General features: G+C 45.3%; 1 protein-coding gene across 1 annotated transcript; it reads left to right on the forward strand.

The window, feature by feature from the left end:
• The first annotated feature begins 8,560 nt into the window (after positions 1 to 8,560).
• Positions 8,561 to 83,601, forward strand: LOC132871005 (zinc finger protein 883-like). Its single transcript, XM_060905150.1, has 6 exons — positions 8,561 to 8,676; positions 29,292 to 29,463; positions 33,399 to 33,670; positions 79,609 to 79,676; positions 79,845 to 80,023; positions 82,097 to 83,601. Exons 2-6 carry the CDS (start codon positions 29,304 to 29,306, stop codon positions 83,425 to 83,427), a joined length of 2,010 nt encoding a protein of 669 aa, XP_060761133.1. The 5' UTR covers positions 8,561 to 8,676; positions 29,292 to 29,303; the 3' UTR covers positions 83,428 to 83,601.
• The last annotated feature ends 60,578 nt before the right edge of the window (positions 83,602 to 144,179 follow it).

Consider the following 144,179-nt stretch of genomic DNA (forward strand, 5'->3'; position numbering starts at 1 on the left):
ACTTGCTCCCTGGGACTACCCCTCCTCATGGCAGACTGTTTTCCCTCTCTCAGCCAGAACGCAAGGCCATGGAGGAATACCTCAAAGACGCCCTGGTCTTTGGGTTCATTCGACCCTCCACCTCACCTGCTGGTGCCGGCTTCTTCTTTGTCGGCAAGAAGGATGGGGGGCTCCGACCATGTATTGACTACAGGGGCCTGAACAAGATCACTGTGCGCAACCAATATCCCCTTCCGCTGATGTCCACTGCTTTCGACCTGCTCCAAGGCGCCACCATCTTCACCAAGTTGGACCTATGGAACGCATACCACCTCATACGTATCCGACAGGGAGATGAGTGGAAGACTGCCTTTAACACCCCGTCTGGGCACTACGAATACCAGGTGATGCCCTTCGGACTCACCAACGCACCAGCTGTTTTTCAGGCCCTAATCAATGACGTCTTAAGGGACATGATTAACCTGTACCTTTTTGTCTACCTCGATGACATCCTTATCTTTTCCAAGACCGTGCAGGAGCACCGCCACCATGTCCGCCAGGTTCTCCAGAGGCTGCTACAGAACAATCTGTTCACCAAGGCCCAGAAATGCGAATTTCATGTTCCCGAGGTCTCCTTTCTGGGATTTATTGTACGGACAGGCCAACTCCAAATGGACCCTGCCAAGACCCTGGCCGTCCGGGACTGGCCTACTCCCAAGTCCGTTAAGGAGGTTCAGCAGTTCTTAGGATTCGCTAACTTCTACCGCAAGTTCATCAGGAACTTCAGTTCTGTAGCAGCACCCATGTCAGACCTTACCAAAGGGACAGGTGGATCTTATGTCTGGTCTCCTCAGGCGGAAAAGGCGTTCAAAGACCTCAAGGACCGCTTCTGCATGGCACCCATTCTGGTCCTCCCGGACACCGCCCAACCATTCATCGTGGAGGTGGATGCCTCGGACAGTGGTGTCGGCACGGTGCTCTCTCAACGTTCGGAAGGAAAGCTGCACCCCTGTGCTTACTTCTCCCACTGCCTGAGTCCTGTGGAGTCCCGGTACAATGTGGGGGATCGAGAACTGCTAGCGGTCAAACTGGCCCTTGAGGAGTGGAGGCACTGGCTGGAGGGAGCGCAACATCCATTCCTGGTTTGGACTGACCACAAGAACCTGGAGTACCTCCAGCAAGCCAAGAGACTGAACCCTCGACAGGCTAGGTGGGCCCTGTTTTTCAGTCGGTTTGACTTCACCCTCTCGTACCGCCCCGGCTCCAAGAACACCAAACCTGACGCACTGTCCAGGCTGTTCTCTGCCACTAACAGGGAGAATGAAGTCGGGCCTATTATCCCTGTGTCCCGGATTGTGGCCCCTGTCCGCTGGGGTATTGAGGAGGCTGTCCGACGAGCTCAACGCCAGGACCCCGGTCCTGGGATGGGGCCACCGGGCCTCTTGTACATCCCACATCAAGCCCGGGCCAAGGTTCTCCAGTGGGGTCACTCTTCCCCTCTCACTGCCCACCCAGGAGCTCGGAGGACCCTGGACTTCCTGAAAAGACGCTTCTGGTGGCCTAACATGGAGAAGGAAGTAAGGTCATTTGTCCTGTCCTGTGAGGTTTGCACCAGAACCAAGAACCCACGACAGCATCCCCAGGGTCTCCTGCATCCTCTGACCATTCCCCGGCGTCCCTGGTCCCACGTGGCTGTCGACTTCATCACGGGTCTCCCTGAGTCACAAGGTACCACGGTCATTTTGGTCATAGTTGACAGATTCTCCAAGGCCTGCCGCTTCATACCATTGTGCAAACTCCCCTCTGCTCTTGAAACAGCAAAACTTATGTTTAATCATGTCTTCCGAGTCTTTGGTCTTCCACAGGACATTGTCTCAGTCCGAGGGCCCCAGTTCTCCTCCCGAGTGTGGCACGGGTTCTGCAAGGTCATCGGAGCCACTGCCAGCCTCTCCTCTGGGTTTCACCCACAGTCCAATGGTCAGACGGAGAGGCTCAACCAGGACCTGGAAACCACCCTGCGAGGCCTGGCTATGGATAACCCGACATCGTGGAGCACCTGGCTGCCATGGGCAGAGTATGCCCACAACACCCTGCAGTCATCGGCCACCAAGCTGTCGACATTCCAGTGCCAATTCGGGTTCCAGCCACCTTTGTTCTCGGACCAGGAGGAGGACGCGGGGGTGCCCTCGGTCAACCAATATTTGAGACGGTGTCGCAAGACCTGGAGCAAGGTCAGGAAGACCCTCATACAGACCTCCAGAACCAACCAGACTCAGGCCAACCGCCATAGAAGACCTGCCCACGCTTTCCACCCTGGGCAGTGGGTTTGGCTGTCCACTAAGGACCTTCCGCTGCAGGTGGAGAACCGCAAGCTTGCTCCTCGCTACATTGGCCCCTTCAAGGTGGTGCGCAGGGTGAACCCTGTCTCCTACCCGCTCCAGTTGCCCCGGACTCTGAGGATCAACCCCACTTTCCATGTTTCCCTGTTGCGGCCCGTACTGACGTCTACGTATGCCCCTGCCCCTAGGAACCCCCCACCCCCGCATCTTCCAGGGTCAGACTGTGTTCACTGTGCATTGCCTGCTTGACTCCCGCCGGGTCCGCGGCGGGTTGCAATATCTGGTGGACTGGGAGGGCTATGGTCCTGAGGAGCACTGCTGGGTTCCTGCTCGGGATGTCCTAGATAAAGAACTGTGTCGGGACTTCCATTCGGCCCATCCGGATCGCCCTGGGAACGTCAGGAGACGCTCCTAGCGGGGGGGTCCTGTTAGGACTAGGACTGTTTTGGCCTCTAGAGGCCGCTGTTATTTCCTTTTTGTGTCATGTTTATTTTGGCCTCTAGAGGCCGCCACTGTTCCTGTGTTTTGTGTTTGTGTTAATTGCCTGTTTAGTCCTGATTATCTTCACCTGTGTTCAATTTAGTTTGTGTATTTATACCCCCTGAGTTCAGTCCTCTTGTCACAGAGTCTTTGTGCTGTTATGTTTATCACCAGTTTCCTCTGTACCGTGTTCTTTATTTTGCATTTTGCTTTTCTTTTGGACCTAGTAGTTACTGTGTTTTTTGGATCTTCTGAGCTTTGGTGTTTTTGCCTTTTCTTTTCTGTTTTTTTGGCTTTTTTTGTACTTTTGGATTTTTTATTTTTTCCCTTATATCTTCTGAGCATTTTTGTATTTTTACTTTTTGGATATTTTTTGTACATATTGTAAATAAACCTTTTTGATACTTTTTCTACTTCTGCCTCACGCCTCTGCATTTGAGTCATCCCCCTGGTGGCCTAGTGGGGGTTTGCTGGATTATCACACCAATGAACCAGGTTCGAATCCCAGCAAGACCCTAACAGAATTTTGAATGACACCACTCAGAACCTATCTGATTTCCACCTAACTTTCTTCCCCTTCCTTCAGTTAGTTTATGAATTCAACCCAGCCTCTCAAGCACACACACCAGCCTCTGATGAAGTAGCACAAGCTATGAAACATCAGGCAGGACTCAACACAGTGCAGTTTTTAATAATTTAAATACTCCTGAAGCCACTTAGGCAGCACAGTGGTGTAGTGGTTAGCACTATCGCCTCACAGCAAGAAGGTCCTAGGTTTGAGCCCAACAGTCAATGAGGGCCTTTCCATGTGGAGTTTGCATGCTGTGTCCATGTGGGTTTCCCCCACAGTCCAAAGGCTTGCAGGTTAGGCTAATTGGTGGCTCTAAGTTGACTGTAGGTGTGAATGGCTGTTTGTCTCTGTGTCAGCTGTGCGATGACCTAGCGACTTGTCCAGGGTGTACCCTGCCTCTTGCCCATAGTCAGCTGGGTTAGGCTCCAGCTTGGCTGTGACCCTGTAGAACAGGATAAGCAGCTACAGATAATGGATGGATGAAACCACCTAAGGTTTTTAGCAGCTTCAACTCAGCCTAGTGCCCACAGAAGATCCCTAAACCAACCCTGCACAATTAGACTGAGTCTTCTATTAGGCTGCAAGAACCACAACCCATCGCCTGGATACTCACCATCCACCACTTAACCTACCAACAGGGTGGGCCCCTTCCACTTTGAATGAGGACAGAAATGGAACTTTTTATGAGGTAAGAAATCACCACAGCTAACATTTTAATTTTAACAGTTCTGTATTGACTCCTGACCCTCCAAACCCCACACTCACACACTCAAACCATACACACCTACTCTCCATTTTCCCTTCCCATAGGCCTCACACCACACCACCACTCCTTTCAGTGGAGATCTCTCTACACACACACACTCCTCCTTCACCACTCCAAAAATTTATTGGATTTTCTTTCTTGTAATTTACATTATTCTGTTGTCAACTTGATTTGTTTTGATTTCCTCATTATTTCTTTTTCCTCTGAGCCACAATGGGACCACAATGGAAATAAGTGCTTGCGCTTTCTTGTGTAATCCTGATTTTAATGTATTTTGTACTTCATTTTACATTATGATCGAATCAAATCAAATCAAATCAAGAGCCTCTTTCCACCCCATCCAACCCCCTACTCATACAAATACAGCTACATTCACATACACATCCAACCCACACACTACAGAACCCAAAAACATGCACTCCTACCAACACTCCCCATGTATACTAGGATCTATACACACCAATACAGATAGACTAGACCCACATGCATTCATACAATGCATTACAATAGATACACACCTAGACACACACACCAGCCAATCTTCAGACATTTATACTAACACATTGAGACAAGAACCAGACCCTCTCACCAAACAACAAGCCAAACAATATTTCAAAATCGTTCAAGATTCACACCACAAACATAATCGACACAGCCATACAAACACACACTTTCCCAACAGGCATGCACAGACAAGTAAAAAACTAACAATATTCATCAAACCAGCAGCACCCAGAAATGACACACTAGAACGCATACACAACACTACACAATGGATGACACAGAACATGCAGATCCTTCACCAACACAACTTGCCCAGCTTTTACAAAACCACACACCTCCCTACAACCACACAGCCTTCCAGATTACCAGTGGCTGAGCCAGAGAAAAATATGGAAATGGATACACCAGCTCCACTCTCCCCACAATACATCAGTCCCTCTCCTCCCTGGGTTCTCTTTATCTACTTTTAGGACTTGTGTGAAAATCTGTTCATGTTTTAGGTCCTATTTATGCAGAAATATCGAAAATTCTAAAGGGTTCACAAACTTTCAAGCACCACTGTATTTGTACATACAAAAGAAAGAAAACGAGAAAGTGACAAAAAATAAATAAAATACATAACGAGCTAAGACATTACAATACACCACACATTGTTCGAAAAAGGAGTGGGAAGAAGTACAATACTTTTTTAATTTCCCATCTGCAGTTTGTTAAAGATCATGTGGACGAGCCAGAAGGTTATTGGAAAAATGTTTTGTGGACAGAGGAGACCAAAACAGAACTTTTATGGTTTAAATGAGAAGCGTTCTGTTTGGAGAAAGGAAAACACTGGATTCCAGCATAAGAAGCTTATCCCATCTGTGAAACATGGTGGTGGTAGTATCATGGTTTGGGCCTGTTTTGCTGCATCTGGGCCAGGATGGCTTGCCATCATTGATGGAACAATGAATTCTGAATTATACCAGCAAATTCTAAAGGAAAATGTCAGGACATCTGTCCATGAACTGAATCTCAAGAGAAGGTGGGTCATGCAGCAAGACAATGACCCTAAGCACAGAAGTCATTCTACCAAAGAAGGGTTAAAGAAGAAGAAAGTTCATGCTTTGTAATGGCCAATTCAAAGTCCTGACCTTAATCCAATTGAAATGTTGTGGAAGGACCTGAAGCGAGCAGTTCATGTGAGGAAACCCACAAACATCCCAGAGTTGACACTGTTATGTAAGGAGGAATGGGCTAAAATTCCTCCAACCTGGTGTGCAGGACTGATCAACAGTTACTGTGCACATTTAGTTGCAGTTATTGCTGCACAAGGGGGTCACACCAGATACTGAAAGCAAAGGTTCACATACTTTTGCCACTCACAGATATGTAATATTGGATCATTTTCCACAATAAATATATGACTCAGTCTAATATTTTTTTCTCATTTGTTTAACTGGGTTCTCTTTTGCCCCTTTTCCACCAAAGCAGTTCCAGGGCTGGTTTGGGGCTAGTGCTTAGTTTGGTACCGGGTTTTCTGTTTCCACTGAACAAAGAACTGGCTTTGGGCCAGAAAAACCGGTTCCAGGGTAGCACCAACTCTTTGCTGGGCTAGAGGAAAGAACCGCTTACGTCAGTGTGTGTGTGCGTGTGTGTGTGTGGGGGGGTTGTTAAGACCAACAACAATAGTAAGACCACGAGAGGGTGCCATTTCTGATCCCAATGAAGCACCGTAAAGCCAGAAGCAGCAGTTGTACAAACGCGAAGTCATCTGTTGTTGTTGTTGCTGCTGCTGCTGCTTCTCCTTCTCTGTGTTGTTGCTTCAATGTCCATGCCAAGGTTTATGCAAACGCATGACTTAACTGATGTATACAGTGATGTAATGACGTGGCTCCCCTTCGCACCCCGAGCTATGGAAAAGCAAACTGGTTCTCAGCTGGCTCGCAAGTTGAACGAGTTGTGAACCAACACCAGCACTGGCCCCAAACCAGCCCTGGAACTGATTTGGTGGAAAAGGTGTATCGGTCACATCCAAGAACAATAATTGCAATATTTATGCATTATTCCAGGCAGACATCGCTACTATCCCCTCTGTGGTTCAGTACTGGACTGGTCTTGTTGGTGACCTGAACTGGAGTAGTGTGTGAAACCTCCCATACAGATACTTCCTTACAAACAAAGTAAGGGAGGTGTCTTTCAAACTGATTCACAGATACTATCCTGCCAAGCATTATATGCTTCAGTTTAAGAGAGACATTTGTGTGGACTGTTCATTGTGTGAGATGGACCCGCAAACAATCATGCACTTGTTCTGGCAATGTCCCTTTACCATCACATTCTGGACAGAAATAACCCAGTACATTACAGCCAAGCTTGACTCTGATTTTTCTCTGTGTTGGAAATATGTGCTCATTTGTTTCTATAACACCAAAAAAAAAAAAAAAAATAAATAAATAAATAAATAAATAAATAAATATATATATATATATATATATATATATATATATATATATATATATATATATATCTCGTGTATATATAATAAATTTGTTGATCATTTTAGGAAAATACCATATTCATAAAGCCAAGTTTAGTCATTCAAAACCTTCATTTATAGCCTTCGAAAAGGAAACTGAACAGTACCTCAATCATCTCTAACTTTAAAAACAAGAAAGCTGCTAAATTTTTTCATTTGTGCTTATTATTTAATGTTTTTATTTGAAAACTCCCCCGGCTCTTGGTTTGTTGTTTGCCTGTGTGTGTATTAATAACTGTATTTATATTTTGAAAATAACAGCAACAATAAAGATAAAAAAGTGCCTGTGTTGCGGGGATAATTTTAGACTGCAGGCGGCCGCTCCGCTGTGTTTAGCATGGAAATATCCAATAAAAAAGTAGCTTGTGTGGCCGTTGCCATGCTACTTGATCAATAAAAGATTTAAGCTACTGAAAATCTATTTGATTCAGTAAATAGTGATGTTACTGCCAAGTTACTGAGAAATGTAGTTGTTACTAACGATGCTCCTTGTAGCGACACTACTGCCCAACACTGAATATCCCCTTGGACAGACACTTTTTGTAGACATCAACAAGATTTTGACAGAAAGCTTCTTGGGCAGGGGGCGGCATGGTGGTTAGCACTGTCACCTCACAGCAAGAAAGTCCTGGGTTCGAGCCCAGCGGCCGACGAGGGCCTTTCTGTGTGGAGTTTGCATGTTCTCCCCGTGTCTGCATGGGTTTCCTCCGGGTGCTCCGGTTTCCCCCACAGTTCAAAGACATGCAGGTTAGGCTAATTAGTGGCTCTAAATTGACCATAGGTGTGAATGTGAGTGTGAATGATTGTCTGTGTCTATGTGTCAGCCCTGCGATAACCTGGCGACTTGTCCAGGGTGTACCCTGCCTCTTGCTCATTGTCAGCTGGGATAAAGACTCCAGCTTGCCTGCGACCCTGTAGAACAGGATAAGCGGCTACAGATAATGGATGGATGGAGCTTCTTTGGCAGTGGTGCCTAATTGGTGTAATAGAAAAGCATTCACCCTATCATCTAGAGATTGTGAGTCCAAATCCTGATGTTGTCAAGTCAGGAAGGGAGAGGTGTCAACTGCAAGTAACATGAGCCAAATGTCTGAGTTCATACATATAGAAATAGGTAGACAGCAGGTGTGTGATGCTGTATGAGCAGCAGTTCAAATAGATGCTGGCTTTATGTGCCTCAGAGAATTTTAACTTCTGGCAGAAAAAAAACCAAACAAAAACCCAATCCGGACATGTTCAGAACAACCAAATGGGTCCAGGCATGCAACATTACAATTTTAAAATGACATTATAATTGTTATTAGTAGAAGTGTGTGAGGGTTGGGTTGGGATAGGCGTCCTCCACCCTGAAACTCCACTCCAGTCCAGGTGGTGGCGGTGACGCGTCCAGTAGCTGCTTCTCCAACCGCCAGTAAACACTGGAGAAGAAAAAGCTGATGCTCGTCTGAACCGCTTTAGCCCCTCGATTTATAAAAATAAAAGCACATTATTGTGTCTGGCTCTGAGGATTTAAACCCCTGAGGTAAGTTAAACTGAAGGTGTGCGGTCGAATCCCAAATACATGTCCACTTTACTGTTTTAGTGAACTATGTTCAGTCTGAAAAAATGCCGTGTGCACTCTAGATAGTGCACTATTTATCCACTCAGGAGAGAGTTGTAGTTTGGCTAACCTTTTTAATTGTATATTGAAAGTATTTAAATCTTCACTTCAAGTTCATTTCCATCGCTTTCTTTTTTTCTTCTAAATTGCAACTTCCTCGCAATTCCAACTTTTTATTTCTCAAAATTACGACTTTTTTTTTCCTCGGGTGTTTTTATTTTTTAAAAAATATTATTATTATTATTATTATTATTAAGCTAATCAGGCAGAATCACCCCCTCTGCAGTGTGTTGAACAGAAAGCTTTACACACTGAAAATGAGAATGGATGAAATCATAGGGGACTGTTTTAGGCATGGTTTCCCGAACCGGGAGGTCTTGTTGTTGGAAGAATCGTATGGTGTTGAGCTCGAAGCCTCTGATCCCTGGAGAGAGAGAACTGTGTCTAACAATTAGCTCTGGCAGCAATGAAACCTCTTACTTTAACTCAGGGCTAAAGGCCCAACTCACACAGCTCTGCATCCTGTTTTCGCTCTGGCTTTATACGCAGGACCTTTATTTTTAAATAAATTTCTGATATTATCTCCATCCTTGACTCTTGTATGCTGCATAAATGGACATTTTTAAAAATATATATTTTTGAGCGTTAAAATCGACTGCAAAGTTGGCATTCGAGCTGAGCCAGGGAGTCTGGAGCCAGATTCGTGACGTCACGTGCGGATCCGCCAGCAGGCTGAGAGAGCTTGGACGGTTTCAGTCCACAGTCTGTGTAGACCCGGGCTATTCAGTTGGCGGCCCCCGGGCCGGGGCCGGCCCCTGAGGAATTTTGTACCGGCCCTTAGAGTGTACTGTAATTATTACATATGGATAGTAGCACATTCGGTATGCGCGCACGTTTAAGTCATGGTGGAAAAACAGGTAAAATATAGCTGTTTTAGCCGGACATATATTTTGGGGGACCTCACGACTTTGGCGAATGGCTATTTTTGATTGGTCATTTAAATGACCAATCAAAAATCGCCATTCGCGGCGCGGTCTAGTGCAATGCTCTGACCGCCTTGACTTTCTTTCAAGCAAGAAGACAAGCTAACGAGACAAAATATCTCTCTCTACCTAAAAGAAAAATTGACTCAGGGAACAGGCACTTCAACAATGAATGGACGGAGAAATACGTGTTTATTGCTGTTGATGTGAAGCCTGTGTGCTTAATCTGCAGCGAGTGCCTCGCTGTGTGTAAAGAGTATAATTTGAGAATACATTTCAACACAACGCATGCTAACTTTAACACTTTTTTCCCGCCGGGCTCTGCCGCTTGGAAGCAGAAGATATCGGGGCTTACATTTTACGTTTGCGACAATGTTTATTGTTAAGTGCTATACAAATAAATAAATAATAAACATTTTGTTATGAGAAAAGACTTTGGGTATTGTTCCAGACTTGTACGGATCAAGAGAGAGCAACGGCGGCATCGTTACGAGTGGCATGGATATTGGGGGGAAAAAAGAAAAAGCCGTTTACAGACTCTGTGACAGTCAAGGAGTGTATGCTGGCATCCACTGATGAGGTGGTAACAGATGAGAAAACATGAAAAAGCGTTACGGAGTCGATCAAGCAAATTCCAATATCTGACACGTCAAATATGAGGAGAGTCGAGTCCCTTGCATCGGATGTTTTTCAGATGCTTTTGGACAAGCTGAGGAAGGCTGAGGTGATGTTTTTGGCCGTGGATGAGTCGACAGATAACAGCGATGTTGCGCAGCTGTGTCTCTGTGTGAGATTTTTTTTTTTTAATGGAGAATGTTTTCGTGAGGATCTGCTTGGTTTAATTCCCCTGGAGGGACAGACCACCGGTGAGATTTTATACACCAAAATTTCTGCATTCTTTGAGGAGAACAACTTGGATTTGGCACGCGTCAACATGCTGGTGACGGATGGTGCGCCCTCCATGGTGGGCAGGGATCAGGGGCTGGCCGCGAGGATGGCAGCCACGGCTCCTCAGGTGAGATCGCTACATTGCCTTATCCACCAAAGCTTCCTGTATGCCAAACTCAGTGGTGAGTTAAGAGAGACCATGGACTTGGTCATGGCAACTATAAACTTTATCCGTTGCACCTCCAGTTTACAGCACCGGCTTTTCCGCAAGCTGTTGACTGACATGTCTGCTGAATACAAAGATTTGCTCATTCACAATGACATTAGATGGCTTAGCAAAGGAAACGCATTGAAACGTTTTTGTGAACTAAGAGAGGAGATTCTGGTGTTTCTCCGGTCTTCAAAACTGAAAAAAGCTGGCAAGTTTCTGTCTCTGATGGAAAATGATGAGTTTAATGAAACTGTTTGCTTTTTGAGTGACGTTTTCCATCATTTGAACCAGCTCAACGTGGCGTTGCAGGGCAGAGATGAAACCGTTTCAGAACTTGTGGAGAAACTTCATGCTTTTCAAAGAAAGCTCTTACTCTTCTCTGCTGATCTTTATCCTGGGAAAATGCTCCACTTCCCCACATTAAGGAAATCTGGCCTGCAAATTACAGAGGTGATGTCAGACTTTATTGACTCATTGAAAAACAACTTTGCCACCAGGTTTGATGATTTCAGCATCTCCAGTGAAGTGATGAGATTTGTTAAGGACCCTTTCTGTGTGAATGTTGAGGCAGACTTTGCATTGAAAGTAAAGGAGCTAGTACCATCATTGGATGAGGGTTTTTTACACCTGGAACTCATTGACATTCAGTCATCAGATGACTTGCGACAGTCATTGCAGCAGGCAGGTTTTGAAAAATTTTGGACCCATGTACCGTATTTTTCGTACTATAAGTCACACTTTTTTTCATGGTTCGGCTGGCCATGCGACTTATACTCCGGTGCGACGTATATATGTTTTTTTTTTTTTTTTTTTCACCGCGGAATAACTGGAGCTGATGCTGAGTCTGACGACAGCCACGCAGAAGAAGAGGAAACGGCGCTTCATCTGCCGCTGGAGGCAGAGTTGTTTAGAAGCGACACCGAGGATGAGGAATTCAATGGATTTGCTGATTTTGGAGTGAAATCATCAGCTTGATAAACTTGATTGACCTGTGTTTTATTATTAATGATAGGCCTATAGTTATTTAAATAAGTTATGTAGTGATTTTAGGCAGTGCTTAATTTGTGAAGTGGGAGGTTCCAGAACGCAGGAGGTGGGTGGGTCCGGCGACTCAAAAAAAAAAAAAAAGGTGGGGGATGGTTTACTATAACTTTATGCACATGCGCTTATTGTGTGTGTAAAATAATAATAATAATAATATCAGACATTATGATCTTAGAAAACGCTTTAGTGATAAACAGTTACAGACAGTAATATGTTGTGATATTATATTATAAAATATTAATTTTTATTAGTCTATATATTAAATTATATATTACATTTATCTTCTAAAATAACAGACTGTACTCATCACAACCGGTTTATTTCACCATTGGAGATCAGATCACACAAGACATGAGTTAAATGACTCATTTTAAGGATTTAAGTAGGGGATTTAAAAGCGGTTTTTTTTTTTGTTTTTTTTTTTCACTAGACGGTTGTTTTTACTACCGTACCTGTCTTTGGAGATGATATACTTTTAGCCTACTTGACCTCTGATTTGATTAAATAAAATTCGACAAAAATGAAGAATGACACTCCTCGATGATGACTACAGCTTTAATAACACAGATGAAAGAGCCATGGGATGATAATAAGCCCTACTGGTAAAAATATTCTAAAAGCAAACTGATTAATGCATCAGTAATAGGCTACTAATATTAGTTATAATAATAATATAGGCTATTAGTAATAAAGATAGTGATAGTATTAAAGATAGTAGTAGATATTTAAAATAATCAGATTAGGCTACTTACTGGGCAAAGGGCGCGTTATCACTGCTCAGCTGTTCGTTTATTAAATAAACAATGCAGTCGCGCAGTAACCACGTGCCGCTTATCAGATAGAATCACAGATTCTATGGATAGAATAACCCTTCAAAAAAGTGCGACTTATAGTCCGGTGCGACGTATATGTTTTTTTCGTCTTCATAATACATTTTTTGGCTGATGCGGCTTAAACTCCGGAGCGACGTATAGTCCGGAAAATACGGTAGTCAGTCGAGAGAAATTTCCATACTCAAGGGCTCTTGCACTTTTTCTTCTGACAATGTTTGGCTCAACATGCACTTGTGAGTCGTCATTCTCACATATGAATGCCATTAAAACACACAATCGCATATCCCTGACTGACCAGCATCTGCAACACTGCTTGCGCATTGCCCTGACAACATATACACCTGACTTCACTGCTCTTGCTAAGTCAAAAAAATGCCATTTCTCTCATTAGATGGCAAATGCTGGCAAACTACATGCAAGATACAGATACATGTTAGTCAAACAAGTAATGAGGATTGATTTTTGAACAGTATGATGCAGTTAACATGTTATCTCATCTCATATTATGTACTGAACTGAATATTGAGGTGTCTGATGCAATTTTAATATACGCAGATAAGAAAAAAATAGAGGTCAACTAAGGGACTTTTTTTTTTTTTTTTCCTTTCCCCCTCATGTTAGCAGGGCTAAAATGGGTGATGTGGTTATTGTTGAAAGCATTGAAATGTTTTGCCTTGATAAAGTGCCATGCACTGTTAGATTGTTTATAATTAGAAGCATACTATGCAGTTTGGTTTTCTATTTGTTGATGCACTTGGAATTTAAGTTAAGTTGTCAGTTAAATTAATGAAAATGTAAACAACTGATATGGCTCACCTAAACTGGGTGCAATTTGAAATATATTGCCTTGATAAAATACCACGCACTGTTATGTTATAATTCTTTTCTGTACCATACTACAGTATGCACTTTGGTTTTATTTTTGTTGGTGGAGATAAATTTGATAGGGTGGCACGGTGGTGTAGTGGTTAGCGCTGTCGCCTCACAGCAAGAAGGTCCTGGGTTCGAGCCCCGGGGCCGGCGAGGGCCTTTCTGTGTGAAGTTTGCATGTTCTCCCCGTGTCCGCGTGGGTTTCCTCCGGGTGCTCCGGTTTCCCCCACAGTCCAAAGACATGCAGGTTAGGTTAACTGGTGACTCTAAATTGAGCGTAGGTGTGAGTGTGAATGGTTGTCTGTGTCTATGTGTCAGCCCTGTGATGATCTGGCGACTTGTCCAGGGTGTACCCCGCCTTTCGCCCGTAGTCAGCTGGGATAGGCTCCAGCTTGCCTGCGACCCTGTAGAAGGATAAAGCAACTGGAGATAATGAGATGAGATAAATTTGATGGTGCCTCTCACTTAAACGAGTGCAATCTTAAGTATCTGTGATGTGGCTGACCTAGACTGATAGACTGCTATGATGTCTGATTTATGTTCAAAATGGACAAAAGTTATTACAGTAGCAGTTAGGGATGGCGAAAACTAAAAAAAAATCTTGACCGACCACCGAGCCTCATTAGCCGGTTAAAGTTGGTTAACCTATGGAGTCTGGTTCTTCTCGAGGTTTCTTCCTCATTCTTTAAATTCGTTTCTTAAGACAAGGATTTTTTAAGATGTTACCTTGACAGTTTCGGCGATAAACTTCCGCCTTCTTCAAAACAGTCACCAGATGTCGAGTGGTGATGTGCCTTATCAGCTGATGTTACTCTAAGGAGGCGTGAACGTCCCGCCCAATTTGACAGGTAGTTCACGCCTCCTGCTGTCAGGTAGCTCCTCCAGGACGGCGCTCCAGGTGTGTGACAGCGCGTACGCTCCCTCATCCTGGTTCATCGTTCTCTGCGCACGCTTTTATATCTCCACTGCCTCTAAAATCCAATGCTGGAATCTATTTTCTTCAGCGCGAATGACTCTGGCCTCTTCCCAATTCATTATATGATTTTGTTGTTTGCAGATAATGATAAACTGAACACCTGTCGCATCAACAACAAACTGGTAAGTAAGGAGGAAGGTTCTTTCGCTGACGTCATATAGCTCCTCCTCCTCCTTCGTCTCCTGGGTGCTGCAATAAACTTACCCCATCCTTGTAGGTTTTGGAGCAAAAGCCGGGAACACAACGCGAAGGCATAATAACTATTTTTATTTTTATATATATATATATATATATATATATATATATATTGCAAACGACAATCATATAATGAATTGGGAAGAGGCCAGAGTCATTCGCGCTGAAGAAAATAGATTCCAGTGTTGGATTTTAGAGGCAGTGGAGATACGAAAGCGTGCGCAGAGAACGATGAACCGGGATGAGGGAGCAAACGCGCGGTCACACACCTGGAGCGCCGTCCTGGAGGAGCGACCTGACAGCAGGAGGCGTGAACTACCTGTCAAATTGGGCGGGACGTTCACGCCTCCTTAGAGTAACATCAGCTGATAAGGCATGTCACCACTCGACATCTGGTGACTGTTTTGAAGAAGGCGGAAGTTTATTGCCGAAACTGTCAAGGTAACATCTTAAAAAAAATCCTTATCTTAAGAAACGAATTTAAAGAATAGTTTCAATAGGTAGACATAATGAACTTTCACTACATATTAAAAATAAGTTTCTTCCTCATGTCGGCTGAGGGAGTTTTTCCTTGCCACCGTCTCCACAGGCTTGCTCATTGGGGATAGATTAAGGATAAAATTAGCGCATGTTTTAATTCTTTCAAATTCAGTAAAGCTGCTTTGCGACAGTGTTGATTGTTAAAAGCGTTATACAAATAAACTTGACTTTATTTTTGTGCTGCTTTTCAGCTTTAACATCCGTTTAGAGACACACGCACACGTACATGCACATCAACACATAGTTGTGTTCTGGTCTGGGGAGATCCCTTCTCTCTGCTCTCCCCCTCCTATTCTCTCCTTCACCATCACTGCAACAAACATACACACATTAATCAACAACAGGTGCATTGACTGACTGCCACTCACCTTTCCTGGCCCCGCCCTCCATTCTCAAAATGCCGCTAGGCCATGTCCCCACTGCCACATACCCCCACCGGTCGACTCGGGCCGGGGAACCATCCATCCTGCAGTGGACTCCCCCTGCAGTGGAACAGGAAGTCTGCCACCACAGTCTGTGCCCTGGCCTGTGGACCACCTCGAATGTAAACATCTGGAGGGTGAGATACCAACGGGTAATCTGCGTATTGGCATCTGTCATGCAGTGGAGCCACTGGAGGGGCACGTGGTCCGAACAGAGAGTGAAAGGGCACCCCAGCAGGTAGTATCGGAAGGTGAGGACCACCCACTTGATGGACAGGCACTCCTTTTTAATGGTGCTGTACATACTTTCACGCATCGAGAGCTTGCAGCTGATGTACAGTTCCTTGCCCTCCACCTTCTGGTACAAAACGTCCCCCAGCCTTCTGTCTGATGCATCTGTTTGTAAAATGAAGGGGAGAGAGAAGTCAGGGGAGTGTAAAAGTGCCCCCCCCCCCCCCCACACACACACACACTGCAACTTTTTCCTTGGTGAAAGCCTGTTGGCACTGCTCCGTCCACTGGACCGGATCTGGTGCTCCCTTTTTAGTGAGATCAGTCAGTGGACTGGTGATGTCCGAATAATTAGGTATGAACCTATGATAGCCAGCCAGCCCCAGGAACTGCCTCACCCCCTTTTTGGTCTTGGGCCTCGGGCAAGCTGCAATCATGGCAGTCTTGTCAATTTGGGGACACGCCTGCCCATGACCCAAGTGGAACCCCAGATACCGTACTTCCACCCACCCAATTGCACATTTTTTTTTTTCAGTTTAGCTGTGAGACCCACATGCCGCAGTGACTCTAGGACAGCCCTAAGGTGTTCAAGGTGCCGAGGCCAATCATTACTGTGCACGATAATGTCTTCGCGGTACATTGCCACATAGGCAGTGTGGGGATGTAGGATCTTGTCCATGAGCTGCTGGAATGTGGCGGGAACCACAAATAACCCAGAAAGAAGCATGACAAACTGGTGTAATCCAAACGGTGTGGAAAAGGCTGTTTTCTCTTGGGATAGAGGAGTCAAGGGAATCTGCCAATATCCCTTCGCTAAATCCAGTCTCAAATAAAAGTGAGCAGCACCGAACCCAGTGTTTCCCCTAGAAAATGTTTGAAGGTGCGGTGGCAAGACCTGCGCTCAGATGTCCCACCCCAGTACGAGGATACGGGAACATTCTGAGAAATTTTTTGACAAAACACACTCTAAAATGGTGACCCTTTTTGTAAGGGAATAAATGAATAAACCTAGTCTTGAAAGAACAAGCATAACCTGCAGAGCAAGGCAGTTTAGAAAACAGTCAGGGAGACTAAATTCCCCTCACACCTAACCCCAGAGCAACCCCTTACCCCCACCCCCTGAACATAAATCTCACAACACATGATTACTATAAGTACACATTTATTGGAAATCACACATAAACATGTCAGTGGCAAAGTTTGCAGGCTGGCTCAGAGCACTTAATTTTCCTGTTTTTTTTTTTTTTTAAATAGCTCTAAGGCTTGCTCATAGGGGAACTCGCTGACTGGAGGTCCATTGATGCTGAGGCGCATGCATGCAGCCAGATGGTCCCCCTGCAGTCTGTTTCTGATGTCTGTTTTCACCTGTTAGGCATCAAACAGAACAGACTATATGAGCGAAATGAGGAATATTTGTGTGCCCATATTGTTTTTATATAACAAAGTGTTATACTTACCCTGTTCATTGTGGAGAAATCTCTCTCACAATTCACGTTTGACACTGGCACGGTCAGGGCTATTGCTGCCAGCTTGCTTAAGGATGGGTACAGTTGGCACCACTCGTCATGCTGACATGCCAGTGTTTTCAAAATGTTAAGCTGATCCATGTTCTGAATTAGATCCACAAAGAGACAGACGGATGGAGAGAGAGAGAGAGAGAGAGTCATTACTCAATCCTTAAATTGTAAGAAGAATTTTGTCAAGTAGGGCAATTTGACATCTTTCTTCTCCTCAACCTACCTTAAAAGCTCCAAGAAGAACATGCAGCTTAAAGGATGACCATTCCTGTAAGACAACATTTTCTGGTTGCTGTGTAAGGAATTTTCTGGAAAGAATCCTGAGGTAGTCTGTATTTCTGGTGTCGCTTTCACTGGCTGTTCCAAATACATGAAATCAGATAGAACCTGTGGTTTGTATCCAAGGACGGCTCGCAAACCGCAAGATCTATAGTAAAACTAAAATATCTAAAAATAATTGATTACAAAGATGTGTTTTTATTATGAAAATAAATCAAAGAGGGTCTGAAATATTGATCTTAAGAGTATTTAGGCTTGTCTGTAAATGGGATGATGGCGTCGTCCATTCACCTATATAGCCTATTAAAACACCGACGCCGGCCGCTATGGGATACAATACGTCCGACGCCGGCCGCCATGGAATCTAATGGGATAAATTATAGCAATAATTATGATTAATATAAAGATGTTAATTATTCGATTATTTAGCGTTTAATTCTCCCAACAGTCGGCGAAGAAAACGTAATCGAATGCCCATCCCTAGCTTGAATGACTTTTATTTTGCACGAATGAATCTTACCTGCCCAGTTTCTTCATCTGTCGCCTTTCTTTTTTTGGCAAAATACTTCAACAAGCTCATCTGCAATTGAAAGATATTGCATTGACGTTATCCGTTGACTTAATTAAGCTCAAATAAAAACTAGCGCTCTGGCGCTCTAGCTGCATAGCAGTTAGTTTACCTCAGGTTGGCTTGGCTACGCTGCTCCAGGCGGAACGTTGTCCAATCAGAGCCCACGGCGACCCGTGGAAACCAATCAAGTAACTGCTAGCTCGGCCAGTGGAACTGCGCTTCGCCCCAAATGCAAAGACTGGGCAAGCAACGGATAATGTAGTCGAATACATATAGCTCCTAGGGGCGCTACGTGTCACGCCCAGCTTGGTCATGCTGAGAGTGCTTACTCCACCTTTTTGATATATTAATCTTGAACTTGTTCTCTCTCCCCCTCCTGACCTTTAGGAGGAGCTGTTTGGTATCTTGTCACTTTGGCCAAACAGGCGGAACAGTTCAAATACAGCCTATGGCTGTCAGGTTGGAGGGCGTGCTTTGCTGGCATTTTGGTTTGGTTGTTTGGCTGTGTGCTGTTCAGGCCTTCACTGGGAGAAGGCCTGCCCAGCGCATGTTTTCCTTTGTTCTTTCTCATTTTTCTTCTTTTTATTATTATTATTTAATTAAAATACTGCTAAAATTGGAACAACTGTGTGGACTCCCTTTTATGTTATGGTCACTTGAGCCTAGTGGTCGTAACATATGGGGGCTCGTTCCAAATGTTTAATAGTGGAGTTTGGATTAATCACTTGGTTTGTTTAAACGAAGTGAGATAAGCTATTATGCCATGTGGTTTGTTGGGTGGTTCGCATTGGTTGTAAAGCGATTGGTTACGTTGTGATTGATTACATTGTGATTGTTAACTCTTTTGAAGTTTTTTGCGGAAGTTGTTTGACCAACCATTTGTTTTGTTTGATTAAGAGTAGAGTCGGTAAGTGTGTTTGGGCGTGCGTTACGGGAGGGCATAGAGTGGAGTTGGCATTTTCCCCAGTTAGAACGCGTTTGCGTGGGGTTTAGGCTACTGTGTCACTGAAGTCTGGGCGAGGGCACCGCCTTGGAAAACCGGCTGAATTGACTTTGGTCGGGACAGTACGGATCCAATGGTAATGGTGAGTAAATGATCCTTGTTCTTAGACTTAGTGTGAAGACAGGTCAGTTTAGTAGGGGGATAAATGTTTAGGGGGAAACTCCGGTGTTGTCCTGTTTACGTGAGTTGCATTACACTTTGTCCAATTATTTTGGATTTGTGGAGTAGTTTGTTACTTTTGGATACGTGGATACTTTTGGATTACTTGGGTTAGCCAGTTGCATGGTTAGATTAGTGGCACACCCCAGTGTCTATTTGTAATTGTTTGGATTTGCCAGTGGCCAGTGGCGATTTGTTAATTGGTGATTTGTTTATTGTTGACGGTAAAAATGAGTACCTTGGAAGCATTTTTTGAAGCTCCCTCTGAGGCCTTGTTGGTTACCCTCACTAAGGATCAGTTGTTTAGTGTGGTTGATTATTATAAACTTGATGTAGTATTGCCAAAGGCAGCATTGAAGGATGAACTGTTGAATCTTGTTCGAATGAGATTGGTTGAGAAGAATGTTTGGTAAACCAGCTTCATATATGCCGATGGTAACATCGTTGTCATATGAACAGCAAATTGAGCTTTTGAAATTTCAACATGAGCTAAAACTGCAGCAGATGAAATTGGATGACGAGTTAGTGCAAAGGAGGCTCGATAAAGAAATGGCTTGTAGGAGATTGGAGGTTCAGGAAAAAGAAAAACAACGTTTATTGGAACTTGAGCGGCTTAAACAATTAGAACAGGACCGTGAATTTGAGCACACTCGATTGCAGTTAACTGCTGAGGGCAGACTCGGCAGCCCGTCTACTTCGCAACCTGGTTTGGCCAGCATGATCAAGTTCCTGCTTAAATTTAATGAGCGTGATCCTGACGTGTTTTTCTCCTTGTTTGAGAACATTGCTGCTGAACAGCATTGGAGCGATGAGGAGAAAACATTATTGTTGCAGACCTCGTTAATTGGTCGTGGCCAACAGGCATTTGTGGCTCTACCCACCGCTGATAGAAAAGTTTATCAGCGCGTTAAAGCGGCGGTGTTGAAATGTTATGAGTTAATTCCAGAGGCCTATAGACAGCGTTTTCGTTCTTGGAAAAAGTTGGACAAACAAACATATGCTGAATGGGCAAGGGATTTAACTACTTTTTTTCAGCGCTGGCTTACAGCAGAAAATGTGGAGAGTTTTGATACGTTGTGCAATCTTATGATATTGGAACAATTTAAAAACGGTTTGCCTGATCGTATAGCCACTTATATTAACGAACATAAGGTGAAAATGCCAGCAGAGGCTGCGGTTCTTGCTGATAATTTTTCTCTCATGCACAAGATTCCATCTCGTCTGTTTAGTTTGCGTTCGTACACTCGTTGCCCTAGCGGGGTTAGAGTGGACACTTCTGTTAATTCCAACACTAATGTAATGATGCAGGGTAAGCCGCCCGGATTTAATCCTAAAAAGGATTGCAATTATTGCTTTGGTCAAAACCACTGGAAATTAAATTGTCCAGTATTATTGGGGCGTGATAAGGTGAAAAGCGAGGGAGGCAAAGTTGGCCTCTGTACCTCGTCTATTAAGCCTGCGTGTTCAAAGAGCAACTTTAAAAAGACTGCAGTGAATTTGTTGGATCGTACCCAGTGTACAGCGTCAACTGATAATGTAACTCTAAAAGGTGATACGTCTGAATTGGTGATTTCTAGTTTAGTGGATTATGCGCCGTTTGTTACGGATGGGTTTGTGTCTTTGCTTGGAGACTCCCGTCGCGTTCCAGTGAAAATTTTGCGTGATACAGGCGCATCAGAAAGTTTCATTTCCCAATCTGTTTTGTCCTTCTCTTCTCAATCTGACACGGGAAATTTTGTATTGATTCGGGGAATTGGTCTACAGTCATTCCCAGTGCCTTTGCACAAAATTTAATTGTCCTCTGATTTTGTGAATGGTGAGGTAGCCATAGCTGTTCGTCCCTCGTTGCCCATTGAAGGAATTGATGTGATTATTGGGAATAATTTGGCCCGTGATTGTGTTTTTCCTGATCAGGTCTCTCCATCACCAGTGGTTGGGAATAAAGCTTCTCCACTAGATGAGTCTGATGTTTGTCAAAAACATTTTCCAGATGTTTTCACTGCTTGTGCTGCGACGCGCGCTATGGCCCGTGCGCAAGATTCTAAGCTGTTTGATGCATCTAAGAACATGTCTACTCAAATATTTGTTCCCAAATTACCAGCACCTTTGTCTCGTTCTGACATTGTGGAAGCTCAAAAGAATGATGAGAGCTTACAAAAGTATTTTGATTTGTGTGAACAAAATAATGATTTGGACCACAGTTACTTTATCAATGATGGTTTATTGCTAAGAAGGTGGTCACCTACTGCAGATGCTGTTGTGAGAGAGCAGGTTTTGCAGGTGGTGATGCCTGAAAAGTTTCGTGAGGTTGCGTTAAAAACAGCTCACGGCGAAACAGTGGGTCATTTTGGGGTGAGAAAAACCTACAATCAGTTGTTACAATATTTTTATTGGCCACGGATAAAGAAAGATGTTGCACGGTTTGTTCGAGCTTGTCATGTTTGTCAGGTTGCTGGCAAACCAAGTGTCATTAAACCTGCACCTCTGAAATCTATTCCATCCGTTGGTAATCCGTTTGAATATTTGATTATTGACTGTGTAGGACCTTTGCCCAAGTCTAAGACTGGATGTATTTATCTGTTTACTATTATGTGTCAGGCTACTCGCTACCCTACTGTATATGCTTTGAGGACAATTACTACAAGGTCTGTTATAAATTGCCTGTCTCAGTTTATTTCAACATTTGGCCTCCCTAAGATCATTCAGAGTGATCGAGGTTCAAATTTTACATCAAAGACATTTGCTGCTGCTTTAAAAGAGCTCCAGATACAACATAACTTTAGTAGTGCTTATCACGCACAGAGTCAAGGGGCCTTGGAACGTTTCCATGCCACCTTTAAGTCTCTGTTGCGTGCGTATTGTATAGAGATGGGCCGGGAGTGGGAAGATGGTCTGCCATGGTTACTTTTGGCAGCTAGAGCGGTTGTGCAGGAAAGCACTGGGTTTAGTCCAAATGAACTAGTGTTTGGTCATAAAGTTCGCACTCCTTTGTCAGTCTTGTCCAGTGAATTAGATTCATCTGAACCACCACAAACTTTGTCTGATTATGTGTATAGTTTCCGACGCAGGCTACTTCTGGCTTGTAAGATGGCAAACGAGAATTTAACTAAAGCTCAGTTAAAAATGAAGAAAAATTATGACCGTAAGACTGAAGCTCGTACTTTCAACACGGGAAATCAGGTTTTGGCATTGTTGCCTGTTCCTGGTTCTCCTTTTGCTGCAAAGTTTTCGGGGCCTTATAGTGTTGTTCGTCAGGTGTCTGACACGAATTACGTGGTTGCTACGCCAGATCGTAGGCGTGCAACACAATTATGCCACGTGAATTTACTTAAGCCATACTATACATCAGTACATTCGGATGCTAAACCTGAGGTGTCTCTTGGTTTGTTGGCATCTACATTGCCTAATTCTCCTGTGGTGGGGGAAGAGATGAGGGGCCCTGATGATGCCATGTTACATGCTCATTTGAATAATTCCGAGATGTTGGCCCAGTTAGATGGACTTCTGAGTCAGATGGACTTGCAGCAGAGAGAACAGTTAAAAAGTTTAATTTTGGAGTTTTTATGTTTGTTTTCAGACATTCCAACCTGTACGTCATGGATTGAGCATGACATAGAAGTTGGTGATGCAGAGCCTGTCCGTCAGAGGTTTTACCGTGTTAGTTCTGAAAAGCGCAGGAGCTTGGATGATAGTGTCCAGTATCTTATTGATAATGGTCTTGCTGTACCATCATGTTCAAGTTGGTCCTCACCGTGTTTGTTAGTCAAAAAACCTGACCACACATACAGGTTTTGTACAGATTACCGCAAGGTGAACATGGTCACAAAACCAGACTCGTATCCATTGCCTCGCATAGAGGATTGTATTGATCAGGTTGGTGCAGCTCGGTTTGTTAGCAAATTTGATTTGCTTAAAGGTTACTATCAGGTACCTCTGACTTCTAGGGCACAGGAGATTTCTGCCTTTGTTACACCCAACGGATTATTTTCCTACACGCGTATGCCATTTGGTTTGCGCAACGCCCCCTCCACTTTCCAACGGCTCATGAATCGAGTCGTTGCGGGACTGGAGGGGTGCGCTGTGTATCTTGATGATGTGGTTTGTTATTCGGACACGTGGGAAGATCATCTTGCACGTGTTCGTTTATTGTTTGAAAGGTTTGCTGCTGCCAATCTTACTGTAAACTTAGCAAAGTGTGAGTTTGCTCAGGCTACAGTAGTCTATCTTGGCAGAGTAGTTGGTCAGGGTGAAGTGCGGCCTATAAGAGCTAAAGTCCTGGCCATTGATAATTTTCCACGTCCTGTGACTAAAAAGGAATTAATGCATTTTTTGGGTATGATTGGGTACTATAGAAACTTTTGCCGCAATTTTTCATCTGTTGTCGCCCCTCTGACGAATTTGTTAAAGAGTTCAGCTAAATTTCTTTGGACTCCTGAGTGTGAGAAAGCATTTGAAAATGCTAAGGCTCTTTTGACCACTGCACCTGTCCTGTCTGCTCCTAAGCTGGAGGAACCGTTCCAGCTGCAGGTAGACGCTAGTCAGGTAGGTGCAGGAGCTGTTCTCCTCCAAAAGGATGAGGATGGTATAGACCGACCAGTTTGTTTTTTCTCCCGGAAATTTAATTGTCACCAATTTAACTATTCTATTATTGAGAAGGAGGCCCTGGCCCTTATTTGGGCACTCCAACATTTTGATGTTTACGTTGGTGGTGGGGTGCACCCTGTGGTGGTCTTTTCCGACCACAACCCTTTGACTTTTCTTTCGTCTCTGCAGAACACTAACCAGCGTTTAATGCGTTGGGCTCTTTTTCTGCAGCCCTACAATTTATCTATTAGGCACATTAAGGGTTCTGAAAATGTTATGGCCGATGCATTGTCTCGGGCTCCTGATGACTATTAGTGGGATGTTTTGTCTCTTCTCTGGCCTCTGATTCTGTGTCGTAACTTGTGTTTCCTCTCTTGCTATCCAGGCACCGGGATTTGCTGGATGGAACGCAGTTTGGGGCAGGGAATTTGGGTGGAGGGAGGTGATTTGTTGTGGTGTAGGTGGGGTATCTATAAAAAAAAAAAAAAAAGGTATTGGGTGTACTGGGTTTTTTGGGGATTTTGGTTATGGATAATAGATTTGTTAGAGTGAACAGAGTCCCAGAGATGGGTCTCTGTCTTTTGGGGGGGAGTGATGTCACGCCCAGCTTGGTCATGCTGAGAGTGCTTACTCCACCTTTTTGATATATTAATCTTGAACTTGTTCTCTCTCCCCCTCCTGACCTTTAGGAGGAGCTGTTTGGTATCTTGTCACTTTGGCCAAACAGGCGGAACAGTTCAAATACAGCCTATGGCTGTCAGGTTGGAGGGCGTGCTTTGCTGGCATTTTGGTTTGGCTGTGTGCTGTTCAGGCCTTCACTGTGAGAAGGCCTGCCCAGCACATGTTTTCCTTTGTTCTTTCTCATTTTTCTTCTTTTTATTATTATTATTATTTAATTAAAATACTGCTAAAATTGGAACAACTGTGTGGACTCCCTTTTATGTTATGGTCACTTGAGCCTAGTGGTCGTAACACTACGGAATTCCTGAAGGTGCGGCAGCAAAAATCAAGGTGCGGCGGCCCGTCGCAGCCAATTGTACATAGCGGAAACACAGTAACCGATCAAGCAACTAATCAATGTGAGGCATTGGGAATGTATCGAATTTAGACACCACGTTGACTTTTCTATGGACCCTTTTCACGTGACGTCACGACAAACGCGGCGGCCATTTTGGACGTGTACTACCAGTAGTTTACCACAGCCAACATTGAGGAACGACAGCAAAGAAAGTTTTTACTTTCAACAAGACTTCCATCATGCCACTATATTGTTGTGTACCTGGATGTAGTAACCATCAACAAACAAGGCAAGGGTTATCATTTTATCAGATCCCGGTAGTTACTGACTGACAGAGAAGATGGATAGCGGCATACCAACGCTTATGTAGTGACCACTTTGTTGGAGGTAAGACGAATAAAATTAGCCAGAAAAGGCATTACATTGCTGTTAACATTCCATTCTAGTTTACTGTAATTATGATCTGGCAGCTATTTACACCGGATCCAGTGTAAATAGCTGCCGGAGCCAACGTCCGAGCTAGCGAGCTAGCGCTGGCTCCGGCCGGGCGCGAGCTAGCGCTGGCTCCGGAACCTCGGACGTTGGCTCCGGCAGCTATTTGCACTGGATCCGGTGTAAATAGCTGCCAGATCATAATTACAGTAAACTAGAACGTCCGAGCTAGCTCGCTAGCACTGGCTCCGAGCCGCCCGCGAGCCAGCGCTGGCTCGCGGGCGGCTCGGAGCCAGCGCTGGCTCCGGCAGCTATTTACACTGGATCCGTTGTAAATAGCTGCCAGATCATAATTACAGTAAACTAGTAAATACAGTTTTCTGCATCTCGCTCCTTTTTCTTTTATGTTTGTCGCCTTCCTCGCATTCAAACCGATTCCAGCCGAAGTCCACTACATGTCCAAAATGGCGGTCGCTGTTACAAAGGTCACGTGACTGAAAAGGGTCTATAGTCTATAAAGAACCGGACCGATCTATCAGTCTTGGGTACCAGGACCGCTGGGCTGCTCCAGTCACTGTGTGAGTCCTCAATCACAGACACAGAAGGAGAATATGGGAGGAACTACTGGTGCGGCGGACCGGCTGTGGGGAGCTGGCCTCCATCTCTGTGGTGGGGAAATGGGGTGGGGACGAGAAGAGAAGGGGGAAGAGAGAGAGAAGAGGCGACCTGTCCGCCTCAGGGTTCTCCACGGATTGAAAATATAGGGGGTGGGGGTCAATCGGATGACCTTGAAACAAATTTGCATAAATTTACATATGTCATTTGCATAAAATACTCTCAAATAGTAATCATTTAGAATGGATGAATCAATTGGACTGGTACAAAACACATCATACATTACACACTTACACATCATATTCAGACACATTGTTTGAAATGGAACTGGAAAAAATGTTTTTATTTAGCAAACTACAAAAAAAGAACAGAAAAGTACAGAAGTTTTTGTATTAACTAATATTCACACTGCTCCACAAAAGCTGACATTGTTTGAAATGGAAATGTAATTGCAGGCACCACTGGAAAAAATCATTTTTTTTTTTTAGAGAGTAAAGTACATTGAAAAGATGTTGTTTTAACTATATTTACACTGCTCCATGGCTATATTTGCCGCACCAACTTTGAACTTTTTGTTTTTATCCTTTATTTCTCTGCCGACAATAACAATCAGTTATCTCGAACTTGGTGTCGATTCACACGTTATTATAAAGGCGTGTGTGGCAGTGGGGGCATGGTCAAGCATTGGTCTGTGACAGGAGGGTGGAGTCAGGGAAGGTAAGTGGCAGAATCACTACACCTGTCGTTAATTAATGTTTGTGTGTCTTCCCAGTGACCGCGCCCTATTTAAGGAGAGAGAGCGAGAGCAGAGGGAGCTCTCTCCCGAACCAGACGGCTGATGTGTGTGCGTGTCTGAGCGTGTGTGAGAGTATATATGAATGCTGAAAAGCTGAATAAAAGAGAGTTTTGTGAACTCAGTTCTGGCCTGCTATCCTTCTGTGCTCTCCCGGGTTTCAGCACCACTGTGACAGTTCATGTAGGTGGGTGGAGCACAGAAGGATGGCAGGCCAGAACTGAGTTCACAAAACTCTCTTTTATTCAGCTTTTCAGCGTTCATATATACTCAGACACACACACACACATCAGCCGTCTGGTTCGGGAGAGAGCTCCCTCTGCTCTCGGTCTCTCTCCTTAAATAGGGCGCGGTCACTGGGAAGACACACAAACACATGAATTAACGACAGGTGTAGTGATTCTGCCACTTACCTTCCCTGACTCCGCCCTCCTGTCACAGACCGATGCTTGACCACGCCCCCGCTGCCGCAGCATGTTCTCTCCCAGCGCAAGAACAATGTGTCAAAAACGCTGAATTGTGAAATGCTTTTCTTAGACTATAATCGTCAGACTGACGAAACTAATTGCTGGTAAATGAGTTTCACACTTGGGTGTTCCCGCGTTGTCGGTACTCCCAACAGAGAAAGGCTATCTGTCACAAAGAAAACAAAGGGACGTCTCTTCCTTTTGTAAAGGGGCGGCAGAAATTAAACGGGGGCGGGGATCACAAAGTGGGGCAGCCCGCCCCTCTAAAACCCCTCGTGGAGAACCCTGCGCCTGCTTTTGGAACCGCCATCAGATGGCCCTCCACCAACTTGATGATGGCTTGCTCCAGTGACACTGAGTGATGATGCTGGACCCACTCTGCCGTTCCTTACGGAAGTTGAGCGATAAACTGTTCTGGTGTCACCAGATCGACGATCCTGTTGGTGTCATGCTCGTCCACCCTCAGCTGCTGTTGGCCAAATGCAAACGGCCGGCTGACCTCCAACATCAGTGTCCAGAAGCACTGGTGATGTTCTGGAGAGTGGCCGACACATTGCAGGATGGCTCTCTTCAGGTCGGTGTATATGAGCTGGCTGTCGGTGGCAAGCTGCTGCGTGATGGGCTGTGCCTCGCCAGGCAGGAGTGGAAGTAGGCATGCTGCGTGCTGCTCGACCGGCCACCTCCATGCTTCGGTCGCTGGCTTGAAGAGAGTGATTAAAGCCTTCCAGATCATTGTACGGGCCCATCTTTGTGAGGGTGATGTGGGGAGGGTCTGCTGCGGTCGAGGTCCCCGCCGACACAAGCAGATACCAGAACACCTGGCGATCTTCCTGCTTGGCCAGTATCAAGGCTTCAAAGCATTGATCTTGTTCCTTCAGGAGGGCAGTCAGCGCTTGATTCTGGTTCTGCTGGGCAGTACCGAGGGCATGGATGAGATCCTTAAATGGGGAAGACTTCATGTGGTGATTTCCCTTCTGTACTCCGGGGTTTCGGCACCACTAATACATCCCTCATGTGGGTGGAGTACAGAAGCATGGCAGGCGATATGACGTTCTCACACACCTTTTTTATTTTTGTGTTTTTCAGATTTAACGTCTTTTTAGGTACACAGACATGTGCGTACACACAGTTGCATTTTGGTCTGGGGAGATCTCTTCTCTGCTCTCTCCCTCTTTTTCTGTTCTCCACCGTCACTGCAACAAACACACACGCGCGCACCATTAATTGACATGTGCATTAAACTTTGCTACTCACCTTCCCTGGCCCTGCCCTGCATTCACAAACTGACACTAAGCCACGCCCCCACTGCCACAAATACGTTTGAAGTTCTTCATACTAACTGTCCAGGTTTTTGTGTCATGCCGAGATAATCATTATAATCACGACTCCTCCTCCTCTGCCAGTTAGACGAGGCTGGTGTTTATAACTGTAACCAGGAGGACTAGTTTCATTTAATGCTACAAACTCCTTTGATTTTATCTGTTTCTGTTAAACACAGTACATTAAACTGCTGATCAGTAAGAAGTTCATTAAAAGTTCATGCTTCAGACATAAGAGAGAAAATATTTAAGAGTCTTACCTTTTAGGTCAAAGGTGCTGGCAGCAGCTGTACAGTCAGTGTGATGTAATTTTATATTAGATTATTAGAACAAACTGAATATTTCTACTTTTTTGTATAGCTTGGGGAACAGGCACAGTCTCAATGTAATGGAACCTGTGTGATGACTCTGTGCCTGTTGCAGACAGTTTAGCCTGTTCGTCTGCTCCCTGGCCTTGGCTCTGGATTGTCATGAATTAACTAGGCCTGTTCTGAGACTATGAGCTATGCTGCGAGAAATGAGAGCAGCACCTTCCCGAGTAGGATGGATACAGTCCTGCCCTAACAGATTTGTTGTTTGATCTTTAGTTGCGTGAGGACATGAAAACCGAGACATCCACGGATGGAGAGACCTCAGAAGCCTGTGTGAAGAAAGAGGAGACGCTGGAGCTGAAAATCTACAACTATGGAGACGATCTCAACAACCCACCTGAAGGTCTCTCCGTTAAAGTGGAAGATCCTGACGATAAAGACCATCTCTGTAAGACATCAGGCCACTCTGGTGTTAAGTAACACTCACTGTTTATTCTGCCCTGCACACTATCTGGTGCACTAAAAGTATAATACAGTACATTTGGGATGTCGCCTCAGTCTGTCTTATGATTTTAATCAACAAACTTGTTACATTGAAATTTAGATATTTTTATTGATTAAAGTATGAACTTTGTTTATAGAGTGTGTAACATGGTAGCAAGGAGTGAGAGAAACCATTTCTTGATTTATTTGAAATACTTTAGTCGTTATAAACCGATGTTAACCTGAACAAAATAAGTATGGAATATCACATAATGGGTGTGTATAAAAATGTATGCCGTGTGATTTATTTTCATATAACAGCATGGCCCAAAGTGTATGATTCCCCTCAAACCATAGTGATTTGCTTGTTATTGCAATTTTTAATTTATTAATGAATGACACATTGAATGTTTTGTTTCTGCTTACATTTAATGTTGAACAATGTCTGTCATTCTCTCCAGCCACTCCTGTGTTTTATTCTGAGACTAAAAGAATGTGGGATGTCGTGTGACTGTTGCCCCTTTTCCACCAAAGCAGTTCCAGGGCTGGTTCAGGGCCAGTGCTTAGTTTGGAACCGGGTTTTCTGTTTCCACTGACAAAGAACTGGCTCTGGGGCCAGAAAAACCGGTTCCAGGCTCGCACCAACTCTCTGCTGGGCCAGAGGAAAGAACTGCTTACATCAGCAGGGGGGCGGAGTTGTTAAGACCAACAACAATAACAAGACCACGAAAGATCACCATTTTTAAGCGACGAGAAGCAGCAGCTGTACAAACGCGAAGTCATCCATTATTATTATTATTATTGTTGTTGCTGCTGCTGCTGCTTCTTCTGTGTTGTTTTTGCTTTGATATTCGCGCCAAGGTTTATGTAAACATAGCGACGCAATGACGTATACAGCGATGTAATGACGTAGCTCCGCTTAGCACCGCGAGCTTTGGAAAAGCAAACTGGTTCTCAGCTGGCTCGCAAGTTGAACGAGTTGTGAACCAGCACCAGCACTGGCCCCGAACCAGCCCTGGAACTGATTTGGTGGAAAAGGGGTATGAGAGACCAGAAAGCACAAAGTCCTCTGTCCTGAAGAGACTTCCATCTTGGGGAAACTTGCTGACTGATACCTGGGTCTCCTTCCATAAATGTTAAATAAATGTGTCCCAATGTCTTCACCACATTAGAATATTATAGTTTGGGTTTTTTTTTCCCCCCTCTTTCTTCCACCCATTTTCTGTCCAGTGTGGTCACCTGCTAGTATCCACCCACTAGCCAGGTCTCTCTAACCGTGTGAGTGAAGGCTAACACATGCTTCCTCCAAGACATGTAAAGCCATCAAACTCCTCTTTGTCAATTGCAGCTCATGCTGTGTCGCATGATAGCAAAACACACCTGGAGGAAAGTGCTATGTGCTCTCTGCCCCATATGCATAAGCTCGCAGAAGATCCCAACCAGCTGTGATTTAACAGGGGACAGAGAGAATGCCCCTCATTATGCCCCTGGAATGGGATGTTCAATAAGAGACAGTGGGTGTGAAAGACAGGAGTCCAAATATACGGATTTTGGGGCATTACAGTGGCACAGCTCCAGGGTCCTGGATTCACTTCTAAGCTTGGATTGCTGTCTGTGTGAAGTTTTGCAAGCCCCACCCGTCACTGTAGGTTTCCTCTGGGTCCACTGGTTTCTTCTTCAGCAAATGGTTATGCTTGGTTAGCTATTTGGTGTGTGTGTGTGTGTGTGTGTGTGTGTGTTTTAAATTAAATATGAATCCTAGATGTATGGCATTGGGGGGAAAAATGTCTAGATTTAGAAATGCCATAATTGTCAGCAAGCTCAAATAGAGATGTGCGTTGGACTATTTATTTATTTACTTACTTTCTTACTGACTGTGTGGACAGTTAATTTTGTTTGTACCTGCATGTGATTTCATAACAAATTTGGGAAATTCTGTTTCCCAGAAGACAATCAAACAAGTAGCTGAATTTAAAACAACCCTGACCAGACAAGTCCTAAGAATACTGTAAATACATCATGCAGTGCCACAGTCACGTTAATGAACATTCGTTTTATTTTGCCCTTCAAGCTTCATATCTGACCACTTGTTTACTCCCACAAGGAAGTAAAAAAATTCATACTCGTGTCCAGTACTGGCACAAAATATGGAAATGCCTAAGAAAAGATTAAGTATGCAAAATCAATCAGTGCAGATGACATCAGAATTTGCACTGAAGGCAACTGAAATACATTATGAAGATACAGAGGCACCTTTTAACCACAATTTTATACTTTAACCATGAAAACACTAGTAGTTTTGGCCATCGTTGTGTGATCAACATCATAAAAATACTGGAAATAGTATCTCTTTTTGTCGAGTTTAGCCCCAAAACCCACCTTAATCACTCCTTGTTGGGCAATCGTACCATGATATGCTAATTATTCCACAGGTGAAAACCATTAACTAAATCATGTGGTCTCTGCAAATAATTCATTAGAAAAAGTATTTATCCTCTGACTACAGCCAGGCAACAGGCAGAAATGGCATCAGAGAGAGAAACTACAAAAGAGCAGCGTATTAGGATGAAAGTTTGCGGGAGGAGGGCCATTCATAACGAGCCATAGCAAAGAAACTGCAGGTGACCCACAGTGCTGTCTGGAAATGCCTCACGCATCACCAGAAGACTGGGAACTTCAAGAACATTTCAGGCAGAGGAAGGAAGAAAAAGTTGACTAAAGCTGATGTCCAGTACCTCAAGACTACATCCCAACAAGAGAGGAAGAAATCCAGCAAGGAACTGGCACAGGACTGCCAAGATGCTACAGGCAAGGATGTCTCCCCGCACCTGGCTAGGAAGACGCTCTCGGCAGAAGGCCTCAAAGGTCATGTGTCGTTGCGTAAAACTTTTGTTGAGAGGTGGAAATAAGCAGAAGAGACTTAACTGGGCAAAAATTCACAGGAGTTGGACTTCTGAGCAGTGGAAAAGGGTCTTGTTCTCAGATGAGAAGGAATTTGAATTATTTGGCAACACTATGCAACAGTAAGTCCGGTGCAGAAAGGGAGAAAGATACAAGGCAAACTGTATTTCTCCCACAGTAAAACATGGCGGAGGGGTCCTGCAAGTATGGGGAACCATCACCTACAATGGAGTTGGTCATCTCTACAAAATAGATGGGACCCTCACTGCTGACAAGTACAGACAAATCCTTATCCATCATGCTGTGCCTTCTGGAAGAGCTCTCATTGGCAACAACTTTATCTTCCAGCAAGATAATGACCCAAAACACACAGCCAGGGTGGTTAAACAGTATCTACAAAACAAAGAACAAGATGGCAGCTTGACAATTCTTGATTGGCCAGCCCAAAGTCCTGACATGAATATAATTGAGCAAGTCTGGAACTACATGGAGCGAGAGAAGGTGAAAAGGGCTCCTTCAAACCTGCCACAGCTCTGGGAAGTGTTGCAAGACATATGGAGATCAATTCCACTTGATTTTATTCATAAACTTTGATAGCATGCCTGATCGTGTCAGTGCACTTCAGTGTCAAGGGGTTCCATACCAAATATTGATATTATTTTAGAATGATTTACTCTGGTTACTTGTAACATTTATTTGTTATGATAAATGTTTAGTTTATTAAGAGAACTTGAGAACAAAAGGTCAAATTGTGTGGTGTTTTGTCATTTTGGTAGGTGTTTCCATATTTTGTGCCAATACTGGTACCTTGTTGTGTCCTGTTTGATCTCAGTCCTGATGGACACACCTAGTCTCAACCAGATGCTCAGTGAACCTTACTGGCAAACTTTCTTAGGATAATCTTTATACAGTACTAATGTGCTGTATATGGTCTTAGACACACAGATTGCACACATGTTTGGGCCTCATTTCTTCCTGTTGTGTTTTCTCTACTCCCAGACTGTGAAATTTGCAAATCCTTCTTCCTCAACAAATGTGAGGTTCATGGACCACCCCTCTTCATCCCAGATACTCCTGTTCCCATGGGAGTCCCTGACCGAGCCAGACAAACTCTTCCTCCTGGGCTAGAAATCCAGAAGTCCAGTATTCCTGATGCAGGCCTGGGAGTGTTTAATAAGGGGGAGACTGTTCCAGTAGGTGCACACTTCGGACCCTGCCAGGGAGAGCTGGTGAACAGAGAGGAAGCCAGGAACAGTGGAGACTCCTCGGTTGTGAGTTTGTCATAAATTTTATTATAAAGATTGTATATTTTTATGTAACAAAATATTATGACTAGATGAAGGTAGCTCCAATTAATATCAATTTCTTCTTGCAGATGATATGTGGAGTAGTGGTATAAATCGCAAGTTTGATCACAATGCGATCCGACATTGGTTCTTTTAGCCAGTGTGGTGGAACTTGCCTGTTAATAAAAATACTAGTAACACCTCAGTGCTCAAGTAAATAAAGTAATGCTCAAGCAAATATTTCTTTGTGTAATATAATTATTCATGAAAGTCCCATAAAATCACAAGCCCAGGTAGTCACCAACATGGATCCTCCCATAACGACTTCTAAACATGGTCAGCTTCCTGTATTACACAAAATATTAGTAATCAACATTCCATTATCTGTTTTCCCAAATGCAGTTGAGAAAAACTTGGTACAGTTTTCCTTGACTTTGCTGCATGCACAACATGGTAGCTGCTTCTCTCTCACACACACACACACACACACACACACACACACACAAGGAACGTATTCATTTACACTTAGTTTGTTTCTTTTCTAAAATGTCGAGGATAAACAGAGAAGCATGACACTACAGGATTTGAACAGATACTGTTAACTATAATTAATGCTAAAGTGAATATAAAACTTGTTACCACACCAACGAGCCAATGGTTTTCGATGCCACAAAATTTGCCACTGTCCGAGTTGGTTTGATTCTGGGGTCTGCAGTTGGTGTGACATTGTTTCATTTCCGTGAATTCACAAATGCAGACAAAGTATAATTTGAACATCGGTTCAGTGAGGGTTGATTAGATACGTACAGTATATACCCGGTGTGCTGTGAGACAAAGTGAAGTGTGCTGTGGAATTTTGAGCAACCCCATGCATTTTTATGCAGGCTCATGAAATAATATTTTTTAAAATAGAACAATGACTGTACTTTTCATTAAAAACGTTTGTAGGTCGTCACTTGCTTTGAACTTTTAAATTTTTTTAATCTAAATGGCCTTTAATCCCATTTTGAAAATAAATTTGGGTCCAGGGAGGAGGATTATTATTGTAGCGACCAGAAAAGGCAGTCCCTTTAGTTGTTGCCAGTTCCACGGAGCCTTGCCAGAGTGCAAAGGCTCATAGGGCTGTTAATGTTTAAGCTTAGAGAGCATTAGGGGCTAAATAGCAATGAGCCACCTTGACCAAGACTCCTGCAGTAATTGACCACCTCTGTCCAGCATTTCTGATAGGTATGTATCTTGTAGTAAAATAAAACATCTAGAATCATGTTATGTACAGAGCATAGGATATCACACAAGTCAACCAGTCCCTATCCCAGTCCACCATCCCACCCTGCCCGAAGTCCTCTACCATCTTCCATTGCCAAAAAAAAAAGACCATTAGCAGCCTGAATGACCACTGTCCAGTGGCACTTACTCCCATCATCATGAAGCGCTTTGAGAAACTGGTTCAGACTTGCATCATCGCAAGTCCCCCACCCATGTTAGACACCAGTATGCTTATAGAGCTAACAGGTCTACAGAGGACGCCATAGCTACAATTCTCCACACTTCCCTCACTCACCTTGGGCAGCAGGAGAGCTATGCTAAGCTGCTCTTTGGGGAGTTTAGCTCAGCATTCTCCCTCACAGACTGGTGTCCAAACTGACAGACCTGGGACTGTCCTAATCCATCTGCCTCTGGATATAGAACTTCCTGTCTGATCGCTCACAGAGGGTGAGAGAAGGCCCCCACATCTCCTCAGCCTCAGCAATGGCTCCCCACTCTTCACCCATGGCTCCCCACTCTTCACCCTCTAGTCAAGTCAAGTTTATTTTTGTAGTGTTTTTAACAATAGACATTGTCGCAAAGCAGCTTTACTGAATTTCAATGACTTAAAACATGAGCTAATTTTATCCCTAATCTAGCGAACCTAGTGAGCGAAGCGAGCCCAGTGAACAGCTGGGGCAGCCCAGGGGCTGGTTTTTTCTTCTCAGTTTTTTTTTTTTTGGTATTAGAAGCCATATGAAGCAATGTAGATGACAAAAATCAATGCTTCAACCAAATATTTTAAGATATTGTTTAATCAGTGGCAATATTTTGGAATTCAACCACAGGCCACTATATATCACATCTAAATTATAGCACAAGAATGGGTTTGTTTTTTGCATGCTGTGACGGTCTAATTCTGCTTGTCTCTAATCATCTCTACTTCTAATTTCAGAGGATCAGGTGGTGGTGGTGGTGGTGGTAGTAGTAGTCACCAGTGGTAGTGGTGGTTGCTGTTGTAGTAGTTGATGTTGCAGTAGTAGTTGTTGTAAATCTAGTATGACTAATTACCTTGGGTATCAGTTTTTTCAGGTGAATGTACTCTGCCGAAGAATGACAAAATAGATGCATTTTCTTTTTTTCTTATCCATGTTTTCTTGTCTCTTTCGAATATTCGTACATAGACCGTAAGACGCCACCTAGCGAAAGACTTGGATCAGGTTTTACTCACTTGGGACGCTACAAACGGGGCGGCGTAAATACACGAACGGGTCCGAGGTATATTCAATATGGCGGCGGTCAAAACAAATTCATCTGATGCTGAAATCTGTTGAATATCCAGATAATTATGTTGGAAGTTGCATATTTGTGCAAGATTTTCGATATTGAGACCATGAAGTCAAGTAATACCAGTCCCCCCAGGATTCCGCAGGCCTTTTTTGTGATTGTTGTGGGCTAAAATGTCTGATGTTGCGGGGGGTTTTCCAAAAAATTGCGATGAAAGTTGTGGTGTTTTTTAGGTTTTTGTTGCGATTACATTGTGGGAGGAAGTGAAAGTTGCGAGAAATTGTTGCGATTTTCTCTTTTTGGGATTAAAATTGAGTATGTTAAATATTAAGTTATTACTGAAAAACTTGATTAAAAAAAACAAAGACACTGAGAAATGGTCCTATAAACAACTTTACCAATATAAAAGATTACCAGGACGACAAAAATGCAGAAAAATAGGCTTTACTTATCCAAATGCACCTGTTGGTTCAAAAGTTAAAGTGCATAGAACCTCACAGCACAACATGAAGTTACCTTAAAATATAATATAAATGCCCCAGCTTTCATGTAAGAAAAACTATTAATACTAGTACTGTGTGCAAGCAGTCTCTCCTGAAGACTAAATTAAACAATAATTATAAACTAATAAAATAAATGGCTCAGGCTTCATAGAAGAAAAAAAAACAATTTGAACAGAATCCCACAGTATGATGCTGAAGCTGCCTAAACAATGGAAAATAAAGTACCATTTTGGCAAAAATGTTGGCATCCATTAATTTCTTGTATTAAGTAAAAAATAATGTAAAGTGCACACAGTCCTTCACTGTAAACATAACACACTTTCAGTAACAGAATTTAAGCCTACATAAACACTGACTCGCGCGTGCTGCTTCTCCTGAACGGATACACGGAAGTAAGCAGTGTTGCCACATACTGCTGACGTTTTCCAGCCCAAAATATGTTCAAAACCCGTCAAAATGCACTTGAAACCGCCCAACTGAGCGGGAAACCACCCAATCTGGCAACACTGGAAGTAAGGCGGAAGGTAGTTTGTCGACGCCAACGATTTGTCAGATTTGCGGGAAAGTTGTAGTGATTGGATATAATTGCAACACCGCCCTGATTTCGTGGGGATTGGTTGAATTTGCAAATCGCAAAATCCTGGAGGGTCTGAGTAATATGTCACGAAACATTCCAAATAGGGTATAAAATGCTCGCGTCCATATTGGCCCCTGCCTCTCTCGACAATGCGTTCATTATTCGAAATAGTGCGTCTTAGACGCGGGCGCGCCAACAATCTGAGTCTCTGCTATTCTCATCAGTGGGCAGTGTGTGGAGAGGATCCTGGACTTCTGGTTCCTGGGGGTGCACATAGAGGAGGATCTGACCTGGAGCACTAATGCCACACAAGTGATAAAGAATGCACAGCAGAGACTTTACTTCCTGATGATCCTCAGGACGAACGACCTCACTCAAAAACTGCTTGTCCTTCTATTGTTGCTCCATAGAGAGCACTTACATACTGCATCAGTGTGTGGTTTGCCAGCTGCACAGGAGCAGAGAAGAAAGTGCTCCAGAGGGTTGTCACCACCACCCAGATGATGATCAGATGCCCTCTTCCCTGCCTGGAAGAGCTTTACAGTTCCTGCTGCCTCAAAAGAACCCTCAGTATATTAAAAGATCCGTCCCACCCCAGAAATTCTCTTTGAACTGCTGCCCTTGGGCAGGCAGTTCAGGTCAATTAAGAAATGGACAAATAGACCCCTTGCACATGACGCCACGCATCACGTGATAATTGACCCCCAGGTGAAAAGACACCCAGCTTTTGTGTAAGCAAGGCTTAACCGGTCTTAAATATGGTTAATTTTTGCGCTGTTTTTGGTTGTTCCAGTTGTTCAAATCGAGGAATAGATAAAATATATTACCATTTCCCTGCTATGAAGAAAAATGTTAACAAAGAGAAGCAAATGCATCAAGAACAATGAAGAAATGAGTGGTTAAAGAGAATACAGCAAGAGGAGCTAAGCCTGAAAACTCCAGAGAAATTTGCAACTCTGTTTAAAATTTATTTTTAAAAAAATAGACAGGCACAACAGAGTATGGAAGAGTTTGTTTAAGAATCTTTTATTTCTGCTCACATTCTAATTAGCTTCTTCATGAAAGTGTTCAGACAAAATCAAAGGATTTTCTTACAGATGAACCAACTTCCTTATTTGACATGAAAAACCCAGATTGGGCACCAAACAAACAACACTGACATAATTGGTTAAAAAAACCCAACAAGGAGCGACATGCTCCTGATACATCCTGAAAGAACAGAAAAGATTGAGAGCGAAGAGCGCTGCAGCTTTGCTTCTGTTATCAGAGGATCTCAGTCCTGTGCAAAATGTCAACATGGAGCCAGAGTGTAGTAATGAACCTACAGTTTGAGAGAGTTCTACACGAACACACTGAACTTTACAACAGCTGCAGGCATGTGAAATGGAAATAAATCGACCAAGGCAGGAAAAACTATTTTGGATCAAATTGTTAGTGCCTGTTGCATACTTATCAACCTGTGTGACTCAGTTGTGCCTTTTGAATAGAGAATAAATGAAGAGGGAACTGAACATGAACAGTTTATTGAAATGATTATTACAAGGGTGATTATAGTTAGCGATATGACTACAGCTACAACTGGAATGTGCCAATTCTGTTTGCATTTGTAATTATTGTACCATCCACTATTTGATAAAATAAAATCATACAACATTGTTTGAACGTCTCGAGCAAGATAATGTTATTTTACAAATAATAATAGTTCAGAGATTTTGGGTTTTTTAACAATCATAAATATCAATGTATAAATGAGTGCAAACAGTTCTGTAACTTGATGTCCTTGAGGTTGTTGAGACATGGCGGGCCGAGAATACCATCTAGCCCACAGTTCAAGTAGTAGTCCTTTGAGAGTAAATGCTCAGGGTTTTGCAGCATTCTGTTCCCTAAAGCTGATGTCGGTAAAAACCTTTGTGTAAAGAATTTTCTTGTTTATGTAGTGGGATATGCGTTTGATTTTTGTTGTTGTTGTTTTTTAAACTGTTCTTCCATGTCCGGATTCTTCAGGAAAAGGAAAGTACATTCCAACATGTAGCTAGCACTAGGCCACAAATCGGCACCGTCACTCCATTGGTTTTGAGGAATTTTGTACAGATCATAGCCACTAATAAACTCTAATTTCCATGGATCCTTCACTTCTTTATAACTAAGATTATCCAAGTAATCCGTTAGCCGAGCTTTTTAGCTGTAGTTTTCTTCAGACAACAGCAATGGACGTCAGACATATTTGCTTGGCTTCAGTTTGTGAACAGTATGTAAACAAAGTTTGCTTGTCCCCCAGGTATAGGGTAGGGTAGTGACCAGGCTTTTAGGCAGGATTTTTTTTTAGGGAGTCTAACTTTTTTGCAGGTGTCACTGTATGTGGCGAGGTGTAGCGGCGCGTTGAGCGCCGCTGGCACGAGTGTTTTAGGGGGTTCCGGGGGTACTCCCCCGGAAAATTTTGAAATTTCTAATGCTCTCAAATGCTATTTCCTTCATTTTGACAGCAAATTTTGAGCAATACAGCCAAGTGTTTTTGCCTTTGTTACAACATTCTTGTATCAATAGTAAGGCTGGACTGGGGGGAGGCATGTGTGCATGGAAAAATTCAAGCCAGATTCATTTTAGGTAAAACAACTTTCTTTAATGTCTTAATGTAAACAAAATGGTTTCACTGCAATAGGGTCCCTTTCAATGTACAAAGGAAGCTGCAAGTCTCAGGTACGACTGGAAGGTGGTATTTCTACTTTATGTCGTTGTGTTCAAAAGATATGGGCTGTCAAACACACTTTGACAGATTGTGACACCCTATAGGGTTGGTTGTCACAATGTTATTTCAATGGGGCGGTACAGGAACCGAAAATACATACATATTTTTGAGAATTATGTAAAAATGTTAAAGAAAATGTATTCAAAATACATGTAGGTATAACAGATTGGTAATACAATATCAACTTTGGGAACACCAAAACAAAATACACTGCAAACTGCGTATATTTTTAATGAATATTATTATTAAAATGGGTATATTTCTGGGATTTTTTGAGCTGGAGTTGCATATTAAGCATGACAAATTAGCTATAAAGCTTTCTGATCGCAGAATACTACATAAATAAAGCTTGTTGTAGCTGTGTTTGTCTCAGTCAGTAGTGCACCTATTGCAATTGCATTACATGTGACAACCAACCCCGAACACAGTGTGACAACCAACCCCGGCTGACCAGTTTTGCTTTCAAAGCCGCTAGCGTCCAAAGATTTAGTATAACAAAGAAAAAAAACACACAGGAAATATGGCTAAGTCTTCAAACATTATAATGGTATTCGTTTTTTCAATAGAAACCCATTAATTACAAAGCTAGAAGGTAAAAACCAAGGTACTAAAAATTTACATTTAGGTATGAAAAACCTTCAAATTGTTCTCACCTTTGAAATGCATGCAGGATTTATTCGGGATAAATAACATGTCAGGTAAGGCCGGTTTTCTATAGACTACATTCCACATTTAGCTGCGGCAATATAGTCTACGGCTATATTGTCTGGATATTTATGCCAGTGTCTCCTAGGCATACATCTTTTCCCCCTCTGCTCTGGGAACGCATATTACAAGTGCTTTGTACACCAAATTTATTTAATAACCCATTTATTTATAACGAGGGCTCTCACAACTTTGAAATTAGTGCAGCCATAGAAACGCGTGTTTCTGTAGCTCTGCGGCGGGTGCCTATATTTTGTACTCTGGGCTCGTGCTGTTGCTATGGTAACCCTGGGCGTCTTCGGGAAAGACAGCTGTCAAAGCGAGACTTCTGAAATTTCCAAAATGGCGGTGTCAACAAAGCTTGTAGATCCTCGGAAAGCTCAGACTCGGCGATTTTTTAACATATTCAGCTAAGTTACCGGACATAACACGGGCGGAAATATTAGGGCGTCTTTAGGGCGTCGTACTAAAAAGTAGGGCGTCCAATTTCTTGTTTTTTTCAGTACAGGGCGTCGAAAAGACGCCCAGACGCCCCTCTATCTAAAAGCCTGGTAGTGACCGTTGCTAACGTAAATGTGATGTCAGTGTAAGGGGTCTATAGACCGAAAAAGAGCTTCTACCCAAGAGCCATAACTGCACTAAACACTGCTTGTTTTAAAAGGACCATGCAATTTAAGAAAAACAGCAGTGTGTGAATGTTTTGTGTGTGTATGTCTTTTTAGAGTTTTTGAGTTGTTAATATATATTATATGGACACGTTTCTTTATTTTTAATAATCAGATTTTGCACTGGTACGATGGTGTCCAATTTCGTTGTACGATATGCAATGACACCATTTTTATATTCAAAAGTGGAGCTCTTCGTCTCATGATTTCTCCTTCCACACACACTTGCCACATTAGTTCACTATCCGTCAAGTTTATTTTTGAACATCAACATGCTTCTAGGATATGTCGCATAATCACGGTCACCTACTTTTTATGTTTGAGAGAGATTTCTTTCACAGCTACGCTCACAGCTATGTCCAGTATCCAAGATGGCGGCACAGGTTTTTCACGTTTGTCTCTGCGTTTGTTTGTGTAGCTAAACTGTGTTTATATACGTTTGAATGGGCTTCCAGATCTGATAAACTTTTATATTCTGGGATTTCAGAACTTAAACCGCAGCTGCATTTGCAAATAGCTACATAATTAAGCTTAATTAACAAACGTGCAACTTGGATAACATCAACATCATGAAAGCGGTTGGCCTGCTACTCCTGCTTGCTTATTTGTTGAGCTTACCTGAGGAGTGTGTTCTGCGATGTGATGAGCAACTGAACGTATTCTGGATTGTTTTTCCGAATTCTGGCACTATGGTGCTTCTTTTAAGAAGTAATGCTTTCCACCTGACTTCATTCACTACCTCCACCGAGGCTCCGTTGGGACTGCTGCCCCAATGGACAGAGATACGACCCATGCCCACTTTTAAGCGTGAGCAGGGATCCTGGGCTACCGGTCAACAAAACCAGCAACCCTATGGATTATTCTACTTCTGTTCCTCTCGGGTAACATTCACCCCAATCCAGGCTCAGAGCGGATTGAATTCACAAACCCTGACAAACTAAAAAACAGTAGGGGTTTGCATTTTTTTCATGTTAATGTACGTAGCCTGGTGAATAAAATCGATGAAATTCGCCTGTGGGCGAAGTTGACAGAAAGTGACATAACTGTTCTCTCTGAGACATGGCTTAAACCTTTAACTACTGACAGTATGCTCCATATCGATGGATTTAATCTCTTTCGGGCAGATCGTACGCATAAAGGAGGAGGAGTAGCTATTTATGCCAAAGCATCATTGGACTGTTGTTGCGTTGAAACAATATCCAAACCAAAATGTTTTGAATTGTGTGCCATCAAACTGAACCTTTCCAACAACGCAAATCTGACAGTGGTGGGTTGTTACCGCCCACCTTCGACTGTGGTTGGAGCGACTGGTCTACTGACAGACTTTTTACAGAAACTTCCAAACGAGTACGTTGTTCTAGGAGACCTAAATTGGGACTGGCTATCGACCTCTACGTTAAGGGATTTATGCGACGCATTACACCTAACACAGCTGGTACAGTCACCAACACGCCTTAACTCGAAGAGAATGGACAAATCTACATTAATTGACGTTATTCTAACTAATGCACCATATAAGTACCCTGCTGTGGGCGTTTTGTCCAATTATGTTAGTGATCACTGTGCAGTTGTCTGTGTAAGAAACTGTAAATCAATTAAAGTGAAGCCACGATTTATTTTTTAAAAGGAATTATAAATGTTTTAATGAGCAGGCTTTTTTGCATGACATCCATCTAAGTGACTTAAAGAGAGTGTGTTTTAAATATGGTGCCCATGTGTCTACGTTTTTTTTAATCCTTTTATTGTTTAGTTTGTGTTTTATCGTAGAATTTATGAGAGTCTTGTCTTTTTGCAGTCTCTTGTCTTTAGTGTCCTTGGCTGTACTGTCAATTGTTTTTGTTTTTATGAGATTTGTCTTGTTTTAGTTGTGTTCCTTTGACTTGGTGTATTTAGTGTATGTTACATGTTTAGTTACAGCACATATTCCACTGTTTTGTGTGCTTTGTAGTCTGATTTAGTCTTTAGTGTTTTGGTAGTGTTGTCCTCTGTCTGTGTTTTTTTAACTTTTTAACTTGCTGCCACTTGGCCAGGACTCCCTGGAAGAAGAGTCATTGTGACTCAATGGGATTTTTCCTGGTTAAACAAGGGTTAAATAAAAAAATAAAACCCTAATTTGCAAAAGAACAGGTCGCTGTTCCACTGGCAGTAGTTATTTACAAAAAAAAAGAGACCCAATAATAGTGTTTCCCTCAGGATTTTGTGAAACTAGGGTCAGTGGACCTCGCTCTGGGGGCATGCTCCCCTGTATGATAATTTTGTTTATTTTAAAGTTAAATGTATCAAACTGGTGCACTTTGAGAGCAAAATTAAGAGTTTAGATCTATGAAGAACTTCTCATCTCATTATCTCTTGTCGCTTTATCCTGTTCTACAGGGTCACAGGCAAGCTGGAGCCTATCCTCCTTTTTTTTTTTTTTCCTCTGTGCTCTCACGGAAGGCGGTCGCATCTCTGCTCTCCTCTCCTCTCCTTTTTTTTCCTGCTTGTGCTCTTTGTTCATCTCGTCTGCCTATACGTTTTTTTTTTTTTTTTGAGAGACCCCGCATTGAACTTCTAAACTAAAAAAGCATGAATTTGATAAACTGGTCTCCTAACAAAATTGACACAGTTTCTGGGTTCGGGGGAACCCACCTGTCCTGCCGGAACGTCTGTGGAAGACACTGAAGATATCTACCTATTCGGAACCATGATTACAGGACTTTTGCTGATTGGATTAGGCATTGCCCTGGTATATCGAGGAAATCAGACAACGGTGACAGCTGTTCAAAGCCCCACAAAGCTGCCCGATATGATTGGAGTGGTGGGCAAAGCTGTTGGCACTTGGACTGTGGACATTCAGAACTTTAACCACAAAATGGTTATCTTGGAGCAGCTTTCAGCTTTGCAAGGAATACATATGATAGGTTTGTGATTCACCTCTTGCCCCCCAGCCGGAGCGATTAACCTCTCGAGACCAGTGCCTCCGTGCCACCGCAGAACTCTGGGGCGAGAACCGCGAAGAACAGACAGGGACCCAGAGATTGGTTTCACTGTCTTTATTCACAGTTTCGCCGAAGATGGAAAATCCACAGAAACTTTTTATACATTTTGTTTATCTCTCTGAAGGCAGAGTGTCTGTGTGGATATGCTGTGGGTGTGTGTGTGGGTGTGTCTGACATCAGACTATGACGTCAGCTGTGTGCGCGCGCGTGTGAATGACATCAGCTGTATGTGTTGATATCTTGTGACTAGGTCAGTAAACCTTGGTCTGAGCAGGTCACATCTTAATTACATCAATATGTATGTGTGTGAGTGAAACCTTGGATCAGTCATGAGCAAAATGTTCTGTATACATTTCATATCAGCAGATGTTCTTAACGGATATCAGCATTTACGCACAACACAGAGCAAGATGTTCTTTATGACAGTAACGGAATTTTTAAACAAAGATGCTATGTCTAGTCTGGCAAAGAAGGTCACATGAATTTTAAGAATTAATGCCTTCTTGGTCAAGTTAAACAGAAATAGTTTAAAATAGTAAAAGGATCTAAAAGCTAAATGATCAAGCTAAAATATTAAAATCATAAATTCTTAACAATTCCCCCTCTTTGATACTATTGTATCAGTACTATAGTATCAGATTAGACTAGTATTACACCCTAGCAGGATAATATACATTGTTTTTTCCCTGCGCGGAGGTTTATGGGTAAAAACATTTATCATTTTGTATATCCTATCCATCAAGCTTTTAAAAATGTAGGGTCCAAACAAAAGAAACAAAATGAAAACCACAATCACTGGTATACACACAGATAAAGTCACAGTCCATTTCCCAAACAGTTTAGAGAACCATGTCCACCCAGCTGAGTCTCCATGCTTGTCATGCTCCAGTTGTTGAGCGATCTGTTTCATTTGATGTACGGCTGCACCTGTTTTGCCATCTGGGTTATCATTAGCAGGGACAAAAGTGCAACAGCTTTCTCCGACCATAGCACAAACACCCCCCTTTTCTGCCAACAAAATATCAAGGGCCATACTATTTTGAGTAGTCATTAGATGCAGGGCAGTTAATTCAGTCCTAATACTATCTACAGCTCTAGTGGTTTCATTAACAAAGCTGGCTAAGCGATAATGTGTTATTTCTACTTCCCTCCACAGATCAGATATGCCAAAATGAGGAAACAGCGACGTCCGGAAACGGTGCCATTTAGAAGTAAGCTGATGTGCCGGGGGTGGGAAAGTACCATATACATCTCGTTTCGGGCGATGAGCAGAGAGGGGATGGATAGCAGTGATAGCGTTCTTGAGTTGTATGGGAGCACAAATGCCTGACCAATTGGTGGGGAAAGAAACAAAGAGATCAGATCTATTACCGCAGTACCAGTTTAATGCTAATTTAACACCAGGATAATTATTAGGGTGCGGTGGAACACAATCAGGATGAGCCCTACACGTATTATTGACATACCCGATACTGTTGCGTGTGCAATTAGTTAGCGGAGGGTTACATTGGCATGAATTTGGGACCCAGCGAGGACATGGAGGGGTGGTGGAATTCTGATCATATATGTGATTACATTGAGAATTAGGAATTTGTCCCAAATACATGTTACTTCTATCAGAGTAATTTGTTCTAAAACAGTGAGGGGAAAATGAAATTAGAAGGCATATCAACCTGCAAAGTAGTGAGAACAGAATCCTGTAAGACAATGTCGAGGGTGTCTGTGCTAGATACTGAAGAAGTCTGGTTTAACATTGCTACCACAGAGGGGTGAGGAGAGTAATTACAAAAAGGGCCCCAAAATTTGAAAGGTTGGCCCCTTGGGCCCAATGCATAATACAGAGCTTCAGAGCATAGAGGCAGAGGTGGACATGTAATAATAGTAGAAGGCAGCATCAGATGACATACATAACTTTCATTCGTGTGTGCTCGTGCAGTCCAGTTAGCGAATTGCCAGATGTTGTTGTCTCGAGGTCCAGCTCCAGTGGGTAACCCTGCTCCGAGCAGCAGTAGAATGGTCACGAAACTCGTGATGAGGACTTTCATGGTTGTAGTGAGGATGATTGGTCCCAGACGGGGCGCGAGATCCCCTCTTTGTTCACAACGTCTTACAGGGAGTAATCTGAGGATTCTCATTCGGCCAGGGCTGCACAGATGTCACGTCAAATCTGTGTAGAGCTCAGAGATGGAGAGAACAGAGACTGGATAGGGACACAGAGAAAACGTTAATAGCAAACTTGTCATTGTAACACAGCTTTATTATGGAGCCTTCTTCAATCGCGTGGCATGGATCCACTGTGGAAAAAGATCAGTTAAAACAGCAGTACGAGTAATGGCGACTATTTCTGCAGGCCCACTATACCTAGGTTCTCCCAATTGTCCAAATCGTTTAAAAAGTCACACCAGCACCTTGTCTCCCACGTGAAAGGGGTGTGTGGGTGCTGATGGTGGAGACGATATTGTACTATTTTCCTTGGTACAAATTTTATGCAACTTATCTATAAGGGCTGCAGAATACTCATCCATATGTGTTTTCAAATCAGAGGTACCCAGAGCCGGAGTTCCCTTCTTCCAAGGGAGAGGGAAAGGTCTTCCAGAAATAATTTCGTAGGGGGAGTATCCCCCTAAGCTAGGTTTGTGTTCTACGAATTTCAGCCAGAGTGGCTGGCAACAAGTCTACCCAATTTTTTGAACCTGTGGCCTGCATGGCCTTAGTTTGTCTTTCAATGTTCGATTAGTACGTTCCACGATACCAGAGGATTGAGGGTGGTACGGAATGTGAAAAAGCCAGTTTAGTGAGAGATACCTGCAAAGGTTTTGTGTGACTTTTGAGGTAAAAGGGGTACCTTTGTCTGAGTCTATGGCGTCTGGAACCCCATAACGAGGTTTTATTTCTTTTGCCAGAATACGAGTAACTACCTTCGCGTTTTCTCTAGAACAGGGAAAAGCTTCTACCCATTTAGATAATTTGTCCACAATCACCAGGAGATATTTAAACGGCCCGCAGGGAGGCAGGTGTGTGAAGTCGATTTGCCATTCTAGGAATGGAGACATAGGCATGGGTAAACACTCGTGTTTCGCGCCTGCTTTAGAGGGGTTATTTTGTGCGCAGATGAGGCATCTCTCGAGAATTGAGTCCACCAAACTGTTTAAATTGGCTATACAAAAAAGTTTGTTCATGTCCCCCTTCACCCCCCTTCATGCGCGATGTGTCACGCCATGAAATTCGCGCATGAGGAAGGGAAGGCAGTGAGATGGAAGACAAAGGCGACCATCCTGACTGTACCATAGGCCATCAGAGGCAACATAAGCGCCTTGTAACTGCTAAAAGGCAGAGTCATTTGGAGAGGCTGAAGCCTGTAAAGAAAAAAGATCTAAGTCAGGAATCAGTGAGCTGGCAAGGCAAGAGGTATTACACAGCGAAGGATCTAGGCCAGGAGACATGACAGCAGAAGCAGCAGCAAGTTTTGCAATACGATCGGCAAGAGAATTACCCATGATTTCAGGTGTGTTTCCTGAGGCATGCACCTTATGCCGCTTTTCCACTACCAACGCGGCGGAGTTGGGCTGAGCCGTGCCATGCTGAGTCGAGCTGAGCGGGGCTGTTGGAGTTGCATTTCGACTACAACCGCGCTGAACCGTGCTGGCTGGAAGTGGGTGGACACATTGGGTGGAGTTAGCGAAAGTGGGTGGACGTCACGTGATGTCGTTAAGCAGCGCAAACAGTGACATCAGTGATCTTTTAAGCGGTAGTCTCACAACCCGGAGAGTAAACAATAAACATGGAGGACATGGAGTCGTTAGTGTTGCTGGTCTTGGTTCTGTGGCTTGTTGTCACCGACAACGCGAACAGATACTGGCAAGAGCGTATAGATGAGGTGAGGCGCATAAGGCTTCAGAAATTCTCGTAATTCGTAATTCTTCTCCTTCCGGGTTTACGGTGTTTACAGATCCCAGCGTGCTCGCGGGGCGTGTGTGGGCATGTGAGGACACTCCTCCTCACCAATCAGTGCACAGGGGAGTGTCTGCTCACGCCCCCAGCCTCACTCGGCTCGCTTTGGCTCGCTTCAGCCCCACTCCAAAATGGTGCGAGTTTTAGGGGCTAAGCAGGGCTGAAGCGAGCAGAGTCGTGCTGTTTTTTGGTAGTCGAAACGCGAGCCGTGTCGGGCTGAAGCGAGCTGAAGTGAGCTGAAAAAGGGTAGTGGAAAAGGGCCATTAGTTTTAACTATGGTGAGTGACCTAGGGAGATGACAAGAATCAATTAGATTTTGTACTAAGGTAGAGTGAGAAATGGGCTTCCCGTCTGTGGCGTGGAAGCCTCGAGACTGCCAAATCTTCCCAAAATCATGAGCCACACCAAAGGCGTAACGAGAGTCTGTGTAGATTGTGACATCCTTTCCCTGAGACAAAATACAGGCACGCGTGAGAGCATACAACTCAGCTGCCTGAGCCGAAGAGAAAGGAAGAGCATATGCCTCATGCACAATATCAGGCAGTGTGAACACAGAATAACCACAGAGGGAAACACCGTCTGAGGGTTTAGAACAAGAGCCATCAACAAAGAGTACTTCCCCCATCCCTAGAGGGCTGGAGGAGAGATCAGACCTGATACTTGTAGTATGTATGATTTCAGATAGACAATCATGATCAGTGTCATCCAGAGTGTCGTCCTGAGATTGAAGAAGGCATGCGAGAGCGTGACCTACAGTATCGAAAGAGGATGTGGCACGAATTTTGAGATTGTCAGTAGAACAGAGAATGGTTTCATATCCGGAGCATTGCTGGGCAGTCATATGGTGGGTCTGTAAATTTTACAACACCTGTTTAACTTGATGTGACGAGTGCAAAATCAGTGAGTGAGACAAAACCAATTTTTCCGCATCTAAAACCATCAGAGCACATGCAGCGACAGCCCTTAGACACGCAGGTAAGCCTTGAGCAACAGTGTCTAACGTTTTAGATAAAAACGCACAAGGACGCGTCCCCCCCATGCTCCTGGGCCAACACCGCAGAGGCTGTGCCTTGTTGTTCACAGGCATAGAGATGGAAGGGCTTGGAGTAATCAGGTAAACCCAGGGCCGGGGCGGAACAAAGGGTGCTTTTGAGGGAGTCATAAGCGTCCACCATAGTGTCAGTCCAGGTCAAAGGGTGTTGCAGTGGATCATGATGAGAGATTGCAGAATGGAGAATCTTGTCATATAAAGAGCAGTCAGGGATCCATTGTCTGCAGTAATTGATAAGACCCAGAAAAGACATCAGTGCATGTATAGTTGCAGGGCGTTTTGTGTCTAGAATCACCCGCACCCGATCAGATGACAGCTTACGACAACCTGGTGAAAGTTCAAACCCCAAATACTTAAGTGTTCATGCAATATTGCAGCTTGGTCCTGGAAACCTTAAAGCCCTTGTGCGCCAGATGTTGGAGCAGGTATAAGGAGGCGTCTTGGCAGATTTCCGGTGACTCAGCAGATACCAGAAGATCGTCTGCGTACTGCAGGACCACAGAGCCCTGGGGGAGGGAGAGGTCACAGAGTGCGTCACGAACTACGGCTGAGAAAACAGCAGGAGAGTCAATGAAACCTTGAGGCAAGCGTGTCCAAGTATACTGTCTCCCCCTGTGTGTGAAGGCAAACAAAGGCTGTGTGTGTTCTTCAACCGGAACGCTGAAAAAGGCAGAACAGAGATCAATAACAGAAAAACAGCAATGATGAGCAGGAACCTGTGACATTACAGAGGAAACGTCAGGTACAATAGGTGCAGCAGGGACAATCAGTTCATTAATCTCGCGTAAATCCTGCATAAAATGCCAGGTACCATCAGGTTTAGGTACTGGATTGACAGGTGTATTGTATGAGCTGGTACACAGTCTCACCACGCCTTGCTCGAGAAGAGACTGTTGGATGACATCAATCCCCTTGGCCTTAATTTCAGAAAGAGGGTACTGCTTAACATAAACAGGAAGCAAATGTTTAAGCTTGGCTTCATAAGGCACACAGTGAACCAGGCCAACCTCATCCTTGTGTTCAGCCCAGAGGGAGGAGGGGAGGGCATTCAAAGGATCTGTAGAAGGGAAGAGAACAGTGTTTACAGAAGCAGTGCAAACAGCAGAGAGATTTGGAATAGTCATACATGAAGAGAGATGAGCCAAGTCGGGAGGCAGAAAATCAGGGGTGCAAATAATAATTTTGTATCCCTGAAATGAAATGGATAAATGTAACAGACTCATTAGAGCCTGCCCCATTAGATTAAAGGGACACTGTGGCATAAACACAAAAGAGTGATGTGTACGAAGTGCTGTGTCGGCAGGACAGGTTACTAATAACGGAGGCGTACAAGGGGAGGAGAAGGGACCCCATCAATTCCCACAGAGCGAACGGTTTTGTTCGAGAGAGGGGGCCCTCGTAGGATTTTCCCACAGAGGACATCGTAGCACCAGTATCAATTAGAAAAGGAAGCACATGAATATTGAATCATATTTTGTGTAGTTTCATGTCAATTCCATTTCAGTTCCAGGTTGCAGTGCAACAAAATGTGGAAAAGTTCAAGGACAATGAATACTTATTGTGGCGGTTCAGTGTTGGTGGGTGGAGCACAGAGGACGGCAGGAAAGAGATCAGGTTCAACAATAGCATTTATTGCTACACTTTTCAGTCTAACAATCTTTCAAATAGACACGCACACGACTGGCGTCTGGTTCGGGGATGAGCTTCTCTGCTCTCCCTCTTTAAGTAGGGCGCAGTCACTGGGAAGACAGAAACACAGGTTAATTGCTCTCAGGTGTAGTGATTCTGCCGCTTACCTTCCCTGACTCCGCCCTCCTGTCACAGACCGGCGCTTGACCACGCCCCCGCTGCCACATACCCCCACCGCCCGACTCAGGCCGGGCGGCCGTCCGGCCTGCAGCCGACTCCCCCACCCCCCCCACCCCCCTTGACGGGAGAGGAAGTCCGCCACGACCATCTGCGTCCCCGGCCTGTGGACCACCTTGAAATTAAAGGGTTGGAGTGCCAAATACCAACGGGTGATCCGCGCTTCGGCATCCTTCATGCGGTAGAGCCACTGGAGGGGCTTGTGGTCCGAACAGAGGGTGAAAGGGTGCCCCAGCAGGTGGTACCGGAGGGCGAGGACCGCCCACTTGATGGCCAGACACACTCTATGGTGCTGTAGCGCCCCTCATGCACCGACAGCTTCCTGCTGATGTATAAGACTGGGCGGTCCTCCGCCTCCACCTCCTGGGACAAAACAGCCCCCAGCCCTCTGTCCGATGCATCGGTCTGCAACATAAAGGGGAGAGAGAAGTCAGGGGAGTGTAAAAGTGGCCCCCCACACAGTGCAGCCTTTACCTCAGAGAAAGCCCGCTGGCATTGCTCCGTCCACTGGACCGGATCTGGTGCCCCCTTTTTAGTCAGATCAGTCAGCGGGCTGGTGATGTCCGAATAATTAGGTATAAACCTACAGTAATAGCCAGCCAGCCCCAGGAACTGTCTCACCCCCTTTTTGGTCTTGGGCCTCGGGCAGGCCGCAATTGCTGCCGTCTTATTAATTTGGGGACGCACCTGCCCGTTGCCCAAGTGGAAGCCCAGATACCGTACTTCCACCCACCCAATCGCACACTTCTTTGGGTTGGCTGTGAGCCCCACTCGCCTCAGCGACCTAAGGACGGCCCTCAGATGTTCGAGGTGCCTCGGCCAGTCATTACTATAGATGATGATGTCATCTAGGTAAGTGGCTGCATAAGTGGCGTGGGGGCGGAAGACCCTGTCCATCAGCCGTTGAAACGTAGCAGGCACCCCAAACAGCCCAAACAGAAGTGTGACAAATTGGTGTAATTTGAACGGTGTGGAAAAGGCCGTTTTTTCTCGGGATAGAGGAGTCAAGGGGATCTGCCAGTATCCCTTTGTCAAATCCAGTGTCGAATAAAAGCGAGCCGTGCCTAGTCGATAGAGCAACTCATCAATCCGAGGCATTGGGTACGCGTCGAATTTAGACACCGCGTTGACTTTTTTTCTATAGTCCACACAGAACTGGACCGACCCGTCGGCCTCGGGTACCAAGACCACCGGGCTGCTCCAGTCACTGTGGGACTCCTCGACGATGCCCATTTTGAGCATGGCCTCGAGTTCTTCCCAAACCACCTTTTTTTTGTGTTCGGGTAGCCTGTAAGGGCGGCTACGCACTACCACCCCCGGGGGCGTCTCTGTGGTGCTCTTTGAGGTTAGTGCGGTCGGGCAGGGGCGAGAACACATCCGAAAACTCGGTCTGTAACTTGGCAACCTCCGTGAGTTGGGTCAGGGAGAGGTGGTCTCCACAGGGGACCGGAGGGATACCTGACGCCAATGCCCCTTTTTGAACCTTTGGCCCCAGCTCCGCCTTCTCCGGAACCACCGACACCAACGCCACGGGGACCTCCTCATTCCAGAGTTTAAGCAGATTGAGGTGGTAAATCTGTAGCGCCCCACCCCTGTCCGTTCGCCTCACCTCATAGTCGACGTCCCCGACTCACCATGTGACCTCAAAGGGCCCTTGCCACTTGGTGACCAATTTGGAGCTCGATGTGGGCAACAGTACGAGTACTTTATCTCCCGGTGCGAACTCTCTAAGGCGCGTACCCTTGTTGACCAGGTGGGCTTCCCGTTCTTGGGCCTGCCGCAAATTCTCCTGGGTTAGGTGGGTGAGGGTGTGGAGTTTTGCACGCAGGTCCAGAACGTATTGAATTTCATTTTTGCTTTGTGAAGGTCCCTCCTCCCAATTTTCCCGCAGCACATCTAGAATGCCACGTGGCTTATGCCCATATAATAATTCGAACGGGGAGAACCCCGTGGGGGACCTCTCGCACTGAAAACAGCAAGGGCTCGAGCCACTTATCCCAATTACGTGCGTCCTCACTTACGAATTTTTTAATTATATTCTTGAGGGTGCTATTGAACCGTTCCACTAAACCGTCCGTTTGTGGGTGATACACGCTGGTGCGGATCGGCTTAATCCCCAATAACCCATACAGTTCACGAAGTGTCCGTGACACAAACGTGGTGCCTTGATCAGTCAGAATCTCTTTCGGGATTCCAACTCAGGAGAACGCGGAAGAGCGCCTCCGCAATACTGCGTGCTGAGATATTGCGCAGAGGCACTGCTTCCGGGTATCGCGTTGAATAGTCCACCAGAACTAATATAAAGTGGTACCCTCGTGCTGACCGATCTAATGGCCCGACGAGATCCATCCCAACTCTTTCAAACGGGGTCTCGATTAATGGTAGAGGGCGCAAAGGTGCTTTTGCAGTGGCCGCTGGATTCACTAACTGGCATTTGCGGCACGCTGTACACCACCTATGGACATCGCCGCAAATCCCCAGCCAATAGAATCGGGCCATTATTCGGGCTAGTGTCTTATCCTGCCCTAGGTGTCCAGCCATGGGATTAAAGTGAGCCGCCTGGAATACCAATTCCCGGCGGCTCTTTGGAATTAAAAGCTGCGTGACTCGCTCTTTCATCTGAGTGTCCTGCGTCACTCAGTTTAATTTATCCTTCATAATCGCGAAGTTGGGGAAGGACGGGGTGCCATTCGGCTGGAGCGTTTGACCATCGATTACTCTCACTTGGTCAAACGCATGTCACAGAGTCTCATCTCGCGACTGCTCTAATGGGAAATCTGCGAGGGATTCCCCAATAGAGAGAGGAGGGGCCGGCGGCTCCTCACTCTGATGTGGAGATGACGTAGACGGCTCTGTGACGGCTGCTCCCGCCAAAGCGACACCGGGACCTCCCCCTGTTAAATGGCAGGACCCACTCTCTATTAAACGTGTCATTAAACCCCAAAATCCCGGCCAATCAGTCCCCAAAATTAAAGAGTGGGTAAGGCGAGGATTAACCGCCGCCTTCACTATAAATTTTTCCTCTTGGAAAAAAATGTGGACTGACACCAAAGGGTAGCTGTGAATGTCCCCGTGCACACACAACACCTTCACCTCCTGTGCTCCCCCCAATGCCTCGTGTTGCACCAGGCTTTGGTGAATTGAGGTCTGATTACAACCAGAATCCACCAACGCCTGATATGTATCCCCTTGGATACTCACTGGTATGCGATACGCTCCGGCCCAATCGAGGGCGGCTTCTGGCGCGTCGGGGATCCGAACCACTGCGCCCACCTCCATTGCCGTGCACTGCTTTTGGAGGTTTCCCGTAGCGCCAGCTATCCGGCCCGGGCTTCCTCTCTGCACCGGTGTTCTGGGGCTCACTCACTTGGGGGAGGGAGAGACAGACACCGAAGGGAGAAACGGGAGGGCACCGCGGGTGCGGCGGGCCGGCTGGGGTGGTGCCGGCCCCCACCTCCGTGGTGGGGGAATGGGGCGAGGACGGGACACAGGAGGAGAGAGAGAAGAGAAGAGAAGAGGCGGTCTGCTGTCCTGCCGCCGGAACAGCCGCCAAATGGTCCTCCGCCAGCTTGATGGCCTGATCCAGCAACGCCGGGCGGTGGCACTGGACCCACTCCGCGGTTCCTGTCGGCAAGCGCGTGATGAACTGCTCCAGCACCACCTGATCATCGATCTCCTCGGCGTCGCGTTTGTTGGCCCTCAGCCACTGCCAGCAGGCGTCCTGGAGTTGCTGGCCAAACGCGAACAGCTGGCCGACTTCCTCCAAGCGCAGAGCGCGGAAGCGCTGGCGCTGCTGTTCGGGGGTGCACCCCACACGCTGGAGGATGGCCCGGCGAAGGTCCGCGTAGGCCGGTCGGCGGGGAGCTGTAGCGCGGCCAGCTGTGCCTCTCCTGTTTGCAGGGGGAGGAGGCGCGCTATGCGCTGATCCATTGGCCACCCCGAGGTCTCTGCGACTTGCTCAAAGAGCGTGATGAAAGCCTCGGGGTCATCCTGCGGGCCCATCTTTGTCAGGGTGAGGGTTGTCCCCGCCGACGCGAGGAGGTGCCGGAACGCCTGTCGGTTCTCTTGCTGGGCCAACACCAGGGCCTCGAAGCGCTGCTCCTGCTCCTTACGGAGCGTGACTAGCGCCTGGTGCTGGCTTTGCTGAGCGGTGGCGAGGGCGTGGACCAGGTCGGCAAACGGGGAAGACTCCATGGGGCGGTTCGGCATTGGTGCTCCACGTCCCTGGTTTTGGCACCACTGTAGCGGTTCAGTGTTGGTGGGTGGAGCACAGAGGACGGCAGGACAGAGATCAGGTTCAACAATAGCGTTTATGGAGCACTTGCATGTGACGTCACAGCCGATCCAGATTGTGACAGACGCCATCTTGTTGGTCAAACGGCATATTTCCGCCTTCTACTTCTACTTTTTCTTCTGGAAAACCCTACTATATACAATTCTACTACAACGGCTGCGGCTACAAGCTCTCCCTACCTGTGCACGTTTTTTGTGTGTATTTTTGCGTGTTGTTCGTCTGTACTGGACTTCAATATCCACTACAACCATATGGACTTACTGGACATTGGTTTCCAGCAGAAAATGACGGTTTGTAGCGATTTCCATTGCATGCACGACATTCCGGACGAGATAGCGAGACCAGCAGGGTCTCCGTGGATTGTTATCGGAAGCAAAGCGAAGGAGGCAGTGCCAGGAGTGGAAGCAAAAGCGAGGCTGTAGAGCCAGCCTGTTGACTAAGCTCAGAAAACAGCTACTCAAACCTCCACTGCGAAGCCTCTATCTCTCCAACGCCAGATCCATGGTAAACAAAACGGACGATTTGGAATTACAGCTGGAATTACCTTATTCTATTCTATAATCAGCTGGTCAGTGCAGTACTAATAATACTTAAGTGACTTACCCATCCAATGAGGATTATTTTCTTGTTTACAAGATGCCACATCTGAGTCGCTGACAAATCCTGAATTTCTGTAAAGATAACTGTCCAGAGATTTATAAGCACGCAGTGCTTCACCACTGAACAGCGAGGGAAAGTTAATGAGGTAATTATACACGTCTGGGTATTCCACCTCTGGCAGTTCCATATCCACTGACACGGTCGTGAAAACTCCGTCCGGAAAGCCATAAGGGTCACTAATCTGTAGATCGTTTATTTTAGACATGTATCTAGTTATCTGTTCATTAGAAAAATCAGCTGTGTAGTCCATCGGTTGAAATTGATCCATTCTGTACACGAGTGCAGCAGTATTCAGCTGTGTTGTTGCCGGACAAGATGGCGTCTGTGTACTTTCTGGTCACGTGACTGCAAGATCTCTATTGCTACACATTTCAGTCTAACAATCTTTCAAATAGACACGCACACGACTGGCGTCTGGTTCGGGGATGAGCTCCTCTGCTCTCTGCTCTCCCTCTTTAAGTAGGGCGCAGTCACTGGGAAGACACAAACACAGGTTAATTGCTCTCAGGTGTAGTGATTCTGCCACTTACCTTCCCTGACTCCGCCCTCCTGTCACAGACCGGCGCTTGACCACACCCCCGCTGCCACACTTGTACAAGCCAATGTATCATAATAAATTGTGATTTCATGATAGTTTTTCTTAATGGTTAAATAAAGATAAACCCGGGGGCGTCGTGGCTCAGGTGGATAAGGCGCCATACCATAAATCCTGGGACCCGGGTTTGATTCTGACCCAAGGTCATTTCCCGATCCCTCCCCGTCTCTCTCTCCCAGTCATTTCCTGTCTCTACACTGTCCTATCCATTAAAGGTGAAAAAAGCCCCCCCCCCCCAAAAAAAAAAAAAAAAAATATATATATATATATATATATATATATCTTTATTTTTAAAGATAAACCCAAGTCTCTAATTTATAAACACCACTGGAAGGACTATATATATATATATATATATATATATATATATATATATATATATATATATATATAAATAAATAAATTATGGTTAACTAAATACATTAAAGGCCTATCCATTTCCATATCCTCCGTGGTTTTTTTTAAAGGCAAAAGTATGGAGGTTTAAAATTCGGCAATCAGTTAATTGTAAGGCGCATTAAGTCCGGTAAATCAAACTTTATTCCACTCGTAACTTTACTGGTATCTTTCCAGTTACGAGTTTCGGACTATCGACACACAGTGAATATAAAATAAAATACAGATGATCTACTCACCAAACGCTGAAACTAATTGATTAAGAAGCAGATTTTTTTCTCTGATGATTCTATTCTGTGTTGAGGGAGGAGGATCTCTCTCTCTCCTTCAGTAACAGTGATGAGATTCACAAATGATTCGGCTCTTTTTCGAAACGAAACATAAAAATGACTCGATCGAGCGAATTGATACAGACGCATGCGAGTTTGTTCTAAAGAATCGATTCAGTGAAGATTTCGTTGAGATTATAATGCACACCAGAAACATAGTTCTGACTGTTCATGTCCAGAGTACTGATTTGTTGTTTCATTTTCAGTAAATTTAAAAAATCGCCACGAACATGAGCTAGTTAGGATTAGCCCATTATATGTTCAGATTTTTCGTTTGCTTGTTTTCAGGTCTGCCTGCCTGTTTGCCTGTGAGGCAGAGATTTGTGAGGTGACTGAGACGAGAGGCAGAATAAGAGCACATGCACACTACAAGTTTTATGTGGTGGTTTTTGTCATATCTGTTGTATTCTAGGTGATGAACAGATAAGGCGTGTTGAATAAACTTTTGTGTTTTATTACACATTACTGCAGCGGCATGTCCAGGCATACAAAACATTTCCTGCTTCTCTTTTATCTAGTGCACATGCCTAGCTCACAAGGCATTATGGGAACTGGAGTTCGTGTTATTAACACATAACATCACAATTTTGCCGTCACATACTTCTGTCTTAGTTTTAGATCTGATGCAGAAGGCGGATTATATGGCGCACTGTGAATTAACGTGTCTCTGTTCACACATAAGGCGCGCTAGATTGTAAGGCGCATTAAGCAGAACAACACAGTCTGGTATTATAGACATTACAGTCAGGCAGTCTTGTAGACTGCTCAGCGGTCCTGTTACGAGGACCATAATGCTCCGAATATCCATTGAGTGGAGCGGCTTTGTTGCTTACCAAAGTCGTACTTACACATTTCGACAAATTTTTGAGCGCATTGTACCACATAAAATCGGTCAGTAAGCACAAGAAGTAATCATACATAAGGTGCGCTGGATTATAAGGTGTACTGTCAATTTTTGAGAAAACTTAAGGATTTTAAGTGTGGCTTATAGTCCCAAAAATACGGTAATAATAATGATGAAATTACAGGCCCGTTTGTTTGCCGTTAAAAACAAGATTGGATAAATTTAACAAGATTGGTTAAATTTAACTGATTTAACCCCTAAGAGGGGATTGGCTTGCTGCTGATCCAATTGCATGTCCCCCAGACAAGTCCACGTCTCGCTAAAACGCGTCAGAAACTTTGAAGTGAGTTCAGCCTTCTCCTATTTACAATTAATAACCTGTGAAAGATCACAGTTAGCCTGCTGTCATGAGAGCAGATAACGTGTCAATTGTGCCTTTAATTCCTTCATAGCTTTACTGATATTCTTACAGTAGAACTTACTCATTCTTTGTGTTGGTTTTGCCGTCTCCTTCTATCTTAGTTTTAACCACTTCGTATTCATCGTTCTTAGGATCTAGACATGGCACTGCAGCTATTAATGCAGTTTCATCATAACTGTTGCCTAGAACGGCATGAAAAATAAAACGGTAATCTGCTCCGACCAGCTGGCAGTGTCGTGACATTTTTACGAGCATGTCTACAAAGTTAAGTGGTTTGTCTAACGAAGGCAACATTTTAATAATATCTTTTAGGTCTGATGAATTATTACTTAACTCCGGATATAGTTTTGTGACCGGTGTGTATGCAGGAACATTATTTGATCCCTCGTATATCGGCGGGAGAGCGAAGACTGTAGGTGGTGTAACAATAACAGATTTAGACAAAACGGGTTTTGCTTTATCTTCAGGCTTAGGGCGTGGTAATGATTTCTTTTGCTCTTTAGTTTCTTTAATTCTGTGAAAATCGTCCCATATTGATTTCATTCTGACCCATTCTAAATAGCCTTTTGTCATATCATAATCCCATTCTGGGTTGCCAAATCCCTCGTATATCTGTCTATGTGCCGAAGCGAGGTATTTTGATTTAAAAGTTCCGGCACGAGGATAAATCAAAGACTGAGGCTGGGAATCTGTCCAGCCGGCCAAATTGTCTAACCACGGATTGGTGTATAATTCTAAATCACAGCGGTTTATCCAATCCTGTGGAGTTTCTTCAGGTTGGGTCTGAGTACCTTAGTACAATTTCCCTCTACGGTGGCACGAAGGGACCGTCTTGAGATTAATTATTCTGTGTCAACTCGCACAGACGAGCGCGCTCTAATTGTCCCGTGACAACTTATTCACGAGTATACACAAATCGTCCCGTGGCAACTCTCCACGAGGATACACAAATCGTCCCGTGAAACTATTCACAAGGATACGCAAATCATCCTGTGAAACTATTCACAAGGATAACTGGTTTTTCGGATACCACCAACCCGGTGGAAGTCCCCTAAAAAAAAAATCAAAAGATCTCTCACCTGGCTGATGGCATCCCGAATGAGCCCCCAAATTGATAGTTTGTGATTCACCTCTTGCCCCCCAGCCGGAGCGATTAACCTCTCGAGACCAGTGCCTCCGTGCCACCGCAGAATTCTGGGGCGAGAACCGCGAAGAACAGACGGGGACCCAGAGATTGGTTTCACCGTCTTTATTCACAGTTTCGCCGAAGATAGAAAATCCACATTTTGTTTCTCTCTGAAGGCAGTGTGTGTGTGTGTCTGTGTGGATATGCTGTGGGTGTGGGTGTGTCTGACGTCAGCTGTGTGCGCGCGCGCATTCGTGAATGAGTGCGTGTGTGTGTGTGAGTGCATGTGCGTGCGAGTGCGCGCGAATGACATCAGTTGTATGTGTTGATACCTTGTGACTAGGTCAGTAAACCTTGGTCTGAGCAGATCACATCTTAATTACATCAATATGTGTGTGAGTGTAAACCTTGGATCAATCATGAGCAAAATGTTCTGTATACATTTCATATCAGCAGATGTTCTTAACAGATATCAGCATTTCCGCACAACACAGAGCAAGATGTTCTTTACGACAGTAATGGAATTTTTAAACAAAGATACTATGTCTAGTCTGGCAGAGAAGGTCACATGAATTAAGAATTAATGCCTTCTTGGTCAAGTTAAACAGAAATAGTTTAAAATAGTAAAAGGATCTAAAAGCTAAAGGATGAAAAGCTAAAATATTAAAATCATAAATTCTTAGCATATTTCGGAGAGTAAATGGAATTGAATTGAACAGAATGGATGAAATGGACGAGTGGTGTGGACGTGTAAAGACTGCGTCTGTTTGAAAGACTAAACAATCTCTATCTTATCGACATTCAGCTCCCTGAACAGCACTGGCCTTGATCAAGGCCGTCGCTGGGGTAACATTTCCCCCGAAGGTCACTGCTGGGAGACACTCTCGCTTCACATTCCTTCCCCAATTTTCCACGGTTGCCGTTTTTCACCCCCAGTGTGACAAGCAGGTGCGTGACCAGCGCCGTTTGCATGGCTGCAGGAGCGGACGGTTGCTTGCTTGCGCTGGGTTACCTCTCCCTCCTCCCCTCCCCTCCTTCGCCCCTTTCCCCCCCTCAAGTCCCATGTTTCAAAGTGTACTTGTGTTATTGTGTGCTTTTGTGGAAGTTTTTAAATGTTCCCACACTGTACTCCTGATAGGAGTATAGTGGGGGTGTGTTCTTTTTTCCTCATCTTTCCTTTTTTTCTTTTATCCCTGTCTTCCTGTCCTGTTCCCCCTCTGTAAAGACAGGTTGATGGTCAATTTCACTGGTAACAGTGACAATAAAGGGTTCATTCATTCATCTCAGCTGACTACGGGCGAAAGGCGGGGTACACCCTGGACAAGTCGCCAGGTCATCACAGGACTGACACATAGACACAGACAACCATTCACACTCACATTCACACGTACGGTCAATTTAGAGTCACCAGTTAACCTAACCTGCATGTCTTTGGACTGTGGGGGGGAAACCGGAGCACCCGGAGGAAACCCACGAGTTTCATTTTAGCCAAAAATAAACCTATTTTGAACTCTGGTTAGAGCATGCACTTGTGTTTTGAATGACGAATACATGCTACCGGATGTGTTAGCAGCTTTTCTGACTCAAACAGGGATGAGAGTTTTCCACTTTTTGGTGGAATTCTGCTTTTTTTCAGTCAAAATGGACCTTTTTTATATTGTTGCAAATCCGTTGAGAAAATTTTAGGGGGGGTAGGGTGTAGGGATGTTAACCAATGACCGTTTGACCGGTGGTTGACCGAATCAACGTCAACCGGTTAATTTTTTTTGGTTGTCAGTTAAAAAAAAAAATCAATCGTTTTGAAGCTGCTGATTTTGGAGCAGAGGACTTGGAATTCTGTGTTTGTAAACGCTTGGGGCCAGTGTTGCCAGATTGGGCAGTTTCAAGTGCATTTTGGTGGGTTTTGAACATATTCTGGGCTGGAAAATGTCAGCAGTATCTGGCAACACTGCTTGGGGCATGCCATGCGGTGTAAGGACGACAGCTGACGAATCAGAAACACCCATTCAGTCATGTCCCGCCCTCCGGCCCCAGTTAAAGACAGCTAACAAATCAGAAACACCCATTGTCATGTCCCGCCCTCCCGCCCCAGTTAAAGACAGCTAACAAATCAGAAACACCCATTCAGTCATGTCCCGTCCCAGTTAAAGACAGCTAACAAATCAGAAACACCCATTCAGTCATGTCCCGCCCCAGTTGAACACAGCTGCCCCTCGGCGAAAGAAAAAAGTGTAGACACAGGCTTTTTAAGCTTACAAATTACTGTTTTTTTTTTTTTTTTTTTTAATTACTATTAGAAGGTACATCGAGTTTAGTCCTGCCTTGGCGAGTGCATTCTGAAAGTTTGTTTCGGTCTGTAGCCAACAATGCATGTTATTGCAGATCATATCTCTCCACACAAACTAAAGGCGCACATGCCGACTTTTTCACGACTGAATCGTGCACATCCGATTACTTTCCTTTGAGCATACAGAAGGAGGAGTTAGACAGGGAGCAAAAGAAAGCAAGGCTGGAGCATGTGAAAAATCAAGAGGAGTTGGCTAAAAAGAGGGAGAGGACCAACAAGCTTTTAGCTCTTGCTAAAAAGCTCAAAATAAAGAAGAAATAAATTTTCTGCACCATGAAACTGTAAATAGTTGTATATATTGTAAATAGACAAACACTTTTTATAGAACCAAAGGAAAAATGTATTCATAAATCATATAAACCATTATTTAATATAGCAGTGAATGTGTTACCTTAGTTTGGATTTAGAGCAGCAAATTTGAAGTATCATGTTGGTACTCACCTGGAATGTATATGCAAAATATCACAAAAGGCCTATGTCAATGTTTCCTTTACATAGGTGTAGTTGATCTTTATCAAATGAAAGTTTAAGTAATGTATGTACTTGAAAGAGAGTTCTACTTTTGTATAAGTGTCAATTTTGTAAGCAAACAGGGTATGGTATTTCAACAACATTTGTAAAATTTTGATGATAAATGGTTTTTAGGGTAAAAAATCTCTAAAATCCATGAGCTCCCAGGGGCTTCACCCCTGGACCCCACTGGGGGCCTATGGCCCCCAGACCCCCGGCTAATTTTTCAGATTTTTTCATCACAAGCCACTCTCATCCCTGCTCAAATAAGCTAAAACTCTACAAATTTGTCCATACACTGTTTTAAAGCGAGGAGATGAGATTGGAGGGTTGAGACAGACTGCTAACCTCCTTGCAGTATCTTCCGGGCAACAGCTACAGCAATGACCTTGGGCTGCGATACCACCGGGGGCATTGGGGAAACCATCAGGCCTGTCCTGTAAGGTTCTCCCTGCTCCTGGCAGGTTCTACCATGGTGGGACGGATCCCAGGGGAGCTGCTGCTGGCTAATAGCACCTGCTATCTCAGTCCTCGATGGGCGGTCTACAAAACCAAGCGGGGTTGTACGCAGGGCCAGCAACCCGCCACTTAAAAAATTCTTGCGACGAAACCTTGCCAAATGAGAAACTCTGATCAGACTGATCTTAATGGAGCATTGACCCAGGAACGACTGGATATACGGAAGAAGCCTAATGGTAACACTTTGAGGATAGCAACATGGAATGTGCTGTCCATGAGAAGGGAAGGGTCAGCACAGTTGGTCTCAAATGAACTTGCACGCCTGAACGTCTCCATGGCGGGCCTCGCTGAGGTCCACTGGACTGGCGCAGGAACCCATACAGCAAATGGATACACCTTTTTTTGGTCTGGAAGGGAGGACAACCTACACCGCCAAGGAGTGGCACTCGCCCTCGCACCCCCAGCTCAGCGTGCTCTGATCTTCTGGAAACCTGTCGACAATAGGCTGCTCCTAGCCCGCTTATGACATAAATATGGAAGGATCACAGTCATCGTAGCTTACGCTCCAACGGATGCAGCCTCTGACACTGAAAAGGACAATTTCTACATTAAGCTGTCAGACCTCACAGCCAGGATTTCCAGGCACGACATCATTTGGGTTCTAGGGGATCTAAATGCCACACTGGGGGTCACTTGGGCCCCATGGTACAGGCACCTGCAACGACAACAGCAGGAGACTCCAGGAGTTCTGCTCTAGCTACAACCTTCGCTCTGAAGGATCCTTCTTCCCACACAAGAATTCACTGCATGACATGGATTAGTAATGATGGCCACACCACTAAGGAAGTGGACCACATCCTCACCAGTAGGCGTTGGCATATCTCCACTGACTGCCGGGTCTACCGCAGCGCGGAATTTGGAAACACAGACCATCGGTTGCTTTCCATGACTGTCAGCCTGCACCTGCAGAAGAAATCCATGTCAAGCAAGCAACACAAATTCGATCTGTCCAGACTCAAGGCAGAAGTCATCAAAGCCAGTTTTCAACTCGATCTTCAAAACCGCTTTGCAGTATTATCTGAACCCTCTACCGAGGATAGTCTGGAGGAAATCTGGGGAGCGTTCAAAGAAAATATTACAAGCTCTGCAGCAAAGGTACTTGGCCGGAGGAGAGCCAGAAAGAAGGACTTTCTATCCAAGGAGACACTCAGAGTGGTGGAGGAATGGAGAGGGGCCAGACTGAGAGGGAAACAAGAGGAGTACAGACGCCTGAACCTGATAAGAAACCAACTACTGCGCAGAGACGAGCAACAGTGGCTTGACAAACTTGCTGATACAGCAGAGTCAGCTGCACGTAGGGGGAACCAGGGCACCCTGTACAAGACACTCAGAACCCTCACAGGGAAAACAACCCCTCCCACAGCCTGTGTGACAGCTCTAGACGGATCCGACCTGGATACGCCTGAACAACAGCTGGATCGCTGGCGAGAACACTTCTCTCAACTCCTCAATTGGCCACCACCACCCCCATCTCCAGAGCTGGATGCCTTAGCAGCCCAGGCCACTGAGGACAAGTCCATCTCAACTGAGCCCCCCAGCCCAGATGAGGTAGAGAAGGCCATACACAAGCTCCAGCCTGGACGGGCTGCTGGTGCTGATGGCATTCCTCCTGAACTGCTGCTACACGGTGGCCCACCCGTGGTGAAACAATTGCACTCTCTGATCTCCTGCGTCTGGAACTCTGAGACCATCCCTACCGACTGGTTTCATGGAATCATTCTTCCCTTTTGGAAGAAGGGCCCCAAGAGCAACTGCAGCAACTACAGGGGTATAACCTTGCTGAGCGTCCCAGGGAAAGTGTTTGCCCACATCATCCTAACCAGACTGCGACCGCTTCTTCTCCGGAATCAACGACAGGAACAGAGTGGATTTACCCCAGGCCGCTCCACAGTCGATAGGATCCTGACACTTAGGCTCCTAGCAGAGATAAGACGGGAGTACAGGAAGCCTCTCTACGCTGCCTATGTGGATTTAAAGCAAGCATTTGACTCCGTGGACAGGAAAGCTCTGTGGAAGATTCTCAAGTTCCTGGGAGTCCCTGCAAAACTGCTGGACTTGCTGTCCCTCCTCTACTCCAACACAGTCTCCTGCGTAAGAGTGAACAGGATGCTGTCGGACACCTTCCTCATAAACAGCGGCGTCCGGCAGGGATGCGTTTTGGCACCAACCATCTTCAACACCGCCATCGACCATGTGATGGGAAGCACTGTGGCTCAGAGTGCCTGTGGTGCTAGGTTTGGCAACATGACCATCTCTGATCTGGACTATGCGGACGATGTGGCCATCCTTGCCGAATTAGTTCAGACCCTCCACCTCGCCCTCAAGGTCATGGACAAGGCAACCAAACCACTGGGACTGATGATCAGCTGGAACAAAACAAAGATCCAAAGCCTAAGCAACTTCGAACCATCCCCAGCTACACCAGTAATCAGCACCCAGGAGGTGGAAGTGGTGGAGAAGTTCAGCTACCTTGGCAGCATCCTGACCTCCGACTGCAAAAGCACAGCAGACATCAGGACCCGCATTGGCCGGGCTACTGCAGCCATGGCAGCCCTTTCCACCATCTGGACCAACAGTCATCTCTCTCTCCACACTAAGATCAGACTGTACAACAGCCTGGTACTGTCGATCCTGTTGTACGGCGCAGAATCCTGGACCCTGACAGCCACTCAAGAACGGCTCCTGGATGCCTTTGACAGCAAGTGTCTGCATAGGATACTGAGGCTCCAGTGGTACAACTTCACCTCGAGTGCCACAGTACGCCAGCTGACCAACCAGCCACCAGTCTCCAGACTAATCCGATCAGCCCGCCTCCATTTCTTCGGCCACATAGCCAGAACAACAACACCTCTTGAGCTGGCCAACCTGATCAGGGAACCTGCCCCACACTACTGGTCCCGCCCCAGAGGGAGACCCCGGACCAGGTGGCTTGACCAACTTAAAGTAGACCTGAGAGAGGCCAGACTTAACCTCTGCACAGCCTGGCTCACTGCCAAGAACAGAACGAACTGGAGGGTCATCTGTCGAGGTGCCACGCTCTCACGAGCCAGCGAGGCTGAGTGAGTGAGATGAGATTCGGGCATGCTGATGTTAAGGTACTCTAACTAAGCTCAAGTTTGATGAATGCTAATTATCAATGCTAACTTCTGCATTGATGTTTTCTGTTTGCTGTTTTAAATTGATAACCATATTATTGTGTTTAGACTAGTGGATGACTGGAGTGGACACTGTCAAGTTAATGTTATCAGTCTCAAATCAAATGGTGTTGTCTTCTGAAAATGCTTCCATCACCATAGTCTAGGTAACTCATGGAAAACACTGTAATGAGCGTTGCCTCACGTTTTTAATAAATTATACAATTGCCTGTCTAATTTACCTACCTGTTTAATAATTGACAATCTGCTGTAGTGCAATCTGGGTCAAATTTTGCAAATGACCACCTAGCCCATCATAATGTGTGTGACATTCTTCATAATCGATAGCCAACTTTAATTTGGTGTGTCTTGACATTCTGGTTTGACCTCGGATGTGCTTCAGCCCCAAGAAGCTTGGAAATCTCTGGTACATATGACAGTCAGTTATGGTTGGGCAAGTTACAGCAGTTTTAAATGAACATGCAGCCTAGCCCATCTCTAAAGTCCTTCCCGCGCCATGCAATCAGGCACATTGGGTGGCGCTGACCTTCGTTTCCATAGCCCTCGGCCTCTCATCTATACAGCTAGGGTTACGGGGGGGGGGGCTAGTCCTCTGGTAACCACAAGAGGTAACAGCCTAGTCTATAGCTATGTTTTAATGTTCATTTTAAGCTCTTCATTCTGGTCCTTGAAAATGGCATTGCAGGACAATTCAGGGTGCTGATGCCCAAACAGGATGTAGATTTTTTTTTTTTTAAACATTTGAATGCCTATGCCTCTAATGCCTTGTTTGTTTGTTTTTTTGACCCCTGCTTTAATTTTTGACTTTTCCATGGATTTTGTTTCACTGCTGCACACTGCTTTTGCATTAATGTAGAAGGTTAATGTGCATTAGCTAGCTTGGTTATGATTGACCAGTGAGAACACGTCTGCTGTCATGTGAACCCAAAATGACAGGCCCACAGGGAGGGCTGGTAAAAACACAGCAAAACAAAATCTGTTCATTATGCCCTGATGAATAAAATAGCTGGTTCTGTTCAGACAGTCATCCTACTTGTAGCTTACTTCTCAAGGGAATTTTTACAGCCAGGGGAAATATCCTGAGCAAAATCCATTCCAGTATGTTGCCTTCCCTCTTTTTCACATTCCTAACCATAGTTGGGAAGTGGGAGTGAATCCGGTTTGCTAGACTCACTCACTTACCTGCTTGCATGGCTTTCATAATGCTCCTGGATTCTAACGGGTATATGATTCAGGACACACACACACACACGGCATTGGTCTGAACAAAGTAAACATCTTCATATGAAAATAGCACTCATCATTTCTGTGAAGATTCTCATCATCCAGTTCATAGTAAACTGTGGGTGGTAAAAGAGAGCAACTGGACTTGCTTGAAGATTCTTGAAGATGTTTCACCTCTCATCCAAAAGGCTTCTTCAGTTCTGTCTGACTAATAGGGAGTATCAAGTATTTATTCTCTCATTGATGAAAAGCAATCCTAAGGTGTTGTTGAGTCATCCTGTTGGTGTGGGTCACTGGGGGCTGGGTGTGAACGGCCTTGAGAGTCGTTGGGGTGATCAATGGATTGCTGGTTCTCTCTGTCCTCGTGTGAGTCACTGAAAACAGCTGGGTTTTGGTGTGCATTCAGTTGTCTGGGAAGTGTGCCAAGGACTGCATTGTAGGTGGCTGATAAATGAGGTCTTGGATCCCCACCTCTATTCAGTGATGGCCGTTCCAGGTTGACAAAAATGGCTTCTTTAACTCCTCGCTCATACCAACGATCCTCTCTGGCTAAAATGCATACGTTGCAATCCTAAAATAAGTGTCCTTTGTTGTTAAGATGAAGATAGACAGCAGAGTCCTGGCCTGAGGAACTGGTTCTCCTGTGTTGAGCCATGCGCCTGTGAAGCAGTTGTTTTGTTTTCCCAATATATGAGTCCGTGCATTCCTCACTGCACTGAATTGCGTACACTACGTTGTCCTGTTTGTGTCTGGCTATTCTGTCCTTAGGGTGGACCAGTTTCTGCTTCAGGGTGTTACTTGGTCTGAAATGTACCGGAATGTTGTGTTTGTAGAAGATCCTCCTGAGTTTCTCAAATAGACTAAAAATGTAGGGAATGACAATGTTCTTGCATTTGTTCCTGTTGTCCTCCTTGTCTGTTATGTTCCTTTTTCTGCTCTTGAAGAAAGACCAGTTGAGACCCGCAGTTCTGAAGTGCTTTCTTAATGTGATTCTGCTCCTTCTCTTTCCCCTCTACTGTTGTAGGAATGTTCTGAGCCCTGTTTTGCAAGGTCCTAATGACCCCTAATTTGTGTTCCTGTGCGTGGTGAGAGTCGAAGAGTAGGTACTAGTCTGTGTGTGTGGGTTTCTGGTAGACCTCAATGCTAAGGCTTCTGTCTTGTCTAATATGTACATCACAATCCAAGAAGGCTAGATTATTCCCACTGACGTCCTCCTGAGTGAAATTGATGTTGATATCCACTGCATTGATGTGCTTAGAGAAGGCTTCCACCTCATGGGTTTTGATTTTAACCCAGATGTCATCCACATATCTGAACCAATGGCTGGGAGCAACTCCTGAAAAAGTGGTCAAAGCTGTATGTTCCACTTCCTCCATGTAAAGATTGGCCACAGTAGGGGACTCTGGTGAGCCCATGGTGCATCCATGCTTCTGTCTGTAGAAACTTTCATTAAACTGGAAATAAGTGGTGGTCAGGCAGAGGTCAAGCAGGGTGCCAATCTGGTCCGTGGTGAGGTTCGTTCTATCCAGTAAGGTGCTGTCTTGAAGGAGTCATTTTCTAACCGATTCGACTGCTTCTATGGTGGGAATGCAGGTGAAAAGAGAAGTGACATCGTAGGGAACTATGGTTTCATCTGAGTCTAGTTTGAGGTCTGCAACTTTAGTAGCAAAATCTTGGGAGTTTTTGATGTGGCGTATTCCCTCAGGCCAGGACTCTGCTGCCTATCTTCATCTTAACAACAAAGGACAATCATTTCAGGATTGCAACATACGCATTTTAGCCAGAGAGGATCGTTGGTATGAGCGAGGAGTTAAAGAAGCCATTTTTGTCAACCTGGAACGGCCATCACTGAACAGAGGTGGGGGTCTAAGACATCATTTATCAGCCACCTACAATGCAGTCCTTGGCACACTTCCCAGACAACTGAATGCACACCAAAGCCCAGCTGTTTTCAGTAACTCACACGAGGACCGAGAGAACCAGCAATCCACTGATCACCCCAATGACTCTCGAGGCCGTTCACACCCAGCCCCCAGTGACCCACACCAACAGAAAGACTCAACACCTTAGGATTGCTTTTCATCCATGAGCAAATAAATATCTGATACTCCCTATTAGTCAGACAGAACTGAAGAAGCCTTTCGGATGAGAGGTGAAACATCTTCAAGAACCTTCAAGTAAGTCCAGTTGCTCTCTGTGGCAGCGGGGGCATGGTCAAGCGTCGGTCTGTGAATGGAGGGCGGAGTCAGGGAAGGTAAGTGGCAGAATCACTGCACCTGACGCGAATTAACGTGTTTGTGTGTCTCCCCGCACCTTATAAAAGTAGAGAGAGAGCAGAGAAAGGGAGCTCTCCCCAACCTGGACACGTGTGTGTGTGTGTGTGTGTGTGTGTGTGTGTGTGCGCGAGCAAAGTAAGCTGCTGAAAAGCACAAATAAAAGTTTTTGTAAGAACTCAGTTCTGCCCTGCCGTGCTTCTGTGCTCCCCCCACCTTCAACTATCTCTATAGTGGTGCCGAAACCTGGGATGGAGTACAGAAGAGAGCAGCCTCATGGAGTCCTCCCCCTTCAAGGACCTGGTCCATGCCCTCGCCACGGCCCAACAGAGCCAGCACCAGGCGCTGGTTGCCCTCTGGAAGGAGCAGAAACAATCGTTCAAAGCCCTGGTGCAGCAGGAAGATCGCCAGGCATTCCTGCACCTGCTCGCGTCGGCGGGGTCCATCATCACCCCCGCCGTGGACCCTCCCCACCTCACCCTAATGAAGATGGGTCCGCAGGATGACCCCAAAGCCTTCCTCACTCTTTTTGAGCAGGCAGCAGAGGCGTGGGGTTGGCCGGTTGAACGGCGCGCCTCCTCCCCCTGCTAACGGGTGAGGCGCAGCTGGCCGCGCTACAGCTCCCCACTGACAGACGGCTGGTCTACACTGACCTCTGCAGGGCTGTCCTCCAGTGTGTGGGACACACCCCGGAGCAGCAACGGCAGTGCTTCCGCGCGCTGCGCCTGGGAGAGGTCGGCCGGCCGGCCTTTCGCATTTGGCCAACAATTCCGGGACACCTGCCGGCAGTGGCTGAGGGCCGACAACTGCGACGCCGAGGGAATCATCGACCTGGTGGCGCTGGAACAATTCCGCCCGACTTCCAGAAGGAACAGCGGAGTGGGTCCAGTGCCATCACCCGGTGTCATTGGATCAGGCCATCATGCTGGCGGAGGGCCATATGGCGGCTGTTCCGACGGCAGGACAGCATGTATCCTCTTCTCTCTTTTTTCCTCTCTCCCCTTCTGTTCCTCGTCCTCGCCCCATTCCCCCACCGTGGAGGCAGGGGCCGGCTCCACCCCAGCCGGCCCACCGCACCCGCGGTGCCCTACTGTTTTCTACTTCCTTGTCTGTGTCTCCCCCCCCCCCCCCCCCCCCTCAGGTGAGTGAGCTCCAAAACAGCAGTGCAGAGGGAGAGCCAGGGCCGGTATGCTGGCGCTGTGGGGAGCCGGAGCACCTCCAGCATCAGTGCTCGGCGATGGAGGTGGGCGCGGTGGTCCGGATCCCTGACACACCAGGGACTGCCCTCGATCAGGCCAGAGTGTATCGCGTATCAGGCTTTGGTGGACTCCGGCTGTAATCAGACCTCAGTCCACCAAAGCCTGGTGCAAGACGAGGCATTGGGGAGAGCACAATTGGTGAAGGTGTTGTGTGCACACGGGGATGTTCACAACTACATTTTAGTGTCGGTCCACATTCTATTTTGAGGGGAGAAATTTAAAGTAAAGGCGGCGGTTAATCCTCGCCTTACCCAGTCGATAATTTTGGGGACTGATTGGCTGGGATTTAGTTAATTAATGGCACATTTAGTGAAGAGTGGGGCCTGCCATAATTTAGCGGGAAGAGGTCCCGGTGTGACATTGGCGGGAGCAGCTGTCACAGAGCCATCTACATCATCACCGCATCAGAGTGAGGAGCAGTAGGCTCCTCCTCCCTCTCTCTGGGAATTCCTCGCGGATTTCCCCTTTGAGCAGTCGTGAGACGAAACTCTGCAGCATGTCTTTGACCAGGTGAGATTAATCGATGGTCAAACACTCCAGCCAAATGCCACCCTGTTCTTCCCCTATTTCTCCATTATTAAGGATAGGCTTTACTGAGTGATGTAGGACACTCAGACTAAGGAACCAATAACACAGCTTTTAATCCCAAAGAGCCGCCGGGAATTTATATTCCCGGTGGCTCACTTTAATCCCATGGCTGGACACTTGGGGCAGGATAAGACACTAGCCCGAATAATGGCCTGGTTCTGTTGGCCAGGGATTTGTGGCGATGTCCATAGGTGGTGTACGGCGTGCCGCAAATGCCAGTTCGTAAATCCCGCGGCCATTCCAAAAGCGCCTTTGCACCCTCTGCCATTAATCGAGACCCCATTTGAAAGAATTGGGATGGATCTCGTTGGGCCATTAGATCGGTCAACATGAGGATATCGCTTTATTTTAGTTCTGGTGGACTATGCAACGCGATATCCGGAAGCAGTGCCTCTTCGCAATATCTCAGCACGTAGTATTGCAGAAACACTTTTCCGCGTCATCTCCCGAGTCAGAATCCCCAAAGAGATTCTAATTGATCAAGGCACTACGTTTGTCATGCACACTGCGCAAACTGTATGGGTTACTGGGAATTAAGCCTATACGCACCAGCGTTTATCACCCACAAACGGATGGCTTAGTTGAACGGTTCAATCACACCCTCAAGAACATAATTTGGAAATTTGTAAGCAAGGGCGCATGCAACTGGGATAAATGGCTTGAGCCCCTGTTATTCGCAGTGCGAGAGGTCCACGGGGTTCTCCCCATTCGAATTATTATGCAGGCGTAAGCCGCATGGCATTCTAGATGTGCTGCGTGAAAACTGGGAGGAGGGACCTTCAACAAGTAAAAATGAAATTCAATACGTTATTGACCTGCATGCCAAACTCCACACACTCACGCACCTAACCGAGGAGAATTTGCGGCAGGCCCAAGAATGTCAAGTCTGTCTGTAGGACAGGGGCACGCGCCTTAGGGAATTCACACCAGGAGATAAAGTACGCGTGTTGTTGCCCACGTCGAGCTCCAAATTGATTGCCAGGTGGCAAGGACCCTTTGAGGTCACACGGCGAGTCAGGGACGTTGACTATGAGGTGAGACGAACGGACAGGGGTGGGGCATTACAGATTTACCACCTCAATCTGTTAAAACTTTGGAACGAGGAGGTCCCCGTGGCGTTGGTGTCAGTGCTTCCAGAGAAGGCGGAGCTGGGGCCGGAGGTTCAAAATGGAAAATTGGCATCACCCACCGCTCCGGTCCCCTGTGGAGACCACCTCTCCCCGACCCAACTCACGGAGGTCACCCAGTTGCAGACAGAATTTTCTGATGTGTTCTCGCCCCTGCCCGGCCGCACCCACCTCATAGAACACCACATTGAGATGCCCCTGGGGGTAGGAGTGTGCAGCTGCCCTTACAGACTGCCCGAACACAAAAAAAAAGGTGCTTCGGGAAGAACTTGAGGCCATGCTCAAAATGGGCATTGTTGAGGAGTCCCACAGTGACTGGAGCAGCCCAGTGGTCTTGGTTCCCAAGGCCGATGGGTCGGTCCGGTTCTGTGTGGACTATAGAAAAGTCAATGCGGTGTCTAAATTCGATGCGTACCCAATGCCTCATATTGACGAGTTGCTCGATCGACTAGGCACGGCTCGTTTTTATTCGACACTGGATTTGACAAAGGGATGTTGGCAGATCCCTCCTAGAACTGCCACCTTATTGTGGTGGAGGGGTTTGTGTGCTTGAATGATCCTAGGAGCTATGTTGTCGGGGGCATTATGCCCCTGTCAGGGTTTCCCAAGGCAGACAGGTCCTAGGTGACAGGCCAGACTAAGAGCAGTTCACCAAAACCCCTATGGAGAAAAATCCGAGGACCGTGACGTCACCCAGGATGACGCAGCCGGGGCCCCACCCTGGAGCCAGGCCCGGGGTTGGGGCTCATATGCGAGCGCTTGGTGGCCGGGCCTTTGCCCATGGGGCCCGGCCGGGCTCAGCCCGAAGAGGTGACATGGGCCCGACCTCCTGTGGGTTCACCACCCACAGAGGTAGCAGTAGGGGACTGGTGCAATGTGGATTGGGTGACAGTCGAAGGCAGGGGCCTCGACGACCTGATCCCCGGACACAGCGGCTGGCTGTTGGGACATGGAATGTCACTTTGCTGGGGGGGAAAGAGGCTGAGCTTGTGCGGGAGGTTGAGAGGTACCGGCTAGAGATAGTCGGGCTCACCTCCATGCACAGCTTGGGCTCTGGAACCCAGCTCCTCGAGAGGGGCTGGACTCTCCACTTCTCTGGAGTCGCCCGTGGTGAGCGGCGGCGGGCTGGTGTGGGCTTGCTTATAGCTCCCCAGCTCAGCCGCCATGTGTTGGAGTTTACCCCAGTGAACGAGAGGGTTGCCTCTCTGCGCCTTCGGATTGGGGAGAAGGCTCTTGCTGTTGTTTGTGCCTACAGCCCAAATAGCAGTATAGAGTATCCGGCCTTCTTGGAGTCCCTGGGAGAGGTACTGAGGAGTGCTCAGACTGGGGACTCCATTGTGTTACTGGGGGACTTCAGTGCTCACATGGGAGATGACAGTGACACCTGGAGGGGCGTGGTTGGGAGGAACGGCCTCCCCGATCTGAACCCGAGTGGTGTTTTGTTATTGGACTTCTGTGCTAGTCAAGGTTTGTCCATAACGAACACCATGTTCGAGCATAGGGGTGTCCATAAGTGCACGTGGCACCAGGACACCTTAGGTCGGAGGTCAATGATAGACTTTGTTGTCGTTTCATCTGATCTCCGGCCCTATGTCTTGGACACTCGGGTGAAGAGAGGGGCTGAGCTGTCAACTGATCACCACCTGGTGGTGAGTTGGATCCGTTGGCGGAGGAGGAAGCTGGACAGACCTGGCAGGCCCAAACGTATGGTGAGGGTCTGCTGGGAACGTCTGGCCAAGCACTCTGTTGGGGAGGTCTTTAACTCCCACCTCCGGGAGAGCTTTTCCCAGCTTCCGAGGGAGGCGGGGGACATTGAGTCTGAGTGGACCATGTTCTCTACCTCCATTGTGGACGCAGCTGTTCGGAGCTGTGGACGCAAGGTCTCCGGTGCCTGTCGTGGCGGCAATCCCCGAACCCGGTGGTGGACACCAGAAGTAAGGGATGCTGTCAAGTTGAAGAAGGAGTCCTATCGGGCCATGTTAACCTCCAGGACTCCCGAGGCAGCTGACGGGTATCGGCAGGCCAGGCGTGCTGCAGCTCGGGCAGTTGCGGAGGCAAAAACTCGGAACTGGGAGGAGTTCGGGGAGGCCATGGAGAAGGACTATCGGTCGGCCTCGAAGAAATTCTTGCAAACCGTCCGGCGCCTCAGGAGGGGGAAGCAGTACTCTGCCAACACTGTTTACAGTGCGGGTGGGGAGCTGTTGACCTCGACTGGGGACATTGTCGGGCGGTGGAAGGAATACTTTGAGGATCTCCTCAATCCCACCGTCATGTCTTCCACTGAGGAGACTGAGGCTGATGACTCAGAGGTGGACTCGTCCATTATCCAAGCCGAAGTCACTGAGGCGGTTTGCAAGCTCCTCGGTGGCAAGGCACCAGGGGTGGATGAGATCCGCCCTGAGTATCTCAAGTCTCTGGATGTTGTGGGGCTGTCTTGGTTGACACGCCTCTGCAACATCGCGTGGCGGTCAGGGACAGTGCCTCTGGAGTAGGCAGACTGGGGTGGTGGTCCCTCTTTTTAAGAAAGGGGACCGGAGAGTGTGCCCCAATTATAGGGGAATCACACTTCTCAGCCTCCCAGGGAAGGTTTACTCCAGGGTACTGGAGAGGAGAATTCGACCAATAGTCGAACCTCGGATCCAGGAGGAACAATGCGGTTTTCGTCCTGGTTGCGGAACACTGGACCAGCTCTATACCCTTCATAGGGTGCTCGAGGGTTCATGGGAGTTTGCCCAACCAGTCCACATGTGCTTTGTGGATCTGGAGAAGGCATTCGACCGTGTCCCCCGTAGTATTCTGTGGGGGGTGCTTCGGGAGTATGGGGTTCGGGGCTCTTTGCTAAGGGCTGTCCGGTCCCTGTACGAACGGAGCAGGAGTCTGGTTCGCATTGCCGGCAGTAAGTCAGACCTGTTACCAGTGCATGTTGGACTCCGGCAGGGCTGCCCTTTGTCACCGGTTCTGTTCATAATTTTTATGGACAGAATTTCTAGGCGCAATCGGGCCAGAAGGAATCCTGTTTGGGAACCACAGGATTTCATCTCTGCTTTTTGCAGATGATGTTGTCCTGTTGGCTTCTTCAAACCAGGACCTTCAGCATGCACTGGGGCGGTTTGCAGTCGAGTGTGAAGCGGCTGGGATGAGAATCAGCACCTCCAAGTCCGAGGCCATGGTTCTCGACCGGAAAAGGGTGGCTTGCCCTCTCCAGGTTGGTGGAGAAGTTCTGCCTCAAGTGGAGGAGTTTAAGTATCTCAGGATCTTGTTCACGAGTGAGGGAAGGATGGAGCGTGAGATCGACAGGCGGATCGGTGCAGCCTCCGCAGTGATGCGGTCGCTTTACCGGTCCGTCGTGGTGAAGAAGGAGCTGAGCCAAAAGGCGAAGCTCTCAATTTACCGGTCGATCTACGTTCCGACTCTCACCTATGGTCATGAGCTTTGGGTAATGACCGAAAGGACAAGATCGCGGATACAAGCGGCCGAAATGAGTTTCCTTCGCAGGGTGGCTGGGCGCTCCCTTAGAGATAGGGTGAGAAGCACAGTCACTCGGGAGGAGCTCGGAGTAGAGCCGCTGCTGCTCCACATCGAGAGGAATCAGCTGAGGTGGCTCGGGCATCTTTTTCGGATGCCTCCTGGACGCCTCCCTGGGGAGGTGTTCCAGGCATGTCCCCCCGGGAGGAGGCCCCGGGGAAGACCCAGGACACGCTGGAGGGACTATGTCTCTCGGCTGGCCTGGGAACGCCTCGGTGTTCTTCCCGAGGAGCTGGCCGAGGTGTCTGGGGAAAGGCAAGTTTGGGCTTCCCTGCTTAGACTGCTGCCTCCGCGACCCGGTCCCGGATAAAGCGGAAGAAGACGAGACGAGACGATATTGGCAGATCCCCTTGACTCCACTATCCCGAGAGAAAACGGCCTTTTCCACACTGTTTGACTTACACCAGTTCGTCACACTTCCTTTTGGGCTGATTGGGGTGCCCGCTACGTTCCAGTGGCTTATGGATAGGGTCCTCTGCCCCCACGCCACCTACGTGGCCGCATACTTGGATGACATCATTATTTATAGTAATGACTGGCCTCGGCACTTAGAACACCTAAGGGCTGTCCTTAGGTCGCTGAGGCAAGCAGTTCTCACAGCCAACCCGAAGAAGTGTGCAATTGGGCGGGTGGAAGTATGGTATCTGGGCTTCCACAATGGGCAGGTGCATCCCCAAATCGGTAAGACAGCAGCGATTGCGGCCTGCCCGAGGCCCAAGACCCAAAAGGGGGTGAGACAGTTCCTGGGGCTGGCTGGCTACTATCGTAGGTTTATACCTAATTATTCAGACATTACTGATTTCGCTGACTGATCTCACTAAAAAGGGGGCACCAGATCCGGTCCGGTGGACGGAGCAATGCCAGCGGGCTTTTTCTGATGTAAAGGCTGCACTGTGTGGGGGGCCACTGTTACACTCCCCTGACTTTTCTCTCCCCTTTGTTTTGGAGACGGACGTGTCTGACAGAGGGCTGGGGGCTGTTTTGTCCCAGGAGGTGGAGGGGGAGGACCATCCAGTGCTGTACATCAGCCGTCAGCTGTTGGTGCGCGAGGGCAGGTACAGTACAATAAAAAAGGAATGCCTCACCATCAAGTGGGCGGTCCTCACTCTCCGCTACTACCTGCTGGGGCGCCCTTTCACCCTCTGTTCGGACCACACACCCCTGCAGTGGCTCCACCGCATGAAAGATGCCAATGCGCGGATCGCTCGTTGGTATCTGGCACTCTAGCCGTTTAAGTTTGAGGTGGTCCACAGGCCGGGGGCACAGATGGTCGTGGTGGATTTCCTCTCCTGTCAAGGGGGGGGGGGGGGGGGTCAGCTGCAGGCCAGATGGCTCCCCGCCCTGAGTCGGGCGATGGGGGTATGTGGCAGCAGGGGCGTGGTCAAGCATTGGTCTGTGAATGGAAGGTGAAGTCAGGGAAGGTAAGTGGCATAATCACTGCACCTGAGGGGAATTAACGTGTTTGTGTCTCTCCCCCAGTGACGGCGCCCTATAAAAGGAGAAAGAGAGCAGAGAAAGGGAGCTCTCCCCAACCTGGATGTACGTGTGTGTGTGTGTGTGTGTGTGTGTGTGTGAGCGAAGTAAGCCACTGAAAAGCGCAAATAAGTTTTTGTAAGAACTCAGTTCTGGCCTGTTGTGCTTCTGTGCTCCACCCACCTTCAACTACCTCTACACTCTCTTTTACCACCCACAGCTCATCACCATTACAGTCGTGGCTAACTCCACATAGCTTCTGCATAGTGACAAAACCAGCCATCTGTTGGGGGGGGGAATCCAGCAAAACCCCTGAGTGCCTGTGCAGGGGTGGAGGTATCCTTTTCAATTCCACCCCTGCACATGCACTCTCAGGTGATCATGTCAGGGCAAAATTGGCCTTTTGGTTATTTACTCTTTACATTAATGTTATAGAAAACATATTGCTCTCAATGGTGCATTTTGCCCATGTTCAGGGTGGAAAATAAAAAAGAAAAATTTGAGTAAGACAAGCCAAATTGATGTTTTTAAAAAGAAGGGCTCATGGAGAATAAAGAAAAAATATTTTAATCTGCGCACATTCCCACAAGGTGTTACGGTGCTCTGAAAATTACATCCAAAATGATTTGTCAGACTTGTGAGGTCTTCTGTTCGAACACTGACAGAGTTTCCTTTTTGTTTATTGCTTTTTTTGAGAGTGTTTCTACTTATCTCAATAAGGGAAAAAAATCAAGAGCCTATGTTGGGTTTTGATTATATGTCTTCTGAAGGCCTAAACAGAGCACAGCCAAAAACTCCAATAAAATTTTGATCATCTTTGAGGGAGTGCTATGTCCATGCAGGATCCAGACCCAAAATGACAGTTTTGCGACATACTATTCCTATTTATGTACCAGCATGCAACATTTGAGCCTCCTGCATGGTTTAGTTCTTGAGCTATGGGCTTGTGAACTTTGACAAAAAAAAAAAAAAAAGAGTCTGAACAAAATTGACACCCCCCTCCCCCAGTAAAACTGGCTGTAACATGGAAAGTATACATCTTGCATTCAAATAAATTTAGTGTTTCTCCTCGGTAACATGGGTACATCTGGTGATTTTTTTTTCAGAATTTTTTGAGACCTAAGTGCACGAGCCCCGGTTGAATTGACATGGAATGACCCGACTGCAATTTTCAGGACACAGGACTAAAAGTAAATTTAAAATTATTTAAATTAAAGATGAACACTGCTACACTGAACTAAAACAACATTGGCACCCAAATAAATATTACTTGTACAGATCAAAAATATTTTATATAAAATCCATTTAGGGACAGAACTGACTTTTAAAGTTGTGTATTTTTGTAGCAGTCTGTTTAAAGACCAAAACACAAGGGACAGATATTTATCAGATAGGTCTGCTTCACAGCACAGCTTTGCCATGTCAGAAGTAAAGCCTTTAATGAGAAACCTTTCCTTTGCCTAAATTCTGATAAAGCCTTGCCTGCATTTTCCTATAGTTACTAAATTCATCTCGGAGCTTGTCAGCTGTTTTATGAATCTTACAATACAGTCAAGAACCTTTAATTCAGCCTTCATGAGGCTTAATAATATTGGCATGAGACATTGTTCTTGTTTCTGTACACCTCATTTAAAGCCATATATTGATTTTGTAAAGAAAATGTAAATGTGGTATTTTTCTACAGGTATACAGGAGCATGCAGTGTGAAGAATACATCGATGCCAAAAGAGAGACGCATGTGAATTGGATGAGGTGAGCAATGCACACTAGCTGTTGGGTCATTTTAGTGATTTAATTTTATAGCTCCTCATTTGTTGGAAGAACTTTATCTTTGTCACTGATATCTCTGCCATGCTTTCTCCAAGTCTGTAACTGTGCTCTGATTTTTACCTTTTCTGGAACGTTGCCTCACTCTTTTAGGTATGTGAATTGTGCCCGTAATGAAGAAGAACAGAATCTTGTGGCATTTGAGTATCAAGGGGGAATTCTGTATCGTTGCTGTCGATCCATTAACCCAGGACAGGAGCTCTTGGTGTGGTATGAAGAGGAGTACACCAAAGAACTCAGTCCTGCACCAACAGGAACAACCAGACAGCAAGGTGTTACTTTTGTCTCAGAGGTTATAGCGGTTATTTTCTGCATCATTTCGTGACGTTTCTGAGCCTACCAGTGTTTCTGGGATGAAAACTGTTGTACAATGCAGTCTGCAATAACTCAAGCACATTCCCAGAGAACTCATTTTGGCCTGTTCCACCAACCAGGTAGGTCTTCTCTATCATATGACAGTGACCAACCAGAGAGGGTGAAGTCTATCAGCTTCCTTTGAGACATGTGAAGTCAGCCCACTGCATATCTTACTATTGCAAAACTGACTATATAGTAAACCACAAGATATTGTAGTTTTATTCATCATGCCCAATTTAACCAGAAGTAGCGTAAAATGCATGCCCTGTGGATCCCGAGTGGCACAGCAGAAGTGTTGTCCCTGTCATCCTCCCCATCATCCAGATATTGCCACTTTCAAATCCTGATGATGCCACAATCATCTGTGGTTGGGAGCTCAAGACAGCAAAATTGTCTGGGCTCTCTGGGAGGGAGAGATGGCATGCTCTCTCTTCTCTGCCCTGTCAGTTACACTGGCCAGTCATGGGTGTGTGAGAGCACATTTAATAGGGAAGTAAGTGGATTGGGCTTTCCTCCGAGTGTGCTTTGCAGCCCCCTGACATTGTATGAGTAAAACATGGTCAACTGGTGTTAGTTGTCTTGGAGGAAGCACGATAGCCCTCCCTGGTTGGTAGCTGTTATATAATACTGGAGAGGAGTCTGATGGGTGGGAATTGTCCATGGCTAAATTGGGGAGAAATTGGGGGGGTGGGGAATGCCCTGTCACAGTGAACACAGGGGAATGCCCTGTCACAGTAAACACATAACATAGGATAATGTCAGACCTCCCCATATTACAGAAACATGTGGGGGGGGGGGGGGGGGGCATTATAATACCTTCAGTGCAATATAACCAGCTGGCTGGAGAGAAGTTAGTTGAACACACTCATGCAGTGTCTGAACCAAGTGAAGTTGTTAATTGGATAATGCAGATATCAGTCAAACCTATCAACCATTATACAAATCAGTTGCAACACATTTGCTTTATTTCAGGAGCATATGTGATGGTTATATTATCAAGCAATTTAACAAGCAATAACAATTTTAGTATTTTTATGGAATTCAATAATTTCACAAGTCTCATACCATGGAAAAATTATCTTTTTAATTATGTTAATTTTTAGCTCCTTAAACTGTTGCAGCTGAAGAACTTCAACATGTTTAGGAACAAATAGCGTCCGATGAATGAATGAACAATTAAACACATGGAGGTTTGGTTGCTTTATTACTACAAACCACACCATGGCATTCTTCAAATACTGCAGTAAGGAAATTCCTACTGCTGCAGACCGACTTGAATGCCATCTGAACCGATGCAGTGTGTCCCTTTTTTAATACGCCTACATTTAAATTAAATGACTATTGTTATATGTCTTAATTTATGGATGTTGGCTTGCTTTCATCAGTTACATTTAATATGAATCAACTGGGTTTCACAAAATCCCACAAAACTTAATTTCATGAAATTTGTGTGTAATTGAAATTAATACGTGTTTTAAACTTGACAACCTAATCCATATATAAAATCCAGATAGAAAATACAGATTTGCTTGTGTAAATGCTACTAGAAGCTATTTGCAAATCTATTCATATCCAGTTTAATAAATAAGGCCCATTTTTGGATCTTTCAGAACATTGAATGTGAGTACTGAGTTTCCTTCACAATCCTGGATGAGATGTAAATAAGGCTAGGCTTTCCATTACCTAGACTTGACGTGATGTCCAACAGGAACCAACAACTCCCCTTTGGTCGCTCATACCCATGGGGCTGTGGCCAATGCTGTGCATAGCTGCTGTTCCAGGACCTTATTGAATCTCCCAGTATTCCAGGCTAGAAGCTGCTATATCTTAGTCCTCAAACTTTTTTTTTGTCTCAGTCTTAATTCATGTAGAATCTTGTTTAAGTTTCAGTAAAAACACTCCTTACATTGGGTTAGTGTTGTTATATTTTATAATCTTGTTGCATTTCATGTTCAATTTCTGTTATTTTTGTCCTTTTGTTTCTCCAGAAGTAAAGAACGCTCTGCTGCAAGTCTTTTCCTGCTCCACATGCCCTCGTTCCGATGCATCTCAAATTTACCTCGACAAACACATCCAGAGATGCCACTATGAAGAGTATGCGAGACTGCGAGAATCAGGAGAGATTAAATATGAGCTTCAGATCCCCTCCAAATGCTCCAGTCGTCAGCCAACATCAGCTGATACTATCCATTCTGATACTTCCCATAATGATATACAGAAGGAAATTCACCACTGCTCAGATTGTGGAAAGAGTTTTAGTCATCAGAATGCACTCAAGACACACCAGCACATTCACACAGGACAGAAGCCGTATCACTGCTCACAGTGTGGGAAGTGTTTTACTCATCGGAGTAATCTCAGAAAACACCAGCGCATTCACACAGGAGAGAAGCCGTATCACTGCTCACAGTGTGGGAAGTGTTTTACTCATCAGAGTACTCTCCAAATACACCAGCGCATTCACACAGGAGAGAAGCCATATCACTGCTCACAGTGTGGGAAGAGTTTTACTCATCAGAGTAATCTCAGAAAACACCAGCGCATTCACACAGGAGAGAAGCCATATCACTGCTCACAGTGTGGAAAGTGTTTTACTCGTCAGAGTGCTCTCCAAATACACCAGCGCATTCACACAGGAGAGAAGCCGTATCACTGCTCACAGTGTGGGAAGAGTTTTACTCATCAGAGTAATCTCAGAAAACACCAGCGCATTCACACAGGAGAGAAGCCGTATCACTGCTCACAGTGTGGAAAGTGTTTTACCCGTCAGAGTACTCTCCAAATACACCAGCGCCTTCACACAGGAGAGAAGCCGTATCACTGCTCACAGTGTGGGAAGAGTTTTACTTATCAGAGTAATTTCCAAATACACCAGCGCATTCACACAGGAGAGAAGCCGTATCACTGCTCACAGTGTAGGAAGTGTTTTACTCGTCAGAGTGATCTCCAAACACACCAGCGGATTCACACAGGAGAGAAGCCGTATCACTGCTCACAGTGTGGGAAGAGTTTTACTCAGCAGAGTGCTCTCCAAATACACCAGCGCATTCACACAGGAGAGAAGCCGCATCACTGCTCACAGTGTGGGAAGAGTTTTACTCAGCAGAGTGCTTTCCAAACACACAAGCGCATTCATACAGGAGAGAAGCCGTATCACTGCTCACAGTGTGGGAAGAGTTTTACTCGTCAGAGTGCTCTCCAACGACACCAGCGTATTCACACAGGAGAGAAGCCGTATCACTGCTCTCAGTGTGGGAAGATGTTTACTTATTTAGTTACATTTAAGACCTGCAAGTGCACTAACTCAGACATTGCATGATTTAATGTTGTCAATTTAAATATGGTTGTTACAGTTTTGGCTGAAAATGACCTGTACTTTGAACTTTATTGTTCATGTTACACTGGTCAACAATTTTTCAGAAGTTGTCTGCTTCAGAGATGAAATTGGCTATTCTGAAATCTGGTGTGTTGAATTAAAAGTGACAGTTAATCAGCTGATTGGCTACGGTGTTGTTTTTGGCAGCCTTTTTTGATTTAGTCTTAGTCTTTTGGACGAAATGCTTATTAGTTTTCGTCACATTTTAGTCAATTCTATCCTTGATAGTTTTGGTCTAGTTTTAGTCGACGAAAACTAAAAGGGTTTTAGTCCAGTTTTAGTCAGTCATTTTAGTCGAAAAAATAATTACTTTAAGACATGAAATTAGGCCAATACAGAGATAGGAAATTGGAATCAAGGTTGACAGGTTGTTCATAACATACTCTCTACATAAACGCTGTCTAGTGTGCATGCTCTCTACATAAACGCTGTCTAGTGCGCATGCTCTCTACATAAAAGCTGTCTAGTGTGTATACTCCATTGTTCACAGACTCGTGTTTCTGCCTCCGTTTAACATGTCGCAATGCGCTGATAGAGCACAAACATGTCATGATGAACACACAACTAGAAGATGACCACGCTGTCCGTTAATGTAAATATGATGGCTAAACATGCTGCTAACGTGAGAGGAGCCAGGTGTGCTGCTGCTCATTTAGACATATTAAGGCACAGCAACAGGTCTGAAAAGCTACATTTCCCCCCGTATGTTTCACAGTAACTCAAATATGGGTCAATATGTGACAAAGCATTCAGTTGCTGTCCCACCAAAAATCCCTGCAGTACAAGTTTTACTCATCAAGTCAAGTCAACTTTATTGTCAAATATGCTATACATGCTCGACATAGAGCACAGATGAAATTACAGTTATCTCTGACCCACGGTGCAAACAGGCAATGCAATAAATAAAAATAGAATAATTGAAATAAACAGTATAAACACTAGATAAAACTAGACATAGACTAAACACTCATGTATGTGTGTGTGTGTGTGTGTGTGTATATATATATATATATATATATATATATATATATATATATATATATATTAGTGCTGTCAAAAATGTGTTATCGCGTTAACTTGACTCAATTTTAACGGCAATAATTTTTTTATCGCGAGATTAACACTCTGTGACATGATGTAGGTTTTTCATAAGCTTTTGAAACTGCCAGGAACTTGGAACAGAACAGAGACTTTGCTTAGAAAAATGATAGCAGCTAGACTGTAATGTCACGCCCCGCACAGCCAGAGTCCTCTGCCCTCCCCCCAAAGAACCAGTGCGGGCAGCTCGTGCTGCCGCGCCTCGGGACGAAGAGCCACGGTGCTCGGCTTAGGTTTCGTTTTCCCATCGGCGGCTCCAGCCTGACTTTGCAGTTATAACTCGTTATAACTCGTGCGCCCGCATTAATATCTCGTGCACACGCCTTATAAGTCGTTCCCATGCTTTTATTTTTTTATTCACCATGTCCCCTCTACGGCTCCGGAGTGTTATGCTCTGCAATAAAAAAAAAAAACATTGGTACAAAGCAAGCCCATTCACTTTTTTATGCTGATAAGAGAATTACAATGGTTTTTCATGTGACAAAAATGTGCGATTAAATTGCGATTAATCGCGAGTTAACTATGACAGTCGCGACATTAATCGCGATTAAATATTTTAATCACTTGACAGCACTTTTATATATATATACACACACACACACACACACAGGTAGTCGTCAACTTACGACCGATCGACTTTACGACCGTCTGGTTATGACTGGCAAGTGTTTCCCAGCTGAGCTAGCTGAGCGTACGACAGTTTCCGCCCCAGCTCCCAGCAGTGCCCAGCATCCAGCCAGTGTTGCCAGATACTGCTGACGGTTTCCAGCCCAAAATATGTTCAAAACCTGCCAAAATGCACTTAAACCCGCCCAATCTGGCAACACCGCATCCAGCCTCTTCTATTATGTGTGCAGTGTTTCGCTGGACAAACAACGAGCGAGCTACAGCGCACGTGCGGCTTAACCAGATCTTGTGCTATAACATGCGCAGCTGGTAATCAAAGTAACTTTCACTTTTCTGTTCTGTTACACTGTTCTGTGTCCAATGTCCAAAATGAAAAGTTAGTTTTCAACTGTTCAGCTAAAAAAAGTAATTAAAATGATTGTGTTGTTGAAATGATGTGTTTGCAAATTATTTATAATTAAAAACTGATACAGGTGGATGAAAGAGTGATAGTGTGATAAAAAAAGTACTATACTAGTACTACTGAGTGATAAGAAGGCCTAGTGAATGCTTGATAAGTAGACAATAATAAATAATTAGGTGTATTTTTCGGCGCACGCTGCACGTGCACACTATGACTCAAAATAATATACCGGCAAGAAATAAAAGTTACTTTCACCCCTGAGTATGCAGGGTTTGACTTAAACCAAATATAGAGCCAAGGTAATAAAATAAGAAAATATTGATAAAATAAGACTTTAAGATGATTACAATATCATTACAAATCACAATATACTTACGTTCATTTAACATAGGCCGACTTACGACCAGATCGGTTTACGACCGGTCAGTCGTAACCAAACGCAGTCGTAAATCAACAACTACCTGTGTGTGTGTGTGTGTGTGTGTGTGTGTGTGTATGTGTATATATATAGTGCATCTCAAAAACTTAGAATATCGTGAAAAAGATTTTCCATCAGTTATTTAAGAAAGTGAAAGTTATATATTATAGACTCATTACACATAAACTAAAATGTTTCAAGCATTTTTCTATTTTAATTTTAATCAGTATGGCATACAGTACAAAAACATTAAAAAAAAAACCATCTCATAATAGTAGAATATTTCATTTTGAGTTTGAGTAAAACAGTATGAACACAGTGTATCTCTCGGTCAAGTTCAGTACACACAACCACAATCATGGGGAAGACTGCTGACTTGACTGTTGTCCAGAAGATGATCACTGATACCCTCCACAAGGAGGGTAAGGCACAAAAGGTCATTGCTGAAAAGGGTGGCTGGAAAAGGTGCACAAGCAACAGGGATGGCCGCAGTCTTGAGAGGTTTGTCAAGAAAAGTTGATTCAAGAACTTGGGAGAGCTTCACAAGGAGTGGACTGAGGCTGGTGTCAGTGTATCAAGACCCATCATGAACAGACATCTTCAAGAAAGGGGATACAACTTTCACATTCCTAATATCAAGCTACTCCTGAGCCAGAGACAATGTCAGAAGTGTCTTATCTGGGCTAAGGAGAGAAAGAAATGGACTGTTGCTCAGTGGTCCAAAGTCCTCTTTTCAGATGAAAGTACATTTTGCATTTAATTTGGAAATCACGGTTCTAGAGTCTGGAGGAAGAGTGGAGAGGCACAGAATCCAAGGTGTTTGAAGCCCAGTGTGAAGTTTCCACAGTCTGTGATGATTTGGGGTGCCATGTCATCTGCTGGTGTTGGTCCACTGTATTTTACCAAGTCCAAAGTCAACACAGCCATCTACCAGGAGATTTTAGAGCACTTCATGCTTCCATCTGCTGACGAGCTTTTTGGAGATGCTGATTTCCTTTTCCAGCAGGACTTAGCACCTACCCACAGTGCCAAAACTACTACCAAATGGTTTGCTGACCATGATATTACTGTGTTTGATTGGTCAGCCAACTTGCCTGACCTGAACCCCATAGAGAATCTATGGGGTATTGTCAAGAGGAAGATGAGAAACACCCGACCCAAAAATACAGATACACTGAAGGCCACTATCAAAGCAACCTGGGCTTCAATAACACCTCAGCAGTGCCACAGACTGATCACCTCCATGCCACACCACATACACCAAGTATTGAGTGTATAAATGAATATACTTTTCAGAAGTTGGACATTTCTGTATTGTAAATCCTTTTTTTGATTGATCTTAGGGAATATTCTAATAATTTGAGATACTGGATTTCTGATTTTCATGAGCTATAAGCCATAATCATCAAAATTAAAACAAAAAAAGGCTTTAAATATTTCACTTTACATGTAATGAATATAGAATATATGAAAGTTTACCTTTTTGAATTAAATTATGAAAAAAGGAACTTTTTCATGGTATCCTAATTTTTTTTAGATGCACTAGTGTGTGTGTGTGTGTGTGTGTATATACTGTATATATATATATATATATATATATATATATATATATATATATGGAGCAAATAAACAGTCAAGGGCACTTGAGGTATAGCAGGTAAACATGAAATAAGCAGTATAAACAATAAACTAATAGCTGTTTAGGTGAGGTAGTGCGGAATAGTGCAAATGAGCGAGGTAAAGTGAAATGTGCAGTCCCTGAGTTCAGTGTGTGTGTGTGTGTTGGGGGGGTGGAAACTGTGAGGGTGACATGTCAGATGCTGAAGGGGGGGCAGGGGGGTGTACGGGCAGAACAGGGAGGGAGTTGAGCCTCCTGACCGCCTGGTGAAAGAAACTGTCCTTGAGCCTGCTGGTTTTGACCTGGAGATTCCGCAGTCTCCTCCCCAATGGCAGCAGACTGAAGAGGCTGTGAGATGGGTGGGTGGGTGGGGTCACCTGCAATCCTGATAGCTTTGCGGTTGAGGCGGGAGTTATATATATCCATTAGAGAAGGGAGAGAGACACCAATGATCCTCTCAGCTGCTCTCACGATGCGCTGCAGAGTCTTGCAGCAGGACACAGTGCAGGCGCCGTACCACATGGTGATGCAGCTGGTCAGGATGTTCTCGATGGTGCCTCTGTAGAATGTGTGCATGATGGGGGCTGGGACTCTTGCTCTCCTCGGTTTGCGGAGGAAGTACAGACGCTTTTGGGCTTTTTTGGCCAGTGATGCAGTGTTGTTGCTCCAGGACAGGTCTTCAGAGATGTGCACACCCAGAAACTTGGTGCTGCTCACCCTCTCCACTGCAGCACTGTCATGGCATGTTAATTGAATTTAAGTTAGCTTAACCAAGCCAACTTTACGTGAAGCTAGCGGTCCCATTCATTTTCGCCAGGTCATGTGTTTTGGAAAACGTCATAGGAAATTCATCACAGCCCAATTGTTGATTGACATTAAACAAAGCTAGCAAATGTATACATGATCTGTTAAGGACTTCTTGTAATGTTAACTTACCATCACAGAAATAGCAGCATGGTGAGCCTTTAGATGCCTCTTGAGGTTGGTCGTATTCTTGCCACTTAGTTTATAGCCACAGCGTGTACCTCTGTCTCCCACTACAAGGCATTGTTTTATTTTCTGCTGGATTATGTGTAAAGTATGTCCATAAATCATTGCGTCTTTTCCGCCCACCAAGCCCTTGTGCTGGCATTGCCGATGGTCCATGAACTGTGTGGCTACCCTGGTGTGCACTGTGCCTGGACATGCCCGGTGGTGGGCGTGGCCAAACAATGACTGGATGCAGGTGCATTGCTGATATTTTCAGCATTTGGCAGACAGGTTGCACATGCCGTTGGAGGAAACGCCATGCATTTTGATAGTCCTATAGCCAACCCACTAACATTTTCGTCTCGTCTCGTCAAGTCAACGAAAACAACAGATACGTCTCATCATATTTTCATGATCAAAGAGTTATGTTTAGCTCATCACTGTCTTGTTTTAGTCATGAAAAAAAGGTGTGTTAACGAAATCATATCGTCATCGTTAACGAAAACAACACTGATTGGCTATGGCTTCCAAGATATTTAAGATTTTAGATTTTGTACTTGCAGTGGTGCTTGAAAGTTTGTGAATCCTTTAGAATTTTCTATATTTCTGCATAAATATGACCTAAAACATCATCAGATTTCCACACAAGTCCTAAAAGTAGATAAAGGGAACCCAGTTAAACAAATGAGACAAAAACATTATACTTGGTAATTTGTTTATTGAGGAAAATGATCCAATATTACATATCTGTGAGTGGCAAAAGCATGTGAACCATTGCTTTCAGTATGTGGTGTGACTCCCTTGTGCAGCAATAACTGCAGCAAAACGTTTCCGGTAACTGTTGATCAGTCCTGCACACCGGCTTGGAGGAAATTTAGCCCATTCCTCCATACAGAACAGCTTCAACTCTGGGATGTTGGTGGGTTTCCTCACATGAACTGCTCACTTCAGGTCCTGCCACAACATTTTGATTGGATTAAGGTCAGGACTTTGACTTGGCCATTCCAAAACATTAACTTTATTCTTCTTTAACCATTCTTTGGTAGAATGACTTGTGTGCTTAGGGTTATTGTCTTGCTGCATGACCCACCTTCTCTTGCGATTCAGTTCATGGACAGATGGCCTGGCATTTTCCTTTAGAATTTGCTGGTATAATTCAGAATTCATTGTTCCATCAATGATGGCAAGCCGTCCTGGCCCAGATGCAGCAAAACAGGCCCAAACCATGATACTACCACCACCATGTTTCACAGATGGGATAAGGTTCTTATGCTGGAATGCAGGGTTTTCCTTTCTCTAAACAATAATGCTTCTCATTTAAACCAAAAAGTTCTATTTTGGTCTCATCCATCCACAAAACATTTTCCAATAGCCTTCTGGCTTGTCCACGTGATCTTTAGCAAACTGCAGATGAGCAGCAATGTTCTTTTTTGAGAGCAGTGGCTTTCTCCTTGCAATCCTGTCATGCACACCACTGTTGTTCAGTGTTCTTCTGAAGGTGGACTCATGAACATGAACATTAGCCAATGTGAAAGAGGCCTTCAGTTGCTTAGAAGTTACCCTGGGATCCTTTGTGACCTCGCTAACTATTACACATCCTGCTCTTGGAGTGATCTTTGTTGGTCGACCACTCCTGGGGAGGGTAACAATGATCTTGAATTTCCTCCATTTGTACACAATCTGCCTGACTGTGGATTGGTGGAGTCCAAACACTTTAGAGATGGTTTTGGAACCTTTTCCAGCCTGATGAGCATCAACAACAACACTTTTTCTGAGGTCCTTAGAAATCTCCTTTGTTTGTGCCATAATACACTTCCACAAACGTGTTTTGAAGATCAGACTTTGATAGATCCCTGTTCTTTAAATAAAACAGGGTGCCCACACACCTGACTCTAATTTCATCTTCAAATTAACTGCTCGTCCTAGAGGTTCACATACTTTTGCCACTCACAGATTATGTAATATTGAATAATTTTCCTCAATAAATAAATGACCAAGTATACTATTTTTGTCTCATTTCTTTAACTGGGTTCTCTTTATCTACTTTTAGGACTTGTGTGAAAATCTGATTGTTTTATCTCATATTTATGCAGAAATATAGAAAATTCTAAAGGGTTCACAAACTTTCAAGCACCACTGTATGTACATTGTCTCATCTCATCTCATCTCATTATCTCTAGACGCTTTATCCTTCTACAGGGTCGCAGGCAAGCTGGAGCCTATCCCAGCTGACTATGGGCGAAAGGCGGGGTACACCCTGGACAAGTCGCCAGGTCATCACAGGGCTGACACATAGACACAGACAACCATTCACACTCACACCTACGGTCAATTTAGAGTCACCAGTTAACCTAACCTGCATGTCTTTGGACTGTGGGGGAAACCGGAGCACCCGGAGGAAACCCACGCGGACACGGGGAGAACATGCAAACTCCACACAGAAAGGCCCTCGCCGGCCCCGGGGCTCGAACCCAGGACCTTCTTGCTGTGAGGTGACAGCGCTAACCACTACACCACCGTGCCGCCCTGTATGTACATTGTGTAGATCGTAATGTTTTAAGAATAAATTGTAAAACTAGGTTTCTTCATGTGTTTATAGTTGGTTTATATGATACTGTACGGGCCATGCCCGTAGCCATAGCAACCATCTCTCCCCCCCCAAACCAGTTTGATACGCCCCCATTCTGTCCTCGATGCCATGTTCTAGCTCCGCCCCTTCCTCTGACTCCCTGTAATGGTATTGGATACAGAGGATACACCGTGTACCAGGTACAGTGACATCACGACTGCTTTAAATCAGCGAGGGAAACGAATTCCATTCTCTCTGGCCGTGGATGTCCCCTCTGGTGGACTCCACGCGTGAAAGAGAGGCTGATGCATTTGGCGCTATAGAAGGACAGAGAACAAAGAACCAGCTATTGATACCGGACTTTAGACAAAGTTCAATGTGCTTGACCTTCACAGAGTTGCACCGATAACTGAACTGGTTAATTACTGTGTTTCAAAGAAAAAAGGCGACCGGAACCCTTTTCTTCTTTTTTTTTTCAATGTTGACGAAATCATAAGCAAGACTCCTTCTAGATCATCACGCGCCCGACGAGACACCGAGGATCTCCAGCTGACAAGCTGCAGAAGGAGCAAAGCGTCTTCTCTCCAGATCTGCGTCACACACCATCTCGGATAACAGAAGGGTCACTTCAGTACCATCTTCTCATGGATAACAGAAGGCACACTTCCAATCGCTAATGAGTAAGGCTGGCATCTGGGCAAAGTTTGTTAGTTTTTTACTTGTAACTAGTTAATGTGAACAGTGTTTATTTGAATTCATTTATGATTTAGATGTATGCATTTTGATTCACATGAAAGTTGGTCTTAGACCGTGTGTTTTTGATTTACTTTGTTTACTATCTGTGTTTAGCTTGGTTGTGCATGTGCTTTTTTTTTTTAAACTCCTTTCGTCGTACATTTCCTGTCCCGGGAGTTCAGTAGAGTTTGGGTTTAAGGCCTATCCGTGGCTAGGTGAACTACAGATTCCTTTGTCTTAATTTTTGCACACTGTGCTGACCCTCCCCCTTTCTGGGCGTGGTAGCATTCCATTCTCTCTCTCTCTCTCTCTCTCTCACAACCACGTGATTTTCCCTATCACATTTTAACATCCACTCGCCCTATTACTTCTGATCACCATTAGTGCCTTAATTATCATACACCCTACTGATTCTTATATGTATATATTGTATCATTTATGCTGAATTATTCCTTGGCTGCTATTGTTGCTATATCTGATCAGTATTAGTTTGCTAATTCCTGTCAGCTATTTCAATAAATGGTATCTTTGTGAAATAAACTGTGTCCTGTTTATTGTTACAATATTCACTGAAGTGCCAACCTCTATCAAGAAAAGAACTCTTGCCTTCACCCATTTTGTTAATGAATTTGAGACTGATCCCTTTTTACATGAGATTGATTTGATTGATTTTAATAGTTTAGCTATAAACTATTGGATACATTAATGATATTCATTAATTGGTCTCAAATTAATGAGTGATTTGATTTAATGATTAATGAATTTGAGATGGATTCCTGATTTGATGAGACTGATTTTGTAAGCCCACTGCACCTACAATATTTCACCCGTTCTCTTGATGTAACAGTAGAAAATCAGCAAAAAGTTTATATAAATAAAATGTATTATGAACCAAATGGCAAAAACAATTATGTACAAGTACTGAATCGGTTTAGTCCTTATTCAGTGTGTATACAGTGGGTTTTTATTTATTTATTTATTTATTTATATGGCAGCTTGTCTCTTGTATTCATGAAACAGGGCATCTCTTGTCAAGCAAAGACTTGATCTCGAGTGTATAGCACTATGTTGTTTGTTTTTGAGAGCTGATATAAGACAGTTTGGTCAGCAGAGTGATGTCAGTTGACTTATGATTGCATCATCAGTGACTTCTAGGAATAACAATGTCATGTATGATGCAATACCAGCTTCAGATTGCATCATTCATTGTTTTGCCAAAAAAGTAAGTACTATCCAAACCCACTCAGATTTATTCCTTGAGCCAATCTTGAAAACGAGCCAATGGACAATTCTGAGTTTCATTTTCATTCTCAGCGATCCAGAATTAGTAAAGTTTGACTATATTTATTTCAGAAGCATTTTGGTTGTGGACTAGTGTTATGACTGTTTTAACATATGTAACCTTATAGTGGTTTAAAATTAGACTATTAATATTTTCTTTTGCTCTTAAGTAGTCATTAATTACCACCATACAAGTAATGATTTAACTGTAATGCTATTATCAGTGTAGTACTGCAGCATAAGACTAATTGTTAATGGAATTATTACTGATCTGGGGCCATATTCACAAAGAATCTTAAGGCTAAAAGTAGCTCCTAACAGGTGAATTTAGGAGAAACTCCTAAAAGTAATGGGCGTGTCAGTTGTAACTTTAGGACTCCTAATTTTTAAAAATGAGAGTTATTCACAAAACATTTTAGGCCTAAAAGTAGCACTTAAGTCTGGGAAAACTTAGAAGTAGCCCAGAGGACTCCTAACACACTAAGACCTATTCACAAAAAGTCCTAAAATGGCTGCTGTCATTCCACGATGCGATGTTTGAGACATTAGATGATAGAGAATTATTAAAAAGATACCGAATGGATCGTGAAGGGATAGAAGTTGTAGTTGAGTTGGTGAGGGATGAAATAACGTCCCCAACCAACCGAAACAACCCGATAATGCCGGAGTTGAAGTGTTTGTCAACACTCCGGTATTTGGCTACGGGGAAAATGCAGGTCTGCAATGTGAACAATTTAGGACTATCACAGCCATCAGTAAGCCGTTCCATAAATCAAACAATCAACGCGATCTGTAGACCCCATATAATCCGTCAGTTTATCCGGTTCCCTTTAGACCATCGCCATCAACAAAGGACCAAAGGCAACTTTATGGAGATCGCAGGTATGCCCGTGTGATCGGTGCCATTGATGGGATGCATATAAGAATAATTGTGCCCTCTCAGGATGAATATGTCTTTGTCAATCGCAAAAAATCCCATTCAGTAGATACACAACTTGTCTTTGACTCACGTTACACCATACTGGACATTGTTGCGAAATGGCCCGGATCAACACACGATTCAAGAATATTGATGGAGAGTGGTTTGAGGCAGCTTTTCGAGGGGCACCATGTACCAGCTGGATGTCATTTGCTGGGGGACAGTGGATATCCATGCAAAAGGTGGCAACTGACTCCTTACCTCGATCCACAGCTGGGACCACAGTTAAGTTATAACAGGTAAGAAGGTTGTCATGACTGTACAGTATTAAGGCTATTTACAATTAATACAATTCCATATCATGACTTAAAGACTGCACACACATTTAACAATGTTTACTGTTTTCTTGGTGTATGTTAGAGCACACAAAAGGACATGCAGTGTTGTGGAGAAAGGAATAGGCCAAATGAAACGCAGATTTCATGTACGACACAGTGAAATAAGACTCAGCCCAGAGAGAGCCAGCAGAGTTATCACTGTGTGTGGTATTCTTCACAACCTCTGCTGGCAAAGGAATATCCCACAGCTGGAGGATAGTGATGATGACAATGACGAGAACAATGATGATGGCAATGAAAATGTGATAAACTTGGATGAAGTGGAACAAAGTGGACTGGCATACAGGGATCACTTTGTGAATATACTGTACACTGGTAAGAAAAAAATAAAACAGCAAAACATTTCATCCTGGGTCATTTATTGGGTGTCATTTTTCATTTTGTCAATTACTGTAGCAACATGTAATATTCGCTCTTTAATTTCAAGAGCCTCTTTTTCCTTCAAAACCTTCTTTTGCCTTCTAAGCACGCATATTTCCATCTTCATTTTTTTTTTCCATCAGGGGTGAGGAACTGGCACCTGCAGCAGGAAGGAGAGGGGTGGCAGGAGGAGGCAGAGGCCCACTGGAGAGAGATGCTGCAGCTGGAAGAGGAAGAGTGCGTGGAGGAGATGGAAGAGGATGTGGGAGATGAGGAGGAGGAGGTGGGAGAGGAAGAGGAGGATCTTCTGGGTGTTGATCCTCCTGTGCCCTAGGGAGAAGATATTGTTATTAGGATAACTTTGTGAGCACATTTTTGGGAGCTGGATGTTGTTTACTCTTTCATTAAATATCACTATGCATACATTTCAGTGTCTGATTATTGCACAATGCTTACGCCTCTATCTGTAACAATAACTGCATTGCTGGGTCAGCAGCACCCTCAATACCAGTGATGCTTGTATCTGACCCCAGCACGCTGTACACCACTGATGTAACTGGGGACAGAGGCTTTGGTGCTGAGCCTTCTCCTAAAATATGCATAGAATATTTTAGGAAGAAACTGATTTACTTTCATTAATCTCTACATCAAAAGCCTCAACTTGTGTACTAGATCCCTTACCGACACATCTATTCAAACAGATAATGCCTGGAGTAATTGAACCGCTTCTAAAAATAATAAATTCTTCTCTTACGATTGGCTATGTACCCAAATCCTTTAAACTAGCAGTTATCAAACCCCTGATTAAAAAACCTGACCTTGATCCCTGTCAGCTGTCCAATTATCGGCCAATATCAAACCTCCCCTTTATCTCCAAGATCCTTGAAAAAGCTGTGGCACAGCAGTTATGCTCATATTTACATAGGAATAACATCCATGAAATGTATCAGTCAGGATTTAGACCTCATCATAGCACAGAGACAGCACTGGTTAAAGTAGTAAACGACCTACTGTTGGCATCTGATCAGGGCTGTGTCTCGCTACTTGTGTTGCTTGACCTTAGTGCAGCATTTGATATCATTGATCATTCCATTCTTCTGGATAGACTAGAAAATGTTGTGGGAGTTAAGGGAACGGCCCTCTCCTGGCTCAGGTCTTATCTAACTGATTGTTATCAGTATGTTGATATAAATGGTGATATTTCTAGACATACCGAGGTAAAGTTTGGTGTTCCACAAGGTTCTGTCTTGGGTCCACTGCTTTTTTCTCTATATATGTTACCTCTGGGCGATATTATTCGTAAACATTGTATTAGTTTCCACTGTTATGCTGATGACACACAGTTGTATGTCTCTGCAAAACCTGATGAGAGACACCAGCTTAATAGAATTGAGGAATGTGTTAAGGACATTAGACACTGGATGCTTATTAATTTCCTTCTGCTTAACTCTGACAAGACTGAAGTACTTGTACTAGGACCACATACAGCTAGAAGTAAGTTTTCTGATTACACAGTAACTCTGGATGGCCTTTCTGTTTCTTCACGTGCAGCAGTAAAAGACCTCGGAGTGATTATTGACCCCAGTCTTTCATTCGAAACTCACATTGATAACATCACCCAGATAGCTTTCTTTCATCTCAGAAATCTTGCAAAGATAAGAAATTTAATGTCATTGCATGATGCGGTAAAACTAGTCCAAGCTTTCGTTACCTCCAGGTTGGATTATTGTAATGCTTTACTGTCTGGATGTTCCAATAAGTGCATAAACAAGCTCCAGTTAGTTCAAAATGCAGCAGCAAGAGTCCTTACTAGAACTAGAAAATATGACCACATCACGCCTGTCTTATCCACACTGCATTGGCTCCCAATCAAATTTCGTATTGATTATAAAATACTACTCTTGACCTTTAAAGCACTAAATGGTCTCGCACCACAGTACCTGAGTGAACTTCTGCTCCTCTATGACCCGCCACGCCTACTTAGATCAAAAGGTGCAGGCTATCTGCTGGTACCTCGTATAGTGAAGGCTACATCAGGGGCAGAGCCTTTTCTTACAAAGCCCCACAGTTATGGAACAGCCTTCCAAGTAATGTTCGGGAATCAGACACAGTCTCAGCATTTAAGTCTAGGCTGAAAACATATCTGTTTAGTCAAGCCTTTTGTTAATGGTGTTTATGAGGTAAAGGAGTAGATCTGGAGGGTCCTCAGACATAGAGTGTTTTGGTAAACTGGGATGTATGGATGCTGTCAGTCCCCACTCGCTTGCTCACTCAAGTTTGTTGACAGTGTAATGGTTGGCTGCTTTATGTCCCAGGGCTCCCTCATGCCTGTGTTACCTTCTGGCTCTCTCCTTTTAGTTATGCTGTCATAGTTAGTTGCCGGAGTCCCTGCTTGTACTCAGTGCAATATGTATACTGTTCCTACTTATTCAGGTGACATTGGGCATACCTAACCACCTGTGTTTTCTTTCCCTCCCCCCACCCCAAATCTGTCCCTCTGAGTTACATGGAGTCAACAGGAAATCTTTTGGTGGAGACCTCGACTGGCTATCGTAGCCTGCAGGGAATCGGCCGTCAGACATTCTGTCGCATGTCCCAGACCCGGTGAAATGTAACTAAATTGTCTTGGCCAGCCCTAAGGGTCCCATCTGCATCTCATCATTGCTGAGGAGTGTGCTCCCATCACCCAATCAAGCATCCAGCCAGAGCAGGTCATGATATTTTTTACCATATTAACATGCCATTGTTGTGTGTTATGCCTGATGTAAAGACTCTCGTCTCTGCGAGCCTACCACACAGATTTAATACTTGTCATTTTTAGGGCATACCTAACAACCTGTGTTTTCTTTCTCTCTCTCTTCCCCCCCCCCCCCAATCTGTCCCTCTGAGTTACATGTTGATCCTGGGATTGAGATGCTGGCCTCTTCTGCCCCTCGGACCTGCTTGATCCATCCTGGTGCCCTGTGTCTGGTCAGAGTTTTATCGCACCGCTCCTGTGAAGGACGGCCCCATGAGGACAGTTGAGGGTTATACCTGTTAAAACTGTTAATATTATAGTCAGGCTGTCTGTTGTTGCCCAAATGAGGATGGGTTCCCTTTTGAGTCTGGTTCCTCTCGAGGTTTCTTCCTCATGTCGTCTGAGGGAGTTTTTCCTTGCCACCGTCGCCACAGGCTTGCTCATTGGGGATAGATTAGGGATAAAATTAGCTCATGTTTTAAGTCGTTCAAATTCTGTAAAGCTGCTTTGCAACAATGTTTATTGTTAAAAGCGCTATACAAATAAACTTGATTTGATTTGAATATTTCAATGACATGCAAAGCAGGCTACCTCACATAAACATCTTCATATCACTATAGCACTTTGGATAAAAGAGTCTACCAAGAACCTAAACATAAATATTATGTTGCATTTAGCTTTTGTAAATTGCATGGTAGGCTAAATAAGCAATGTTAATTCCTACCTGTTTTACTGATGGCTCGTTTGTAGGCTGCAATCTCAGTCCTTGAATGAGATTGCAGCGAATACCATCTCTTTTCACAGTCGTCTGCTGTGTGGGAGACTCCGGGGAACTCAGCATTCATATCGAATGATACACTTTCCCATGCATCCCTCTTAGTTTTGCTTGTTATCCCGGAGCCAAATTTTCCTTTTATTATTGTTTTGCGTTCAAGCACCAACTGGGCCAGGAGCAGCAACTGGTCCTGGGACCAATTGGGCTTTCGTTTCCGTCTAGGCGTTTCGTCCATTATGGAAAACAAATTTGGGTTACGTGCGTGCTGACATTTAAAGTATGCAACATATTGTCCTAAATTGGATAATTGTCCTATTGAATAAGTGGCCTACGTGAACAACTAACAAGGCAAAAGGCGCTTTTATTCCCTTGACAGTTTACGCACTGCAATCTTCTTATTTTTATTTGTCAAAAGCATCATTTTTGGGTTTGCACTTAATTCTCTTCATACATGTATTTCTCTATCCATTATCTTTTCATAGGCTTTCTCATCCAGCTTTGAAGACTATTTCCTTATTTTCACTTGATGCATTACGTATGACTTTCCAATGAGCCAACCTGTCACTCAAAAAACAATCACCGTTGTCATTGCGTCTAAGCTTGTGCATGTGAATTGACGTCATCCATAGCAACAAAGAGTTACTCTTAGTTTAAGAGTTCACAGTTTTCTTAACGAAAAATAAGTCTCAGTGGCTTTGTGAATTACTTTTAAGAAACAACTCCTACATAAAAACTTTTAGTGTGATTTAGGAGTACTCCTAAAATTAAGATAAAATTCTTTGTGAATACGGCCCCTGGTCAATGTAAACAAATGAGTAGATTAGATTAGATTAGATTAGATTAGATAAAACTTTATTGATCCCTTTGGGAGGGTTCCCTCAGGGAAATTAAGATTCCAGCAGCATCATTACAGATAAACAGAGAAAACAAATAGAGAAAAACTTCTAGATAAATTAAAATAAATTAAGTATTTACATATACAAATATAAAAGAATAAGATATGGGGGAGGGGGAAAGGCAGGAGAAGTGGCGTTAGTGTGTGTGGGGGGAAGCAGGAAAGATATTGCACTTTGTATTGCACATTATATTGCACATTGTCTGGTATTGCTTATTGTTAGGCTAGGCTAGGCTACTGCTCCTTCCCATCCTCTGTCCTCCTGTTACCCCTCCTCCCCCCCAGAGAGGAGTTGTACAGTCTGATAGCGTGAGGGACAAAGGAGTTTTTGAGTCTGTTCGTTCTGCACTTGGGAAGGAGTATTCTGTCACTGAACAGGCTCCTCTGGTTGCTGATGACGGTATGCAGAGGGTGACTGGCATCGTCCATGATGTTCAATAGTTTGTCCATAGACCTCTTCTCTGCCACCATCACCAGAGGGTCCAGCTTCACGCCGGCCACAGAGCTGGCCCACCTGATCAGTTTGTCCAGCCTGGATGTGAATAAAAGCTAGGTTAGCCAGCAGTAAACCATAGGTACTAAAGAAGGCAACTGGACTTGCTTGAAATCAGTAAAGACGTTTTACCTCTCATCCAAAAGGCTTCTTCTGTCTGTCTGACTAGTGGGGAGTTCCAGGTATTTATCCTCCAGTGGACCAAAAGCAACCCTAAGGAGAGTCGTTGAGGTCACAAGGGTCATTGACCCTCTCTTGTAGGTTGTTAGGGGCACTGGAGGCCGGGTGTGAACAGTATTAACAGCCTAGAGGGTCATTAGGATGATCTGTGGGTTGTTGGTTCTTTCAGCCATCATGTGAGTCATTGAAGTCAGCTGAGTCTTGGCGTAGTTGTGTATTCAGTTTTCTGGGAAGTGTGCCAAGGACTGCATTGTAGGTGGCTGATAAGTGGTGTCTCAGACCACCTCCTCTGTTCAGTAATGGCTGTTCAAGGTTGACAAAGATGGCTTCTTTTACTCCTGGAACCTGGAACTCCCCATTAGTCAGACAGAACTGAAGAAGCCTTTCAGATGAGAGGTGAAACATCTTCAAGGATTTCAAGCAAGTCCACTTGTCTTCTTTAGCATCTTCGGTTTACAATGACCTGGATAACTGAGAACCTTCACAGACACAGTAGCCAGCAATGCAAACTCATACAGGCCATGTCCTGTCACACGTTACCTGGAGTGACAACTTTCTGGAGGTGGTTGCTGATGAAGTTGTTCACAGCTGCTAGGTCCTCAAACCAATGTGTGTCTCCACTCGCAAAATGATTTTGAGTACTGCCAGTCCAAACTTGATGCCCGGACATGAGTGGAGCTGGCACTTAACATTTCCAAAAACAGCCCTCTTTTTAGCAACAGTGGATGTGTATTCAGCAAAGGTGGAAATCCAATAGAGGAGAGGAGAAAGGAGAGAGTTCCCCAGCTCAATGAAGAAGCTTGTTGTGAATGTGAAAGTAATGCACTCTCATGATAAATGGTCAGGGTAAATCTTCCAGCTTGTCCTGCGGTGTACAATGGGCATGGTCCAACGGCAGCTTCTCATCCAGGTGAAGTACTTCTTTTAGCAGTTGGGCAATAAATTCAGAAGGCCGGGGCCCCTCCAACCCTTCTGGTAGACCGACCAGTCAAATATTATTCCTTCTGAATCTTCCCTTGAGATACTTGCATCGATCATCTAAGTGTTTGGCTTTGTCCGTTACCCTTGCCAACAATAGCCTCCAGCTCTGTTATCCAGCCACTATGGTCAGAAGCCACTCACTCAAGTTCTAGCCTAGCTTGTCCATGTTGTTCATCATTGTTTTGCAGCAGCTCTATTGACTCTCAGCTTTATGGACGGAGGAGATCTTGGAGCAGAGATTAGACAAGTTTCCTGAAGATGCCAGCTTTCAGGAAGTCAATCATAGTTTGCAAAAGTTCAGCATTGAGAGTGTTGTTAGCATTGGTCTCAACCTCCTGTTGAATAGCCAATCAGGAAAGGGCAAGGTTTTGCTGCAGCCTCCTCTCGCTGGCTCTGTTTTCTGATGAGCGAAGGACATTTTGGTCACATTGGTTGATAAAAGTCACTTACAGTAGATTTTAAAACTATGCTCTGTGTTTTGCAGCTATCAATGCCACAATATTGCAGAAAGTTATTAAAAGTAAGTCACATTCTCAGGAGCAGTGGAGAAATGTGTCTTACATCTTGGTGCTCCGACACCCCATTCATTTTACAAGTGCATCAGTGGGTTTAGTTTTATTTTGAGGAATTGACTAATTTTAGTTGAGTTTTTAATTAGTTTTAGTTTTTCACGTCCAGTCACAGATATCCCATAATAACTAGACAGGTCACAAGCTGTTTACTGTTTAGCTGCTACTTACATTGTGTTCTCAACTACATCAATGAAAATAGGAATGAAATGAAAGTAGGTGTTTTAATACTGAAATAATGCTTAGCAATAATGAAAATACATGAAAAAGAGGGTTTGTGATCACTCTAAATGTATCAGGCAGGATTGTTGGCGAGCATGCTTTTCAATTGTTTTGAGTCAACATGAAAGACATCCATGTTTGTTCAACTAAATGAAGCTTGATATCATGACAGGTCAGACTATCATGTGTTTTACTGTAGGTCTTTCTTATCCATAATTCTCCTTTGTTCCTTACAAATTTAAGCTTTATTTATATTTGTTTAAATGTCACTAAATATTGCTTACTTTAAAAGGATTGTAAATAAAGGGTGTTTCCATTCCACAGTAATGGACCAGAACCAGCCTTGGCCAACATGTGGGTGCCCATGAAAGAAAAAAATGATAAAGGCATAATGTGTTCAAAGATTCCACGTATGACACATAGAAATTCCAAGACATAGGATCACTAACAGTGAATCTGCAGATGTTTTGCTGCAAAGAGAGCTCGCATATAGTGTTCATCTGCTTTCAAACATTCATTCATTCATTCATTCATTCATTCATTAAAAGGACTTGGGGAAGAGTGAACTGGCCCCTTTAAGAGCCCTGTAGGCTTGGGCATAAGAATAAGCCTAACGTATCCTCTGCATGTTGTAAAAGGGGGTTAGCGTCAGGAAGGGCATCCGGCCGTAAAAATCTGCCAGAACCTAGATATGACAAGTCAATCAAACACATCCTTGGTAAATACTAGGGCATACCCTATAGGCGACGTGCAGGGGCCCCTCCTGACCACTGTGAGAAATGAGCAAGGGCTACCAGTCCAAGGACATGACAGGCTAAAGTTAGTCTGAGTGATAATGGGAATGCTGAATGTCAGATCAATGACTGGAAGAAGTCAAGAGGTGGGTGATCTGATGGAAAGAAGAAAGATCAATGTGCTATGTGTACAGGAAACACAAGGCAAAGGAACTGGGAAGTGGCTATAAGCTATTTTTCAGTGGCATGAACCAGCAGGGAAGGAATGGAGTGGGGATTGTGATAAAGTATCTCAAAGATAGTATAGTTAGTGTTAGCAGAAGGAGTGATAGGGTGATGAGCATGAGACTTAGTCTTGAGGAGACTGTGAACATCCTGTGTGCAAATGCACCCCACATTGGCTGTGAGGATGAAGAGAAAGAAGCCTTTTGGGAGCAGATGGAACTGGAGACTGGTATGATGCTGGAGGGGAGGTTGATCCTGGGGGCCAATTTGAATGGACATATGGGCAGAGGAAGAGGAGTGGTGGAGAGAGTGCATGGAGGTTGGGGAATCGGAGACATGAATGAGGAAGGGGAGAGAGTGATTGACTATGCTATGCCCTTTGATCTGGCAATATGCAGCACTCTCTTCAAGAAAGAAGAGAACCAGTATGTGGCCTATAAGAGTGGTGTGAGGGATAGTCAAATAGACTTTCTAATGAGTAGAAGGCAACATCTGAAAGAGGTGAGAAACTGCAAGGTCATAAATAGGGAGTGGGTGGTGGTGGTGGTGGTGGTGGATATAGAGTGGAAAGTAGCCAGGAGAAGTAAATGGAGGCAAGTGGAACCAAAGATCTAGTGGTGGCAGTTGAAAGATAGAGAGCTTAAGAAGGAGTTTAAAGAGAAAGTAAAAACGTGATCATATACTGAAGTCCAGCAGTGGTGGGAGGAAAATAGAGCAATTAAAGAAGTGGGTGAGGAGGTACTAGGCAAAACTTTGGGAAAGGGACCTCTGGAAGATAAAGAAGCTTGGTGGTGGAATGAAGAAGTGCAAGAAGCGGTGAAAGATAAGAAGGAGAAAAAGAAATGGGAGCTATCTGGAACACAAGTAGATAGAGAAGAGTTTAAACAAGCAAAGAAAAGGGTGAAAAAGGCAGTGGCTGTAGTCAAAGCAAAGGCATGGAAAGAGGTAGAAGAAGAATTGGAAACACTGGGAGGAGAAAGGAAGTTGTACAGGATTGCAAAGGCTTGGGACAAAGCATCAAGGGATTTTACTCATGTAACGCAAGTTAAGGATGAGCAAGGAATGGTGTTAAAAGATGAGGATAAGATAAGAGACCTATTGTTTGGGTTTTGAACCTGGTTCGTTGGTGTGATAATCCAGCAAACCCCCACTAGGCCACCAGGGGGATGACTCAAGTGCAGAGGCGTGAGGCGGAAGTAGAAAAGTATCAAAAAGATTATTTACAATATTTACAGTCCAAACAAAAATATAATCCAAAAAATGCTCAGAAGATGAAGGGAAAAATAAAATATCCAAAAGGTCAAAGTTAAATACAAAAGCAAAAAACTAGAAAAGAAAAGGCAAAATACCAATGCTCAGAAGATCAAAAAACAGTAAACACAAAGTCCAAAAAGTCCAAAAAGAAAAGCAAAGTGCAAAACCAAAGAGACAATGGCAAGGAACACAGAACAGAGGTAACTGGAGCTAAACATAACAGCACAAAGACTCCGTGACAAGAGGACTGAACTCAGGGGGTATAAATACACAAAATAAATTGGAAACAGGTGACACGAATGAAAACAGGCAATCAACGCCAACACAAAACACAGGACACAGTGGCGACCTCTAGAGGCCAAAACAAACATAGACAAAAAAACAGGAAATAACAGCAGCCTCTAGAGGCCAAAACAGTCCCAGTCCTAACAGGACCCCCCCCCCCAGGAGCGTCTCCTGACGTTCCCAGGGTGATCCGGATGGGCCGAATGGAAGTCCCGACACAATTCTTTATCTAAGACGTCCCGAGCGAGAACCCAGCAGCGCTCCTCCGGACCATAGCCCTCCCAGTCCACAAGATATTGCAGCCCGCCGTGGACCCGGCAGGAGTCAAGCAGGTGATGCACGGTGAACACAGTTTGACCCTGGAAGATGCGGGGGGGTGGGGGGTTCCTAGGGGCAGGGGCATACGTGGACGTCAGTACGGGCCACAACAGGGAAACATGGAATGTGGGGTTGATCCTCAGAGTCCGGAGCAACTGGAGCCGGTAGGAGACAGGGTTCACCCTGTGCACCACCTTGAAGGGGCCAATGTAGCGAGGAGCAAGCTTGCGGTTCTCCACCCACAGCAGAAGGTCCTTAGTGGACAGCCAAACCCGCTGCCCAGGGTGGAAAGCATGGGCAGGTCTTCTATGGCGGTTGGCCTGAGTCTGGTTGGTTCTGGAGGTCTGGATGAGGGTCTTCCTGACCTTGCTCCAGGTCTTGCGACACCGTCTCACATATTGGTTGACCGAGGGCACCCCCGCGTCCTCCTCCTGGTCCGGGAACAGAGGTGGCTGGAACCCAAATTGGCACTGGAATGGTGACAGCTTGGTGGCCGATGACTGCAGGGTGTTGTGGGTGTACTCTGCCCATGGCAGCCAGGTGCTCCATGATGTCGGGTTATCCATAGCCAGGCCTCGCAGGGTGGTTTCCAGGTCCTGGTTAAGCCTCTCCATCTGACCATTGGACTGTGGGTGAAACCCAGAGGAGAGGCTGGCAGTGGCTCCGATGACCTTGCAGAACCCATGCCACACTCGGGAGGAGAACTGGGGCCCTCGATCTGAGACGATGTCCTGTGGAAGACCAAAGACTCGGAAGACATGATTAAACATAAGTTTGGCTGTTTCAAGAGCAGAAGGGAGTTTGCACAGTGGTATGAAGTGGCAGGCCTTCAAGAATCTGTAGACTATAACCAAAATGACAGTGTTACCTTGAGACTCAGGGAGACCCGTGATGAAGCCGACTGCCACGTGGGACCAGGGACGCCGGGGAATGGTCAGAGGATTCAGGAGACCCTGGGGACGCTGTCGCGGGTTCTTGGTTCTGGTGCAGACCTCACAGGACAGGACAAATGACCTTACTTCCTTCTCCATGTTAGGCCACCAGAAGCGTCTTTTCAGGAAGTCCAGGGTCCTCCGAGCTCCCGAGTGGGCGGTGAGAGGGGAAGAGTGACCCCACTGGAGAACCTTGGCCTGGGCTTGATGTGGGACATACAAGAGGCCCGGTGGCCCCGTCCCAGGACCGGGGTCCTGGCATTGGGCTCATCGGACGGCCTCCTCAATACCCCAGCGGACAGGAGCCACAATCCGGGACACAGGGATAATAGGCCCGACTTCACTCTCCCTGTTAGTGGCAGAGAACAGCCTGGACAGTGCATCAGGTTTGGTGTTCTTGGAGCCGGGGCGGTACGAGAGGGTGAAGTCAAACCGACTGAAAAACAGGGCCCACCTAGCCTGTCATGGGTTCAGTCTCTTGGCTTGCTGGAGGTACTCCAGGTTCTTGTGGTCAGTCCAAACCAGGAATGGATGTTGCGCTCCCTCCAGCCAGTGCCTCCACTCCTCAAGGGCCAATTTGACTGCTAGCAGTTCTCGATCCCCCACATCGTACCAGGACTCTGCAGGACTCAGGCGGTGGGAGAAGTAAGCGCAGGGGTGCAGCTTTCCTTCCGAACGTTGAGAGAGCACCGCGCCGACACCACTGTCCGAGGCGTCCACCTCCACGATGAATGTTTGGGAGGTGTCTGGGAGGACCAGAATGGGTGCCGTGCAGAAGCGGTCCTTGAGGTCTTTGAACGCCTTTTCTGCCTGAGGAGACCAGACATAAGATCCACCTGTCCCTTTGGTAAGGTCTGACATGGGTGCTGCTACAGAACTAAAGTTACTGATAAACTTGCAGTAGAAGTTAGCAAATCCTAAGAACTGCTGAACCTCTTTGATGGACTTGGGAGTGGGCCAGTCCTGGATGGCCAGGGTCTTGGCTGGGTCAATTTGGAGTTGGCCTGTCCATACAATAAAACCCAGAAAGGAGACCTCGGGAACATGAAATTCGCATTTCTGGGCCTTGGTGAACAGATTGTTCTGTAGCAGCCTCTGGAGAACCTGGCAGACATGGTGGCGGTGCTCCTGCATGGTCTTGGAAAAGATAAGGATGTCGTCGAGGTAGACAAAAACGTACAGGTTAATCATGTCCCTCAAGACGTCGTTGATTAGGGCCTGAAAAACAGCTGGTGCATTGGTGAGTCCGAAGGGCATCACCTGGTATTTGTAGTGCCCAGACGGGGTGTTAAAGGCAGTCTTCCACTCGTCTCCCTGTCAGATACGGATGAGGTGGTATGCGTTCCGTAGGTCCAACTTGGTGAAGACGGTGGCGCCTTGGAGCAGGTCGAATGCTGTGGACATCAGCAGCAGGGGATATCGGTTGCGCACAGTGATCTTGTTCAGGCCCCTGTAGTCAATACATGGTTGGAGCCCCCCATCCTTCTTGCCGACAATGAAGAAGCCGGCACCAGCGGGTGAGGTGGAGGGTCGAATGAGCCCAGAGGCCAAGGCTTCCTTGATGTACTCCTCCATGGCCTTGCGTTCTGGCTGAGAGAGGGAGAACAGTCGGCCCTGAGGAGGAGTAGTCCCAGGGAGCAATTCGATGGAACAGTCGTCGGCGCGGTGCAGAGGAAGAACAGCAGCCCTGCTCTTGCTAAAGACCTCTTTGAGATCCCAGTACTCTGTGGGAACTTGAGATAACTCGATGAGATCAGGAGGTTCGGCAGGAGATACAGGAGAGCTAGAGAGCAGACAAGAGGCATAGCAAGCAGGACCCCACTCCACAACCTGGCTAGTGACCCAGTCTATACGAGGGTTGTGGCGGGTAAGCCAAGGAAGACCTAGAATAACTGGGAACTCTGGTGAAGGAATCAGGTGCAGGGATATCTCTTCCTTGTGACCCTGAGACTGGAGGAAGACTGGAGAAGTTACTTGGGTGACTCTTCCATCACCTAACGCATGGCCATCGAGGGCAGACACAGACAGTGGGACTTCAAGAGGTGCAGTCGGGACATTTATACTTTGGGCGAAGTGAATATCCATAAAGTTCCCAGCCGCCCCTGAGTCTAACAAAGCTTGACAAGAGTGGACAGATTCACCCCAGGAGATGGAGACCGGGATGTAGATTCCTTGGCCACTGCGCTCCCTCTCAGATGCGGAGAGGCGAGTACGACCCACTTGCATGGGTTCTGGACAGTCACTGGAGGAGGTAGACGGGCTCCAGGTAGAGGTAGGGAGGCTGGGGGGCTCAGGACTTGGCGGCGTTCTCTCATCCTGTTGTCCAGATGAGTAGAATGTGAGATGAGAGTTTCGAGGTCACTTGGGCATCCAATAGAGGCCAGGCCATCCTTGATGGGGTCAGACAGACCATGGTGGAAGGCTAACACCAGGGCAGTCTAGTTCCATCCACTTACTGCTGTGAGTGTCCGGAACGAGATGGCGTAATCTGCGACGCTTCCTCCTTGCCGGATGGACATGAGCTTTCTGGCTGCATCGGTACTGATGTCCGCCTGGTCGAAGACCTGAAGCATCTCTTCAGTAAATAGTTCAAAATCAGAGCACTCGGGTCCCCGTCTCTGCCAGATAGCTGTTGCCCAAGCTCATGCCTTACCAGCTAACAAGGTTATCACAAAGGCGATCTTGCGGCGATCCGTAGTGTAGGTGGTAGGCTGGAGCTCAAAGGTGAGTTGGCACTGGGTAAGGAACTCCCGGCACTCACCGTGCTTGCCGTCATACCTCTGTGGTGCAGGAAGGCTGGGTTAGCGAGGTGAAGGAGACAGTGTGGCGGGAGGCACTGGAGCAGGAACAGGAGCTGGATCAGGATGAGGAGATGCAGGCAGAGATGTCAGCTGTGCCAGGGTTTTCCCAATTTGCTGAAGCGGTTCCTCGTGGCGAGCAAGGGCCTCACATTGGCTGGTGAGCGTTCGTCCATGAGCGTCCGTGGTCGCTCCGAAGTGTGTCAAAGCTGCCATAATTCCCTGAAGGTTGGCCAGGTAGACAGTTGAAGCAGTCTCTGCTGAGTCGGTCATGACGGAGTCTTTCTGTTAGGGATTTGCTGGGATTCGAACCTGGTTCATTGGTGTGATAATCCAGCAAACCCCCACTAGGCCACCAGGGGGATGACTCAAATGCAGAGGCGTGAGGCAGAAGTAGAAAAGTATCAAAAAGTTTATTTACAATATTTACAGTCCAAACAAAAATATAATCCAAAAAACGCTCAGAAGATGAAGGGAAAAATAAAATATCCAAAAGGTCAAAGTTAAATACAAAAGCAAAAAAATAGAAAAGAAAAGGCAAAATACCAATGCTCAGAAGATCAAAAAACAGTAAACACAAAGTCCAAAAAGTCCAAAAAGAAAAGCAAAGTGCAAAACCAAAGAGACAACGGCAAGGAACACAGAACAGAGGTAACTGGAGCTAAACATAACAGCACAAAGACTCCGTGACAAGAGGACTGAACTCAGGGGGTATAAATACACAAAATAAATTGGAAACAGGTGACACTAATGAAAACAGGCAATCAACACCAACACAGGACACAGTGGCGACCTCTAGAGGCCAAAACAAACATAGACAAAAAAACAGGAAATAACAGCGGCCTCTAGAGGCCAAAACAGTCCCAGTCCTAACACATATTATGAGAATTTGCTTAACGAGGAGAATCCTAGGACAGTTTTTGGGGACAGAGTCCCCAATCAGGGTTTAACCACAGATATTAGTAGGGATGAGGTGGAGAAGGCATTAAAAAAGATGAAAACTGGAAAAGCAAGCGGGCCAGATGGTTTTCCAGCAGAAGTATGGAAGAGCTTGGGGGAAGAGGGAGTGGATATGCTGTGGGACCTAATGCAAAAGATCAATCAGGAAGAGAAAATGGCAAATGAATGGAGAGATAGTGTTATAGTACCTATCTATAAGGAGAAGGGAGACATCCAGGACTGTGGCAATTACAGAGGTATAAAATTGATGTTGCATACAATGAAGATCTGGGAATGGTTAATAGAAAAAAGGCTTAGGATAGAAACATCAATAGGTGATAAACAGTTTGGTTTTATGCCAGGTAGGGGAACTATGGATGCAGTTTTTGCACTGAGGCAATTAATGGAAAAACATCAGGAAAGGAGAAAGGGCTTGCACCTGGCATTCATCAACCTTGAAAAGGCATATGATAGAGTTCCTCAACAAGAATTATGGAGGTGCATGGGGATTAATGGTGGGCCAGAAAAGTATGTGCACTTAGTACAAGATATGTTCTTGGGCGCTAGAACTTGGGTAAGGAGCAGTGTGGGCCTGACTGGATGGACTACTGTTCAAGTGGGCCTGCATCAGGGGTCTTCTCTAAACCCCTATCTTTTCAACTTAATAATGGATGTCATCTCTGAGGGAATAAGGGACCCATCTCCTTGATGCATGCTGTTTGCTGATGACATTGTGATATGCTGCACAAACAGACTGGAAGTCAGAAGGAAATTGGAGCTTTGGAGGAGGACTTTCAAAGAGAGAGGGTTAAAGATCAGCAGGAAGAAAACCGAATACCTGAGTTTCTGTGACAGAAGTGAGGATGATGTTAGTATGCAAGGGGAGTCCTTGAAAAGAGTGGAGAGCTTTAAGTACCTGGGATCCACCGTGGCAAGTGATGGAGAGTTAGACACCAAAATAACACATAGAATCCAGGCAGGTTGGAAGAATTGGAAAAAGACATCAGGAGTATTGTCTCGTCTCGTCTTCTTCCGCTTATCCGGGACCGGGTCGCGGAGGCAGCAGTTTAAGCATGGAAGCCCAAACTTCCCTTTCCCCAGACACCTTGGCCAGCTCCTCGGGAAGAACACCGAGGCGTTCCCAGGCCAGCCGAGAGACATAGTCCCTCCAGCGTGTCCTAGGTCTTCCCCGGGGCCTCCTCCTGGGGGGACATGCCTGGAACACCTCCCCAGGGAGGCGTCCAGGAGGCATCCGAAAAAGATGCCCGAGCCACCTCAGCTGGTTCCTCTCGATGTGGAGGAGCAGCGGCTCTACTCCGAGCTCCTCCCGAGTGACTGTGCTTCTCACCCTATCTCTAAGGGAGCGCCCAGCCACCCTGCAAAGGAAACTCATTTCAGCCGCTTGTATCCGTGATCTTGTTCTTTCGGTCATTACCCAAAGCTCATGACCATAGGTGAGAGTCGGAACGTAGATCGACCGGTAAATTGAGAGCTTCGCCTTTTGGCTCAGCTCCTTCTTCACCATGACGGACCGGTAAAGCGACCGCATCACTGCGGAGGCTGCACCGATCCGCCTGTCGATCTCACGCTCCATCCTTCCCTCACTCGTGAACAAGATCCCGAGATACTTAAACTCCTCCACTTGAGGCAGGACTTCTCCACCAACCTGGAGAGGGCAAGCCACCCTTTTCCGGTCGAGAACCATGGCCTCAGACTTGGAGGTGCTGATTCTCATCCCAGCCGCTTCACACTCGACTGCAAACTGCCCCAGTGCATGCTGAAGGTCCTGGTTTGAAGAAGCCAACAGGACAACATCATCCGCAAAAAGCAGAGATGAAATCCTGTGGTTCCCAAACAGGATTCCTTCCAGCCCCTGGCTGTGCCTAGAAATTCTGTCCATAAAAATTATGAACAGAACCGGTGACAAAGGGCAGCCCTGCCGGAGTCCAACATGCACTGGGAACAGGTCTGACTTACTGCCGGCAATGCGAACCAGACTCCTGCTCCGTTCGTACAGGGACCAGACAGCCCTTAGCAAAGAGCCCCGAACCCCATACTCCCGAAGCACCCCCCACAGAATACCATGGGGGACACGGTCGAATGCCTTCTCCAGATCCACAAAGCACATGTGGACTGGTTGGGCAAACTCCCATGAACCCTCGAGCACCCTATGAAGGGTATAGAGCTGGTCCAGTGTTCCACGACCAGGATGAAAACCGCATTGTTCCTCCTGGATCTGAGGTTTGACTATTGGTCGAATTCTCCTCTCCAGTACCCTGGAGTAAACTTTCCCTGGGAGGCTGAGAAGTGTGATTCCCCTATAATTGGAGCACACTCTCCGGTCCCCTTTCTTAAAAAGAGGGACCACCACCCCAGTCTGCCACTCCAGAGGCACTGTCCCCAACCACCATGCGATGTTGCAGAGGCGTGTCAACCAAGACAGCCCCACAACATCCAGAGACTTGAGATACTCGGGTGGATCTCATCCACCCCCGGTGCCTTGCCACCGAGGAGCTTGCAAACCACCTCAGTGACTTTGGCTTGGGTAATGGATGAGTCCACCTCTGAGTCATCAGCCTCAGTCTCCTCAGTGGAAGACATGACAGTGGGATTGAGGAGATCCTCAAAGTATTCCTTCCACCGCCTGACAATGTCCCCAGTCGAGGTCAACAGCTCCCCACCCGCACTGTAAACAGTGTTGGCAGAGTACTGCTTCCCCCTCCTGAGGCGCCGGACGGTTTGCCAGAATTTCTTCAAGGCTGACCGATAGTCCTTCTCCATGGCCTCCCCGAACTCCTCCCAGTTCCGAGTTTTTGCCTCTGCAACTGCCCGAGCTGCAGCACGCCTGGCCTGCCGATACCCGTCGGCTGCCTCAGGAGTCCCGGAGGTCAACATGGCCCGATAGGACTCCTTCTTCAGCTTGACGGCATCCCTTACTTCTGGTGTCCACCACCGGGTTCGGGGATTGCCGCCACGACAGGCACCGGAGACCTTGCGGCCACAGCTCTGAACAGCTGCGTCCACAATGGAGGTAGAGAACATGGTCCACTCAGACTCAATGTCCCCCGCCTCCCTCGGAAGCTGGGAAAAGCTCTCCCGGAGGTGGGAGTTAAAGACCTCCCCAACAGAGTGCTCGGCCAGACGTTCCCAGCAGACCCTCACCATACGTTTGGGCCTGCCAGGTCTGTCCAGCTTCCTCCTCTGCCAGCGGATCTAACTCACCACCAGGTGGTGATCAGTTGACAGCTCAGCCCCTCTCTTCACCGAGTGTCCAAGACATAGGGCCGGAGATCAGATGAAACGACTACAACGTCGATCATCGACCTCCGACCTAAGGTGTCCTGGTGCCACGTGCACTTATGGACACCCCTATGCTCGAACATGGTGTTCGTTATGGACAAACTGTGACTAGCACAGAAGTCCAATAACAAAACACCACTCGGGTTCAGATCGGGGAGGCCGTTCCTCCCAACCACGCCCCTCCAGGTGTCACTGTCATCGCCCACGTGAGCATTGAAGTCCCCCAGTAGCACAATGGAGTCCCCAGTCTGAGCACCCCTCAGTACCTCTCCCAGGGACTCCAAGAAGGCCGGATACTCTATACTGCTATTTGGCCCGTAGGCACAAACAACAGCAAGAGCCCTCTCCCCATCAGGAGTATTGTGTGACAAAAAAATAAATATAGGGAGCAAGGGCAAGGTTTATAAGACAGTAGTAAGACCAACACTGCTATACAGAGCAGAAACATGGGCTACAAAGAAGACGCAAGAGAAAAGATTTGATGTGGCTGAGATGAGAATGTTAAGATGGGCGTGTGGAGTAACAAAGATGGATAAGATCAGGAATGAAAGAATAAGAGGAACTGTTAAGGTGATGGAAGCTTCCAAGAAAGTGCAAGAGAAGATACTCCAGTGGTATGTTCATGTAATGAGAAGGAAGGAGGAGCATGTTGGAAGGAGGGTGATGGAGATGGAAGTGCAGGGAACATGAAGTTGTGGAAGACCAAAAAGAAGATGGATGGACAGTGTGAGGGAAGATCTAAGAAGAAAAGGACTCACAGGGGAAGAAGTGCAGCATAGGAGCGAGTGGAGGAGACTTGTCAGAAACACCGACCCCATGTAGAAGTGGGAAATAGTGGAGAGAAAGAAGAAGAAGGACTGGCCACTTTAATCATTTCCTTTAAACTGATCAATTAGACAGATTTTTAAACAGATTAAGCAGGAGGACAGAAGGACAGATTTGGGGGGGTAAAAGAGAGAAAACACAGGTTGTTAGGTATGCCCAATGTCACCTGAATAAGTAGGAACAGTATACATATTGTATTGAGTACAAGCAGGGACTCCGGCAACTAAGTATGACAGCATAACTAAAAGGGAAGCGCCAGAAGGTAACACAGGCATGAGGGAGCCCCGGGACATAAAGCAGCCAGCCACTACACCATCAACAAACTCGAGTGAGCAAGGAAGTGGGGGACTGACAGCATCCATACATCCCAGTTTACCAAAACACTATTTCTGAGGACCCTCCAGAGCTACACCTTTACCTCATAAACACCATTAACAAAAGGCTTGACTAAACAGATGTTTTCAGCCTAGACTTAAACACTGAGACCGTGTCTGATTCCCGAATACTACTTGGAAGGCTGTTCCATAACTGTGGGGCTTTGTAAGAAAAGGCTCTTCCCCCTGATGTAGCCTTCACTATACGAGGTACCAGCAGATAGTCTGCACCTTTTGATCTAAGTAGGCGTGGCAGGTTATAGAGGAGCAGAAGTTCACTCAGGTACTGTGGTGTGAGACCATTCAGTGCTTTAAAGGTCAATAGTAGTATTTTATAATCAATACGAAATTTGATTGGGAGCCAATGCAGTATGGATAAGACAGGGGTGATGTGGTCATATCTTCTAGTTCTAGTAAGGACGCTTGCCGCTGCATTTTGAACTAACTGGAGCTTGTTTATGCACTTATTGGAACATCCAGACAGTAAGGCATTACAATAATCCAACCTGGAGGTAACGAAAGCATGAACTAGTTTTTCCACATCACGTAGTGACATTAAATTTCTTATCTTAGCAATATTTTTTGAGATGAAAGAAAGCTATCCGAGTAATGTTATCAATATGAGTTTCGAATGAAAGACTGGGGTCAATAATCACTCAGAGGTCTTTTACTGCTGCACGTGAAGAAACAGAAAGGCCATCCAGAGTTACCATGTAATCAGAAAACTTACTTCTAGCTGCATGTGGTCCTAGTACAAGTACTTCAGTCTTGTCAGATTTAAGCAGAAGGAAATTAATAAGCATCCAGTGTCTAATGTCCTTTACACATTCCTCAATTCTATTAAGCTGGTGTCTCTCATCAGGTTTTGCAGAAATATACAACTGTGTGTCATCAGCATAACAGTGGAAACTAATACAATGTTTACAAATAATATCACACAGAGGTAACATATATAAAGAAAAAAGCAGTGGACCCAAGACAGAACCTTGTGGAACACCAAACTTTACCTCAGTGCGTCTAGAAATATCACCATTTACATCAACATACTGATAGCGATCAGTCAAATAAGAGCTGAGCCAGGAAAGGGCTGTTCCCTTAACTCCCACAACATTTTCTAGTCTATCCAGAAGAATGGAATGATCAGTGGTATCAAATGCTGCACTAAGGTCAAACAACACAAGCAGCAAGACACAGCCCTAGTTCCGCCTCCTCCTCTGCCAGTTAGACAAAGCTGGTGTATATAACTGTATCCAGGAGGACTCGCTTCATTTAATGCTATATATTCATTTGGCTTATTCCATGTTTCAGTTAAACAAAGTACATTAAACTCCTGATCAGTAATGAGTTCATAAACCATTAGTGCTTTAGATGCAAGAGCTCTAATATTAATAGCCCCACCTTTAGATCAAAGGTGCTGGCAGCAGCTGTACAGTCAGTATGATCTAATTTTATATTGATTAGGTTACTGGAACAAACTCTCTGAATATTTCTACCTTTTTGTAGAGCTCGGGGAACAGACACAGTCTCGATGTAGTGGACCCTGAGTGACGACTCTGTGCAGCTAGCAGACAGTCAATTTAGCCTGTTTGTCTGCTCCCTGGCCTTGGCTCTGGATTGTCAGAAATTAACTAGGCCTGTTCGGAGACTATGACCTATGCTGCAGGAAATGAGAGCAGCACTTTCCCAAGTGGGATGGATCCTGTCCTGCCCTAACAGGCCAGCAGTGCCCTCAAAATTAGCCCAATTATCTTTAAAGCCCACACTGTTTTCAGAGCACCACCTGGACAACCAGCAATTCAACTACCATAACCTGCTGTAGGTTACATCGCCACGCCGCATTGGGATGGGGCCAGAGCATACTACAGCATCGGACATCGCCTTCACTAATTTAAACACCTCTATAAAGTTACTCTTATTAACCTCAGACTGGCGAAGGCGTATATCATTAGCTCCTGCATGGATAACTATCTTTGAGAACCTGTGCTTACCTAGGACCCTAAGATTACCTGCTATGTCCGGCACCCTGGCTCCTGGTATACACCTGACTAAAGCTGCTGGTGCCCCTAAAGGCTGAGCTAATTTCACATGCCATATGATAGAGTCCCCTATAACCAGAGGTCTTTCAGGTTTCTCAGTGGGTGCATCACTAAGGAGAGCAAACCTGTTCAACACATGACGTGGAGAGGAGTGGTGCTCCCGTGGGTGAGCCTCAGCGGTAGCTTTGGCTCTACGTTTATGCTGCCGAGTCGTCACCCATTCGCCCTGCTGTAAGGGCTCTAATGCCGGAGTTGGGGGATTACTAACTCCACCTAGGGCATCCAGACTTTCCCCTACAGAAACTACACTGTTCTGATTCTCACTGGCCGCCTCTAAAGCCTGGACACGCACTTCTAGCACTGTAATCTTCTCCATCAGAGAGCTAACTAATTTGCACTTATCACAAATAAAGCTATCGCTAGCGATGGAGGAAGAATGACTAAGCATCCTGCACTCAGAACACTGAACAGACTGAAGGTGTGCCATGATGAAAGGATTCACGTACCTTAATCAAAGATCTGTTGATATTCAAGCAGCTCTAATGTGGCTGGCCTCTGCTTGTGGTCTTTACGCAGGAGGAGGAGGGGAAAAAAAAGCTTCCAGTCTCGGCGTTCTTCCAAAAAAAGAGAGAGAAAAAATGGAAAAAGGAACCCGAAAGTAGAAAGTACAAAAAGGAAAGCGACAGTACAATAAAAATGAAGAGGATACTGGAAAATTATTTGTAGAATTTTTTTAGCTTCTCTTTATTGAAGCTTTTCCATCATGGTACAAAAATATGCACACAAAAACAAAAGAACAAACAAACATCAGAGGACATCATATACATCACTGTACGAAACTAAATAATCATATATCTGTATTTAAATAATTTACGAAGGACTGCCAAGTTGAGTAAAAAACATTAGATTTCCCCTTCAATGAATATTTAATTTTCTCCAATTTTAAATGTCCCAAAATATCTTTCATTAAGGCCAAATGGGGGGGGGGGGGTGTTCTGCTTCCAACATAATAAAATCAGTCTCCATGCCATTAAAGTTACAAAACGGATCATTCTATCCTGTGTGTCTGACAGTTGTACAGTAACCGGCCCCACACCAAATAGAGCCAAAACTGGGTCTGGCTTGATCTCACCTCATCTCATTATCTCTAGCCGCTTTATCCTTCTACAGGGTCGCAGGCAAGCTGGAGCCTATCCCAGCTGACTACGGGCGAAAGGCGGGGTACACCCTGGACAAGTCGCCAGGTCATCACAGGGCTAACACATAGACACAGACAACCATTCACACTCACATTCACACCTATGTTCAATTTAGAGTCACCAGTTAACCTAACCTGCATGTCTTTGGACTGTGGGGGAAACCGGAGCACCTGGAGGAAACCCACGCGGACACGGGGAGAACATGCAAACTCCACACAGAAAGGCCCTCGCCGGCCCCGGGGCTCGAACCCAGGACCTTCTTGCTGTGAGGCAACAGCGCTAACCACTACACCACCGTGCCACCCCTGGCTTGATCTGTTTTTTTCAAAATTTTGGAAAGGGTTTGAAAAATAGTGTTCCAATATGTTATAATGTATGGACAATTCCAAAACATATGTGCTAGTGAGGCCGGTCCCAGTGTGCACCTGTCACAGGAAGGATCAACAGAGGGAAACATCTTTGACATTTTCAGTTTAGATAAATGCAATCTGTGTTGAGCCTTGAACTGCAAAAGACCATGTCTAATACATACAGAAGTAGAATGAACATATTCTTGGGCTTTAGACCATTGATTATCTGTAATAATCACTCCTAGATCTTCCTGCCAAACCTTTTTCAGATGGTCTAATGTAGGCACTGAGTCTTCCTGTGATAGCCAATTATGGATCCTTGTTATCAAACCCTTTTTAACTGGATCAAACAGAAGCACTGTCTCCATAGTGGAGGATGGGGGCTGACTAGGGAAGGACGGAAATAGGCTTTTTATACAACTTCGAATTTGTAGGTATTTGAAGAAATCTTTACTTTCCAAATTGAATTTGTTTTGTAATTGTTGAAATGTGGGAAAAATTTTTTCGATAAATAACTCTTTTATACATTGAATACCTTTATGGTTCCACTGATTAAATGATATGTTTGATACTGAAGGAGGGAGCGTGTGATTATTTAACAATGGACTAAGAACTGACTTGTCTGTCCATCCATAATGCTTTCTTATTTGGGACCAGATTTTAACAGAATGAGAGACTATTGGATTCTTAATCTTTTGATTTGAGAGAGGAAGAGCTGAATATAATAATGCTCTTAAAGAGGAAGGATAACAGCTTTCATCTTCCATCTTACTCCAATCAGGCCCCTGTGTGGACATCCAGAACAACATTGAGCGAACATTACATGACCAATAATAGCATTGAAAACAGGGTACTCCCATTCCTCCCTGACCAGGTGGTCTTTGCAGGAACAATTTCTTGATTCTTGGGATTTTTCTATTCCAAATAAAATGTGACATAAGAGAGTCTAATTTATTAAAAAAAATGTCTTAGTTATCCAGATTGGGATACATTGGAAGAGGAACAGAAATTTAGGCAGAGTATTTATCCTAATAATATTTATTCAGCCCGCTAATGAGATTGGCAGATTCATCCATGTATCTATGTCCTGTTTTGTTTTATTGTATAATTTTAAAAAGTTATGTTTAAAAAGGCCATTATATTCTTGAGTAATATTTATCCCAAGATATTTGAATTGAGTTGAGACTGAAAAAGGAAAAATATTAAATGCGCTGGTATTCATCCGGGCTTTAGAATTGATAGGAAATAACGTACTTTTTGATAAATTTAATTTGTATCCCAATATTGTCCCAAATTCCTCTAAGATTTCCATTATCACTGGAATGGATTTTTCTGGGTTTGATATGTACAGTAAGAGATCGTCTGCATACAGAGAGACTTTATGTTCTGACTGTCCTCTTCCTATCCCGGTGTACTCCTTTGTTTCACGCAATAAAAGAGCCAAGGGCTCAATGGCTAATGCAAAAAGTAACGGTGAGAGAGGACACCCCTGTCTGGTTGAGTGGCTGAGAGAGAAATGACTTGAATGTATATTATTAGTTTGCACCGAAGCCTGAGAATGGGTATATAGTAATTTTACCAGAGATATAAATCCTGAGCCAAATCCAAACTTTGACAGGGCTGAAAAGAGGTAATCCCATTCAACCCTGTCAAAGGCTTTAGAAATTAATATATATATATATATATATATATATATATATATATATATATATATATATATATATATATATATATATTCATAATTAACGCCAACACTCGTGGAAAAAAAAAGACTCGTCGCAAACAACTTGGGAACCAGGAAGTGTGGCCAATCACAATTCCAGACACGAATATACACAGACTGTCTGGTTTCAAGGTTGTCATAGCTGAGGGTGGTAGTGGGGATAAGCTCTCACTATCTATTAAGTGCTCCTATGACGTGCGTCTCTAACAGCCTCTGACAACTCAGTCCAGCTCCTGGCCTTCACGAGTGGCTCAGCCTCTGAGCCCGGCAGAAATGTTTCTATTGACAGGAGAAGGGGCGATGGCAGGCTGCTGGCGCCTAAACTAGCATGCTTTGGGCAGATGGGGTTTGTTAGCTTTGGATGGCTGCTCATTTTGGAGAGGGAAACTCTGATTTCAAACCTCCGCTGCCTTGCGGCTATACCCATTCATGGGTAAGGCTTTGGGAGTAAACCTTGAGGACAAATCCAGAGTTGGGGGTCCTGCAGGTGGTCGGATGTTGTACTTCAGCACTCTCCAGCAACTCCCTACGACCTGGGGATTCACTGTCATCATCCCAGCTTGCTAGGCCATGGCAGACGAGCCTTAGGATTAAAGGGTGGGGCCAGTTCTGTGCACACTGCACTCCACCATAAAGCCCCTTTGCACATGGCATGAAGGAATTTTCCATGTCTAACATCATCTTTTTCAAGTCCTGCAGTGTTGGGGGATAGGCAAAAACGGCAGGTGAAAGATATCACTGGCAGCCGCAGTCTCAAACCTGCATGCAGGTGGCTCAGGGTTTTGGCTGCTTGTTCGCTGACCCAGAGATGACAACATCTTTTGGCAGCACCCTGAGTGACCAAGCAGCCCTGTTTAGGGTCAGCACTGCTTGCCCCAGAGGGGGAGGGGCCTAGAAAATGTGGCTTAACCAAAGCTTGTCTCCTCAAACCCAGTTGTCTTACCGTGGTCAATGGGCATCTTCAATGTGGTCAAAATGGTACCAAAAAGAATAGGTCTTCTCCACTTGGCACAAGTAGTGGAGAAAAACTCAAACTCGCTTGCTGAAACACCAGAATCATGCAAGACTCGGACGACAGCAACCACCCAGTGTGTCGATCTGCACTTGTGGCTCACGAGCTCAAGAGGTTGGACATCGACATCGAGGCAGTCTGTGAAGACTGCTTCACTGGTGAAGGCAGTCTAATAGAACATGGCGCTGGCTATACCCTCTTTTGGTTAGGGAAAACTGAAACAGAGAGACGTCTCTCTGGTGTCGGGTTCATGATCAAGAATTCCATTGTCTCTAAATGAGTAGAACTGCCAAGGGGTCACTCAGATTGCATCATGTCCTTGTGTCTTCCAGTTGGAAATAAGCAAAACCTCACCCTTTTCAGCATATATGCTCCAACCCTCCATGCAGAGCCAGTCAAAAAGGGCAGGTTCTATTCAGAACTGTGTACCGCTCTGCAGCAAGTCCTTGCTGACAACAAGGTTGTCATTCTCAGCAACTTTAACGCCAGGCTGGGGTGTGATTCAGAAATCTGGAAAGGAGTACTAGACAGGTATGGCGTGGGCAGTTGCAATGACAACGGGTGCCTGTTGCTGAAGTTCTGCACTGAACAACATCTTGTCATCACTAACACCATCTTCCAGCAGAAGGACAGGTTGAAGACAACTTGGATGCACCCCTGGTCCGAACACTAGCACCTCATAGACTACATGCGTAGTCTATGAGTCTACATATGCGTAGTCTACATGCGTGCGTCAGCGAGACATCAGAGATGTCTTGCACACCAGGGTGATGCCCAGTGCCGAGTGCCATATTGATTACCACCTTGTCTACTGCAAACTTGACCTCAAGTTCAAACCAAAGCAGAAGAAAAGAGGAACACAGCAACATAAACTTAAAGTCAGCAATCTTCAGTTGGAAGAAGTCAAAACCAAATTTCAAACTACAATCCCAATTCCAAAAGGGTTGGGATGCTGTGGAAACTGTAAATAAAAACAGAATGCAATAATTTGCAAATCATGGAAACCCCATATTTCATTGAAAATAGTACAAAGACAACATATCAAATGTTGAAACTGAGAAATTTTATTGTTTGTTGAAAAATGTATGCTCATTATGAATTTGATGTCAGCAACACATTTCAAAAAAGTTGGGACAGGGGCAGGTTTACCACTGTGTTGCATCACCTCTACTTTTAACAACATTCTATAAATGTTTGGGAACTGATGAGACCAATTGCTGTAGTTTTGAAAGAGAAATGTTGTCCCATTCTTGCCTGATATACAATTTCAGTTGCTCAACAGTTCAGGGTCTCCTTTGTCGTATTTTGCGCTTCATAATGCACCAAATGTTTTAAATGGGAGACAGGTCTGGACTGCAGGCAGGCCAGTTTAGCACATGGACTCTTTTACTACAGAGCCATGCAGTTTTAATATGTGCAGAAAGTGGTTTGGCATTGTCTTGCTGAAAGAAGGAAGGCCTTCCCTGAAAAAGATTTTGTCTGGATGGCAGCATATTGATCTAAAACATGAATATATCATTCAGCATTAATGATGCCTTCCCAGATTTACAAGCTACCCATGTCATGTGCACTAATGCATCCTCATACCATCACAGATGCTGGCTTTTGAACTGTGCACTGATAAACTGGATGGTCCCTCTTCTCTTTAGCCTGGAGGACATGGTGTCCATGACTTCTAAAAAGAATTTTTAATTTTGATTCGTCAGACCTTGGGACAATTTTGCACTTCACTTCAGTCCATCGTAAAAGAGCTCAGGCCCAGAGAAGGTGGCGGTGTTTCTGGATATTGTTTATATCTGGTTTTAACTTGCATTTGTGGATGCAGTAATGAACTGTTTTCACAGACGATGGTTTTCTGAAGTGTTCCTGAGCCCATACAGTGATTTCCACTATAGACACGTGTCTGCTTTTAATGCAGTGTCGCCTGACGGCCTGAAGATCACAGGCATCCAATGTCAGTTTTCAGCCTTGTCTCTTGCATACAGAGATTTCTCCAGATTCTCTGAACCATTTTAATGATATTATGTACCATAGATCAGCGTTTCTCAACCCTTTTTCAGTCACGGCACCCTTCAGAAGTATGCAAATTCTCAAGGCACCCCCATATAAAATATATGCAGTCACGCTGACCATACGCTGACCCTGGCAGTGATGTTGTGACATGGGAAAGGGGGCCGTGAGACAAATTTTGATGATGCATGAGGCAGCAATGATCTGCATTAGTGTAGCTATCGTTTTTTGGAATTTTAATTCATTTTATTTATTTCAATGTTAGAATATATAATTTTTTGACGGCACCCCTAACGAAGCCAGATGGCACCCCAGGGTGCCGCAGCACCCCGGTTGAGAAAGGCTGCCATAGATGATGAGATCCCCAAATTCTTTGCCGTTTTACATTGAGGAATGTTATTCTTAAATTGCTGCACTGTTTGCCCATGCAGTCTTTCACAGAGCAGTGAACCCCTCCCCATCTTTACTTCTGAGAGACTCTGCCTCTCTGGGATGCTCTTTTTATACCCAATCATGTTACTGACCTGTTGACAATTAACCAGATTATTTTTTTGAGCATTATGCAACTTTTCCAGTCTTTTGTTGCCCTGTCCCAACTTTTTTGAAACGTATTCCTGACATCAAATTCAAAATCAGCATATATTTTTCAAACAATAACATTTCTCAGTTTCAACATTTGATATGTTGTCTTTGTACTATTTTCACTGAAATATAGGGTTTCCATGATTTGCAAATCTTCATCTCATCTTCATATTTTTTTATTTATGTTTTACACAGCGTCCTGACTTTTTTGGAATTGGGGTTGTACTCTAGAGACTACGCTAGCAGATTCCTCCTTCTCTCTAGACACCCCACTTGAAGAGCAGTGGTCACACATTAAAAAAGCTATCCTACAGGCCTCCAAAAACATCCTAGGTTTCTCATGAAGGAAAAACCAGGACTAGTTCAATGAAAACAATCATGCAGTCCAAGGGCTCATAGCATTGAAGCGTGCAGCCTACCAGGCCTACCTTGCCCAGCCAGCCTGCCCAGCAAAGGCGGCAGCTTTTCGTCTCACCTGCAGCAAACTTCAGTGCAAGCTACGAGAGATCCAGAATCAGTGGTGGACCATTCTAGTAGAGAGGACCCAGTTATGCATGGACAGAGGGGACTCCAAGGGTTTTTATGAAGCCCTGAAGGTGGTCTATGGTCCTTCTTTTCAAGTCCAAAGTACACTGTGCAGCGCAGATGGCAAGACACTGCTGGCAGACAAGGCCTCCATCATGAGCTGCTGGTCTGAGCACTTCAACACTCTTCACCATCAACTGCACAGTGCAGTTCACTGCCCTTGAGTGTGTCCCACGGCAACCAATCAAGACGGAGCTGGACGAAACACTAACACTTGAAGAGACCATTAAAGCCATATCACAGCTAAAGTCCAGCAAGGCTGCAGGAATTGATGGCATACCACCAGAGATCTGGAAGCATGGCGGCTCTAGCCTACATTCCAAGCTCCACAAGCTCTTCACCTGCTATTGGGAAAGAGGCGAACTTCCTCGTGACCTTCGTGATGCAATCATCATTACATTGTACAAGAACAAAGGTGAAAAGTCTGACTGTTCAAACTACAGGAGGGATCGCCTTACTCTCCATCGCAGGCAAAATCCTAGCAAGGATCCTTCTCAACATATTGGTCTCATCCATCGCCAAAGAAAATCTACCAGAAAGTTAGTTTGGCTTCAGAGCAAACAGGGGCATGACTGACATGGTGTTCACCCTCAGGCAGCTCCAGGAAAAGTGTCACGAGCAGAACAAGGGCTTGTACATGACCTTTGTGGACCTGACCAAAGCCTTCGACACCGTGAGCAGGCAGAGACTCTGACAGATTATGGAACATCTAGGCTGCCCCCCCCAAAATTCTTGAGGATGATCATGCAGCTCCACGAGGGACAGATGGGACAAGTGAGGAACAACAGTGAGCTCTCTGAGCTGTTTCTACTGCCTACCTAAGGTAGTTCTGTACGGCGAGCTGTCCTCCGGCCAACACAACAGAGGGGCCCCTAAAAAGTGGTACAAGGACCTGCTGAAGTCCTCCTTAAATGCCTGTAACATCAGCCCCTCCCACTGGTCAGCCCTGGCTTCTGACAGGAACAGCTGGCATAGGCCTATCAACTCAGCAGTCAAGTCTTTTGAAGACACCCGTAGGGCTGAATTGGAAGAAAAAAGGAGCAGATGAAAAAAGCCATCATCTACTGCTCCTGACCCTACCCAGACCCTCAACTGCAGCCACTGTGGCAGAGTCTGTCTATCCCAAATAGGCCTCGTCACCTTTTCTAGTCCCTGCCTCAAGCCATGGAGGTGAGCAGTGCATTCCTAAATAGGGCTGCTCAGTCACCCGGGGGGCTGCCAAGGTCCAGTGCTGCCTCAGCCACTGGACACTGACCTTATAGCCCGGGCTGCCTATGTGCAGGTTTGTGGCTACAGCTCCCAGTGCAGTCCAACACCTGCCATTTTGCCACTCTCCCATTGCTGTAGAACTTGGATGTGTGAGGATGAGTTGGTGAGATGAGGTGAAGTGGATGTGTAGGCATGACTTGTGCTAAGTATTGGATTAAAGTGAGGATGGGTTGTGCTGTGCCAACCTCTCTTTCTTGCCCAAGATCCATGATTTTCAGCTGCAAGACAAGGTTGACACAGCAGAACATGGAGTTGGGTGCAGTGGATGGCCTGGAAGCCTTATGTGCCTCATCCAGCCCTGAGTGCTCCACAATGCTTGCTGGCACCACCCAAACATCCACTGGAAGGGACTTCCTCTGTGTGGTAAGAGTGATGCCTTGTTGGCATGCCCAGATGTTGCATGCATGGGGTAGGCATTCCCCGTTGTTTTCTGTTAGGGTTGACTCCTTTAGCCTTGGGCTATCCCTAGCCATCCACAAGGCAGTGGAGCTATTTGAGCCATAGCTGGCACCCTAAGAGGTGCTACCACTCTGGGTCAGAGTGGACCTGGGAGTAATGACAATTAAGGGGTGATGCCATGCTCCCCAAAGCCCCATCCATCCCTGGCAGGAGCCTTGCCACCGGATGCAGTTTAACGTCATACCCAGGACATAAGAGGTAACTACTAAGAAGATGTATACATACACAAATATATTGGTTACATATTGTTTACTGTAAAACTCACAAGCGGCCTGTTTATCCAGAGAAGCTGGGTTGGCTGCCCACAGTTTGGCTTTTTCTTCCAGACCCTGGCACAGAGTACTTTGCACACATTTGTTGGACCATAGCATCACCAATAAGGGGTCGTCTCTCCTTTTTGAATTTATTTCTATTAGATTCAGGTAAAGCATCCTACAACCAAGAAAGGCATTGTTTACTGGAGATAGTGCAGTCCAACAGATGATTATTTTTGACCATTTTGTTAAATACATCTGAACAGTAAAGATAGTCACACTTTTTTTTTTTGGCAAGTGTGAACATTAAGTGTATATATTTCCTATTTATTTTGTAATGAGATACAGTATGTACAGTAGCTATAGCCTAGCTATACAATGGAAATATGCAAGCATGTATTAACAAAATGTTTTTGTGTCACTCACATGTCCTGATCCAATTTTCTCCCACATGAAGGGATACCTGCATATGAACATGGTTAAAATCTCCATATATTGTTTGGGTGAAGGATACCTGTGGAACAAGTCTTAATGTTAAATGTTTGTACACACAATAGAAAGATTACACATCAATGGAGGTTCTGAGTGAGACTAGCCAGAACAAACTTAAAATGAGTCTTCTGATTAGTTTGACCGGGCATCCCTAATAGACTGTATAATGTAAAATGTGCCATCATATAGAGTATGATCTCAATTTAAACCTACAATGTGCAGTAGTTTTCCATAAGAGTTATTAAATAACCTACATTTCTTGGTTGCTAAGGGTGTCATACAGTGCTTGGATCAAAACTGATTTTATCTTGTTTCTCAGAGGGGACAAAAGCTCTGGGTCCTTTGTTTCAAATGCATCCTTTAATATTTTGGGGAAAGCAGAAAACGGTCCAGCTCTTTGCTCATCATGACGTCATTGTAATATGGGAAAATGGGAAAAAAGAGTGTGATAGACTGAGCTTTGAAATAGTACTGAACAGACTGGAAATATTACTGAAACAAAGTTTCCCTCCAAATAAACAGAATTGCAGTATCTTCACAGCATCTTACCTGTTCTCATTTGTTATTGTTGATGATGATGATGATGATGATGATGATGATAATGATGATGATGATGATGATGACGACTTCAAGTGCCCAAGACACTTTAGGAATTGTGCCTGTTTTTAATTGATGGGATTAATCTCTCTGTCATCCTTTCAGTAAGAATTCCAAGGGTTGCTCCATCTATGTCATTTTCTTCAAAACAGAAAAAATACAAGCTATTATTTGGAAAGAAAAGAAACAAATGACTTTTACATATTGATATGTTTAGCTTACTCTGTATCAGTCTTCTTGGATGACATGTCCTATTGGCTTGTGGTGTAGAGTGATAAATGGATTATCATCATCTGAATATACATCTAATGGATGGAAATCTGCTTCATCCCCTGGCTTAAAGGCCACTCACTTCCTTGTGTCTTGGACACTGTAAGCATGGAAGTGCTCCTCAAAATATGTAGATGTATACAGATGTCCACAAACCAGCCACTGACCCCGATACTTGAAAAGATGGAGGACTTTTACAAAAATTTGGACCTCTTCTCCATGCACTACATCAAGGACAAAAAAATCTCAAAACTTTGTATGTGATACTGTGAATTATATTTATTTTAGTCTTCCAGACAGTTTCATGTGAAATGTCCTCAGAAGTGATCACTTCTTTCAGTTCTTGCAGTCTGGAAATAGGGACTTCAGTACATGCACCAAGTACCACATCAGTGGTTGTGCCTTTCTGTGTATCCCAACACTGGTGCCTCTGACACCTTTTTGCTAGTGTGAGAGAAATATTCTGGAAGTTGCAAACAACAGATGACAGATGCTTGAAATACAGATGTTTGGCCTCAAACTGCAAGCACCAATGAGTTCTGAGAGGCCCAAATTTGCTAATAAGTTGTGGATAGTGTACAAGATAGTGGATTTTTGGTGTTAATTTGCCAGAAAAAAGGATCTGGAGCTCTGCAAGAAATTCAGAGATCAGTGTGGACAGGTACCCAAGCCAACTGAGCTTGATTTGTGGACCCGAGACGATTTCACAAATGTTCTGCAGAAGAAGGTACAAATGCCAGTGAGGGCTGTCTTTAGGAACAAACCTGCCAATCAGAAGAGGAAGAAAGTGGAAGAGAGTCCACTTTTCCCTGGAAGAGGTGCATCACGAAGAATGGGTTCTTTTAGAGGCACAGGCTTATGCGTCTTGTCATTCTGCCCAAAACAAAATTCTTTCAGCTGAGTGTTGAACTGGTGGAGCGTTACAGTTTTTTCACCATGAAACTGTTGCAATATCAATTTAATTATGTGTGGAATGATGCCTTTCAGAACATCATGCATGACATCTGGGGGAAACTTCTCAGAAACCACAAAATGAGGTATGACATCAAAAGGGCAGGGTCCTGTTACACCATACAAACCCATACAAACCAAACAAGCAAAAAAAAAAAAAAAAGACCTCCTGTGTTCCCCCTTACTCCTCTCCTATCCACCCTCCACCCTGGGCCCTATGGGTAAGAAGGACAAGATAGGAGGAACCACCTGTAACACAATAAAATTAAACACGTGACAAGGCATCAGCCACAATATTGTCCTGGCCTCTGATATACTGTATCTTCAAAGGATATTTTTGAGGAATAAGACTCCAATGCATAAGGCGTTGGTTTTGATTTTGCATCCTATTGATAAACACTAGAGGGTTGTGGTCAGTATAAACATCTACGGGAATTGGAGATGATCCCAAATACACCTCAAAGTGTTGTAGAGCAAGAATTAGAGCTAGTGCCTCCTTCTTGACTGTAGAATAAAGCTTGTTGATGACGGTTGAATTTTTTTGAAAAATAACATACTGGATGGTCCACTCCATCCGATCCTAACTGCAAGAGGACAGCACCAGCACCACTCTCACTAGCATCTACCACAACACCGAACGGATGGTCAAAATCTGGAGCCAGCAACACAGGAGCAGTAGCTAATAGCATCTTTGCATAGTCAAAGGCCTCCTGACAGAATCTTGGGACTAAGCAAGTTGGTTAGTGGTACAACCACAGCAGCAAAGTTTTTGCAAAACCCCCTGTAATACCCTGCCATACCGAGAAACCTCCCAAGCTCCCGGCAGCTCTTAGGCACAGGGAAGTTACAAACGGCCTCCACTTTTGCCTCCACAGGCTGAACCTGTCCACCACCCACTATTTTTCCAAGGTAGACCACCCTGGCCTTTCCAAACTCACACTTGGCCAAGTTGATGGTGAGGTTGGCTGCAGTGAGATGAGCAAAGAGATCTTTAATTTGCTCCAATTGGCCAGTCCAAACACTGCTGTATACAATCACATCAAGATAAGCCCCACAATTACGCATTCCATATAAAACTCAGTTAACAATCGGTTAACCGATTTACCTCTGTTACCTCTACTGTCCCGCATAGTTGCTTGAGGTCGTACTTGAGGTGGTGGTGTTGCTTGAGATCGTAGTGGTGCTTGAGGTCACTGATTACCCCTCCGATGCGCATTCAAGTACTGCATGGCAAGTTTTGCAGCCACTTGCCCATCCTTTGGCTCATGCTCTTTGACCCAGGTTCTGATGTCGTATGGTAGGACTTGGATCAGCTGTTCCAGAATAATCATCTCTGTGATGTCCTCCTTGGAATGCTGCTCAGGTCGTATCCAGCGATGATAGAGGCCCTTCAGGTGGTTATAAGTCTCAGTAGGGGTCTCTCCAGGTGGTGTCGTGGGCGCTCTGAAGCGCTGATGATACGTCTCCAGTGCAATATCAAACTTCTCCAGCAGGGCCTCTTGCAGGTACTTGTATGTGTTGGAATGCTCCTCATCCATGGCTGTGTATGCAGCAAGCACCTTCCCAGTCAATAGTGGCACCAGGCGACACGCCCAGTCTTGCTCTGGCCAAGCCCAGGTTCTAGCCATGCTCTCAAACCGCAGTAGGTAATCTTCAATGTCTTCCCCTTGCTGATAAACAGGCATCTTGGGCTCCTTACGCACAACCCTCTCTGGCCAGGATGGCTGAGAAGCAGGACCCTGGGTGAATTAAAGAGCAGGAACTTGCCATAGTTCATCAAAAGCATCTGCCGATGTCTCTCGGGCCGCTGGACATCGACGGGGAATTGGTGTGGGGAGGCCCATCCGTGGACTCTCAGATGCAGTTGTTGACGCTGCCGGGGCTGTGTGGTGTGGCTGTTGTCCTCCTGCTTGCCCTTGGATGAAGTGTGTAGCTAGGCCACGGAATTCTGCCAAGATGTACTCCTCACGTCGCTGCTGGGTGGTCAGGAAATCCCTCAGCAGGCCTGCTACTTCTCCCATAGCCCTGTCTGTCTCAGGTGCTGTCACTGTAGCTGCTGCTTCTGTGTGGAACCATGCCTTTGGTGTGCTGGTCTGCTGGTGTGCTAGCCATCATCTTTGGCTGTACATCTGGTTGCGTCTGCTCCAACTGCTCCTCAGAGACATCTGCCCACTCGTTGCCCTTCACATCTGCCATTTTGGGTCTTTCAGATGCACTTTCTGTGGCTGGCCAATCCCACTTCTGACACCATATGTCACTGAGTAATACAGCTCAGGTGTAGGTCCACTTATAAATAAACTGGCTCTGCCACAGCAGCACTTTAGTGCAAGGTGTTTATTTTACAAAGTGCTCCCAAATAGTCCAACAGTGCAAAAGTGAGAATTATAAATAAAGCTGGTCAGTAGCAAAATTTACTAAAAAAAAAACTAACACTAAAGAAAAAAATACTTTTCTAATGAAACAAATCAAACACAAGAATATTCCAAAACAATTTCGTTCAGTTTACATCCAACAACTACAGCCACAATCTGCACTACAATTAGTTACCTGAGCTCAGGGGCATATCACCCGTGGGGGATGTGTACGTTTCATCCCCCCACTTTTGTTGAAATGCAATTTCATCCCCCGCACTTTTGTCAGATTAAAATGACATCATTATGAAAATTATACAGCTACTATAAAATGTGTAACAAGGAAGTAAACTATTGCTATAACGCATAGACCGTGGAACCGCTGAGCGGACTCGAGCCTGGCATGAATCGCTCCGATGCGCTATAATGACACCAATCTATCACCAGCCAATCAGGAGACTTAATCAAACGCATCCCCCACCCACCAATCTATCACCAGCCAATCAGGAGACTTAATCAAACGCATCCCCCGCCCACCTGTGAGGATGACCTGTCAGATGCTGAAGGGGTGTGTGTGAGCAGAGTCTGTGGCAGGGGGGAGGAGGGGCAGAACAGGGAGGGAGTTGAGCCTCCTGACTGCCTGGTGAAAGAAACTGTTCTTGAGCCTGCTGGTTTTGGCCCGGAGACTCCTCAGTCTCCTCCCCGATGGCAGCAGGCTGAAGAGGCTGTGTGATGGGTGGGTGGGGTCACCTGCAATCCTGATGGCTTTGTGGGTGAGGTGGGAGTTATACATATCCATTAGAGAAGGGAGAGAGACACCAATGATCCTCTCAGCTGCTCTCACGATGCGCTGCAGAGACTTGCAGCAGGACATGGTGCAGGCACCGTACCACACAGTGATGCAGCTGGTCAGGATGTGTTCCACAAAGTGATGCGGTGTTGTTGCTCCAGGACAGGTCTTCAGAGATGTGCACACCCAGAAACTTGGTGCTGCTCACCCTCTCCACTGCAGCACCATCGATAGATAGTGGAGCATGCTGGGTGTGCTCTCTCCTGAAGTCCACAACAATTTCCTTCGTCTTCTCCAAATTCAGATGGAAATTGTTGTCCTTGCACCACATGGCCAAGCAGCTCACCTCACTCCTGTAGATTGTCTCATCGCCATTGTTGATGAGACCCACCACAGTCGTGTCATCCACAAACTGAATGAAGAGATTAGAGTTGGATGTTGGTGTGCAGTCGTGGGTCAGCAGAGTGAAGAGGAGGGGGCTCAGCACACATCCTTGGGGGGCCCCCGTGATCAGTGTGATGGTGCTGGAGGAGTTGCTGCTGACCCGTACAGTCTGTGGTCTCCCCATCAGGAAATCCAGCAGCCAGTTGCACAGGGAGGTGTTGAGTCCCAGCTGGTCCAGTTTGTGAATGAGCTGCTGAGGAATGATTGTGTTGAATGCTGAGCTAAAGTCTATGAACAGCATTCTGACATACGAGTCTTTTGTCTCCAGGTGGGTGAGGGCTGAGTGGAGGGTAGTGGAGATGGTGTCATCAGTCGAACGGTTGGACTGATATGCAAACTGGAAAGGATCCAGGACGGGGGGGAGGGCAGACTTGATATGCCTCATGACTAGCCGCTCGAAGCACTTCATGAGGATGGGAGTGAGTGCGACAGGGCGGTAGTCATTGAAGCAGGAGGGAGACGGCTTCTTCGGGACTGGGATGATGGTGGTGGTTTTGAGGCACGTGCGGACAACAGCCTGGCTCAACGAGATGTTGAAGATGTCTGTAAAGACGTCTGTGAGCTCCTCGGCACAGTCTCTCAGGACACGACCAGGAATGTTATCAGGACCCGGGGCTTTTCGTGCATTTGTCATCCTGAGAGCTCTCCCCACGCTGTCTGGGGACAACGTCAACACCTGGTCTCCGGGAGGTGGTGGGGTCTTCTGTGCCGTGGTGCTGTTGTCTGTCTCAAAGTGAGCGAAGAAGTCATTCAACTGATTCAGCAGAGACGTGGAGTTGTCACAGGTCTGTGGCGAGGGCTTGTAGTCTGTGATGGTCTGAATCCCCCACCACAGGTTCCTGGTGTCTCTGCTGTCATTGAAATGGTCAGCAATGTGCCTGGAATACTGTCTCTTGGCCACCCTGATGCCTCGTGACAGATTGGCCCTAGCTGTCCTCAGGCCCACCTCGTCCCCAGCTCTGAAGGTGGCGTTCTGAGCCCACAGGAGCCTATAGACTTCCCCTGTCAGCCATGGCTTCTGATTGGCCCAAATGGAGATGGTTCTGGTGATTGTAACGTCGTCCATGCACTTCCTCATGTAGGTAGTGACTGTTTTCCGTGTACACCTGGAGATCTGTGGTGGTGTTGTAGGTGGCCACCTGTCTTAACATGCTCCAGTCAGTGGTGGAAAAACAGTCCTGGAGTGCCTCTGAGGACCCCTCTGGCCACACACATATCTGTTTTGTAGCTGGTTTGGTGACTTTAACCAGTGGCCTGTATGCTGGCATTAGCATAACAGTGGAGTGAGCTGAGGCCCCAAGGTGGGGTAGGGCTCTGTAGGGGCCTTTATACATGGTGTAAACATTGTCCCGAGTATTGTTTCCACGTGTAGGAAAGTTGATATGTCCATAGAGTTTTGGAAACACGCTTTTGGGGTTTGCATGATTGAAATCCCCAGCCAGGATGAAGAAAGCATCTGGGTGGGCTGTCTGCTGCTCACTGATATGCTGATAGAGTTCATTCAGTGCTTCACTCCTGTTGTTATTGGAGCCGGGAGGGATGTATAATGCTACCAGCAATATGGCTGTAAGTTCCCTCGGCAGATAGAATGGCCGGCACTTAATAATCATAAACTCCACCAGAGGTGAGCAGTGTTTGCAGATCACAACAGCATCGCGGCACCAGGCATCACTGACGTAAACACAGAGTCCTCCGCCACGAGTCTTCCCCCCCCTCGACTAGCGCTCTGTCTGACCGGTAGAATGTTAGCTGGGCTAGCTGAATGGCACAGTCCAGGACGCTGTCATTAAGCCATGTTTCCACAAACACAAGGACACAGCACTCACTCTCAGACTTAAAAGATGAGCGGAGCAGGCGGACATATTCCAGCTTGTTGTCTAGTGAGCGTATGTTGGCCAGAGTGATGGTAGGGATAGCCGGTCAGTGAGGGCTAGCCGCTAGCCTAGTTTGGATACCTCCGCGCTTGCCTCTCTTCTGCTTCTGCATGTTCCGCCTGTGGCACTTCCACTGCGGGCTGGATGCAGGAGTGGGGGTCGGTGATTGAGCAGGCCTCTGGAGCAAACCGTAGCCGCAAAGCACTTCTGCGTCCGCTGGATTTATATCCATGAATATAGTTCTGTGGATGTCGAGCAGAAACTCACGGGAGTATGTGCGCCTTGAGACTAATGGACACGACAAAGACGAACAGATACACAGTTTTAAAACACGAAAATACCGTTCTGTCGGGACAGAGAGGAGCCGCTGCGTGTGTGCGCGTCGCCATCTTGGAAATACAACAGTTATATACAGTGCTCAGCTTAAGTGAGTACACCCCCTTTGAAAAGTAACATTTTAAACAATATCTCAATGAACACAAACAATTTCCAAAATGTTGACAAGACAAAGTTTAATATAACATCTGTTTAACTTATAACGTGAAAGTAAGGTTAATAATATAACTTAGATTACACATTTTTTTCAGTTTTACTCAAATTAAGGTGGTGCAAAAATGAGTACACCCCACAACAAAAACTACTACATCTAGTACTTTGTATGGCCTCCATGATTTTTAATGACAGCACCAAGTCTTCTAGGCATGGAATGAACAAGTTGGCGACATTTTGCAACATCAGTCTTTTTCCATTCTTCAACAACGACCTCTTTTAGTGACTGGATGCTGGATGGAGAGTGATGCTCAACTTGTCTCTTCAGAATTCCCCATAGGTGTTCGATCGGGTTCAGATCAGAAGACATACTTGGCCACTGAATCACTTTCAGCCTGTTCTTCGGAAATCCAACAGTGGCCTTAGATGTATGTTTAGTCATGTTGGAAAAGTGCACAACGACCAAGGGCACGGAGTGATGGTAGCATCTCCTCTTTCAGTATAGAGCAATACCAGGGTTTTTTCTAGAAAAATTTAGTATGATATGATAATTTAATACTTGTCATTTTTAGGGCATACCTAACAACGTGTTTTCTTTCTCTCTCTCTTCCCCCCCCAATCTGTCCCTCTGAGTTACATGTTGATCCTGGGATTAAGATGCTGGCCTCTTCTGCCCCTCGGACCTGCTTGATCCATCCTGGTGCCCTGTGTCTGGTCGGAATTTTATCACACCACTCCTGTGAAGGACGTCCCCATGAGGACAGTTGAGGGTTATACCTGTTAAAACTGTTAATATTTTAGTCAGGCTGTCTGTTGTTGCCCAAATGAGGATGGGTTCCCTTTTGAGTCTGGTTCCTCTCGAGGTTTCTTCCTCATGTCGTCTGAGGGAGTTTTTCCTTGCCACCGTCGCCACAGGCTTGCTCATTGGGGATAGATTAGGGATAAAATTAGCTCATGTTTTAAGTCGTTCAAATTCTGTAAAGCTGCTTTGCGACAATGTTTATTGTTAAAAGCGCTATACAAATAAACTTGATTTGATTTGATTTGATATGAGGGTGCTCACCATGGTGAGGGAGTGAAGCGACCGGAGGGGGGATGCATACCTGCAAACTCGTCACCTTTTGGCGAAATTTGCCGTTTTGATCCCAAAATAGGTCACTTGTGTGAATCGTGTAGATCCGAGGAGTTTTTTTTTGGGGGGGGGGGGGGGGGGGTGCACGAGGCTATGTTGCTGAACATTTGGTTTCAATGTACTACTACTTCAAAGTACTACTACTACTTTTCTCCTCACACCCACATTCAGACCATTTCCGCCTTCTTCATACTTAAACGTCTCTCTGATTGGATGACATTCCAACGAGCCTTACAGAACACTGGACAGTATCCGCGAATTGTACCTGAATAGAGGCGGGGTTTTCTTGAATACGGGTGTGTATAGGAGGATGGCAGAGATCATCCAAACGCAATGCAGAACGGGACACTGAGTCTTGAAAACAGCTCACGGAATCATATTTTCTGATTTTTTCCGGAACTCTATATTACATCTGGAGACGGAAAAACATTTTTAGTATGCGGAGAAAGCTGTGTTATGATGAGTGCGATTTAAAGAGGCTTTAGGGTGTTTTTTTTGGTACCTGTGATTTGGTGGTCTGTGAGTCGCATTTTTATGACGTAAGACGCAAGGGGCGGGGCTGTTACGTTTGAACCGAACGCGCGACACGGAAGATGTTTCTGTGGGCTGAAACAAAACAGAAAAAAATGTCAAATCAGTTTGAATAAAGTCATTTTTTGTTGAGCATAAGGATCTATAAACGTGTGTTTTGGGTAAGAGAAATCATTTTTATGTGAAACTATTGGTGGGATTGTCAAAATTATAACGTAATATGTGTTGATCTCAGTTGTATTCAGAGAACCAGTTGTGCGTGTGAGTGAGAGAAAGAGAGAGAAAGTGTGAGTGTGTGTGTGTGTGTGTGAGTGAGAGAGAGAGAGTGTGTGTGTGAGTGAGAGAGAGAGATTCTCTCTCACTCACACACACACACACACACACACACACACTCTCACACCATGAATTTGGCAGCACTGAAGGAAAGGAGGGCTGAATTTGGTGTCTAGCCATCTACCAGTGCTGCTGGGCACTGCTGGGCAGAGGTGGTGAAGAAGGATAGCATGGCGCGAAAGAGGCACATGGCAGAGCAGCATAAACGTGCCCTTGAACGGCTTGTTCGGGCCAAAAGGTCTAAAAAATGATAAACTGGTCTGCTGAAGAAAGTTTCCAGTGTCACACTTCAAAAATTACTTTTTTAAATTCAAATTTTACTTTTTACTTTTTATACTTTTCCTTCCTTATTGGTAATGTAATGAGGTGTCAGATGCAAAACTGAAAATCAAATCAAATCAAGTTTATTTGTATAGTGCTTTTAACAATAGACATTGTCGCAAAGCAGCTTTACAGAATTTGAACGGCTTAAAACATGAGCTAATTTTATCCCTAATCTATCCCCAATGAGCAAGCCTGTGGTGACGGTGACAAGGAAAAACTCCCTCAGACGACATGAGGAAGAAACCTCGAGAGGAACCAGACTCAAAAGGGAACCCATCCTCATTTGGGCAACAACAGACAGCCTGACTATAATATTAACAGTTTTAACAGGTATAACCCTCAACTGTCCTCATGGGGCCGTCCTTCACAGGAGCGGTGCGATAAAACTCCGACCAGACACAGGGCACCAGGATGGATCAAGCAGGTCCGAGGGGCAGAAGAGGCCAGCATCTCAATCCCAGTATCAACATGTAACTCAGAGGGACAGATTGGGGGGGGGGAAAGAGAGAGAGAGAAAGAAAACACAGGTTGTTAGGTATGCCCTAAAAATGACAAGTATTAAATCTGTGTGGTATTGCACACAGCTAAAATTGCAAAGCTAAAAATGAATAAATCTTGTCTTTGTTTTAAATGTTGTCTTTTCCCTTTATTTTCCTTGATCGCGCGCTGTTTAAGGGGGCCAGGGGGTTACCGGTGGTTTGTCACCTTTTTCAACCCTCATGAGTTTGCAGGTATGGGGATGGTGTGGGGGGGTTGTGTCCCCCCCGCCGTGCGAAGCCTTTGAAAAATTGAGGCTACAATGGGACATTCTGAGGCTATCTGAGAGGGAAATTGTAACAAATTGTTTGTCAACATTGAAAAAGAAAGAAGTAATCATCTTCTGTCCCAGACAGTCTTTGGCTTTCTTCCGTTTCATGCCGCGGGATGACATCTTTAAATGCCCAAGTGTCAACAAAAACAACTCGTGAACTACTTCTGTCAAAAACTCTCACGCCAGTGGGTGAAAGGTCATTCAGTCTCGAGAAATCTCTCTCTACAAGTCAGTTGACCTTGTATGTAACCCATGTCAAATCTCACGAGAGCAGCCGCGACAAGTAAACAACATGCCGCCTCAGTCTGGAAACCGCTAATTCGGATTGTTTTTGCACCGTCTGGCAGTGTATCTACTATGATTGAAATATTTTTGGAGTAATTATAACATGTTTGATGATCAGACACATTGTCACTTGGCATGGCTGGGATGTTTTCACGGAAAAAAGATCATTTTGAGAAAGATTGCATGTTGTGCAGTAGCATAAGTGCATGGCCTAAGTGTGACTTGGGGTTCAATCGGCATTTCGGTAAGAGGGCGCAGTGCCCCTGTTCCCCGGTTTAGACGAAAGCCTGAATAAATCTGTGAATTCATGATGCCATCAATGAAATGCAAATCCCTGACACCAGCAGCACTCATGCAGCCCCACATAAGGACACTGCCACCACCATGTTTCACTGTAGGCACCATGCATTTTTCTTTGTATTCCTCACCTTTCCGACGCCATCCAGTTTTGAAGCCATCAGTTCCAAAAACATTTATCTTGGTCTCATCACTCCAGAGTATAGAGTCCCAGTAATCTTCATCTTTGTCAGCATGGGCCCTGGCAAACTCTAGGTGGGCTTTTTTGTGCCTGGGCTTTAGGAGAGGCTTCTTTCGTGGATGACATCCATGCATGCCATTCCTCTGCAGTGTACGCCGTATTGTGTCACAGGAAATTGTCAACCCAGTTTGGCTTTCTACTTCTTTAGATAACTGCAGTGAACTTGCATGCCGATTTTCTTCAACCCTTCTCATCAGAAGATGCTCCTGTCAAGGTGTTAACTTCCATGGACGACCTGGACATCTCTGTGAGATGGTTGCAGTTCCATCTTTCTTAAATTTTTGTACCACTTTTGCTACAGTATTCTGACTGATAAGTAAAGTTTTGCTGATCTTCTTGTAGCCTTCACCTTTGTGGTGTGAAGAAATTATTTTCTTTGGGGAATTCTGAAGAGACAAGTTGAGCATCACTCTCTGTCCAGCATCCAGTCACTAAAAGAGGTCATTGTTGAAGAATGGAAAAAGATTGATGTTGCAAAATATCGCCAACTTGTTCATTCCATGCCTAGAAGACTTGGTGCTGCCATTAAAAATCATGGAGGCCATACAAAGTACTAGATGTAGTTTTTGTTGTGGGGTGTACTCATTTTTGCACCACCCGAATTTGAGTAAAACTGAAAAATGTGTAATCTAAGTTATGCTATTAACCTTACTTTCACGTTATAAGTTAAACAGATGTATAAAACTTTTTTCAACATTTTGGAAATTGTGTTCATTGAGATATTGTTTAAAATGTTACTTTTCAAAGGGGGTAAACTCATTTACGCTGAGCACTGTATGTTACCTCTGGGTGATATTATTTGTAAACATTGTATTAGTTTCCACTGTTATGCTGATGACACACAGTTGTATGTTTCTGTAAAACCAGATGAGAGACACCAGCTTAATAGAATTGAGGAATGTGTGAAGGATATTAGACACTGGATGCTTATTAACTTCCTTCTGCTTAACTCTGACAAGACTAAAGTACTTGTACTAGGACCACATGCAGCTAGAAGTAAGTTTTCTGATTACACAGTAACTCTGGATGGCCTTTGTTTCTTCACATGCAGCAGTAAAAGACCTCGGTGTGATTATTGACCCCAGTCTTTCATTTGAAACTCACATCGATAACATTACCCGGATAGCTTTCTTTCATCTCAGAAATATTGCTAAGATAAGATATTTAATGTCACTACATGATGCAGAAAAACTAGTTAATGCTTTTGTTACCTCCAGGTTGGATTATTGTAATGCCTTACTGTCTGGATTAGGGATGGTGAAAACTAAAAAAAATCTTGACCGACCACCGAGCCTCATTAGCCGGTTAAAGTCGGTTAACCTATGAGTTTAAACAGGGATGCAAACGGCGCGCCTTTTTCACGGCTGAATCGTGCAGATCCGATTTTTTTTTAGGGGGGAGGGGCATTGAAGTGTCTGAATAATTTCATCAGAGTAAATTCTGTATTAAAACTACTAAATAAGCAAATGCCGTTACAGTCCATGAAACATAGGAAGTATGAGAAGAAATACTTCCTATGTTTCATGGACTGTAACGGCATTTGCTTATTTAGTAATTTTAATACAGAATTTACTCTGATGAAATTATTCAGACACTCCAACGCCCCCCCCCCCAAAAAAAAAATCGTATCTGCACGATTCAGCTGTGAAAAAGGCGGCATCTGCGCCTTTAGTTTGTGTGGAGAGATATGATCTGCAATAACATGCATTGTTGGCTACAGACCGAAACATACTTTCAGAATGCACTGGCCAAGGCAGGACTAAACTCGATGTGCTTTCTAATAATAATTAAAAAAAAAAAACAATAGTAATTTGTAAGCTAAAAAGCCTGTGTCTACACTTTTCTTTCGCCGAGTGGCAGCTGTCTTCAACTGGGACGGGAGGGCGGGACATGACTGAATGGGTGTTTCTGATTTGTCAGCTGTCGTCCTTACACCACATGGCATGCCCCAAGCGTTTACAACACAGAATTCCAGGTTCTCCGCTCCAAAATCGGCAGCTTCAAAACGATTGATTTTTTTTTAAACGACATCCAAAAAAAATTAACCGGTTGACGTTGATTCGGTCAACCATCGGTCAAATGGTCATCGGTTAACATCCCTAGTCTGGATGTTCCAATAAGTGCATAAACAAGCTCCAGTTAGTTCAAAATGCAGCAGCAAGGGTCCTTAGTAGAACTAGAAAATATGACCACATCACCCCTGTCTTATCCATACTGCATTGGCTCCCAATCAAATTTCGTATTGATTATAAAATACTACTGTTGACCTTGAAAGCACTGAATGGTCTCGCACCACAGTACCTGAGCGAACGTCTGGTCCTTTATGGCCTGCCATGCCTACTTGGATCAAAAGGTGCAGGCTATCTGCTGGTACCTCGTATAGTGAAGGCTACATCAGGGGGCGGAGCCTTTTCTTACAAAGCCCCACAGTTATGGAACAGCCTTCCAAGTAGTGTTTGGGATTCAGACACCATCTCAGCGTTTAAGTCTAGGCTGAAAGTGTTATCTGTTTAGTCAAGCCTTTTATTAATGGTGTTTATGAGGTAAAGGAGTAGATCTGGAGGGTCCTCAGACATAGTGTTTTGGTAAACTGGGATGTATGGATGCTGTCAGTCCCCCACTTGCTTGTTCACTCAAGTTTGTTGGCAGTGTAATGGCTGGCTGCTTTATGTCCCGGGGCTCCCTCATGCCTGTGTTACCTTCTGGCTTTCCCCTTTAGTTATGCTATCATAATTAGTTTTGCCGGAGTCCCTGCTTGTACTTGGTGCAAAATGTATATTGTTCCTACTTATTCAGGTGACACTGGGCATACCTAACAACCTGTGTCCCCCACCCCCCACAATACTGTCCCTCTGAGTTACCTGTCAATCCTGAGGTTGAGATGCTGACCTCTTCTGCTCCTTGGACCTGCCTGATCCATCCTGATGCCCGATGTCTGGTTGGAGTCTCATCACATCGGCCCTATATGGACAGTTGAGTCACACTTGGAAGATGCTCAGGACACTGACAGTAATGCTTTTATGGCTGAGGACTACAGTTGACTTGCTAACTTTAGGACTGCAGTTGTCATGAACAGTTTTGCACTCAAGTTTCCATCAATGAAGAGTTTATAACATCAACGAAGCTGACTTCATGTTAAAACTGTTAATGTTATAGTCATGTTGTCTGTTGTTGCCCAAATGAGGATGGGTTCCCTTTTGAGTCTGGTTCTTCTCAAGGTTTCTTCCTCATGTCGGCTGAGGGAGTTTTTCCTTGCCACCGTCTCCACAGGCTTGCTCATTGGGGATAGATTAGGGATAAAATTAGCTCATGTTTTAAGTCTTTCAAATTCAGTAAAGCTGCTTTGCGACAGTGTTGATTGTTAAAAGCGCTATACAAATACAACCCCGATTCCAAAAAAGTTGGGACAGAGTACAAATTGTAAATAAAAACGGAATTCAATAATTTACAAATCTCAAAAACTGATATTGTATTCACGATAGAACAGAGAAAACATATCAAATGTCGAAAGTGAGACATTTTGAAATTTCATGCCAAATATTGGCCCATTTGAAATTTCATGACAGCAACACATCTCAAAAAAGTTGGGACAGGGGCAATAAGAGGCTGGAAAAGTTAAAGGTACAAAAAAGGAACAGCTGGAGGACCAAACTGCAGCTCATTAGGTCAATTGGCAATAGGTCATTAACATGACTGGGTATAAAAAGAGCATCTTGGAGTGGCAGCGGCTCTCAGAAGTAAAGATGGGAAGAGGATCACCAATCCCCCTAATTCTGCGCCGACAAATAGTGGAGCAATATCAGAAAGGAGTTCGACAGTGTAAAATTGCAAAGAGTTTGAACATATCATCATCTGCAGTGCATAATATCATCAAAAGATTCAGAGAATCTGGAAGAATCTCTGTGCATAAGGGTCAAGGCCGGAAAACCATACTGGGTGCCCGTGATCTTCGGGCCCTTAGACGGCACTGCATCACATACAGGCATGCTTCTGTATTGGAAATCACAAAATGGGCTCAGGAATATTTCCAGAGAACATTATCTGTGAACACAATTCACCGTGCCATCCGCCGTTGCCAGCTAAAACTCAATAGTTCAAAAAAGAAGCCGTATCTAAACACGATCCAGAAGCGCAGACGTCTTCTCTGGGCCAAGGCTCATTTAAAATGGACTGTGGCAAAGTGGAAAACTGTTCTGTGGTCAGACGAATCAAAATTTGAAGTTCTTTATGGAAATCAGGGACGCCGTGTCATTCGGACTAAAGAGGAGAAGGACGACCCGAGTTGTTATCAGCGCTCAGTTCAGAAGCCTGCATCTCTGATGGTATGGGGTTGCATTACTGCATGTGGCATGGGCAGCTTACACATCTGGAAAGACACCATCAATGCTGAAAGGTATATCCAGGTTCTAGAGCAACATATGCTCCCATCCAGACGACGTCTCTTTCAGGGAAGACCTTGCATTTTCCAACATGACAATGCCAAACCACATACTGCATCAATTACAGCATCATGGCTGCGTAGAAGAAGGGTCCGGGTACTGAACTGGCCAGCCTGCAGTCCAGATCTTTCACCCATAGAAAACATTTGGCGCATCATAAAATGAAAGATACGACAAAAAAGACCTAAGATAGTTGAGCAACTAGAATCCTACATTAGACAAGAATGGGTTAACATTCCTATCCCTAAACTTGAGCAACTTGTCTCCTCAGTCCCCAGACATTTACAGACTGTTGTAAAGAGAAAAGGGGATGTCTCACAGTGGGAAACATGGCCTTGTCCCAACTTTTTTGAGATGTGTTGTTGTCATGAAATTTAAAATCACCTAATTTTTCTCTTTAAATGATACATTTTCTCAGTTTAAACATTTGATATGTCATCTATGTTCTATTCTGAATAAAATATGGAATTTTGAAACTTCCACATCATTGCATTCCGTTTTTATTTACAATTTGTACTTTGTCCCAACTTTTTTGGAATCGGGGTTGTAAACTTGATTTGACTTTATTTTTGTGCTGCTTTTCAGCTTTAACATCCGTTTACACACACACACACACACACACACACACACACACACACACACACACACACGTACATGCACATCAACACATAGTTGTGTTCTGGTCTGGGGCGATCCCTTCTCTCTGTTCTCCCCCTCCTATTCTCTCCTTCACCATCACTGCAACAAACATATACACACAACATTAATCAACAACAGGTGCATTGACTGACTGCCACTCACCTTCCCTGGCCCCGCCCTCCATTCTCAAAATGCCGCTAGGCCATGTCCCCACTGCCATATACCCCCACCGGTCGACTTGGGCCGGGGAACCATCCATCCTGCAGTGGACTCCCCCTGCAATGGAACAGGAAGTCTGCCACCACCGTCTGTGCCCTGGCCTGTGGACCACCTCGAATGTAAACGGCTGGAGGGCGAGATACCAACGGGTAATCCACGCATTGGCATCTGTCATGCAGTGGAGCCACTGGAGGGGCATGTGGTCTGAACAGAGAGTGAAAGGGCACCCCAGCAGGTAGTATTGGAAGGTGAGGACCACCCACTTGATGGACAGGCACTCCTTTTTAATGGTGCTGTACATACTTTCACTCATCAAGAGCTTGCAGCTGATGTACAGTTCCTTGCCCTCCACCTTCTGGTACAAAATGTCCCCCAGCCTTCTGTCCGATGCATCTGTCTGTAAAATGAAGGGGAGAGAGAAGTCAGGGGAGTGTAAAAGTGCCCCCTTCCACACACACATTGCAGCTTTTTCCTTGGTGAAAGCCTGTTGGCACTGCTCCGTCCACTGGACCAGATCTGGTGCTCCCTTTTTAGTGAGATCAGTCAGTGGGCTGGTGATGTCCGAATAATTAGGTATGAACCTACGATAGTAGCCAGCCAGTCCCAGGAACTGCCTCACCCCCTTTTTGGTCTTGGGCCTCGGGCAAGCCGCAATCGTGGCAGTCTTGTCACTTTGGGGACATGCCTGCCCATGACCCAAGTGGAACCCCAGATACCGTACTTCCACCCGCCCAATTGCACATTTTTTTCAGTTTAGCTGTGAGACCCACACACCGCAGTGACTCTAGGACAGCCCTAAGGTGTTCAAGGTGCCGAGGCCAATCATTACTGTGCGCAATAATGTCATTGCAGTACATTGCCACATAGGCAGTGTGGGGATGGAGGATCTTGTCCATGAGCTGCTGGAATGTGGCAGGAGCCCCAAATAACCCAGAAAGAAGCATGACAAACTGGTGTAATCCAAACGGTGTGGAAAAGGCTGTTTTCTTTTGGGATAGAGGAGTCAAAGGGATCTGCCAATATCCCTTCGTTAAATCAAGTGTCGAATAAAAGTGAGCAGCACTGAACCGATCAAGCAACTAATCAATGTGAGGCATTGGGTATGTGTAGAATTTAGACACCACATTGACTTTTCTGTAGTCTATAAAGAACCGGACTGATCTATCAGTCTTGGGTACCAGGACCGCTGGGCTGCTCCAGTCACTGAGTCCTCAATCACAGACACAGAAGGAGAATATGGGAGGAACCACTAGTGCGGTGGGCCGGCTGTGGGGAGCTGGCCTCCGTCTCTGTGGTGGGGGAATGGGGTGGGGATGGGAAGAGAAGGGGGAAGAGAGAGAGAAGAGGCGACCTGTCCACCTGCTTTTGGAACCGCCGTCAGATGGCCCTCCACCAACTTGATGGCTTGCTCCATTGACACTGAGCGATGATGCTGGACCCACTCTGCCGTTCCTTCCGGAAGTTGAGCGATAAACT

This window comes from Neoarius graeffei, chromosome 22 (assembly GCF_027579695.1).
Source record: "Neoarius graeffei isolate fNeoGra1 chromosome 22, fNeoGra1.pri, whole genome shotgun sequence".
Classification (NCBI taxonomy): Eukaryota; Metazoa; Chordata; class Actinopteri; order Siluriformes; family Ariidae; genus Neoarius; species Neoarius graeffei.

Coding starts and splice junctions, on each gene's coding strand:
- LOC132871005 (XM_060905150.1), top strand. CDS start 29,304: ATGAAAACCGAGACATCCACGGATGGAGAGACCTCAGAAGCCTGTGTG. Junction 29,464..33,398: donor TGACGATAAAGACCATCTCT/GTAAGACATCAG, acceptor CTCTACTCCCAG/ACTGTGAAATTTGCAAATCC. Junction 80,024..82,096: donor AGGAACAACCAGACAGCAAG/GTGTTACTTTTG, acceptor TTGTTTCTCCAG/AAGTAAAGAACGCTCTGCTG.